Source organism: Hyperolius riggenbachi, chromosome 3, assembly GCF_040937935.1.
Source record: "Hyperolius riggenbachi isolate aHypRig1 chromosome 3, aHypRig1.pri, whole genome shotgun sequence".
Classification (NCBI taxonomy): Eukaryota; Metazoa; Chordata; class Amphibia; order Anura; family Hyperoliidae; genus Hyperolius; species Hyperolius riggenbachi.
Genome location: NC_090648.1, coordinates 248877980 through 249022158, shown reverse-complemented (window position 1 = coordinate 249022158; position 144179 = coordinate 248877980). Strand labels below are relative to the sequence as shown.

The 144179-nt window shown below is 45.1% G+C and overlaps 3 protein-coding genes across 4 annotated transcripts in view; 1 reads left to right on the top strand and 2 right to left on the bottom strand.

Annotated features, from left to right (window-relative positions):
* The window catches only part of OPTN (optineurin), a 77295-nt gene extending 75010 nt beyond the window's left edge, over positions 1–2285 (bottom strand). Inside the window, exon 1 of one of the 2 annotated variants that reach the window (XM_068276134.1) lies at positions 2203–2285. The gene's annotated coding sequence lies outside the window, so the exon portion shown is untranslated. Of the gene's footprint in view, positions 1–2148 lie in introns of both variants that reach the window. The other variant, XM_068276133.1, reaches the window with a different exon arrangement.
* Positions 2286–68813: 66528 nt separating this feature from the next.
* Positions 68814–129163, top strand: CCDC3 (coiled-coil domain containing 3). The gene is made up of 3 exons (XM_068272663.1): positions 68814–69480; positions 73492–73657; positions 128115–129163. The coding sequence occupies exons 1-3, from the start codon at positions 69104–69106 to the stop codon at positions 128382–128384; spliced, it is 813 nt and encodes a 270-aa protein (XP_068128764.1). The 5' UTR covers positions 68814–69103; the 3' UTR covers positions 128385–129163.
* Positions 92330–97106, bottom strand: LOC137563543 (uncharacterized). Its single transcript, XM_068276131.1, has 2 exons — positions 96738–97106; positions 92330–96685 (listed from the first exon to the last, which is right to left on the bottom strand). The coding sequence occupies exon 2, from the start codon at positions 96400–96402 to the stop codon at positions 92788–92790; it is 3615 nt and encodes a 1204-aa protein (XP_068132232.1). The 5' UTR covers positions 96403–96685; positions 96738–97106; the 3' UTR covers positions 92330–92787.
* Positions 129164–144179: the final 15016 nt, after the last annotated feature.

Sequence of the window (144179 nt, the reverse complement as noted above, 5' to 3'; positions counted from 1 at the left end):
CAACAGAGCAATGTGAACAGATCATATTAATTAACATATGGTCCATTCACAGTCCGTTTACTTACGCTCAACTACCAACTTTAATATAAAATGAAGTACTATTTACATTGCGGTGCACATCCTGAAAAATAGGATCGTACCATTGACCCATACAATGCAGTATAAAGTCCATAGAGTTTATGCCCGCATTGTGTGCAATTGACCAATAACCAGCATGCTCTGCGCAATTCCACCGGCACTGCAACAGAAGTATGGTAGTGTGGAAGAGTCACTGAAATATAATTGCATCACACAGCAATCCGATTATTTTGTCCATTTTGCCATGCTATAACGACATAGTGTGAAAGGACACTTTAAGTGTAACTTAAATTAAAAATCCATCAGGAAAGAGGAAAATACATCCACAGTGACACTCTCCAGTCTCCTGGGTCCCTTAAAGCCTCCACTCAAAGCAGCTGATGGCCATTCATAACTGCATATTCTGTCATAATTAGAAATGCTGTTTCCATGCTGGTCTACTTTAGGTTACCCAGCAAGAAATATCATAGGGAACAGTTCTTTAAAGGGGAACTGAAGGAAGAGGTATACGGAGGCTGCCATATTTATTTCCTTTTAATCAATACCAGTTGCCTGGCAACCCTGCTTGTCTATTTCTCTGCAGTAGTATCTGAATAACACCAGAAACAAGCATGCAGCTAGTCTTGTCAGATCTGACTTTAAAGTCTGAAACACCTGATTTGCTGCATGCTTGTTCAGGGGCTATGGCTAATAGTAATAGAGGCAGATGATCAGCAGGGCTGCCAGGCAACTGGTATTGCTTAAAAGTAAATAAACATGGCAGCCTCCATATACCTCTCTTCAGTTCCCCTTTAATCACAGTACCCGCTTACAGCACAAAGCGTTGTGATTGGGCAACGTGTGGGCGTGGTTTAATACAACCTATTGGAAACCTAGCAGTTCGAGAGAGTGCCATCCACCCTAAACTAGCGCCACTGTTTCCACATTTGTTGCATGACATCTGCAAAATACACATAAATAGCTCAAGAGCAGCTATTCCAGCTTCTTTACACAACCAATGAGTATGGAGGGCCCCAACCTCCATGGGATGAATGTGTCACTACAAAAAAAAACAACAACAAAAAAAACAACACGCAAGGCAGAGTTGAAAGGGGATGCAAAGATGTCACTTTCTATGGAACATTTAACCTATGCGACAGACACTGAGATGAGAATGCTGGCTATCTTCTAACAGCATGCTGTTGCCACAGTTTTTAGCAGGTTTCCTAAAAAGTTATCCAAGGTGCAGAATGAGCATTAAAGATGACACCTTTTAAAGGACATCCAAGGGGAAAATAAGCTGATGAGAAAAACAATTTCTGTCCTACTCCTAAAAATGACTTTTTTGAATATGCCAGTTTTATTTTATATTTAAATCTAGTTTTAAAATTTGTAGTTTCATTGTCTCTGCTCAATGACACCTTCATTGAAGTATGTCAGAGATGAAATCTATGAATTATTGACCCTTTTTATCTCTTTCATGCTCTCAGAAGCAATTTACTGACAGGAAAGTGTTTTATGGCTGTAATTACTTATCAGTGAGGGTTATGCTAGTCTGACCCCGTCCAACCCAGACAGAAACTGTCACTTACATACCTGATGTTTAACTTTCAGGCAGAGAAAGAAAAAAAAAGGAACACAGCTTAGTTTGGCACTGTACATACACATGTCTATCTTGTCCTTTAGGCATATCAGCTTTTAGCTTTCCGAATCTGATTTCACGTGTGTAAAGTTCCAGCTCAGCCACTAGTTATTCCAGTAAGATAAGCTCGGTACTGGAAAGCAAGGTGACCCAGGAAGAAGCAGGAAGGCTGCTTGGAGAATAGCAACAGGACAGTCGGCAGTCGGCACGACTCTAGACAGGGTGGAGCACAAGAACTCAGCACAGACATAAAGGGAAGAATACAAGGAAGTATCACCGCCGCAGACAAGGAAGATGCAGTCAAACGCAACATAATACATCCATCTCAAGGAAAAGCATATCAAGAAGTTTAGTGAAAGTACTGCCGTCAGATCACACAGACGAGTGAAGCACCCAGCTGACGTCTGCTATGCCCAATGATGGAACCGATATCGCGGATGCAGCATTACCTGATGGCTGGTGTCCCCCTGTTACAGTGCACTGCTGCGAGCTTCTACTCTCACCTGTCCTACTGCTGACAGCTACATAACACACCCCACACGGCACGTGTCATGTGACTCTGACATCATCCCAGGGGAGATTCCCAAGACAAAGCACGTGATTGCGTTTGCGGGGTCAGATGATTGGCAGACGAGCGCCGATTGGGCGAACGTCAGCGAGATTAGCACGTGCGCCGTGGCCCTGCTTTGTATCATAATGACATCACCGTTGCGTAAAAAATGTACGTTATACATATTTCAGAGTAACGTCCAGTTTCCAAACAATGACTTTAAAAAAACAACAACAACACGTTTGTTAACATCTTCATGACTGAGCTGACTTGTTTGTTCCAGCAGAGATGGCCGTTGTGATGCAAATAATACGTTGATGCAGAATTCTGCAGCTTCTAAATGGACCAATTGAATGAAGTGGGATTCGATTGGTCCATTTTCAAGCTGCATGAAAAATTCGTTATATTAATTGTACTAGTGTGAAAGCTATAGACAGGTCAAGTAAAGTGATCTCGAGCCAAGGCTTGAGATCAAAATCTCATAAATTACAGTGACCAGATGTTTGAGGGCCTTACGGGGCGGGGGTTGGTCAATAAGTGCAGTGCAGCAGCTCTGTGTGCTGTGGCGAAAAATGGGGGTGGCCAGAGCAGGGACAAGGTCCTCCAGCACCCAAGGCTGAGACACCAAAGTGCGCCCCTCCATCCCTCCCACCCCAGCCGTCACACACTGATTGCTATTAGACTAAGAGGGTCATAGGGCCCACAACCTCCCCAACACCTTAATATCTAGTTATATGGCTTGCAGTCACTGCTATGTATCCCCTTTTCTTATTTCTTTCTGTTTCATACACAATTAGGAATGACAGCTGAATGAATTGTGCGCCCCCTCCTACACTGCGCCCTGAGGCTGGAGCCTCTCCAGCCTATGCCTCGGCCCGGCCCTGGGGGTGGCCATGACATAACAGGGCGGAGCTGTAACAGAGTTAACTAATCTAATGTAGCCATGTAACTCTGAGGCACTGGGCCAGAAGGGCCAGTTCAAGTAACAATTGGGCCCTAGGGCAAAATTAGCCTGGGGGCCCGATCGCCGCCGCTACCCGCCGATCCGCCGCTATACGCGTCGCCGCAGCCGCCCCCCAGACCCCGTGCGCTGCCTGGCCAATCAGTGCCAGGCAGCGCTGTGGGGTGGATCGGAGTCCCCTTTGACGTCACGACGTCGATGACGTCCAGAAGCGCACGGAAGGCAGGGCCGGGCCGAGGCATAGGCTGGAGAGGCTCCAGCCTCAGGGCGCAGTGTAGGAGGGGGCGCAGAATTCATACAGGTGTCATTCCTAATTGTGTTTGTAGCAGAAAGAAATAAGAAAAGGGGATACATAGCAGTGACTGCAAGCCAGATAACTAGATATTAAGGTGTTGGGGAGGTTGTGGGCCCTGTGGCGCCTCTTAGTCTAATAGCAATCAGTGTGTGATGGCTCAGGTGGCAGGGATGGAGGGGCGCACTTTGGTGTCTCAGCCTTGGGTGCTGGAGGACCTTGTCCCGGCTCTGACGGAAGGGGTTGTTCCGGGTGTACAGAACACCCCCCTGCACCAAAACCGGAAGTCAGAGACTATTCGCAAATGTCTCCTCTAAATCTGAGCAGCGGCAGCCACAGATGCGCAGCTGCCGCCTGCTCATATCTGTGTGCGGGGCGAGGAGGACTCTGACTAGAGCGGGGGGCCCAGAGCAGATGCATTAACTTATCGGCAGCGGCGGCGCCGGCCGGTGATGGCGTCCCACTGGTCTCCATGGCTACCTTCCGGATGACGTGACGTCACCACGCCATGCAGCGGCCGGCCCGCGCTCCTCCCCTGGCCATGATTGGACACTTCAAGTCCAGACCGTGGAGAGGCTGCCTGGAGAACAGTGAGGCTCGTTTGGAGTAGTGATGCGAGCGTGCGGTCTCAGTCCCCTCAGGCAAGTGCAGCAGCCCGCCGGGTGGAATGTTTGGAAGCCACCCATTCTGGCTACATATACTGGGACATATCCCCCTGCTGGCTACATATACAGTCTGGGCACATATCCCCCTGGCTACATATACTGCCCCCCCCTGGCTACATATACTGGGGACAATATACCCCCTGGCTACATATACTGGGGGCATATACCCCCTGGCTACATATACTGGGGACATATACCTATCTAACCTATACTGAGGGCATATACCTATCTAACCTATACTGGGGCCATATTCCTATCTAAGCTATACTGGGGCCATATTCCTATCTAACCTATACTGGGGACATATACCTATCTAATCTATACTGGGGCATATACCTATCTAACCTATACTGGGGGCATATTCCTATCTAACTTATACTGAGGGCATATACCTATCTAACCTATACTGGGGCCATATTCCTATCTAAGCTATACTGGGGCCATATTCCTATCAAAGCTATACTGGGGGACATATACCTATCTAAGCTATACTGGGGGACATATACCTATCTAAGCTATACTGGGGGACACATACCTATCTAAGCTATACTGGGGGACACATACCTATCTAATCTATACTGGGGCATATACCTATCTAATCTATACTGGGGGGAGTGCAATTTAGCCTAGAAACTGCTAGTATTTGGCTCCACCCACACCATGTTTTGGCCACGCCCACACGCCACTTTCAGGAACACCCCCCCTTGGAAATCCTGGATTTGCCCCTGACGTCGGTGACGTCATCCCGCCCCGTCGCCATGGCGACGGGGGAAGCCCTCCAGGAGATCCCGTTCTTTGAACGGGATCTCCTGATCTCCGATTGCCGGCGGCGATCGGAGGGGCTGGGGGGATGCCGCTGAGCGGCTATCATGTAGCGGGACCTCGTCTCGCTACATGAAAAAAAAAAATTAAAAAACGTATTTGCTGCCCCCTGGCGGATTTTGACAAACCGCCAGGAGGGTTAACAGACTCTGCAGAGTCCCTGGGGAGCAACAGTTGAAATGGGGGAGGGTCACCTTGGGGGCCCCTACAGGCTCTGTGGCCCTGGGGCAATTTCCCATTTTTTCCTATGGTAGCTCCGGCCCTGTGGGCCAGAGTTACCAAAATGCCACTTGCTGCAACAATAATCTTAGAGTACCAAATACAGCCACTAAGACAATCAAATAATAAATGTGTCAACCATTAACTAACATGTCGACACATGACATGCAAAAACTATTTCCTCCGACAATTGAAATGCAACAACCATTACCTCCAACACTTGAAATGCAAAAAAACGTTAACCTCCACATAGGCAAACGCAGGAGGGATTACAAATGCCCAGAATCCCCCTCAGACCAGAGCCAGTGCAGTGTCTGGGGACAGGACAAGACACCAGGATATCTGCAGGCAACCTGCAGCTCACAGCACTTCCCCCTTTCTTTCCCTGCTACAGTTGACTTTGGATGGAGCTGCAGCGTGTGTACAGAGCATGGAGCAGCAGCGTGTGTACAGAGCATGGAGCAGCAGCATGTGTACAGAGCATGGAGCAGCAGCATGTGTACAGAGTATGGAGCAGCACCGTGTGTACAGAGCATGGAGAAGCAGCGTGTGTACAGAGCATGGAGCAGCAGCGTGTGTACAGAGCATGAAACAGCAGCATATATAAATAGGATGGAACAGCAGTGTATGTACAGAGCATGGGGCAGTTCTGGAGAGTTTAACAGAGTCAGGTATGAGCACAGCCCTGTGCCCTGCTGTGTGAATACTTAACTTTCCCCTTTATTAGCAATGTCGGCTGTCCTCATTATTATCTGTATCCAAACTGTTCCTGATCGATCCCGTTGTCAATCGGGAGCAGGTCGGGTATTTAGGAAATAATTGTCAGATCCTGTCAGTCAGACGGGAAATTGCATTATATGTACCCAGCATGATGTCCTACCATATTAATATACTGTGTTGTGCGTGGCTGAGGGAGACCTTTCAGGAATCCCCCCTTGAAAACCCTGGGTTTGCCCCTGCCCCGACACTTGAATGCAACCACCGTTAACCCCCGACACTTGAAATGCAACTACCGTTAACCTCCGACACTTGAAATGCAACCACCGTTACCTCCGACACATGAAATGCAGCAAACAATAATGCAATAAACATTACCTCCCACACATTAAAATACAGTAAACGTTACCTCCTGTACATGAAATGCAGCAAACATTAAATGTGGCCAAAGGTACCTCTGACATGTGAAATACACATACATTGCCCCACGTATATTAAACACAGCAGATGTTACCTCAGACATAAATGTGTTAAATGCACCCCCTCCCCCCTCACTAGGTGCTGTTGGGACAGGAGGGTGACACTGGATGGAGAGGAGGGTAAACACTAAGTAGGGGGAGGGTGACACTGAGTGGGGAGGAAGGTAACAGTGGGGAGGAGGAGGGTGACTGTGGTGGGTGAAACTGGGAGGGGAGAATGACAGTGGGAAGGAGGAGGTTGACGGTGGAGAGGAGCATGGTACTGGTTGAGGATGGTGACAGTGGGAGGCGGGTGACAGTGGAGGTGAAACTGGGTGGGGAGGAGGGTGACAGTAGAGAAGAGAGGGGGCTGACACTGGTTGGGGAGGACAGGAGGGCGACATTTGGTGGGGAGGAGTGTGACGGACATTACGGAAAGTCGTGCGCGTAAACGCCAACGATTTTCGTATGGCCCCACACAGTTACTGTCAGCCCTGGGTAGAATAACAAATGCCTTTCTTTGCTCTTCTTCTGAGAGCATGGCAGGAGTACAGCCCTCCCCCACATCCTGTTCAGGTCAGGAAAGAATTCACAAGTGGCCAGACCACCTGGGGAGCAGCCATTTGGTCACATAGCTCATGTTCCACCAAACCAGCTCAAACTGGTTGAACTTCAAATTTCCCTCCAAGCTTATAGCTTCACACAATGGGAACATTTACTTTATTAATAATTCAAGATGGGTTTGGCACAGAAAGACAACAAACACATTTCCTGATACCCAGAAATCAGTTCTATCACTCACATGATTTATAATTTTCTGGCTATCAGGAATCAATAGAGAATCCACTTTATCCGGCCTGCGTAGAGCGTATGCGACAGACTAGGCATGCATAGCCTCGTTTAATAGAGGGTCGCGAGCAGTTTACGAATATAGTCTCGGATTTGCGATACGCCACTCCTGGGCCGAGTCACACAAATTATTAATAAATGGGTACATTCCTTGCTCTGAGTCTGTGGGTGGCAACCTGCCTGCCAGGAGGTAACCCTGCCTCAAACACACCTACTTTCCAGGTAGTGACCGACCCAAAACTCTGGTCAGTAAAAAGCGTTTGCAAGGAACTCCACCCAGTTCTCCAAATTCCATCGACTAAGGAACGTCTATGCAGGCGCTAAGGAGAGCCAGCGCCTGCAGTGTACAAAGGACTTTTAAACTGAATGCCTACTTTTAAACTGGACTATTTTCTTCATGCTTCAAATGGACTGCTCAGCTAACTAAGTAAGAACTTTCTGATTTTATTCCTTTTATTTTTAAGCTCTGTGTTTTATATGTTAATAGGTGTATATAACTGTATGTAATGCATTTGTGTTATTAAACGTTTAAAAATCGTTTAGCGGTTATGACCTGTTGCTGAACATACACAATCGTACCTATTCTCCTGAACTCGCTACCCTGTGTTTAATAGAAGTATACACCTTTATAACCCGTATGCGAGAACCCGGCCCAGATATAACGATCTGACCCAGGTTCCTGCATACTGCTAAGGGTTAATAGAGCATTCTCGAAGTCCTAGTAAAATTACAGTAGCGGGCTGTGTAACTCGCTTGGTGGCAGATCTTTGAATTGTATATGTGTGTGGAGTGATTCGGGTGGTATCAGAACGCTCCCTTCGCGAGTCAGTTCATCAAATTGCGAACGTGGGTTACCCTTCGTGATGAACAAATGACCGTGTAAGAGGATTTCTGACGCTGATTGATTTACCCCATCCGCAGACCGGCCTAGCGGTCTGTGACATTTGTTTGGCAGCTTACTGGGATTTGTGTATGTTCAGAACATTAACGGCAACGTTATTTGATTAACCTGCCAGAACAGATCAAAAATCTGTGGTCGATAACCGGTGCATTACCATTTATATAGACTAAACGTGTAGCACAGAGTTCCCCCCCAATCTCTTTTCCTATCCTATCTTTTATTTGGCAAAAATGGCTGCAGCAAGATACAAGAAAATGTCAGTGGCAGACCTAGTAAACTTGTGTGAGGAAAAAGGCATTGTGACTTATAGAAAAAAGAAATCGCAATTGATCGAGGACTTGTTGCGACTGAATACCCAGCCGGAGCAGATGCTGGGAGAGCACACTCCTGGTTCAGACGGTGCTGTAACTGGGGCAGAGGAAAGTGAGCGGTTGGAGCAAAGCAACCCACTTCCAGACCCAGAGGAAAACGGTACCGCGTCTGAACCGGTCGCTGTAACTGCTGAGGAGCATGGTGGCCGGCAGGAGCCCGCCCATGCCAACCGTTCCTGTGTTCCTGAGGCTGGAATGCAGCATGCTTTACAAAGACTGGCGGATACAAATCCTGAGCTGTACATGCAGATTGTCAGAGAAAATGCTGACCGTGCAGAACGCCAGGCTGAACGGGAATCCTCAGAACGCCGGGAGCAGGCAGAAAGGGAAGCGGCAGAGCGCCGGTGGCTTGCTGAGAGAGAAGCAGAAAGAGAGGAGAGAGCAGCCGCACGCAGACATGACCTTGAAATGGCCAACCTGCGAGCGCAAGGCCAAAATCCCTCGCAAAGTGCTCCGGAACCCCGGCCCACAGCAGGCCCGTTTGGGACTCCCAAATTTAAGTTCCCAGAAATGGGGAAGGGAACCGACCCGGACACTTATTTACACTCATTTGAAAAGACTTGCCGTCAGCATCATCTGCCCCAGGAGCAGTGGGCGAGATATTTGACACCCAACTTGCGGGACAAAGCGCTTGAGGCGTTTGTGGACTTACCCGCTGAGAAAGACAATGACTATGAGGCGATAAAAGCTGCAATTATCGCCAAATACCAGTTGACCCCAGAGGTCTATCGCAAAAAGTTTCGCTCCCTGCAGAAAGGCCACACCGACTCTTACACCGACCTGGAGAGTCGCCTGCTGACTGTGTTCAGGCAGTAGTCACGGGGCCTCAAAAAAGACTCTCACCAAGGTCTGGAGGACCTCATCGTGCAGGAGCAGTTGCTGAACTGCTGCACTCCAGATGTCCGGCAGTTTGTCTTAGAGCGGAAGCCTGAATCCGCCAAAGCTGCCGCAGAACTTGCAGACACTTTTGTGGCCACCCGTGTTCCGGACAGCCGCAAACCTCCAGTCCCGAGCTGGAGAGGGGGGAGACCTATGCAACCCAGCTCTCCTCCCCCTGCGAACCGTGGGAATCGGGTCCCACAGCCACAGAGGCTGGAAGCTGCACCTGCTACTCATCCGCCTGATGCCACATATGTTCCGAAGTGTTACCACTGTGGACAGCGAGGACACCTCAAGTCTGCCTGCCCCGAGGTGAGGACGCCGTCTCCAGAGCCTAGCGCAGAAGTGGCTAGCGCATCCTCTACTGCACACGCCTACCTCGTCATGGGGACAGCAAATCCTCGACTTTCCAGAAATCATCAAGTCGTGGAAGTTAACGACCAGATCGCTGTTGGTTTCCGCGACACAGGCGCAGAGCTTACCTTGGTTCGCTCTCATCTTGTAGCCAGGGAGAATTTCCTGCCTAATGAGCGTGTCACACTTGTGGGAGTTGGTGGCACACACGCACGCACGCATCGCCAAAGCTCGTGTTGTTCTCGATTGGGGAAGGGGCCGCCAGTCAAAAGTTGTGGGGGTGACAGATGACATCCCAGTGCCTGTGCTGTCGGGCACCGATCTTGGCACCCTACGATCCTTTTATGAACCTGTGATCAACACCCCGGATTGCCAGTCTGGACCCACTCAGGTACTGTACAAGCTTGGGGTGGGACAGAGGGAGGCAGCAAGGGTAATGGTACCTAGCCCTCCTAGGGAAGGAGGCCAGGAAGCGGTACCTGCTTCTAATGGACAGCTGTCTAATCACGGTTTGTCTGATTCTAAACCTGTCACTGTTGTTCCAGATACCTGTGTACATGATGTGAAAAATGAACGTAACTGTGATGTTAATGTTGTACCAGATGTTGCTAATAGATTTCATGCTGAATCTCCTATTACTAAAAATGATTTATGTTTAAGTGTGATTGCCTCTAACCTAAGAGGTAACAGTCTTGTGTTGCCTGGGTCATATCCGTGCTTGGCAGTGGAAGCAGGCCAGGTGTCAGAGCAGGCAGCAGGGGGCCTAGACCTCCCCTCCTGCTATGACAGCCAGAGTGCTCCACCATTGCCTGCTGTTAACAAACAGCTGGTGGAGACAGGCCGCACCTTCCCTGTCTCACCCTTGCATGTTTTCCCCTTGCAGAAGCAACCCAGTGCAAAACTGCCCAGAGGTCCACCCTCTATCCTTCCTGGAGAAGGGGCAAGCCTCGCCACCCCGATAAAGGCTGATTCGTTTTTTAAAATGTGCTCTAATGTCCACCTAGGTTGTGCTGACCAAAATGTTGTGCCAAGGTGTAGTCAGTTAGAGCAGGGGTATGCCACGCTGCTTCCAGATTCGCAGGCTGACACCCGAGAGTCAGGAAGTGACCCGGATGTCAGCCAACGACTCTCTCCCTTACAGGAAGCGCTACGCAAACCCAGCCAGGCCTTTAGAGGTAAGCCTGTGGGTGTGAATCGCACCGTCCGCAAAGCGGACACTGGGACACACCGGACCATGAGGCCTTATGCTTCTGGTGAGTTGTCTAAAGGGCAGTCAGATAAGAAGTCGAGAACCCGTTCAGTAGCTAAGCGGCGCGTAGAGCGGGGCATGCAGACCCACTCTGTGCGTCCGACTGGTAGGGGGGAGATGTGACGGACATTACGGAAAGTCGTGCGCGTAAACGCCAACGATTTTCGTATGGCCCCACACAGTTACTGTCAGCCCTGGGTAGAATAACAAATGCCTTTCTTTGCTCTTCTTCTGAGAGCATGGCAGGAGTACAGCCCTCCCCCAGATCCTGTTCAGGTCAGGAAAGAATTCACAAGTGGCCAGACCACCTGGGGAGCAGCCATTTGGTCACATAGCTCATGTTCCACCAAACCAGCTCAAACTGGTTGAACTTCAAATTTCCCTCCAAGCTTATAGCTTCACACAATGGGAACATTTACTTTATTAATAATTCAAGATGGGTTTGGCACAGAAAGACAACAAACACATTTCCTGATACCCAGAAATCAGTTCTATCACTCACATGATTTATAATTTTCTGGCTATCAGGAATCAATAGAGAATCCACTTTATCCGGCCTGCGTAGAGCGAATGCGACAGACTAGGCATGCATAGCCTTGTTTAATAGAGGGTCACGAGCAGTTTACGAATATAGTCTCGGATTTGCGATACGCCACTCCTGGGCCGAGTCACACAAATTATTAATAAATGGGTACATTCCTTGCTCTGAGTCTGTGGGTGGCAACCTGCCTGCCAGGAGGTAACCCTGCCTCAAACACACCTACTTTCCAGGTAGTGACCGCCCCAAAACTCTGGTCAGTAAAAAGCGTTTGCAAGGAACTCCACCCAGTTCTCCAAATTCCATCGACTAAGGAACGTCTATGCAGGCGCTAAGGAGAGCCAGCGCCTGCAGTGTACAAAGGACTTTTAAACTGAATGCCTACTTTTAAACTGGACTATTTTCTTCATGCTTCAAATGGACTGCTCAGCTAACTAAGTAAGAACTTTCTGATTTTATTCCTTTTATTTTTAAGCTCTGTGTTTTATATGTTAATAGGTGTATATAACTGTATGTAATGCATTTGTGTTATTAAACGTTTAAAAATCGTTTAGCGGTTATGACCTGTTGCTGAACATACACAATCGTACCTATTCTCCTGAACTCGCTACCCTGTGTTTAATAGAAGTGTACACCTTTATAACCCGTATGCGAGAACCCGGCCCAGATATAACGATCTGACCCAGGTTCCTGCATACTGCTAAGGGTTAATAGAGCGTTCTCGAAGTCCTAGTAAAATTACAGTAGCGGGCTGTGTAACTCGCTTGGTGGCAGATCTTTGAATTGTATATGTGTGTGGAGTGATTCGGGTGGTATCAGAACGCTCCCTTCGCGAGTCAGTTCATCAAATTGCGAACGTGGGTTACCCTTCGTGATGAACAAATGACCGTGTAAGAGGATTTCTGACGCTGATCGATTTACCCCATCCGCAGACCGGCCTAGCGGTCTGTGACAAGGAGGATGATGTGGAGGGGTGGAGGAGGGTGACAGTGGGGAGGAGAGGAGTGTGATAGTGGTTGGGGAGGAGAGTCACAGTGGGTGGGGAGGAGGGTCACAGTTGGGAGGGAGGAGAGGAGGGTGCCAGTGGGGAGGAGAAGAGGGTGACACTGGTTGGGTAGGAGGGTTACAGTGAGGAGGAGGAGGGTGACAATGGGGAGAAGAGGAGGGCAACGCTGGTTGGGGAGGAGGATGACACTGGGAGGGCACCCCCACCTTCTTCTTCTCTGTCGGGTTTCCCCTCGTCTATGTGGGGAGTAAGGTGACACTGACTGAGTGGGGGGTCACTGACTGGGTGGGCAGTAGAGTGACAGTGACTAGGTGGGTAGAAGGATAACACAAAGTGGGTAGGAGGATGACACTATATGGGGAGTAAGGTGACACTGACTGGGTGGGGGCACAGACTAAGTGGGTAGTAGGGTGACAGCGACTGGGCATGGGAGAAGGGTGACAATGACTGGCTGGGGAGGATGACAGTGACTTGGTGGGTAGGAGAGTGACACAAAGTGGGGAGGAGGATGACACCATGTGGGGAGTGGGACACTGACTAAGTGGGTAGCAAGTAGGGTGACAGTGACTGGGCAGGGAGGAGGATGACACTATGTGGGGTGGGGAGGAGACACAGACAGAGCGCTCTCACGATCTTCTTTTCCAATTTCCTGCTTCTGTCTTGTCTCCTCGTGGCAACCACATCACTTGGAGGGGGGGCATGCCGAGGGTGGGCCTGATTCAGCCAGGCGGCCGCTCCAACTGGAGGTTGGGCAGGGCAGCATTCTGGGGGCGGAGCTGATGCGGCAAAGTGGCCGCACAATTGGAGCAAGAGCAGAGTGGCACTTTGTGGGCGAAGCTGCATGACTGGAGGGTGGGCAGGTCAGAAAACTTGGTGGAGGTTAATGCAACCAGGTGGCTGCGCCTACACATAAACACATTGAACAGTGGCCAGAGTCCTGCGGCAGGGACATCGTGTGGCTGAAAGCGGGGCGTTTCCTGGGACGCAATACAACCTGGGACAGGGACCCCGAATCCGGGACGCGTCCCGGTGAAAGTGGGACGTCTGGTCACCGTATATACATACCTTAACCTCCTGAGCGGTATGGATGAGCTCAGCTCGTCCATTACCGCCGGAGGGGATAGCATGGCCCAGGCAGATTTAAAAGAAAAAAAGAAAAACTTTTTGTACATCATGTAGCTCTAGCACTTGGCTAGCTACATGTGTTGTCCGATTGCGGCGACAATTAGACAACACATGCAGGTGCGGGAGCGGCGGCAATCGGACAACACATGTAGCTAGCAAGTGATGTACAAAAAGTTTTTTTTTTTTTAAATCTGCCTGGGCCATGCTATCCCCTTGTCCATACCGCTCAGAAGGTTAAGGTATGTATATACGGTGAGCTTCAGCTCGGGTACTCTTTAAAGGGACTCCGAGCAGTGCAGAAACTATGGAAAGATGCATATCATTTTAAAGCTCTCTTTCTCCTCTTTCCAATGATATATAAACCGCCGCTCTACGCCTTATAGTTTTCGCTATTTTCGCGATCGAAATTGCTGCGGCGGCGATTTCGATCGCGAAAATAGAGAAAACTAAAAGGCATAGGACGACGATTTATGTGTCGTCAGAAAGAGGGGAAAGAGAGCTTTAAAATAATATCCATCTTTCCATAGTTACATTGTATTACACAGGGCGACTTTTTCTCAAAGTCAACAGCTTCATTCAACAGAATACAGTACATACACTCAATTAGCATATTGTTTTCTTGCTTTCCTGCCAAAAATAATGCAAATGGTGTAAACAGATATCATAATGTATATCCAATGCATAGCAGACATATCAATGAACCTGCAGAGATATGTACACCAAATACTGTATCTTTAAATATGTCCCACACTGGGATCGCAGGTGCCACAGACAGTTGTAGCAGTCCACAGAAACTATGCCCGAACAGAAATGGCAAAGGTACTGCTAGCCAATAGGAGGGGGGAGTGAGTTGCCCAGTGGGAAGCGGCATGGCTTACATACATCTCCAGTTGCTAACGACCATTTTGCTGACATGGAAGAACCTATACACACTAAGGAAAAACAAACAATAGGAATCAACTTCTCACTGTGCATATAAATTTATTGATCCAAATTACATAGAAACCCCTTCAAAACCAACCTCCCTCCCCCTTAAAAACATGCCAGCTTATAGAGGAGCGCTCCTTGCATTTCTCAATCCACATCCATACACCCATACATACTCTGCCCTTGGCCAGGGACTGGTTAGTTGAGTAGCTTAATTTAGCGTGTCTGCCGGGAAAACAGTCCTTAATGTGAAAAAGCCAGTCTCTTGGTAAGGCATTCCTACTGCTGTGCTTATGAAACGCCACCAAACCACATCAATTCACATAGGTATCAATCCCCTGTTAATAATCCAATACTTTTCTTGTTTGTACTGCGCTATCACAGCGTGAATGCACGCACTTGCTATTCAATCAGTGTCCATGGATTAAAACGCTGCTATGCCGCACTCACCACCTCTTCATTCCTCGTAACTTCTCCACTTTTTCAAAAAGGCTTGTATCTGCGGCGTCCCGCAGTTATACGCTGCCACACAGATTTGTGTTATGAAGTCCGTGGGAGTCTTCCCTGGCCGGCCAGATGATCAGTGTAGACGGGCGAGAGGACGCTAGGTTTCCATGCTCACTCTAGGATGGCTGATGGCCACGCCTGCATACGCGTTACGCCCACTACGTCACGTGGGCTTCCTCAGTGCCAATGCTGTGGATCTAGAGAGAGGGCGTTTCCCAGCCCTTTTTATCGTCATGCTACCCTCCTATTGAGCAGCCTATTACATGCATAGGGGAAGAAATAGTCATTTACTTCTGCGTTTTCCAAGCGCTTGTCAGCGGTCATGTAATGTATAAATCTGACGTTCACTAGCAGTCAATATTTGAGAATCATCTTTCTCCACCGAATAGATACACTGCATTTGATCATGAGTTCATGCTGATAGGACTACTCATCTCCTATACAACTTTAATCTTTATGAAAATTAGTTGTTCTTCTTTCAAGGGACATTCATAACCACGCATTCACACTATTTGTTTTCAACTTGATGCATGTTATTCCCCATCCCCCTGCAAATAAAGTACAGTTTCATGTTTGCATTAGCATCATTCTTTAAATATATACCCACTATTTTCAAGTGAGCATATGACTTTGTGGCTCAAAGCAACTAGCACCGACCGGGCTACCCTCAATCAGGCAGAAATACTGCCAAATTGAAATCGGTACTTAAGGATAACACAAAGTGGGTAGGAGGATATATGCACAGTGAGAAGTTGATTCCTATTGTTTGTATACCTTTTATCGGTTTAACTGCTCCCCCTCAGGGGTTTGTGCCACAGCAAGTACCTGTTCACCGGTTATTTCTAATATTCCTACAAATCATCATCCGTTGCTGAACGGTTTTTGAATTGACCAAGTCTATACATAGGGGTGAGACCCCTGTAACTGAACTCCGGTTTTTATTAATGTTTTTACATTTTTAGTGAGAGAGCCCTCGCTACCCTATGAGAATATGGCCTATGCGATTGGGGAGGATGTAGATGCTGACATTTGTTCGGCATTCAATGAGGAACACCAAATAGATACTAGTGAGAAAAATAAAAATAATGATTTGAAGAAATTATTCCGTGTTCATAAAAAACTGACTTTAAAGCATTTAAGGAGGAAGTGGAGTGTATCCACATTGCAATCTTATGTTGATAAAGGGGTAGTACCTTGGGGAATGAGAGGGCGTTTTATCCCAGCAGGACATTTGAGAAACTCTCGATTCCTCCCTGAGTGGAAAAAGAAAGCTATTGAATACGATCTGAGTGTGATGAGACTAATGATTAAAGAGGAGAAAGTGCAGTTAAGTGAGTTGCAAACTGAAATTAAGCACAGCATAGAAACGTTGGAAGATTTCAAGTCAGAGAAGGATTTTGAGAAATTTAATGATATGGTAAAGAAGGAGGTGGAAAATACACAAAAGAAAATCAAAATTGTTAAGCAGACTAAATTTTTGACTGACATCAAGGAATGGAATAATGGTGAGTATTACGATTGTAAACCAGGAAGAGCTAGATCTAGGTCTAGGACTAGATTAGATGTAGATCTAGAGGATGAGGAAGAAGATGATAAAAGTGAGGCCTCAGGATCCTCCTCTGGAAAGTCAGTGGTTTTTTTTAGAGGAGGAAGACGAGATAGGAGAGGAAGAATTAAGCACAGACGAGGAAAGAAAAGAAGTAGGAAGAGGCAGAACCAAAAAGAGGAAAAATCACCAGAGAAAGAAAAAGAAAAACAAACAGGACTTACAACCCATACTAAAGAAGAGAGTACAGCCTCCCAGGAAGGGGAAGAATTACTAGGAAAGGTAGAGCCGAAAGAGGATTCAAATAACATAGTCAATCTGACCAGCTTTGAACTCAAGCCAGAACATGTGTCGGTGCTGAACAGAGGGTTATCCTTCTCCCCAGTTTGTGGAGGGGACCCATTTGATACGTACCGAGACATTCAATTGTTCTTACGTAAAGTTTTGTTGAAAAAAATGTTTGCTAAACAGACAAAAGTGATGTCGGAGGCTGAGCAGGTTGACTGTGATGAGGTTAGAATTGTATCCTTAAAAGAAAGAGAGACTCTCAGAGATCTAGAGCTGTTAATTGATGAAGGGTTAACAGAGAACGTAGAGGGTCCTGAAGAATTATAAAAACATCAATAACATGCGCTAATCGGGAAAAATACCATGTCACAATTTATTCAAAATCTGTTAAAATCACAATGTCCCAAGGTGCCAATAATTGTGCAAATACGCAAATAGATCACCCTTTCATACACTCACACATACAATAGAAGGGCCCTTCTATTCAGATTCCCCTATTGAGATCCGATCAGTTTCTGACATTAAGTCCCTTCCTAGAGGATTAATGCTCCTATATAGTTCTTCAGTTGCGGCATATATGGTTGTAGCTACTTAAAGTTCCTTTTGGGGAAAGCGCTGTGGTGTAAACCTCCAAGTTCAAGTATAAATTTCAACTCATTCAATATATCTTAGAGAGTGTCCACATAAACTCACGTGACCAGTATTCTGGATAATCTGCAGTGGTTTCTCACAAAGATTTGCTTGTAAGCATGAACATCTTTTTGCTGGGACCTTCCTCACTCATATGAGCTTCTTCTGCCCGCTGCCTTCCTAAGCGTTTCTCGGCGTCCTGTTGCGGCATACGTAGGTTCCGTTTGTCAGACTCAGAACCCCGCTCGCCGCACTTCCGCTCAGCTGATCCGGCTTGCGTGTCAGGTTGGGTGACGTCACCTCGTAAGCCTCTGGACCTTCGTTCACGAGCGGCTGCTGCGCGCTTACACAGCCTGCTCTGTCCTGGGGCTCCTTAGCAGATTACTTTTGCATTAGAACGACCTCTACGCGTTTCAGCCAATAGCGTTGGCCCTCATCAGGAGGATTTGGTAATGCTAGAGTGGTTGGTCACCTCGTCTCTGTTTATGCTGCAATATCTCCGTTTGGCTCCACCCTTATGCAAATATTCCATGGAATCCTCAATTCTTAAGGGGAAACACTCCAATTACACATTCTTCTTTTTTTTTTTCCTGGATCCAGGAGGTGTGAAGCAAATGGAGGCTCTAGAGGCTTTCCTTTACCGAGCTAAGCATTGACAGAAAAAGAAGAATGTGTAATTGGAGTGTTTCCCCTTAAGAATTGAGGATTCCATGGAATATTTGCATAAGGGTGGAGCATTACCAAATCCTCCTGATGAGGGCCAACGCTATTGGCTGAAACGCGTAGAGGTCGTTCTAATGCAAAAGTAATCTGCTAAGGAGCCCCAGGACAGAGCAGGCTGTGTAAGCGCGCAGCAGCCGCTCGTGAACGAAGGTCCAGAGGCTTACGAGGTGACGTCACCCAACCTGACACGCAAGCCGGATCAGCTGAGCGGAAGTGCGGCGAGCGGGGTTCTGAGTCTGACAAACGGAACCTACGTATGCCGCAACAGGACGCCGAGAAACGCTTAGGAAGGCAGCGGGCAGAAGAAGCTCATATGAGTGAGGAAGGTCCCAGCAAAAAGATGTTCATGCTTACAAGCAAATCTTTGTGAGAAACCACTGCAGATTATCCAGAATACTGGTCACGTGAGTTTATGTGGACACTCTCTAAGATATATTGAATGAGTTGAAATTTATACTTGAACTTGGAGGTTTACACCACAGCGCTTTCCCCAAAAGGAACTTTAAGTAGCTACAACCATATATGCCGCAACTGAAGAACTATATAGGAGCATTAATCCTCTAGGAAGGGACTTAATGTCAGAAACTGATCGGATCTCAATAGGGGAATCTGAATAGAAGGGCCCTTCTATTGTATGTGTGAGTGTATGAAAGGGTGATCTATTTGCGTATTTGCACAATTATTGGCACCTTGGGACATTGTGATTTTAACAGATTTTGAATAAATTGTGACATGGTATTTTTCCCGATTAGCGCATGTTATTGATGTTTTTATAATTTATTAAATTTTTGTTTGAGGGTGGAGGGATTCCCTCATATAACGTGCAGCTTAGGAGTTGGATTGCCTAGCGCCAATTGTGACAGATATTTAACGGTCCTGAAGAATTGTCCATCATACCCACTGACCTTAGAAAAAGATCTAAGTTTATGCCACCCATTTCATCTGATAAAAATGTTCAGGCGTTCTCCGAGTTGGTATCGAGAGATTTAGAGAAGGTCAGATGGGGAAAAAAGAGGGACAATCTAACAGATAATGAAAGAAAAGCCCTTGAGGAACTCAAAAAGAATGATGATTTAGTAATTAGAGGAAGTGACAAGGGGGGTAATATTGTGCTGTGGAGCAAGGAGGCTTATTTTTGTGAAATGAGGAGACAACTGGAATGTAGTGATACCTATGCCAGATTACGTGATAACCCCTTCCCGGAAATTATTAAAAAGAGGGACATGATATTGGATGAGGCGTTAGCAAACGAACTGATATCGGCGGGTGAATTTGGGTATATGAAGACCAAATCGTATAGAATACCATGCCTGTACCTGATACCGAAAATACATAAGAATCTGACGAGACCTCCAGGTCGACCAATCGTTTCGGCAATTGAAGGCCCTTTAGAGAAAGTCGGGACCTTCATAGATAAAAGTATTAAAGGCATGGTAGAAAGATTACCGTCTTTCATAAAAGATACACGTGACTTGTTGATCATGCTAGAGGAATTTGAAGTAAGGGAGGGGGATTATCTTGTTGGCATAGATATTGAGTCCCTGTACACCTCCATCCCTCATGAGGTAGGGATGGAGGCGGTTGGCTATTTTTTAAAGCATGAAGGTGGTACTTCAAACGGCAGGAATCAAGTGATAATGGACCTTTTGGAGTTGGTACTAACACATAATTGTTTCATGGCAGATGGGGTGATGTACAGACAGGCGAGGGGGACATCGATGGGGGCGGCGTGTGCACCAGCCTATGCATGCCTGCATTTGGGGGCATGGGAGCGCCAAGAGGTGTATGTGAGGCGAGACTTTGGTGCACATGCGGCCCTCTGGCTGAGATATGTGGACGACGTCCTCCTCGTCTGGAGAGGACCCCTTGAGTCCTTGGAAAAGTTTCTGGCAGAACTAAATGTCAATACACGGAATTTGAGAATCACATATACTGTTGATAGTGATTCCATCTCTTTCTTGGATCTCAAGATCAGGAAGGGAGAGGGGAGATTGGAGACCACGGTCTATAGAAAAGAAACAGCTGGGAACACCTACCTACATAGGGACAGCTTTCACCCCAAAACTCAAAAATGGGGAATCCCATATGGGCAAATGGTGAGGATGAGGCACAACTGCTCAAAGGAAGAAGAGTTTCAGGAAGAGGTGACAAAAATGGAAAATAGATTTAGGAAACGGGGTTACCCTGAGGAGGTCTTAGATAAGGCAAGAGATAGGGCCATGAATTTGAACCGACAAACAACTTTGAAAAAAGTGAGAAAAAAGAATGATAATGATCAGGTGCGAGTAATAACTAAGTATGGGTCACATTGGCCACAACTAAGGGAGATTCTAAACAAACACTGGCATATAATGGGACGAGACCCCGTCCTCGCACAGATTGTAGGCCCGTATCCGTCAATGACGGCAAGGAGGGCGCCAAATTTAAAGGATGCCCTGGTCAGAACTGAAGTAAGTTCGAGACCAGTGAGGTCAGGATTGGAAGGAAGGGGTTTTTTAGGCCCCAAACCAGTGGGGATGTACCCATGTGGTGGGTGTTCCTATTGCAAACTTGTACATAAGACTAAGACTTTTGAAAATGCCAAGGGAGGCAAACAATATGAGATAAAAACCCTGATTAATTGTAATACAGTAGGGGTAGTGTACATGATAACATGTCCATGTGGCTTAAAGTATATTGGCAAGACGGGGAGACTTCTAAAAAAACGTATAGGGGAACATGTGGCCAATATTAAGAGTGCTGAGGAAGATAGCCCCCTAGGGACACATTTTGCTGTATTTCATAATAGTGATCCCAACTTGATGAGATTCAAAGGGATAGTAAAGCCTAAGGGCCCGTTCACACTGCACGCGTTTCCAGCCGCGTTTTGGAAACGCGTGCAGGTGGCCAAAACGCACGACATCAGACATTGCATAGAGTGCAATGTCTGATGTTCACACTGCATGCGTTCCGGACCTGTGCGGTCCGGGAACGCATGCTGCACGCAGATTTTGCAAAAACGCGTGGCTGTCCCATTCACTTTTCAGTGATGGGATCAGCCACGCAACGCACACAAACGCGGATGGCCATGCGTTCGTACGCGTTGCGGTCCGCACGCGTTCCGCACGCATAGCCATCCGCATTTCTGATCTGAACGGGCCCTAAGCAGAGCCAAAGGGGAGGAGACTATGATAGATTACTCTACCAGGTGGAAAGTAGGTGGATCTATACTTTGGGAACCCTATATCCTGGGGGTTTAAATACCGATTTCAATTTGGCAGTATTTCTGCCTGATTGAGGGTAGCCCGGTCGGTGCTAGTTGCTTTGAGCCACAAAGTCATATGCTCACTTGAAAATAGTGGGTATATATTTAACCACTTGCCGACCGCACACTCATAACGTGCGTCGGCAAAGTGGCAGCTGCAGGACCAGCGACGCAGTACTGCGTCGCCAGCTGCAGCCTAATTAATCAGGAAGCAGCCGCTCGTACGAGCGGCTGCTTCCTGTCAAATCACGGCGGGGGGCTCCGTGAATAGCCTGCGGGCCGCCGATGGCGGCTCGCAGGCTAGATGTAAACACAAGCGGAAATAATCCGCTTTGTTTACATTTCGCCGTAAGGCAGATCGGCGATCCCCGGCCAATCAGCGGCCGGGGATCGCCGCCATGTGACAGGGGACGTCCTGTCACTGGCTGCACAGGACGGATAGCCGTCCTGTGCAGCCCCGATCACCGGGGGAGGCAGCAGGTAGGAGAGGGAGGGGGGAATTTCGCCGCGGAGGGGGGCTTTGAGGTGCCCCCCCCCCCGCCACCCACAGCAGGCAGGAGAGATCAGACCCCCCCAGCACATCATCCCCATAGGGGGGAAAAAAGGGGGGCAATCTGATCTCCCTGCCTGCACCCTGATCTGTGCTGGGGGCTGCAGAGCCCACCCAGCACAGATCAATCAAACCAGCGCTGGTCCTTAAGGGGGGGTAAAGGGTGGGTCCTCAAGTGGTTAAAGAATGATGCTAATGCAAACATGAAACTGTACTTTATTTGCAGGGGGATGGGGAATAACATGCATCAAGTTGAAAACAAATAGTGTGAATGCGTGGTTATGAATGTCCCTTGAAAGAAGAACAACTAATTTTCATAAAGATTAAAGTTGTATAGGAGATGAGTAGTCCTATCAGCATGAACTCATGATCAAATGCAGTGTATCTATTCGGTGGAGAAAGATGATTCTCAAATATTGACTGCTAGTGAACATCAGATTTATACATTACATGACCGCTGACAAGCGCTTGGAAAACGCAGAAGTAAATGACTATTTCTTCCCCTATGCATGTAATAGGCTGCTCAATAGGAGGGTAGCATGACGATAAAAAGGGCTGGGAAACGCCCTCTCTCTAGATCCACAGCATTGGCACTGAGGAAGCCCACGTGACGTAGTGGGCGTAACGCGTATGCAGGCGTGGCCATCAGCCATCCTAGAGTGAGCATGGAAACCTAGCGTCCTCTCGCCCGTCTACACTGATCATCTGGCCGGCCAGGGAAGACTCCCACGGACTTCATAACACAAATCTGTGTGGCAGCGTATAACTGCGGGACGCCGCAGATACAAGCCTTTTTGAAAAAGTGGAGAAGTTACGAGGAATGAAGAGGTGGTGAGTGCTGCATAGCAGCGTTTTAATCCATGGACACTGATTGAATAGCAAGTGCGTGCATTCACGCTGTGATAGCGCAGTACAAACAAGAAAAGTATTGGATTATTAACAGGGAATTGATACCTATGTGAATTGATGTGGTTTGGTGGCGTTTCATAAGCACAGCAGTAGGAATGCCTTACCAAGAGACTGGCTTTTTCACATTAAGGACTGTTTTCCCGGCAGACACGCTAAATTAAGCTACTCAACTAACCAGTCCCTGGCCAAGGGCAGAGTATGTATGGGTGTATGGATGTGGATTGAGAAATGCAAGGAGCGCTCCTCTATAAGCTGGCATGTTTTTAAGGGGGAGGGAGGTTGGTTTTGAAGGGGTTTCTATGTAATTTGGATCAATAAATTTATATGCACAGTGAGAAGTTGATTCCTATTGTTTGTATACCTTTTTATCGGTTTAACTGCTCCCCCTCAGGGGTTTGTGCCACAGCAAGTACCTGTTCACCGGTTATTTCTAATATTCCTACTAAGGAAAAACAGCTGGAATGATTATGAACGACCATATTGATTAACTTAATATGAAGGTGTGTACTAGCTACTGACGGAACCCTGTACATGTCACATAGTTACAAAATTAAAACAAGTTAGAAAATTGCAACATGTGTTTAGGGATGTGCAGCCTTTCCCCCCTCCTTTTCTTAACTTTGTAACTATGTAACTATCAGGTTAGCTGCTCCCAGTCCCTCCTCCTGAGTTTCCTGTTTGCATGATAAGTAGTAGCAGATTTGCATATGATTTTCATCTGAATTGAATGCGAAGTGTGCAGAAAATCTATTTAGGTGCTGCACACTGAGCTGGTGGTCATTTCAGATGCAGCCTTAGTGGTATGCGCTGGCGTTCTCCTCGCTGTTCAACAAAATGTAAGTTACACATTTTTTTTGCTTAGCTGCTCCCAAGGTTTTAAATTTAGGTTAGGTCACTTGCCCGGAGGTTTGCCTCACCGTGGCGCAAGTGTCTAGTATAATATACTTTGCATGCAAACCATATTGGAAGCTAAAGTTCCTCCTAGTATAATAAATGTTAGCACTTGTCTTGGATGCAGGGCATGCATTTTTCAGTTTGACAGAGGCAGTGTATGCCTGTGCAATTAACCATTCAATTGCAACATGTGTTTAGGGATGCGTAGCCTTTCCCCCCACCTTTTCTTAACTTTGTAACTATGTAACTATCAGGTTAGCTGCTCCCAGCCCCTGCTCCTGAGTTTCATGTTTGCATGATAAGTAGTAGCAGATTTGCATATGATTTGCATCTGAATTGAATGCGAAGTGTGCAGAAAATCTATTTACGTGCTGCACACTGAGCTGGTGGTCATTTCAGATGCAGCCTTAATGGTATGCATTGGCGTTCTCCTTGCTTACTTTAAAATGAACATGAACTGACCGAGTAAAATTATTCCAAATAGACATATGATGTACCACAAATGAATATTACATACTTACCTTGCTGCCAGTTCCTGTCAGAAGCTCACCATTTTCTTCTATCAATGATTCCTTCCATTTTCAGTCCAGAACTAAAATATATCAGTTGCTGTAAATAATATTTTATTTGCTGTGAGTTATAGCTGAAAGGACAATTGATGAGCAAGGTAATGTCCATGTTTCCCTAGTGCTTGAGTGGGCGATGTTACAGTTTAACAGTGTGCTGACCGGGAAGCTGTTACAGAGTCATCACCAATTTTAAAATGGAAGACAGAGGATTCCATCGATCACAGTGGGCAAAAAGGACACGGGAGAGGAGAAAGAGATTGATGTGCATAGTAAGCATAGTAAGTATGATAAGTTTATATTTATTTTGACTTTTAATTTTCAGTTCAGCTTTGCTTTAAGCTCTTAAAGGAACCCAAGGTGAAAATAATTTAATGAAATAAACAATTGTATCTATATTCCTACTCCTAAAAGTAACTTTTTGAGTTATCCCACAGTTTTATTTTATGTTTTTTTATTTTTTTTTATGCTTAATTGTCTCTTCTTAATGACACAAGTATACCAGAGCTTACATCTATGAAATATTGACCCTTTTTATAATATCCCTGCTCTCAGAATCTGGTCTCTGTGAGGAAAGAGTTTTATGTCTGTAATTCCTTATCAGTGAGGGTTTATGCTATAGTCTCACTAGGTCCCAACAGTAGAGAAACTATTACTTGCATACCTGTATGTTAACTCTTTCAGGAAGAGAAAGAAAAAAGGAACACAGCCTAGTTATTTGCATGCTTGGCACTGTGCATACACATGTTTATCTCATCAGTTTATTTTCACCTTGGTATTTCTTTAAGTCAGTGGGGCCACACATCATTAGTATTTGTACAAACAACATAAATACGAGTAAAATGAAAAGCTTTCCCTCTAGGGAGTTATGTGTACCAGTTTAAACTTTTATTCTCTCAGCCACTATGGCTTCTATATTTATTTTTTCCCACAGAGAAAATGTGATTTTCCTAGGCTTTGTTTATCCAGATGCAAAAAACACACTGTGATTAGATTGCAATACTTGCAGAATAATGAACATTTGGGAAACAAAAGTCTAAGTGAGAGCTGTGTTTCTCTGCCCTGTGGGAAACGGAATAGTGAGTAGCAGTCACATGTGCAGTGTCTCGGTGGGATGCCGCACAGACACAAAAGAAAGGAGGCTAAGTGCTAAGGTCAAACAAAGTGTATTTGGCAAAACTGCACAAATGTATTTTTCTAATTTGCTAAAATTCTCAAGGTTAGCTTATAAAACCTTGTAGTTATGAGAATAGTCTGTCCATCATGTTTAATACTTTGCTACATTACTATGCTTATATTTCCATGAGAGAAATTTAGCTTCCTTTCTGTTGGTTCCTATTCCAAATTCCTCAAGGGAATCCACTGATAAATTGTTCCGACCAGCTCTCCTCATGTGCCATATTTTCCTTGACAGGCAGTTATTGTTTGCAGTAACTCACATTAACCAGTTAGGAACCATCTCTGTAACAATCTTACCTGTCGGCGACGGTTCCCGCGTTGTCCTCTCCGGCAGGGCTCATACGCGTACGGCAACTTCCGTTCCGGCGTCTTCTGATGGCATCCCCGGCAGCATTCTGACGTCTTCTGGGGGCATCCGCACCATCCCTCCAGCGGTGGCAGGCGCGCGCAGATCCTCCAGTCAGATGCGTGTACAGCAGAGAAGCCTTTATAGGCTGAGAAGGCGTGTCTGATGGAGGGGCTGTCATCCTGGGGGTGGGATCTGGTGATGACTTTTGGCTATATTAGGCCAAGTGAGTCCGTTGCTCACTGGCCTTGATACTATCAGTTTGCTGATTAAAGGTCTAGCTAGCGATTTTGAGCTACATTGATATATTGTGTAGACGCATATTATATATGTACTCCAGTTAGTCAGTCTTTATTATTTTCATACTTATATTGTAATATTATATATTAGTAACATCTCATTGTATATTATCTGTGTACCGACTTTTGCCTGCCTCTTGACCTCGCTCCTGTCTAGTCCTTCTGTACAGCTGCCATCTGATTTTCGTTACCGACTCGGCCTGTCCCTGACTTTGTTATTGCCTAATCCTTTCAATACGACTGACATCTGACCTATGTGTATGACTCTGCTCGATTTTTGACTACGAATCAGTCTAGCTACTCTGTACCTCAATATCTCTGACTTTGTGTTTGACTACGGACCGGTCCAGACCACTCTTACGTACAGTGGCGAACACAGCCAGCAGTGGGCCCCTGTGCAAAATTGTAATTGTGGGGCCCCTACGCGCGCCGCGGCAAGATAGCGCGCCGCGGCAAGATATGGGCGTGGCTACAACCTGCGGCTTCGCGCGCCGCGGCAAAAAATAGGTGTGGATAGAACCTGCGGCAAAAAATGGGCGTGGCAATGACCGGGTGAGGGCGGAGCTAACTGTATCTTAAAGCGAGCCCGGGGTGAGGGTTTATTTACTTTTAAACAATACTAGTTGCCTGGCGGCCCTGCTGATCTATTTGGCTGCAGTAATAAACTGAATTACACCAGCAACAAGCATGCAGCTAATCTTCTCAGTTCTGACAATATTGTCAGAAACCCCTGACCTGCTGCATGCTTGTTCAGGGTCTATGGTTGAAAGAATAAGAGGCAGAGGACCAGCACGGCAGGCAGGCAACTGGTATTGCTTAAAAAGAGAGAAATATGGCAGCCTCAAGATTATTCTCACCTCAGGTTCCCTTGAAAAGTGCAACGCAAAGACAGTGGGCCCAAGTTTGGGTGACCCTTTCCCCAGAAAATTCACATAATTGTGCAGGTTTTCTCAAGAAAATACACATCATGTCGGCAGATATGCCCAGAAAATACGTGCAATCATTTCGGCAGATATGCCCAGAAAATACGTGCAATCATGTCGGCAGATATGCCCAGAAAATACGTGCAATCAAATCGGCAGATATGCCCAGAAAATACGTGCAATCAAGTCGGCAGATATGCCCAGAAAATACGTGCAATCAAGTCGGCAGATATGCCCAGAAAATACGTGCAATCAAGTCGGCAGCTACGCCCAGAAAATACGTGCAATCAAGTCGGCAGATATGCCCAGAAAATACATGCAATCATGTCGGCAGATATGCCCAGAAAATACGTGCAATCAAGTCGGCAGATATGCCTAGAAAATACGTGCAATCATGTCGGCAGATATGCCCAGAAAATACGTGCAATCATGTCGGCAGATATGCCCAGAAAATACGTGCAATCATGTTGGCAGATATACCCAGAAAATACGTGCAATCATGTCGGCAGATATGCCCAAAAAATACGTGCAATCATGTCGGCAGATATGCCCAGAAAATACGTGCAATCAAGTCGGCAGATATGCCCAGAAAATACGTGCAATCATGTCGGCAGATATGCCCAGAAAATACGTGCAATCATGTCGGCAGATATGCCCAGAAAATACATGCAATCATGTCGGCAGATTTGCGCAGAAAATACATGCAATCATGTGGCAGACCTGCCCAGAACATACACCTGCTAATATAAATAAAAAAACAAAAACATTTACTCACCTGCAGCAGCAGACCTCCTGTCCCAGCCTCCATCCGGCGTGCAGCTCCCATGGGTGGTTGGGTGGATAGGTAGCCTGGTGGGTGGGTGAGTGGGTGGGTGGGTTGGTAGCCTTTAGGTAGCCTGGTGGGTAGGTAGCCTGGTGGGTGGGTTGGTAACTAGCCCGGTAGGTAGGTAGGTAGGTAGCCTGGTGGGTGGGTAGGTAGGTAGGTAGCCTGGTGGGTGGGTGGGTAGGTAGGTAGCCTGGTGGGTGGGTGGGTAGGTAGGTAAGCAGCCTGGTGGGTGGGTAGCCGGGTGGGTGGGTAGGTAGCCTGGTGGGTGGGTTGGTAACTAGCCCAGTAGGTAGCTGGGTGGGTGGTTAGGTAGGTAGCCGGGTGGGAAGGTAGCCGGGTGGGTGGTTAGGTAGGTAGCCGGGTGGGTAGGTAGGTAGGAAGCCTGGTGGGTGGGTAGGTAGCCGGGTGGGTAGGTAGGAAGGCTGGTGGGTGGGTAGGTAGCCGGGTGGGTAGGTTTACGCAGAAAATACATGCAATCATGTGGCAGACCTGCCCAGAACATACACCTGCTAATATAAATAAAAAAACAAAAACATTTACTCACCTGCAGCAGCAGACCTCCTGTCCCAGCCTCCATCCGGCGTGCAGCTCCCATGGGTGGTTGGGTGGATAGGTAGCCTGGTGAGTGGGTGGGTTGGTAGCCTTTAGGTAGCCTGGTGGGTAGGTAGCCTGGTGGGTGGGTTGGTAACTAGCCCGGTAGGTAGGTAGGTAGCCTGGTGGGTGGGTAGGTAGGTAGGTAGCCTGGTGGGTGGGTGGGTGGGTAGGTGGGTGGGTAGGTAGCCGGGTGGGTGGGTAGGTAGCCTGGTGGGTGGGTGGGTTGGTAACTAGCCCAGTAGGTAGCTGGGTGGGTGGTTAGGTAGGTAGCCGGGTGGGTAGGTAGCCGGGTGGGTGGTTAGGTAGGTAGCCGGGTGGGTAGGTAGGTAGGAAGCCTGGTGGGTGGGTAGGTAGCCGGGTGGGTAGGTAGGAAGGCTGGTGGGTGGGTAGGTAGCCGGGTGGGTAGGTGGTTAGGTAGCCGGGTGGGTAGGTAGGTAGGTAGCCGGGTGGGTGGGTAGGTAGCCGGGTGGGTAGGTGGTTAGGTAGCCGGGTGGGTAGGTAGCCTGGTGGGTGGGTAGGTAGCCTGGTGGGTGGGTAGCCGGGTGGTTAGGTAGGAAGCCTGGTGGGTGGGTAGGTAGCCGGGTGGGTAGGTAGGAAGGCTGGTGGGTGGGTAGGTAGCCGGGTGGGTAGGTGGTTAGGTAGCCGGGTGGGTAGGTAGGTAGGTAGCCGGGTGGGTGGGTAGGTAGCCGGGTGGGTAGGTGGTTAGGTAGCCGGGTGGGTAGGTAGCCTGGTGGGTGGGTAGGTAGCCGGGTGGTTAGGTAGCCGGGTGGGTGGTTAGGTAGTCGGGTGGGTGGTTAGGTAGGAAGCCTGGTGGGTGGGTAGGTAGCCGGGTGGGTAGGTAGGTAGGCAGCCTGGTGGGTGGGTAGGTAGCCGGGTGGGTAGGTAGGAAGCCTGGTGGGTGGGTAGGTAGCCGGGTGGGTAGGTGGTTAGGTAGCCGGGTGGGTAGGTGGTTAGGTAGCCGGGTGGGTAGGCAGGTAGCCCTTTGAGTAGCTATCCGGGTGGGGGGCCCGACTCCTATCCTTCCTCCCTCCCTCCCTTCCTTCCTCACCTCGGGGGGCCTTCCTCCCGATATGCGCGGCGGGAGAGCGAGCGGCAAATACAGGAAGTCTTCAGGGCTCCAGGCAGACGCTAGAGGCTCAGCCGCTTGGTCTCCAATATGTCTCCATATGACAATTGGAGACCAAGCGGCTGAGCCTCTAGCGCATGCCTGGAGACCCGGAGACATCCTCTATTTGCCGCTCTCCCGCCACGCATACCGGGAGGGGTGCCCCCCGAGGTGAGGGAGGGAGAGAGGGAGGATAGGAGTCGGGGCCCCCCGAGGGGAAAAAATATATATATATATATATATATATATATATAAAAAATACTTAATGGGCCCCTGAAGAAACGGAACTTCAGGGGCCCTCGTGCGGCGGCCGTATGCTTACGTATCTATTGTGTGTTATTGCACGTTACGCTCCAGCGTGACAATCTCTCTACTGAACCAACATTAGACTGCTAATTATACTTTGAATGTCATACCTGGTAGGTAGGTAGCCTGGTGGGTGGGTGGGTAGGTGGGTGGGTAGGTAGCCGGGTGGGTGGGTAGGTAGCCTGGTGGGTGGGTGGGTTGGTAACTAGCCCAGTAGGTAGCTGGGTGGGTGGTTAGGTAGGTAGCCGGGTGGGTAGGTAGCCGGGTGGGTGGTTATGTAGGTAGCCGGGTGGGTAGGTAGGTAGGAAGCCTGGTGGGTGGGTAGGTAGCCGGGTGGGTAAATAGAGGATGTCTCCGGGTCTCCAGGCAGACGCTAGAGGCTCAGCCGCTTGGTCTCCAATATGTCTCCATATGACAATTGGAGACCAAGCGGCTGAGCCTCTAGCGCATGCCTGGAGACCCGGAGACATCCTCTATTTGCCGCTCTCCCGCCGCGCATACCGGGAGGGGTGCCCCCCGAGGTGAGGGAGGGAGAGAGGGAGGATAGGAGTCGGGGCCCCCCGAGGGGAAAAAAAATATATATATATATATATATATATATATATATATATATATATATATAAAAAATACTTAATGGGCCCCTGAAGAAACGGAACTTCAGGGGCCCTCGTGCGGCGGCCGTATGCTTACGTATCTATTGTGTGTTATTGCACGTTACGCTCCAGCGTGACAATCTCTCTACTGAACCAACATTAGACTGCTAATTATACTTTGAATGTCATACCTGGTCTTTGCACAGTCTATTGAATTAGTCTAATTGCATATGTGAGGGAAAAGAAGTAGTTGTACTTAGGCTAAAGCCTTGTGAACACCTTCAATTTTAAACGGCCAATCACTGACCAATTCTACCACCTCCATGTAGTATGAGGGTTTGCCTACACAATCTGTTCATAGTATTCAAAATCCGTTGACCCTCATATTACATGGAGGTGGTAAAAGAGGCCAATCAAAATTGAATGTGTGTTCCAGGCTTAAAGTGCCCCTGAACAAATAATGTACTATTGTTCCAAGCTCAGTCTCCCCAAGTCCACACAGGTCGCAGCTCTGCTGCGCACTGAGCTGACACAGTAATAGGTGGAACAATACACAGGGAGTGAAGGGTGCGTTCCTAGGGTCAGGCTGAGAAGAGGAAAATTGCCACTTCCTTCCCGCCCATAATCAAAGTTCATCTGATCAAGGTGGGGTCTGCCGGGGGCGTTGGACAGTGAGGTTGGTGCTGTGACATATCACAGCACCACACATACAACATGATTAAAATCATTAAAACACACACTCGGTACTTTAGTAAAATGCAACTTTCTTGAGAGAATTTAGTTCTTTTCATATGCCTGGCTACAGTGATGTTAGAGTTGTGGTCACATGGAATCGGCCTGCAGGGTACTGATTAATCACCCTGGCATTCTATTAAATCTGCCAGGGTGGCTGCGCAGCAGTTTTTTTTTTAAATCATGTAGCTAGCCTAGCGAAAGCTACATGATGCCCCCTCCCTGCGGCGTCCCTCCCACCCCTCCGATGGCCGCCGGCGCGTATACCTGTAAAGAAATCCCATTCTGAAGCCCCTTTTAGGGCTTCCCCATCACCATGGCGACGAATGGAATGACGTCATCAACGTTGTGACGTCACAGGGAGTCCCGATCCACCCCTCAGCGCTGCCTGGCACTGATTGGCCAGGCTGCGCAGGGGTCTCGCGGGGACCCTGCTACGTGGCGGGTAGCGGCGCATCGGCGGCGAGTGGCGGCAATCGTCCCCCACACACAGCTAGCAAAGAGCTAGCTGCGTGTTTTAAAGAGACTCCGTAACAAAAATTGCATCCTGTTTTTTTATCATCCTACAAGTTCCAAAAGCTATTCTAATGTGTTCTGGCTTACTGCAGCACGTTCTACTATCACCATCTCTGTAATAAATCAACTTATCTCTCTCTTGTCAGACTTGTCAGCCTGTGTCTGGAAGGCTGCCAAGTTCTTCAGTGTTGTGGTTCTGTGATGCATCTCCCCCTCCAGGCCCTCTCTGCACACTGCCTGTGTATTATTTAGATTAGGGCAGCTTCTCTCTTATCTTTTACAAGCTGGATAAATCCTCCTCTGAGCTGGCTGGGATTTCACATACTGAGGAATTACATACGGGCAGAGATGTCTGCACTCTGCAGGAAGAAACAGCCTGACACTTCAGTAGAAGATAGCTGCAGGGGGAAAGAAACACACAAATGATCTCTTGAGATTCAAAAGGAAGGCTGTATACAGCCTGCTTGTGTATGGATGTATTTTCTATGTGTGGACATACTGTACATCAACCTACTTCCTGTTTTGGTGGCCATTTTGTTTGTTTATAAACAAACTTTTTAAAACTGTTTTAACCACTTTTAATGCGGTGAGGAGCAGCGAAATTGTGACAGAGGGTAATAGGAGATGTCCCCTAACGCACTGGTAGGTTTACTTTTGTGTGATTTTAACAATACAGATTCTCTTTAAAAAAAAATTATTAAAATCGGCCCAGCGGGGCCTGAGCGGCGCCCTCTGGTGGTAATGGACCAGCTGAGCTCATCATTACCGCCAAGCTGGTTAAAAAAAAGTTTTTGGTTTTTTTTTGTTAATTGTTGTTTTGTTCATTCTTTGTACCATTACAATTTTTACAAGACATATTTCACCATGCCATTATGACATGAAACACAGGCTATTTAGAGAAACGTATTGGGAGAGGCAGAGTTGGGATGATTCGAGTAGGCAGTGGTACCTCAATTGTCTCTTGTTAGAGAACAAAAGGGTGTCTTTAGTGTGTCAAGTCTGAGAACCATAACCAATTTGATAATATTAAACTTCTTAAAAGTGACACAGAAGTTGTTACGACATTTAAAAAGGCATGTTATCACTGCCATGGGGATAATGTATCAGTACAAGTAACAAAACAGAAGCTTGCCTTCTTAAAACAGAAGGTATTTGCAATTATTCAGGTTGGAGTGAGCATATGAGAACTACCATAATACATCACTGCTGAATATGCAAATCATCTCTTTATTGTCCCTGAAAGCTAAACACATTTCTAGAAGCACTGGAATGCAATGATGTGTCAGCTTGTTATTTTACAGAGCCATGCTAATCCTGCATGCATACAGACTGTTTCTGGCTAGTTGGTCCTCATCATCAGTGGCATGGATTAATATGGCTCTATGGGTAAGTTAATAAGTTAATTGGCCTCCCCTTAAAATTGGCCCTAGACTATGATACATGCACTACACGATACATACATAGACATATGACTATGGTAGGGTCTAGATTGTGAGCCCCTCTGAGGGGCAGTTAGTGACAAGACAATATACTCTGTACAGCGCTACGTAATATGTCGGCGCTATGTAAATACTTAAATAAATATAAAAATACATATGGGTAGGATTTTAAACACCCAGAGTTACAGATTGCCCAGCAAGTTCATAGTGAGCCAGAACTCCTAGGAGTGTGTAAGTGGATAAAAGCGAAGTAGGTGCTTATGACTCTAAACGCCGAACCTGGGCACCGCTATAGCTCTAATGCTATAGGGCTCAGGGTGAGTTAGGGTAATTAAACTGTTGCGGCTGTTGCCGGACCCTGAATTAATTCTCCCTCCCAGTTGCTACGACTCAAAGGGGGAATAGTATTTAACACTGCCGGGGATTTGAGCGGCAGCAGGGTGAGCCGTCATTTTGCTCGCCCTGTGTCCAACTCACCTGCGTTGGAATGACACTTAAGCCTAAAAAGGATAAAAGAGCCCTATTTCTAAAAATGCTAGGCAAAACAGAAGTTTGCTTTCTTAAAACAGAGGGTATTTGCGATTACTAAGGTTGGAGTGAGCACATGAGGTTACTCACTCACTCCAACCTGAATAATTGCAAATACCGTCTGATTTAAGAAGGCAAACTTGTCAGAACCTTCACCTTCACACACAGCTGTCAATCTCGTCATTGACTAGGGCTGATACATACATAACGGGTGCAGTGCAGCTTCTAACCATTAGAGGGTGCACAAACTTTATATTGGTTGCAGTCTACAGCCTCTGCTATTTTGCATTGGAATTCTCTGCATTTAGCTTTGCAAATCTTAAAATAGCTGTTGCCTTCAGTAGAGATGTGGCGAACATCTCTAAATCCATGGGCCTCTTACTACTTCCGGGTCGCAATGACCCGGAGTAGTACGCCTGCGCTGCCCGGCGGAGCGCGTCCTAGATCGCGCTCCTGTTGCCGGGCACTCTCTGCGCATGTGCGTGACGTCATGAGTGACGTCACGCTCATGCGCAGAGAGTGCCCGGCAACAGGAGCGCAATCTAGGACGCGCTCCGCCGGGCAGCGCAGGCGTACTACTCCGGGTCATTGCGACCCGGAAGTAGTAAGAGGCCCAGAGAGGTTCGCCAGGCGAACTGTTCGGCCCATCACTGGCCTTCAGTCCCTGTTTATTAGGAAATTACTGTAGGCTCTTTGCAGAACCGAAATTTACCTTTACTTCTTTTTTTAATCTGGAAGGTCTTAATAATTGATACAGTTCTACAGTCAGGGAACTAGTTATAAGTTAATTAACACCACTATATACAGTGGCTTGCAAAAGTATTTTGCCCCCTTTAACCACTTTAACCCCCGCGGTACGAATTTATCCATCCCTTTTTCCCCCCCTAAAAAACCAAGGGACGGAGAAATCCGTACCTCCCGCGCTACTGCCACTGTCCGCGCTCCCGACGCTCGTACGCGCGCTCCCGACGCTCATGCACGCCGCCGCCTGCTCGCCTGGAGATCAATGAACGGGAAAATCCATTCCCGTTCATTAATCTAAGCCCCCGCAATGATCTGCTGCTTCTATGAGAAACAGCGCGATCATTGTGATTTTCCCAGCCTCATAGTGCTTCCTGTAAGCGTCCTTCTGGACGCTTACAGGTCGCATGAACACAAGCTCACTGTGGCCATCTTGTGGCCAAATAGTAAAACTACACCCTAAAGCATTTTACATATACAAATACATTAGTTTTACACAATAAATTAACTCATTACCTCCCACACTCCCCAATTTTATTTTTTTTTGTAATAAAAAAAAAAATACAATAAAAAAAACCCATAAATAGTAACCTTAGGGACTGAACTTTTTAAATATTTATGTCAAGAGGGTATAACACTGTTACTTTATAAACTATGGGCTTGTAATTAGGGATGGATGCAAAACTGAAAAAATGCACCTTTATTTCCAAATAAAATATTGGCAACAAACATTGTGATAGGGACATAATTTAAACGGTTTTATAACCGGGAAAAATGGGCAAATACATTTCATGGGTTTTAATCACAGTAGCATGCATTATTTAAAAACTATAATGGCCAAAAACTGAAAAATAATAATTTTTTCCCACATTTTTTCCTATTTTCCCATTAAAACACATTTAGAATAAAATAATTCTTGGCATAATGTCCCACCTAAAGAAAGCCTAATTGGTGGCGAAAAAAACAAGATATAGTTCATTTCATTGCGATAAGTAATAATAAAGTTATAGACGAATGAATGGAAGGAGCGCTGAAAGGATGAAAATTGTTCTGGTGTTCAAGGGGTAAAACCCCTCAGTGGTGAAGTGGTTAAGTTTTCCACATTTTGTCACATTACTGCCACAAACATGAATCAATTTTATTGGAATTCCACGTGAAAGACCAACACAAAGTGGTGTACACGTGAGAAGTGGAACGAAAATCATACATGATTCCAAACAATTTTTACAAATCAATAACTGCAAAGTGGGGTGTGCGTAATTATTCAGCCCCCTTTGGTCTGAGTGCAGTCAGTTGCCCATAGACATTGCCTGATGAGTGCTAATGACTAAATAGAGTGCCCCTGTGTGTAATCTAATGTCAGTACAAATACAGCTGCTCTGTGACGGCCTCAGAGGTTGTCTAAGAGAATGTTGGGCGCAACAACACCATGAAGTCCAAAGAACACACCAGACAGGTCAGGGATAAAGTTATTGAGAAATTTAAAGCAGGCTTAGGCTACAAAAAGATTTCTGAAGCCTTGAACATCCCACAAAGCACTGTTCAAGCGCTCATTCAGAAATGGAAGGAATATGGCACAACTGTAAACCTACCAAGACAAAACCGTCCACCTAAACTCACAGGCCGAACAAGAAGAGCGCTGATCAGAAATGCAGTCAAAAGGCCCATGGTGACTCTGGATGAGCTGCAGAGATCTACAGCTCAGGTGGGGGAATCTGTCCATAAGTTGGCCTTTATGGAAGATTGGCAAGAAGAAAGCAATTGTGAACAGAAAAGCATAGGAAATCTCGTTTGCAGTTTGCCACAAGGCATGTGGGGGACACAGCAAACATGTGGAAGAAGGTGCTCTGATCAGATAAGACCAAAATGGAACTTTTTGGCCAAAATGCAAAACGCTGTGTGTGGCGGTAAACTAACACTGCACATCACTCAGAACACACCATCCCCACTGTCAAATATGGTGGTGGCAGCATCATGCTCTGGGGGTGCTTCTCTTCAGCAGATACAGGGAAGCTGGTCAGAGTTGATGGAAAGATGTATGGAGCCAAATACAGGACAATCTTGGAAGAAAACCTCTTGGAGTCTGCAAAAGACTTGAGACTGGGGCGGAGGTTCACCTTCCAGCAGGACAACGACCCTAGACATAAAGCCAGGGCAACAATGGAATGGTTTAAAACAAAACATATCCATGTGTTAGAATGGCCCAGTCAAAGTCCAGATCTAAATCCAATCGAGAATCTGTGGCAAGATCTGAAAACTGCTGTTCACAAACGCCGTCCATTCAATCTGACTGAGCTGGAGCTGTTTTGCAAAGAAGAATGGGCAAGGATTTAAAGGGATACTGTAGGGGGGTCGGGGGAAAATGAGTTGAACTTACCCGGGGCTTCTAATGGTCCCCCGCAGACATCCTGTGCCCACGCAGCCACTCACCGATGCTCTGGCCCCGCCTCTGGTTCACTTCTGGAATTTCAGACTTTAAAGTCTGAAAACCACTGCACCTACATTGCCGTGTCCTCGCACCCGCTGATATCACCACGAGCATACTGCGCAGGCCCAGTATGGTCTGTGTATGCGCAGTACGCTCCTGGTGACATCAGCGGGAGCGAGGACACGGCAACGCAGGCGCAGTGGTTTTCAGACTTTAAAGTCTGAAATTCTAGAAGTGAACCAGAGGCGGGGCCAGAGCATCGGTGAGTGGCTGCGTGGGCACAGGATGTCTGTGGGGGACCATTAGAAGCCCCGGGTAAGTTCAACTCATTTTCCGCCGACCCCCCTACAGTATTCCTTTAAGTCTCTAGATGTGCAAAGCTGGTAGAGACTTACCCTAAAAGAGTGGCAGCTGTAATTGCAGCAAAAAGTGGTTCAACAAAGTATTGACTCAGGGGGCTGAATAATTACGCACACCCCACTTTGCAGTTATTGATTTGTAAAAAATGTTTGGAATCATTTATGATTTTCGTTCCACTTCTTACGTGTACACCACTTTGTATTGGTCTTTCACGTGGAATTCCAATAACATTGATTCATGTTTGTGGCAGTAATGTGACAAATGTGGAAAACTTCAAGGGGGCCGAATATCTTTGCAAGCCACTGTAAATTCGCCACTCTTCAAACATTCTTTATTGTTTTTCAGTGCAATAACAGAATGCCAAATGACAATTTTCTATAGCGATGTGCAGCTAAAACAAATAAAACATCGTAAATCATTAGACTGGCATTAAAGCTTAGTTCACATTGCAAAACGTTATCTTTGAGCGCTTAGTGACTGCAATTTTGCAATGTGATTTTCAGTCCAATGATGGTAAAAGTCGCATCAGGCGTTTGGTAAATTGAAGTATGTTTCACTGGCTGCCTCTGTAACCGCGTGTGTTGTCCAGGAAATGCACAGCATGTTGTGTGTTATTCGGATTGGAACTGCCGCACTGCACCACTGATGTGTTGTTGTGAATCTACCACGGAAATATAATTGTTTGTTGTGCAAATATGATACACAATGGGATTGATTTACTAAACCGTGATAACTCATATGAAATAGCGTTTTTGCGCGTAAACAAGAATTTTCGCGAACGAAAACGCCCGTGATTTGAGTTATCACTTATCACGGTTTAGTAAATCAAGTCCAATGGATGCAGCGTGGAAGGAGCCTTAAAACTGATGTTGTATTGTTACTTTGTAATGTAATATTATTAAACTCCCTCGCCAGTTCAGTCTGCAACCAACTATTACTTACAGGAAATGCAAAATTATTCTTCCTTGCAGCTTGTTAGTGAACAAAGTCAATGCACGTTTTCATTTTTATATCACTATTTTTTTGTTAATTCACTTATGCAGGTCAGTGCCATAGCTACAGGCGATTTATTTTGCCCAAAAAGTCCTTAAAGGGAACCTGAAGTGAGAGCCATATGGAGGGTGCCATATTTAATTCCTTTTATACAATATCAGTTGACTGAAAGTACTGCTGATCTATTTTACAGCTGTAGTGTCTGAATCACACTTGAAACAAGCATTAAGCCATTCTAGTCAGACTTCAGTCAGAATACCTTATCTATGGGTAAAATTATTATAGACAGATGATCAGAAGGACAGCCAGGCAATTTGTATTGTTTAAAAGGAAATAAGTCTGTCAACGTTCATATTCCTCGCACTTCAGGTGTGCAGAAGACATAACAAATGAAAAAGTAAGTAATGTGAGTGATTGCTAAATTCTACTGGCAGGCTAGTTTTGATCAGTAGAATCAAGTGGCAGATAGGAGGTGATAAGTAGACTGTAGGGGCAGGGTGGTAGTGGTGGATTCTAGAATAGAGAAGAAGTAGGTAAAAGTAGCTGTGGATTCCAAGATGCAGTAAGTGTTACGCAGGAGTAGGTGCCAAGTGGCACTGGGTGCTGAAGGGCAGGGGATGCCAATGTCCAGAGAGTGCAAATTTGCAATGGGTGCTAGGATGCAGTGGGTGTCAAGGTCCAGTGAGTACTGAAGTGCAATAGGTGCTATGGTCCAGTAGGTATTAAAGTGCCAACATCCAGTCTATGCAAAGTTGCAGTTAGTGCCAAGGTCCAGTTTTTGCAAAGTTGTACTGTGTGCCTCGTTGCAGTGGGTGCTAAGCAGTACTGGGTGCAAAGTGCAGCAGGTGCTAAGCTGTATTGGGCGCCAAGTCGCAGTAGGTGCTAAGCAGTATTGAGTATCAAGTTGCAGTGGGTGCAAAGCTGCAGGTGGTGCTAAACAGTGCTGGGTGCCATATGGGTGCAGGACACAGGGTTACTGTGTGCTAGGTATGTGGGTGCAATGTTTGTACAGGATTTGGTGGCTTCTGGGTAGGGATGGAGCAAAGTGTTCTACTGCGAACAGTCCATGGACAGCCTGCCTCTGTCCTACTTCTGGGTCAGCAAGGTCCCTCAGTAGTGTGCAGGCGCTGGCCTGGTGGCACACATCCTCAATCACGCGCCTGTGGCCGGGCTTGCTCTGCGTATGTGCATGACATGGCGTGCACATGCGCAGAACATGCCCAGCCACAGGCGCATGATCGAGGACTCTGCTGACCCAGAAGTAGCACAGAGTCAGGCTGCCCATGGACTGTTTGCAGTAGAACAGTTCATTCCATCCCTACTTCTGGGTGCCATGTAGTTGCTGTGTGGTGGCATCCAGTTACTGGATGCCATGTGTGTGGGGAGTGAAGTCTCTGGGGTTTACTAAGTGTAGTGTGTGTACATGGGTGCCATGTAGGTGCTGGATGAGGGCAAACGGTCATACTGGGTGCCATGTGACTACTGAGTGACATGTAGGTGCTGGGTGTCATGGCGGCGCTGGGTGTAAGCTAGGAGAGTTACTGAGTGCCGTGCGGATACTGGGCGCCATGCATGTGGTGCTGGGTCCTGGCTATGCAAGTACTGGGTGACATGTAGGTCCTGGGTGGGGGCTAAGAGTCGTACTAGGTGCAATGTGGGTACTGAGTGCCATGCAGGTAATGGGTGTGGACTAACGGTCATACTGGCTGCAACATGGGTGCTGGGTGTGAGCTATGTGGGTACTGGGTGCCATGTGGTGCTGAATCCAGGCTATGTTGGGTACTGTGCTCCATGCGGGTGCTGGTTGCAGGCTATGAGCGTTCTGGGGGCCCTGTGGGTTCAGGCTATGGGACGTACTGGGTGCTGTATGGGTGGGGTTATGGAAGGTACTGGGTGCCATGTGGGTGGGTGACTGGATGCCATATAGTGGGGTTAGTGGGTGCCTCCTGCTTACTTTCTCCATGGCTCTAGTTGATGGTGGTCTGGGGTCTAGGTGCCTAGTGGTAAAGGAAAGTGGGGTAGGGCGAGATCTCTTCCATTATTCACCTTCCTCCCCACTGCTCTCCTCCGAACACAGCGATCAGCAAGTGTGCAGTTCAGGGGCAGAGTCACCTATCCCCATTCCCTATTGACGAGCTCTTCCTGCTGCGTGATTGGTTAATCGGAAAGAGGTGAGAGGCACAGAACTGGGCTGGCAGAGAGCCATGGCAGAGATACAATAGCCATGCAAGTAGCACTTGGTAAAAGGAGGAAATACATTTTGCTTAACATTTTCTTCTCTCTTCAAGTTCCTTTTAATGTGCTTTGGCAAGCTTGAAAGAAAAGATCATAGAAAAAAAACATAGCTAGGAAAAAGCAGAAATCATTTCCATGCTTAATTTTTCTCTGGAAACAATCATTAAGGGATTTCACTTACATTCACTGCAAATTCTTTCTATGATGCATTGTATGTGCTTGCTTGTACATTACAGCTTAACTAATAAAACTTTTTTATTCGCTTTCCAGCAATACAGGATGTTCAATTAGGTTTTGCTAAATCAGACCTTAAAGGAACTTAGATATGCACAAGTTAACCCCAATAAATAAATCAGTGCATTGCAACCCCCACAACATACATTAAAAAAGGGTGTTCAGAAATTTGCGCAACAAAACCGCAAGTAGAATATTGTCAATATTACGGATATTCTACTACTGGGCTCTGGATAATAGGAATGCTTGGAACAGCTGAATTCCATATTTGTTGAAATTCCGAGTTCCGTTGGTAAATACTAAATTTCATGTTCCTAAGCTTTTCTTATTGAAGTTGATAGCGACAAATTTCACAGTTTATATTAAAGGTGGGAGGACACAGGGACATATTGAGGGTGATGGGGTGTAGGTGGGAAGACAGGTAGGCATATACAGGGTGCTGGGGTGTAGGTGGGGGAACAGACAGACATATTGAGGATGCTGGGGTGTATGTGGGAGGATAGACAGGCATATAGAGGGTGCTGGGGTGTAGGTGGGAGGACAGACAGACATATTGAGGATGCTGGGGTGTAGGTGGGAGGATAGACAGACATACTGAGGATGCTGGGGTGTAGGTGGGAGGATAGACAGGCATATAGAGGGTGCTGGGGTGTAGTTGGGGGAACGGACAGATATATTGAGGATGCTGGAGTGTAGGTGGGAGGATAGACAGGCATATTGAGGGTGCTGGGGTATAGGTGGGAGGACAGACAGACATATTGAGGATGCTGGGGTGTAGGTGGGAGGATAGACAGACATATTGAGGATGCTGGGGTGTAGGTGGGAGGATAGACAGGCATATAGAGGGTGCTGGGGTGTAGTTGGGGGAACGGACAGATATATTGAGGATGCTGGAGTGTAGGTGGGAGGATAGGCAGGCATATAGAGGGTGCTGGGGTGCAGGCGGGCAGACAGACAGACATATTGAGGGTGATGGGGTGTAGGTGGGAGGACAGACAGGCATATAGAGGGTGCTGGGGTGTAGGTGGGAGATAAGGGGGTATATTGAGGTTGCTGGGGTGTAGGTGGGAGGATAGACAAGCATATGGAGGATGCTGGGGTGTAGGTGGGAGGACAGACAAGACATATTGAGGATGCTGGGGTGTAGGTGGGAAGACAGACAGACATATTGAGGGTGATGGGGTGTAGGTGGGAAGACAGGTAGGCATATACAGGGTGCTGGGGTGTAGGTGGGGGAACAGACAGACATATTGAGGATACTGGGGTGTAGGTGGGAGGACAGACAAGACATATTGAGGATGCTGGGGTGTAGGTGGGAGGACAGACAGACATATTGAGGATGCTGGGGTGTAGGTGGGAGGACAGACAGACATATTGAGGATGCTGGGGTGTAGGTGGGAGGACAGACAGACATATTGAGGATGCTGGGGTGTAGGTGGGAGGACAGACAGACATATTGAGGATGCTGGGGTGTAGGTGGGAGGACAGACAGACATATTGAGGATGCTGGGGTGTAGGTGGGAAGACAGACAGGAATGTTTGTAGAACTAGAGGGAAAATAAGTGCGGCACTCCCATTAAACAGACAGTGGAAGGAATATGATACAAAAAGCCACTCTCACCACTTCCAGCTGGATCCTTGCTGTCGATCACCGTCAGGACGTGTGCTCCGCCATTGAACAGGAATAGAAGTGGACAATCTTTGTAACAAGAAGAAGAAAGAGATGCGTGCACCTTCCGTCCAAAAAACATCCGTGTTTATTTCAGCAGTGACATAAACATGACACATAGGATCCTTTTATCCATAGCGGTTAAATATGCAACACTTTTTGTATCATATTCCTTCCACTGTCTTTTTAATGGGAGTGCCGCACTTATTTTCCCTCTAGTTCTACAAACAAACCATATATCTATTCTATACACAAGTTGCGCTGAGCACCCTACAATGAGCTCTGTTCAGAATACTGAGAACATTGAAGAGCCTTTGAATTCAAATAATGAAGAGATTGATGAAATTGACATTGACCAATTTATGTTTGTCAGTGAGAAGGTAGCTGTTGGTAGAGAAGACCTCTCTAACTTCTTCTCGAACACAGCAGTATCTACTAAAGCCAATAAGGAGGTGGGGGCGAAAGTTTTGGAGTCTAGATTGGGCAGACTCAGTGAACAAGAGACCAAGCTGTTTTGGACAGTGGCGACACTAAGACGGTATAAGAAGGATGGAATAGTAGCCAGAGGCTTTAGACAATATCGGGAACCATCTGAATATAGGGACGATAAGGAATTCGTGGATGAATGGACAGAGGCATATTTGGAATTGGCTATCAAATTACAGGACATCGTATTAAAAAGGACAGTCAAGGAATATAATAAAGTTTCTGAGGAACACGGCGCATGCGCGATTTAATCGCGCATGCGCCGTGCTGTCACGCCGGCCGCCGTGATGACGCGAGGCGGCCGGCGTGCGACGTCATTGATGAGGTTTGCGGAAGAAGGAGCCCCGACACTAAGCCAGTGTCGCCCGGGGAGCCGCCGATCAGCCCTATATGGACAGCCGTGGGGAGAAGAGCCAGGAGGCCGGCGTGGGCGTCCCGACCAGCACTGGGCTGCAGAAAGCCCCTGGTAAGTGAACATTTTTATTTTAGCCAGAGCTCGGAGTCCCTTTAAATTTGACTTGACCGCTACTAAAATCGAAGACAAAGTGATTAAAATACAGGACGAGATTAAGACCAGAAAATTGAGGAAATTTTTCCGGGATAAAGAGGACTTTAAAAAGGGGATAGTTTTCAAATGGGGCCCTATACCATTTAATAGAGGTGGGAAAAATCCAAAAGGAAAGGGATATTGGACCACTGATTCTGGGTCAGATAGTGATGTGGAAACCCCGAAAGGTGAAAAAACCCCTAGAAAAAAGGTCCCTAAAAAATACCCGAAGAAAGGGAAAAATAAAAATATCATTGCAGACAATAAAGAAGAGTCCGTGCCACATTCATCATGTGCAGAAGCTTTAGAGATAGAATCCGAAGAGGAGGACGAAAGCGATCTAGAAGCCGACACAAAATCAGTGAGATGGGAGAGATCGAGTACCCTAAGGGATGTGACCAAAAAGAAAAAAAGCAAAGAATTGAATAAAGTAGAGCTGCAGGCACAAATCGTTGAAAATGAATTACAAGTGGTGAACATTTCGGGGCAAGAAATTCCAAAGAACTGTATATCACTACTAAAGAAGGGATTACATTTCTGCCCTTCTCAAGAATTTGACTTTGTCAACTTCTCTATTGATCTCTATAAAGCAACTCGCAAATTAGTGATCCGTCAGAAGTTCTGCCATCTGAAACAAACCAGTAATTCTGATGTGGCTGAAGAAACAGAACCCCAAGATGGCCTCTCTTCTTCCTCCTTTTCTACTTTGCCCCCAATGATAACTACAATAACAGCCACAGAGAGGGGGAATACCCCAGTCACTGTCGGCGACAGTAGTGAGGGGAGTTCCTTTCTGAGTCTCTTCCCTTCCTGTTCTCCTAATCTCTTTGTTACTTCCTCTAAATCTTCCTTTTCCTCTCCTCAAATGACAAAGGAGGTCCTTACTGGTACTTTAGGCTTCAGCCCTTTAGTCCAGTGGACACCTACGGATGAGGAAATCTTGCAATCTCTAAATGAACTGTTAGAGGAGAATTATGAAGAGAGAACAATTCAGGTGGAGGAAACCACCAAATTGTCATTGGGGGACAATAGTCAATTCAGAGCTTGCCGATCAGTACACAGCCCTTTCCGGTGACCCCAGGGTCAGCTATTGATCACTTTCAAAATTGTGTGATCAACGATATAAAAGCAGAAATTTATGACTCCCCAATTCCAAATCTGTCTAAGGAGGAACAAAGGGCAGTGAAATGGCTTAAAAATAGACGTGATCTAGTGTTGGGGAAAGCAGACAAGGGAGGGAATTTAGTCATCATGACTGATGTCCAATATAAAACTGAAGCTCTTAGACAACTGAATGACAGGGACATCTACCTTCCTTTGTCTTCCGACCCCACACATAGATACACTACAAAATTACGCTCCTTATTACGTGTAGGTGTGGAAAAAGGTTTTCTCCCCTACAAATTGGCTGCGGACCTCCTCCCTCAGTTTCCTAGACGACCAGTATGGTATCATATACCGAAATTGCACAAGTCTATGGCCACACCGCCGGGGCGCCCCATCGTGTCAGGATGTGGATCTCTCACGAAAGAGACTGTCCAGATACCTCGACCACCTCCTGTGCCCCCTGTTGAGAGGAGTGTCGTCTTACCTGAGGGACACACTTCAAGTCCTTCAAATGGTGGAGCACACCACTTGGGTCCCTGGAGATAGACTGGCAACCATAGATGTGGTCAGCCTGTATAGCAGAATCCCACATGACTTGGGCATACAAGCAGTTAGACACTTTCTATTGAAAACTAATAAGGACGAGAAATATATCGATTTTCTTTGCGAATGTTTGAATTTTGTGTTGACTCACAACTCTTTTCTTTTTGATAATAGATGGTACCAACAGGTATCGGGAACAGCTATGGGGACCCCCAGTGGCGTGCTCCTACGCCAATCTCTTCTTGGGGGTGTGGGAACAGTCTGCGGTGCTCTCGGATGCTAACCCTTTCCGGGGGCATGTCAGACAGTGGTCGAGGTATGTGGACGACATCCTGGTGGTGTGGTCAGGTACTGAACTAGAATTCACAGAATTTATGATGTATTTGAATGACAATGTAATTAACATGCAATTTACCTCAGAAATAAGTGACATCTCAATTGAATTCCTTGATTTATGTTTGGTTATTAGGGACAACAAACTATGCACCAGAGGGCATAGGAAGAGTACAGCAACCAATTCATTGCTATATGCTGATAGCTTTCACTCCAAAAGTGTGACAGAGGCCATACCATACGGTCAATATTTAAGATTAAAACGAAATAATACGTTGGAGGAAGACTATCAGAGGCAAGCTAAAGATCTCACGGATAGATTTAAGAGAAGGGGGTATAGTGGAGGTGTTCTAAAACAAGCCAAAGAACGAGCAGATTTGCTAGATCGCAAAACATTGATAAGCCGAAATAGTAAAATAAAATCAGAAGAAGATAGAATGTCACTGCTCTTTGATTTTTCACCAATGGCAGACCGGATTAAAAAATCTATCTACAAAAATTGGCCCATCCTCAAACAGGATCAATCCCTAGCTCCGTGTATAGGAGAGTCACCTAGAGTTACTTTTAGAAGAGCTCCCACATTGGGAAGCATGTTAACTAGTAGCGAGTTTGTGTCCCCCAGATCTGTCACATGGTTGGACAGAGCACGGCCTAAAGGGAATTATCGGTGTGGCCATTGTAGATTTTGTAAGCAAATGCTAACATGGAAAAACATTCAAGTTGGAAAAGAGAGGATTGTGGTGAAGGATTTTATTACTTGCCAATCGGATTATGTCGTGTATGTGATGTTTTGTCAATGTGGAAAGTACTATATTGGCCAAACGACAAGGCCCATGAGGGTCAGGATACGTGAACATATTGTATCCATCAAAACCGGAAAGGGCTGTACTTGTTTTATTAATCATATGAGGAACTCCCATGCATCAAAGGGCAGAGGAATAAGATTTGCTGGATTGGTCAAAGTAGAGAATCCACGTAGAGGTGGGGATCGTGACAGAATGCTTTTAAGGGAGGAAACAAGACTTATCCTCAGGACTGAAGCGATGGGCCCCTTGGGTATGAATGATAAAATAGAAATGGCCAGCACTTTAGATCCATAGAATAGGCCTTTGAGTTGATGTAAATGGAGTAGATGTTATTTCGCTAGTTCCTAGTTGCTTCTTGTACATTATATCACTTTTTAGTCCTCACTCCATCTGCGACTGCGACGGGGCTACCCCCTGGTTGGTAATAAATTTAATCAGGGTTTTTTTTGAGACTGTCTAATACGTCAGATAAAATAGACGAATTCAAATAAACGTTTATTAGCCCGGTCGTCATGTCTCAGCTGGAGTGTTGACAGATGTTGTAAACCCCAAAATAGGGGTTTATTTATTCAGGTTCCCTTGCTATTCCTTAATTCGATACTTGTAGAATTAGTGTGGCCGGTTTTGTCCATAAACAGCCATTGAGTGCCCAATATGATTTTAAACTGTAATCACTTGTTAATAGGTTCACTTTAAATGAGTCACTGTCACTTTTATAAAAATGATTGACTAGCCTGATCGCTTGGATAGTGGCAGACAAAGTGGCGTCGGCAAGAGGTTTTGTACACTTTTTTAATACGCCTTGATTAGATACTCAAGCTATTTTGGACTATGAGAGGTGATAAAATGTTTCTCTCTCGTCCCCACCTTTTGGAGTTGTGGCTATTTTCCCTATCTCCATGCAACAATATAGCTATTCAGCTATTGGTCTAGGTGGACCCGCAGGATTTATGGGTAGTGTAGTCCGTCCTAGTGTATTCCTATGGACGTTTATCTAAGGCGTATGACGTCTGACGCCGCTTTGCCCAGCCGTACCCAAAGCTCCAATCACGGAGTGCGCGGCTTTTCCGGAAGAGGCGGAGCTTGTCTCCATCTTAATCCGGAATGAGCCGCCCTCCAAACTTAGTAGGAACGCAGCGTGACCAAGTGCCTCCGTGACACGAAACGGCCGTCGCTCTCTACCGCTCCTGTCCGCCACCCACCTCCTTCACCACCATCTCCTCACATACCGGTATGTTGCATATTTAACCGCTATGGATAAAAGGATCCTATGTGTCATGTTTATGTCACTGCTGAAATAAACACGGATGTTTTTTGGACGGAAGGTGCACGCATCTCTTTCTTCTTCTTGTTACAAAGACAGACAGGAATATAGAGGGTGCTGGGGCGGATCAGTTGATTTCGGCAAGCGGCTCTGAGAGCTGAGCACCAAAACTGGGCGCCGTCATAGCAGCAATGCTATGATGAGCTCCCCACGTAGCGGTAATTCAGGGCTCTGGCAACTGCCAGTCCCTGAATTACATCTCCCTCCGAGTTGCGCCAACTCGGAGGGGGAATAGTATTTAACGCCGCCTTGGAATTTAGCAGCAGTGGGGAAAGCCGTCATTCGGCTCTCCCTGCACCGAACTGAGCTGCGACAAAATAATATGTACCCGGGACTGGGGTGTAGGTGGGAGGACAGACAGACATATTGAGGGTGCTGGGGTGTAGGTGGGAGGAGAGACAGGCATATAGAGTGTGCTGGCGTGTAGGTGGGAGAACAGACAGGCATATAGAAGGTGCTAGGGTGTAGGTGGGAGGACAGACAGGCATATAGAGCGTGGAAGAGGAATCAACCATGCAAATAGCTGCCCGATATGTCACTACCTGCCACCAACTGAGAAGAACATGATCCCCCATGAACTGTACACTACTTATACTCCCCCCTATACCCCCTCCCTAATGTACTGTAAATCCCAGCCCCTCGTACTGTCCCTTATATCCTCCACACCCTTATGGACTGTATACCCAAACCCCCTATTCTCTTCCCTTATCCTCCCCCCATGTTAATGTTAATATTTTGCTTTGGAAATGCTAAATGTATTTGGTCCTGCCAATAAAGCTTTTTTGGATTTGGATTTGGGATCTGGGGTGTAGGTGGGGGGACAGATGGGCATATTGAGGGTGCTGGGGTATACGTGGTAGGACATACAGGCATATAGAGGGTGCTGGGGTGTAGGTGGGAGGACAGACAGACATATTGAGGATGCTGAGGTGTAGGTGGGAGGACAGACAGACATATTGAGGATGCTGGGGTGTAGGTGGGAGGACATACAGGCATATAGAGGGTGCTGGGGTGTAGGTGGGAGGACAGAGGGGTATATTGAGGATGCTGGGTGTAGTTGGGAGGACAGACATGCATATAGAGGGTGCTGGGGTGTAGGTGGCAGGACAGAGGGGTATATTGAGGATGCTGGGGTGTAGGTGGGAGGACAGACATGCATATAGAGGGTGCTGGGGTGTAGGTGGGAGGACAGACATATTGAGGATGCTGGGGTGTAGGTGGGAGGACAGACAAACATATTGAGGATGCTGGGGTGTAGGTGGGGGGACAGATGGGCATATTGAGGGTGCTGGGGTATACGTGGTAGGACATACAGGCATATAGAGGGTGCTGGGGTGTAGGTAAGAGGACAGACAGACATATTGAGGATGCTGGGGTGTAGGTGGGAGGACAGACAAACATATTGAGGATGCTGGGGTGTAGGTGGGAGGACAGACAGACATATTGAGGATTCTGGGGTGTAGGTGGGAGGACAGACATGCATATAGAGGGTGCTGGGGTGTAGGTTGGAGGACAGACAGACATACTGAGGATGCTGGGGTGTAGGTGGGAGGACAGACAAGACATATTGAGGATTCTGGGGTGTAGGTTGGAGGACAGACAAACATATTGAGGATGCTGGGGTATACGTGGTAGAACATACAGGCATATAGCGGATGCTGGGGTGTAGGTGAGAGCAGGGCCTGATTTAGGCCTAGGCCATGGCCTAGGGCACCACAGGAGCAAGGGCACCAAAGCAGCAGACTAAACTGTTGCAGCATTTGCAAGCTTACAAATGCTGCAATGCAGGAAGATCAGAGGAGCGCCTGAGCGCCGTACTCTGCTGCTTGCGGCCTGTGCAGCAGCCACCTTGCTCTCTGTACATTGAGGATGCTGGAGTGTAGGTGGGAGGACAGACATGAATATTGCATATAGATGGTGCTGGGGTGTAGGTGGGAGGACAGACAGACATATTGAGGATGCTGGGGTGTAGGTGGGAGGACAGACATGCATATAGAGGATGCTGGGGTGTAGGTGGGAGGACAGAGGGGTATATTGAGGATGCTGGGGTGTAGGTGGGAGGACAGACAGACATATTGAGGATGCTGGGGTGTAGGTGGGAGGACAGACATGCATATAGAGGGTGCTGGGGTGTAGGTGGGAGGACAGAGGGGTATATTGAGGATGCTGGGGTGTAGGTGAGAGGACAGACATGCATATAGAGGGTTCTGGGGTGTAGGTGGGAGGACAGACAGACATATTGAGGATGCTGGGGTGTAGGTGGGAGGACAGACAAACATATTGAGGATGCTGGGGTGTAGGTGGGAGGACAGACATGCATATAGAGGGTGCTGACAGGGCCGGCCCGCTCATGAGGCGGGGTGAAACATTTGCCTCAGGCGGCAAACTTCAAAGGGCGGCACCCGCCCGGGGGGGCCGGCCGCCGAGCCGGAGGGGTAGCGGGCAGGCCGGGGGTATTGTGCCTAGCGGTGGGGAGGGGGGTCGGACCCCCCCCCCTCCCTCGCCTGGGTCCCCCGATCTGCGCTCCCCTCCAGCCTGTAATTAGTAAGCTGCTGCCAGATCGTAAGAGGCACGGGCGGGGAGGACTCACCTTTTCCGCGTTCCAGCGAGCGCTCCACTGACGTCACTTCCTGCATCGCCGCCCACTGTATTGTAAGTGGACGGCGATGCAGGAAGTGACGTCAATGGAGCGCACGATGGAACGCGGAAAAGGTGAGTCCTCCCCGCCCGTGCCTCTTACGATCTGACAGCAGCTTACTAATTACAGGGTGGAGGGGAGCGCAGATCGGGGGACCCAGGCGAGGGAGGGGGAGGTCCGACCCCCCTCCCCACCGCTAGGCACAATACCCCCGACCTGCCCGCTACCCCTCCGGCTCGGCGGCAGCAGCTCTGCCACATTTGCCTCAGGCGGCAAAAAGTGACGGGCTGGCCCTGGGTGCTGAGGTGTAGGTGGGAGGACAGACAGACATATTAAGGATGCTGGGGTGTAGGTGGGAGGACAGACAGACATATTGAGGATGCTGGGGTGTAGGTGGGAGATTAGAGGGTATATTGAGGATACTGGGGTGTAGGTGGGAGGACAGACAGACATATTGAGGATGCTGGGGTGTAGGTGGGAGATTAGAGGGTATATTGAGGATGCTGGGGTGTAGGTGGGAGCACAGACAGACATATTAAGGATGCTGGGGTGTAGGCGGGAGGACAGACAGACATATTGAGGATGCTGGGGTGTAGGTGGGAGGACAGACAGACATATTGAGGATGCTGGGTTATACGTGGTAGGACATACAGGCATAGAGCGGATGCTGGGGTGTAGGTGAGAGCAGGGCCGGATTTAGGCCATGGCCAAGGGGACCACAGGAGCAAGAGGAAGGGAAATATTATGGGGGCTGGGGGTGGGTAGAGGGAGGGAGGTACTTACTAGGGGTCTGGTGGGATAGAGGTGAGAGAATAAGGTGTCGTAGACAACGTTAATTGCTGATTGAACAGGATTGAGCAGAGGAGGAGAGAGTCTTACCTATAAAGTGTTCCACTCTGTTCATCTGTCAGGAGCAGGATCTCTCTGGAGCAGGTATCTGACACATCTTCCTCCTCTTCCCGCTGAGCTATGTTGGCCAATGCTGTGGTAGAGCCAGGGGAGAGACACCTGCACACTGGAATGTTTCTATGAGGGTCGGAGCTACACAATCTGGGGCAGAGTCACATAATGTGGGAGTGGGTTTACTTGTCATGTGGGTGGGGCCAAGTGACCATAAAGAAGGGCCTGGGGATGGAGGAGAAGATGCAGTAGGGGCTGGTACAGGCCCCTAGGAGAGTGTGGGAGAGTGTGCACAATTGCAACCCCTACTCCTACGCTACTACCCCTAAAGTTGCTTTGCCTTTCCTATTACAAGTGTGCTGCAGCCGCTATTTTTGCTGTAGCTTTCCCCGATACCAAATATGCTGTATTCGCTATATATTGCTATGGCGCCACAACCACTGCTGTATCCACTATTTTTCTATGCACCCAAATTTCTTTACTGCTTATTAACATTATACTTAAACCACTTTGCATTCCTGGGGTTTTACTACACAATCTGGGGCAGAGTCACATAATGTGGGAGTGGGTTTACTTGTCATGTGGGTGGGGCCAAGTGACCATAAAGAAGGGCCTGGGGATGGAGGAGAAGATGCAGTAGGGGCTGGTACAGGCCCCTAGGAGAGTGTGGGAGAGTGTGCACAATTGCAACCCCTACTTCTATGCTACTACCCCTAAAGTTGCTTTGCCTTTCCTATTACAAGTGTGCTGCAGCCGCTATTTTTGCTGTAGCTTTCCCCGATACCAAATATGCTGTATTCGCTATATATTGCTATGGCGCCACAACCACTGCTGTATCCACTATTTTTCTATGCACCCAAATTTCTTTGCTGCTTATTAACATTATACTTAAACCACTTTGCATTCCTGGGGTTTTACTGCTTAAAGAGGAACTCCAGCCTAAACAAACATACTGTCATTAAGTTACATTAGTTATGTTAATTAAAATAGATAAGTCATATAATCTCTTAGGGCCCTTTTCCACTAGCAATCGCTAGCGTTCACGCTGAACGCTAGCGATTGCTGAATCGCAAAAGGTAAAAAATTCCCGGCGATTTCCCGACGTTTGCGATCGCGATTTTGCTATGCTATGCACTGCATAGCAAAATCGCAGCAATAATCGCTCCGCCGTGCGATCGCGATCAGGTAAAAAACGAATCGCGGTAGTGGAAATGACCTACCGCGATTCCTATGTTAAAAGCAAACTGTAGCGATTTGAAAAAATCACTAGCGGTTTGCGGTTTTGCGATTCAGCTATCGCAAACGCCGTAGTGGAAAAGGGCCCTTACCCACCCTGTTTTAAAAGAACAGGGAAATGTTTGTTTTCATGAGGGCAGCCATCTTTTTAGTTGAAAGGAGGTGACAGGGAGCACAGACACAGTTCCAACTGTCCTGTCTGCTGATCACCCCTCCCAGCTACACGCGCAAGGCTTCAAATTCAAATAAAAAAAAAAAATTGCACCAAAGCAGCAGAAGGAGAACAACAACATCAGAAATCCCATCATACTTTGCACAGCATCAGGGGAAAAATGCCCAGGCAGATTTCTTTGATGGGGTGGAGCTTAGCTTTTGTGCAGCTAAAAATGAGGCTTGGGTAAGAAAAAACAAAGGTCTGATGCTGTAAAACAGTTATGGCTCATTTCCACTGGCGTGTAGGATGCAAAGCGATTGCTGCATCGCCTTGCATCCCTCCGCAAGTACTTCCAGTTGTCTTCCGTACAACCGTATGCGGTGTCATACGGCTTCCCGTCGGAGGTAATGGGGACCTTAGATGCATGCTGCAGAAAACTGCAGCATGCTATCCATAATTTCTCCTGCGTTTCATCGCGCCTGATCGCTTAGGTAAATTTGTGTCAATGGAAACTACTCCATTGACATGAATTGGTTGCAGTTTCCTTGCATTGCGATGCGGAGCGGTTTTCCGCATAGCAATGCGTCTAGTGGAAACGGGCCCTTAAAGAAACACCAAGCCTTTTCAGTGTTGCTGAGTAGATTTTTAGTCTGGAGGTCCCCTTTAAGATTCTTGAAGATTCAGGCACTTCAGAAGTGTCACTATTGATACAGGAATACCGTTTTTATTATTTTTGCCATCAATGTGATACATACAGTGTTTTTTGGGGGGACAATCTAGCTTTCTTTTTTTAGTGCTTCCTGCAGCCTGCTAAAAGCTGGGACAATCCCAGTACTGGTGGGCTTTAGTATTTCTTACTGTAAATGCTTGTGAAACGCTAGTAATGCCTGCAGACATTTTTCACAGCCCAACTAAATGCTACGCTTAAAGAGAGACAGCAGAGCTCCTGTCATGCATACTGCCAGTCAGAACTTTCCATAGATTAACACTGGGTAGCACGTGTGTACGACTACACAGCCTAGTGTTAGAGAATAGGAGCTCTGTCCTACTTTTATTTTGTACTTGAAGACAAAAAGAGAAAACCGGGAGCTTAATATGGTGTAATACCTTCAAGATTCACAGTAAGTATATAAAAGTACGTGTAGATATACTCACAAACACAGGTTACCACACAGGCAACCACTGTAATCACAGGTGGGGAGAATTATAACCTGACCCCACTCAGGTTTAAGAAATCGCTCTCTGTAGATAGGAAGAAAAGGGGAAACACCCCTCCACCAAGGGTGGACTAGACAATGTTTGACATTTTGAACAGAGGCGCCAAAATAGAGTAAAAGCGTCTAAAACCTGGTTAAAAGGAAGGGTTCAGGAAGAAGTGGTGGACTTATCTCCCTCAAGGAAATATAGACAGAAATTCTTTAATTTATATCAAAAAAATACCATTTATTAGAAGCTCCACTTTGCAACACATTTCGCGGGCACAATCCCGCTTCATCAGGCAAATAATTGGAGAAACTTATACAAGTCTGTAGCATCAGCAAGCGCCTCTATGCACTTTTATTTTGTAATTATCTTTAGCATAAAATTGACTTTTGAGCACTACCTTGTCTTTCACCCTTTTTTGTTCAAACAATTACAAAAACTTTGCCCTAGCAAAGAGCATGAGCATGGTGATAAAGCTCCTGTGAGGGACAATTAGTGATGTGACTATGTACTCTGTAAAGCGCTGCGGAAGATGTTGGTGATTTATAAATAACAACAATAAAAAAAAAATAATAATTACTTGATTCTGCAGAGCTGAGTTTGAGAAAAAAAAGAGCTCCAAACTGAGAGATAGGGGCTAGGGAGAGGAGGAAGCTGCACAGCCACTACACTTTGGAAAATGACTCATCAGCTGTAGGCCAATGGTTTGAACTGACGTGACGTGATGAGATAAACATAGATATATGCAGTATAGTACTAAGCCCCATTGTAGGGGTCAGATAAGTTGTTTATTTGCTGCTATATACAGGCCCGGCCCACCTATGACGCCAAGTGAGGAATATTGGGCAGCACGGTGGCGTAGTGGTTAGCTCTCTCGCCTTGCAGCGCTGGGTCCCTGGTTCAAATCCTGGCCAGGGCACTATCTGCAAAGAGTTTGTATGTTCTCTCCGTGTCTGTGTGGGTTTCCTCCGGGCACTCCGATTTTCTCCCACATTCCAAAAACATACAGATAAGTTAATTGGCTCCCCCTAAAAATTGGCCCTAGACTACAGTACTTACACTACATAATATAGACATATGGCAATGGTAGGGATTAGATTGTGAGCTCCTTTGAGGGACAGTTAGTGACAAGATATATATATATATATATATATATATATATATATATATATATATATATATACACACACACTGTACAGCGCTGCGTAATATGTCGGCGCTATATAAATACTAAATAATAATAATAAAAAAAATAATAATATTCCTCAGGCAGTGGAAGTCTGGGACCAGCACCAGGCAGAAAGAGGAAGTGTGCCTGGCCTGCTGCCACCCATCTTACTGCCACCCGCCTGGCCGTGAAGGGGGGTCCCTGACATGAATTGAGCTTGAGGGGTAGCAGCCATGAAGGAGGAGCAGCAGGCACAGCATTGGGAAGGGGGGTCAGCCCCCCTCATCTGGGTTCCACACTTCCGGCACTTCCCCCTACAGATATATATGGCGGTGTCAGTGGCAGCGGGAGGAAGATGAATGACTCACTCACCTGACTTCCGTGTTCCAGGCATCTGAGCGCTCAGCTCTGTGTGCGTCACACATGTCTCCTCTCAGCTCTGCATGCGTCCCACAGGTCTTCTTCTCCTTCAATAACTGTGGGCAACTATATCTATACTGGGGGCAACTGTACTATCTACACTGGGGCAACTATACTACCTATACTGGGGCAACTATGCTAGCTACCTAGCCAGGGCCGGATTACCGACCAGGCAACAAAAGCAGTCGCTTGGGGCCCCATTCAGTGTCAAAGGGGCCCCATCAGCACATAAACCAGCCCTCGCCATCCTGTCAGCGGTGGCTGGATGGTATAATGGTTAAAGGGACTCTGAGCAGTGCAGTAACAATGGAAAGATGCATTTCATTTTAAAGCTCTCTTTCTCCTCTTTCCAATGATATATAAACCGCCGCCCCATGCCTTTTAGTTTTCGCTATTTTCGCGATCGAAATCGCGGCCATAGCAATTTTGATCGCGAAAATAGCGAAAACTAAAAGGCGTAGGGTGGCAGTTTATCTATCATTGGAAAGAGGATAAAGAGAGCTTCAAAATGATATGCATCTTTCCATAGTTACATTGTATTACACAGGACGACTTTTCTCCAAAGTCGGCAGCTCGATTCAGCACAATGCAATGAAATATAAGGAACCCAGGGGGATATAATTACAAACATCATGCTGGTAGGTGTGAGGATGTAATTAATTAGTTGTGGGTATGCTTAAAGGCATACCCACAGGCACTTCTCAGAGTCCCTTTAAGGGCTCTGCCTCTGACACAGGAGACCAGGGTTCGAATCTCTGCTCTGCCTGTTCACTAAGCCAGCACCTATTAAGTAGGAGACCTTAGGCAAGTCTCTCTAACACTGCTACTGCCTATAGGGCGCGTCCTAGTGGCTGCAGCTCTGGCGCTTTGAGTCCGCCAGGAGAAAAGCGCGATATAAATGTTATTTGTCTTGTCGTGTCTTGTTAAATGATGCCATGCGCTGCTGATTGTCTTCAGAGCCCGGCTCTCCTCCTAGGTACCGCTCCTGCTACTGTGCGCTCTGCCGCTGCCCACTCCTCCCTCCCTTCCCACACAGAGCCACAGCTGCAGCAAGAATGATAGCAGCAGATGGCAAACGCTCACTCACCTATCCATGATCCAAGCGATAGAGATCCCATCATCTGAAACCCATCTGTCTCTTCTACAGTGCAGCCGCTCGCTCTGAACTTCCTGATTCTCAGATCAGACAGGAAGTAGGAAGTAGTAATAGTAGTAGTAACAGAGCGGCAGCACTCTAGAGGAGACAGATGGGCTCCGGATGACGGGACCTCTATTGCTTGGATCGCAATAGGTGAATGTGAGTCATCTGGTGCTGTCATTCTCCCCCGCTGCGGCTGCCTTCTCTGCCAGACTATCGTATTCACTGGGATGGAGGCTGCATGGTGGCTGTCTAGTTTGGGAGGAAATCGGTTGTTCGGTGGTGGGGGTGGTTATGTAATTCTGTCTGGGGAACGGCTTCCGGTTTGGCAGTGTCCAGAGTTTTCTGCTATTGCCAGGCTGGAGATGCAGGGGGATTGTGCTGCTGCTGTGATATCTGGCGCCCTCTTCACAGGGGTGCCCCAGCCCCTGAGTGCAAATGTCCCAGCCATTCATCTTTCACTCTGCATTTTGCCGCTGCTATTCCCTGCATTGTGCACACACAGAGGAAAGCGGGCTGTTGCCCATAGCAACCAGTAGCTCGGCTGCCCCGGTGTGTGAGGCTTGTTGCTGTGCAGCTGCATCTTCTGATTCTATTACAACATGATGGGGGGGGGCAAATCAGTTACTTTGCTTAGGGCCCCATTTAGCCTTAATCTGGCTCTGTACCTAGCTATACTGGGGCAACTATACTACCTATACTGGGGCAACTGTACTACCTAGCTATACTGGGGGCAACTATACTACCTAGCTATACTGGGGGCAACTGTACTATATATACTGGAGCAATTATACTACCTATACTGAGGCAACTATACTGGGGGCACCTATACTACCTACCTTTACTGGGGCAATTATACTGGCTATCTATACAGGGGCAACAATATTGGCTGCCTTTACTGGAAGCAATTATACTAGCTACCTATACTGAGGCAACTATACTGGCTACCTATACTTTGTGGCAACTATACCTGGCAACCAGGCACGTGCAGAGGGGGGTGCTCTGGGTGCCCAGACACCCCCCTTTTTAAAATCAGCAAAAAAGGCCCCTCTGATCGCGCAAAATAAGCCCCGCCCCTTACCGCGGTAAGCCCCGCCCACCCGCTAGAAGCTCCGCCTGAGGCACTTTCAGGTGAAGAGGCCTGGATAGGAATCCTAGTGTGCCATACTGACCTCACCCTCCACCTAGGACCCATACTGACCTCTACCTCCCCAAGCACTCATAGTGACTTCTCCCTCACCCACAGGGACCTCTCCATCCACCTAGCACCCACAGTGACTTCTCCCTCCCCAGCACCCACAGTGACCTCTCCCTCCACCTAGCACCCACAGTGACCTCTCCCTCCACCTAGCACCCACAGTGACCTCTCCCTGCACCTAGCACCCACAGTGACCTCTCCCTCCACCTAGCACCCACAGTGACCTCTCCCTCCCCTAGCACCCACAGTGACCTCTCCCTGCACCTAGCACCCACAGTGACCTCTCCCTCCACCTAGCACCCACAGTGACCTCTCCCTCCACCTAGCACCCACAGTGACTTCTCCCTGCACCTAGCACCCACAGTGACCTCTCCCTCCACCAGCACCCACAGTGACCTCTCCCTCCCACAGTGACCTCTCCCTCCACCTAGCACCCACAGTGACCTCTCCCTGCACCTAGCACCCACAGTGACATCTCCTTCCCCAGCACCCACAGTGACCTCTCCCTCCACCTAGCACCCACAGTGACCTCTCCCGGCACCTAGCACCCACAGTGACCTCTCCCTCCACCTAGCACCCACAGTGACCTCTCCCTCCACCTAGCACCCACAGTGACTTCTCCCTGCACCTAGCACCCACAGTGACCTCTCCCTCCACCAGCACCCACAGTGACCTCTCCCTCCCACAGTGACCTCTCCCTCCACCTAGCACCCACAGTGACCTCTCCCTGCACCTAGCACCCACAGTGACCTCTCCTTCCCCAGCACCCACAGTGACCTCTCCCTTACTCAGCACCCACAGTGACCTCTCCCTCCACCTAGCACCCACAGTGACCTCTCCCTCCACCTAGCACCCACAGTGACCTCTCCCTCCACCTAGCACCCACAGTGACCTCTCCTTCCACCTAGCACCCACAGTGACCTCTCCCTCCACCTAGCACCCACAGTGACATCTCCTTCCCCAGCACCGACAGTGACCTCTCCCTCCCACAGTGACCTCTCCCTTCACCTACCACCCACAATCACCTCTCCTTCCCCAAATCTAGCAGTGATCCTGCCTACCCCAGCACCCACACTGACCTATCCTTCCCCCAGCACCCACAGTGATCTTTCCCTCCCCAGAGGCTACCCTCCTGTCCCCTGCAGCACTTACAGGGACCTCCCATCCCAAAAGCAGCGCCTATAGTGACCTCTCCCAACACACAGCATCCACAACTACTCCCTCCTCCAATAACTACAATGACCTCTCCCAGCACCCACAGTGACCTCCCCTTCCTCCAGCACTCATACTGACCTCTTCCTTCCACAGAACCCACAGTGACTTACCTTTCCCCCAGCACCCACACTGACCTCTACCTCCCCCAGCAACCACACTGACCACTACCTCCCCTAGCAGCAACCATGCCATTCATAGCAGTACCCACAGTGACCTCCCACTCCCTGCACCCACCGCAATCCCACCAATATTCAGCACCCACATTACACTCAACCAGTAACCCCCATTATAGCAAGCACCCAGTACTTGCACCAAGCAACTTTCACCTAATACTTATATCCGACCTCCATATGGCACTTAATACTTGCATCATTCACCCTATAGCTGGCACCCAGTACTCACACCCACTTGGCACAGTACATGCACATTATCTGAACTCACATAAACCAGTACTAACACCCAAAGTACCTGCACTCAGAATCCACATGACACACAATGCCCACCCATAGCTAGCACCTAGTGCAGGCAATGCACCAAGTATTCGCACCAATGTACCTGCACCCAACACCCACATGTTTCATCTGCAGTAGTTCCAGTTGCACTAAGCCTCCACTTGGTGCCCAGAACAAACACCAAACACTCACATATGACATCTAGTACTTGCACCCAGAACTCACAAGTGCTTGAGTAACTGCAATCAACACCTACATGATGCTTGACACCAACCCATACAGCCAGAATGCACATGACACCCTGTGCAGCACCCAGAACCCACATGGCACCCAGCTTCTGCATTTAGCACTCACATGACAACAAATACCCCACTAGCCAGCACCCATTACCCAGATGTTACCATGTACTCACTCCCAGAACCCACTTGGCAGTATTTGCACCTAAGACCCACATGACACCCTATAACCCCCATAATCAACACCCACATGGCATAGTACTCACACAGCACAAAGTTCCAAAGCCATTATATGCACCTAGTACCCATCCATGGCCAGCACTCAAATAGCAACCAGTACCCACCCTTGGTCTGAACCCATATGAGACTCAGTTCTCTCCCATGGCACACATCCAGACCACACATGGCACTCCCTGCTCACTCATGTCCAACACTCACATGGCTCCCTGTACCAATTAGCACTCACATGGCACCCACTATTGTTTATCGCCTTCTGCTACTCATTCAGCACCCAATACAGCATAGCATCCACTGCAAATAAACACACAATACAAACTGGACCTTGGTACCCACAGCAGCTTGACACGGACTTTACTTTGGCACATCGGCACCCACTGCAAATTAGCACAAACTGGACCTTTGCGTCTTACCACCCACTGCATCTGTGCACCCACTGCACCTTGGCACTTACTGCAGTTTTGCATCTACTAATGCTTAGCAACCACTGCATATTGGTAACCACTGCTTCTTTGCCTGAAAAGAAGCTTGGGTGCTGATCTAGAGGGACAGAGGTCCCAGTAATGAAAGGTGAATCCATGCCTACATCAGGCTCCACTGTGCCCACACTAATAGTGCGCACCTATGACTGCTGATTTGAGGATGGTGGCACCAAAGAAGTTGGTTGGAAGAAGACACAAAGTCTGCCTGATACTTCTATAAAGGTGTGTGTGTGTGTGTGGTGGGGGGTTAAGACTGCCTAGTGCTTTCTGGAGAAGGGGTATGACATACACAATTTAGCACGATTTATCGATTAGGGCCCCTTTTTCAAATTTGAGCACCCCCCCTTGAGAATCCTCTGCACGGCCCTGCTGGCAACCCTATACTGGGCACCTATACCTGGCTACCTACCTACCTATACTGAGGGTGAACATTTTCGGGTGCTGTGTGATCATTCCAAATCGGGGGACATCCTCACAAGTTTGCCTCCAGCAGCAAAAAGTCTAAAACTGGCCCTGCCTGTATATGTCAGTTTGTAGATAACTTATTGCTGCAAATACAGATATGTCCTTGATGAGACCCTGCAGCTTCCTATATATCTGCAGATATCTCTGTTCTTACTTTCTTGGTAGGTGTGACATTGCCCTGCAGATATGTCTGTTCATAATTTAATTTAGAGGCAGTTACTTACTTAGTAAATGTGAGCTGGGGTCCTCCGTTATGTTTTCCCAAATATGCCTGAAAAGTGGAAAATACATGCAAAAGATACTGTAATCTATTGCTCTCAGTGTTTGAGCATATGGATATTAGAAGTTATCACGTAGCCTTATAATTTATGAAAACACAATGCCAGCGTCCCATTTGTACTTTGTCTTAAATGGTCCAAAATGACTGAATTGTTTCACCATTGGATATCCTCTCAGCAACATTTCCAAAAATAGTAGGAATGATAAATTAGTGTCCATGAGAAGAACAAATCTCTGGAGATGCCTGCTGAAATCTAAACTCTGAGGAGGAAGAAAATAAACTAAATCTGCTGTCTATGCTCTTTAGTTCACTGACCTTTACTGATGCTTATCAGATCTGAAGAATACTGTTCTGGGGTCATTTGCATGAATATATTTTCATTCTAGTTTGTAAATTGTGATGAAAAAGATATTCTGCACATCAAAAATGCTAAAATCTAATTATGACCAGACATTTTTAAAATAAAAAATAAAGCAGGTCCTGTAGCATTTGTAACTGATCAGCAGCTTTGTGAAGTCTGAATATTTCAAATACACATGTACAGTAATTGTCTGCATCTTTAAGTAGCAGACATAGTTACCACACTAGGCCCATATGCAATTAACTTTTTCTCCTAGATCAGGGGTGTACAAACGTTTTAGGCCAAGGGCCATATCGCCGTTCTTGAGAATGCTAGGGAGCCAAACAGGGGCAAACCCAGGATTTTCAAGGTGGGTATTCCTGAAAGGTCTCCCTCAGTGCGCACAATACAGTATAATAATATGGTAGGACATCATGCTGGGTACACATAATGCAATTTCTCATCTGATTGACAGGATCTGACAATTATTTCCTAAATGTTCGATCTGCTCCCGATCGACGATGTCAACTGGATCGATCAGGAGCAGTTTGGATACAGATAATAATGAGGACAGCTGACATTGCTAATGAAGGGGGAAGTGAAGCATTCACACAGCAGGGCACAGGGCTGTGCTCATACCTGACTCTAAGTTCCCCATAGCTGCTCCATGCTCTATACACATGCTGCTGCTTCATCCAAAGTCAAATGTAGCAGGGAAAGAAAGGGGGCGGTGCTGTGAGCTGCAGGATGCCTGCAGATACCTGCAGATATTCTGGTGCCTGTCCCCAGACACTGCACTAGCCCTGGTCTGAGGGGGGATTCTGGGCAGCTGTAATCCCCCCCTGCGTTTGCCTATGGCAAACTAATTAGATTAAACACACTGCCATTGGGTACACTATGCCTGTGACTTTTTGTCAAAACATTTCCACAGGAAACAACACATGTACTGTGTGCAGTTAGCATGGTGGCAGCTTCTAATCAGTGGCTGTTACTACAATGGTGGCTGATAACCTACAGATGGGCAAAGAGGGAGGCAGAGCAGCAACACAAAGTGGCCCTGAATGTAGCATGGCAGCTACAGCCTGCAACCTGCATGGTATTATCATCTGTAGAGAACTTTGGGAGCCACTAGAAAAGGCTCAGTGGGCCACATTTGGGCTTCGGGACGCACTTTGGACATGCCTGTCCTTGGTGATATTGTCTAATTTATTTTCATTATTCTTATTCTCAATAAAAATGCTTTAAAATCCACCAGCAAGCAAGAAACTTCCAAAATTATTTTAATAGCACATTTACCTATTTTGTACTTTTTTAATTGCAAATGCTGAAATGTTATTTTAAGTCGAAGACGAAAAATGATCTCATAGAAGAAAACTCAGGAAAAAATGTAATTGTATATGGGCCCATGTATGGCCTTGATTCACTAACTGACCATTACTATCGCTGACAGCGATGCCTCCATTACCTAAGTAATGCAAGCGTTGCTAGGGAAATGCTCATTGCATTGCATTGTTACCTTAGTAATGCTCGCATTACTTAGGTAATGCAGGTCATGCTAATTATGCAACACATGCTACGCTATCAGCAGTAGTTATAAATCTTTTTATTGTCTTTTTTTGCCACAAGAAAAACATACTGTACAAATACAATACAAAGAAATTCCCTACACTCACCCCCCATCTCTCCCTCCACCCACCCTGAGGTATGTTCCTGCCCCTAATAGCTGCTCCAGTCTCACACTCGGTCAATCACATTACCTACTGTTAGCGGTAGTAATGGAAAAATTGCCGTGCATTGCCTACTCAGGGAATTCCTACCACAGGTTAGTGAATCAGGGCCTACGTTGCCACAATTATTTCTCTCAAATAGCTTACTTCAGTTGTTTATTTTTAGCTTATATGGGAGCTGCCATGTTGTTGGTGTTGTCAGTGCTATGTACAGGGAGATTTTGCATCATTTTATAGCCTGCTTTGCAGTCATCTGAAATGGGATCATTAGAAGTATTTTGCTTGTACATAGAAGGTGTCATTTTCAAGGATGGAAGTCAACATAAAACCAAATTAGCTGGACTTTGGTGTATGTGGAATACTCTCCTTTTTTCTGTAGCAAGGTGTACTTTAATTAAATCTGACTTATAGTAGCATGCAGCTTCCACTGGTGCCTTCCATTTAAGGAATTCCACTTGCTTTGCTCTTGTGCTATTACTGCCTTTCATACGTTCTGACCCAGAATAATTATGCAGATCAGGTGTTCAGACTTTGCTTTGACTGCATACTTGTTGTAGGCTGGTGACAAGACAGCCAGACAAATAACTTTGGAAAGAAAAGAGGCAGAATTGTCATCTTCCATACACCCCTTGTGTCTTTCTTTAAAATAAAGTAACCCACTGAAATCAAACAACTGTAGTCTTGCAATGAGAACTGTTCTGGTGAATCAAGTAATCTTTCACTGAGTTATTATGTAAATTCAAAGAGCAAGGACGTTTCTATCTCAAAACAATGACATGTTACTAAGAGATAAATGGAATACTGGTGCTGGTCCAGGCATTCATTGGGCAGAATGGTCTTGTCTAAAGAAGACCACCAAGTTTGTGAGAAGTGCAAGGACATTAAATGGTGACAGAAGCCAAATTGCCATACCAACTTGGCAGACCCTACAAAGTGGTACCAGTGAATTCATCTGGTGTCAGGCTGGAAAATAGGTCATTGTTAGAAGCTGTAACTAAGACAGATCTATGGCAAGCTGCGGGGAGGCAATTATCAAGTACATTTATATTTTATTTTGCTGTGACATGTCAGAAAGAAAAAATATATATTTTTAGAATTTCTGAACAGCACGACTACATAGCCATCAGCATAGGCCATTGATTTATCAGGATATTTATGAGGAGCAGAAGATACAAAACACAGAGGTGTGTATTACATTATTTAGCATACAGTGTTGAATCACATTCAAAGAGCAAGCTTTCAATCTAAAATCCCTCTGCAGACTTCTATTGCTAGTGTTGTCTGAGCCTGAAAACACAACCTATAAGGATCAGAAATGATCAGGCCACATGATACAATACTACATTATTTAGCATAACTTAAACCTGTGTTACAGTGGGGTTAGTTAGAGAATAGTAGAAAAAGTACTTCAGAACACAAGTGATCTAGTAAACCTGGAAAGGATTTTTCTTAAGCCTTTCTCCTATTAGGCGGTAAATTTGAGGTCGCCTAGACCATGAGAAAATAATCAGAATCATCTTTATTGTCGCCAAGCACACCGATTGGTGAGCCCGGAATTGCTTGTGGTTCACATGGCAAATGGCAGTTCAGGAACATATAAAATATATAACATATAACACCCGGCAAACATATACCACTTAGCAAACATAAGCAAGGCAAAGCAAAACATACATGCAGATATATGGAGCAACACAGTTAGAGTCTTGGAGGGGTCAGAATTAACAGCTGTGGGGGATGGTTGCCCTGGGGGGTAGAGTGTCCCAGTGGTGGTGGTGGTGGGGGAAGGGGGGGTCTTGAGTTCAGTGAATTCAACAGGTGGACTGCTTGGGGGAAGAAGGTGTTCATGCGCCTAGTGGTTTTGGTGGGGATGGATCTGAACCGACGTCCCAATGGAAGGGTCTCGAAGTAGCGTCTGCCCGGGTGGGAGGGGTCGAGTAGGATCTTGGAGGCCCTTGTCTTCATTCTCGTGGTGTAGAGGAGATCTAGCGAGGGCAGGTGGGCGCCGATGATCGTTTCTGCTGCGTTTATCACTCTGTGGAGTTTGTATTTATCCTTAGCAGTTGTACCGGCGTACCAGACGATGATGGAGCAGCAGAGGATGGATTCGATGGTCGAGGTGTAAAAGCTGGTGAGCAGTTCCCGTGACATGCCGAATTTCTTCAATTGGCGCAGGAAGAATAGCCTTTGCTGTGCTTTCTTCTGAGTTTTTGTAGTGTTCTGCTCCCATTAGTTTTTGTAGTGCTCTGCTCCCATTTGAGGTCGCTTGTTAAGTTTGTGCCGAGATGAACACCAAGAGGGGGGCAGGGGGGAGTTTCCGGAAGGCCACGATCAGTTCCACGGTCTTTGCTGTGTTGAGAACGAGATTGTTGACCTTGCACCAATTACAGATCTTCGCAATTTCATTTCGATAGGGGTCCTCCCCGTTTCTGTCGATGAGGCCGATAAGCGTGGTATCGTCTGCAAATTTAATAACTTTGACGGAGTCGGAGGTCGAGGTGCATTTGTTGGTATACAGGGAGAACAGGAGTGGAGACAGCACGCAGCCTTGCGGTGCACCGACATTAGTGGTTCTCTCGCTGGAGATGTGACTGCCAAGCTTGACCCGTTGGGTTCTGTTGGAGAGAAAGTCCTTTACCCACCTGCAGAGGAGGGGATCTACCCCGAGATGCGCAAGGTTGTCGATCAGAATGTCCGGGCAGATGGTATTAAAGGCCGAGTTGAAGTCCAGGAAATGGACCCTAGCATAGGCCCCTGGTCTGTCAAGGTGCTCCAAGATGTATGCTAGGCTGACATTGATTGCATCATCAACTGATCGATTTTCCCTGTAGGCAAACTGGTGTGGTTCGAGGAGGGTGCCGGTGGAGTGCTTCAGGTGGTCGAGCACTAGCCTCTCGAATACTTTCATGATGATGGGGGTCAGGGCTACGGGTCTGAAGTTGTTAAGCTCCATGTTCCCTGTTTTTTGGGGGACTGGTATGATTGTGGACCTTTTGAAGCAGGAGGGGACCCACCCCTCTGATAGGGAGCTGTTGAAGAGAGAGGTGAATAAGGAGTGATGTAATGATAGTGAATTTGGGTTTGGGCTCTTGCAGTCACATGCCTGCATTCATAGCAGGAATCTATCTTTACTAAATTCGAACCAGCCTGGACTTATTAAATAACAACAATGAGGTGACCGATGACATATTTTGTTTCTTCTAAGGCTGGCTACATGGCTACATTTGTATAGAAGTCCTACTATGGGGAAGAGGTGTTTAACACATTTTCTCTATACTCTATATTTGCACACTCCTAGGACCTCAATTCACTAAAGCAGGTGTGCCCAACCTACGGCCCGCGGGCCATTTGTGGCCCGCGAGGCCTGTTTATGTGGCCCGCGGAGGTGTCCTGGAGAGGATCGGGTGAGGGCAGAGGCTGCACGCGGAGGGAGACGATCGGGGGGTTATATGAGGCTGCCCGCGGAGGGAGAGGATCGGGTGGATATAGGCTGAGAACGGAGGGAGAGGATCGGGTGGTATTGGTACAGAGTCTGTACTACAGACCGTTATCCTTGCTGCATCGGCATTCGGCAAGTAGTTGCGCGCATACACCCGAGTGTGCTGCGTATTCAGCCCCGGGTAGCGCTGGGATAGTTACAAAGCCTTCCTCATTGGTTATTGCAGGAACCTTCCTCCAATAGGAATCAGCCTGATTCCTATTGGAGGAAGGTTCCTGCAGTAACCAATGAGGAAGGCTTTGTAACTATCCCAGCGCTACCCGGGGCTGAATACGCAGCACACTCGGGTGTATGCGCGCAACAACTTGCCGAATGCCAATGCAAGGATAACGGTCTGTAGTACAGAGTCTGTACCAATACCACCCGATCCTCTCCCTCCGTCCTCAGCCTATATCCACCCGATCCTCTCCCTCCGCGGGCAGCCTCGTCCTCAGCATAATTACAGGCCCACGCAGAGCCGACAGCCCCCTCAGCCAGCACAGAGCTGACAGCCCCCTCAGGCCCACACAGAGCCCACAGCCCCCTCAGCCAGCACAGAGCCGACAGCCCCCTCAGCCAGCACAGAGCCCACAGCCCCCTCAGCCAGCACAGAGCCCACAGCCCCCTCAGGCCCACTCAGAGCCGACAGCCCCCTCAGCCAGCACAGAGCCCACAGCCCCCTCAGCCAGCACAGAGCCCACAGCCCCCTCAGCCAGCACAGAGCCCACAGCCCCCTCAGCCAGCACAGAAGCGACAGCCCCCTCAGCCAGCACAGAGCTGACAGCCCCCTCAGCCCCACACAGCCGACAGCCCCACACAGAGCCGGCAGCCCCCTCAGCCCCACACAGAGCTGGCAGCCCCCTCAGCCCCACACAGAGCTGGCAGCCCCCTCAGCCCCACACAGAGCTGGCAGCCCCCTCAGCCCCACACAGAGCTGGCAGCCCCCTCAGCCCCACACAGAGCTGGCAGCCCCCTCAGCCCCACACAGAGCTGGCAGCCCCCTCAGCCCCACACAGAGCTGGCAGCCCCCTCAGCCCCACACAGAGCTGGCAGCCCCCTCAGCCCCACACAGAGCTGGCAGCCCCCTCAGCCCCACACAGAGCTGGCAGCCCCCTCAGCCCCACACAGAGCTGGCAGCCCCCTCAGCCCCACACAGAGCTGGCAGCCCCCTCAGCCCCACACAGAGCTGACAGCCTCCTCCGCCCCACACAGAGCTGACAGCCTCCTCAGCCCCACACAGAGCTGACAGCCTCCTCAGCCCCACACAGAGCTGACAGCCTCCTCAGCCCCACACAGAGCTGACAGCCTCCTCAGCCAGCACACTACAGGCCACTCTGATACCATTGCTGCATTAATCTGCCCTGTGCATACAGCCAAACAGCCACAAACTTCTCATTAAGAAAATGTGCTTCAAATGGTGAGTACAACAATTCTTATATTGTCGTTTTCTTTCCATTTCCAACACCATGTTAACTGTTACTAGAAAAACGTTAAACGTTTTACATCGAAATTTTGTATGCATGTGTTCCGGCCCTCGAGATTTTTCTTGATTTGAAGTTCGGCCCTCGGGCCAAAAAAGGTTGAGCACCACTGCACTAAAGGGTCGCCAGTGAAGAGGCACTTAGGACGCGATAACGGGCGATAACATTGCACCGATGCGCGCGCAAAATAGCCTGAACAGCTATTTTGCACGTGAATGGTGCGACCCTTCGTGCACACTGGTGCGACGTTATCAGCGCACCGCGCAGCGCTAAACTTTGCGCGCAATCACTAACAGCTTTGGACGTGCAAACTACTTACCACCCTAGTTTGCACGTCCAAAGCCTTAAGACGTGCTATGTTAGCACTGGTTACTGAATCAAGCCCTATGTGTTCTATAATTTCATAAAAAGATAGATATACAAAAATAATCTTGACTTTTACCTGTACTCTTATAAGTCTTGATGTATCCTTAATAAAAAAAAAAATTGAAAGGAGAAAGTTAGTTGAACATTACAGTATTTTATTCTGCTGGACAGGAATGAGAGATCATGCACAGACTACACATACACATACTGTACATGTACGGTACTTTATTGTTGTTCAAGTTAAACTGTTTCTTTTCAGTGATCTTCTCTGATCTGATCACACTGCCACAAGAAGTGCCAGTTACAGAAGATTAACTTCTTTTTCACAAACGGAAAACTGTCACCCATTCTCTTCCACCAACTCCCCCATGTGTACTGAGAGATGTAGCAAACAGAGGGCGGGCAGACAGTTCTGGAGACCTTGTAAATGATCTGCTCTGCTCTACTCGATCAGTGCAGAGCTTAGTGTGGAGCTGGCTGGTGCTGCAGGACGGTACAGGCTTGGAGATACAAAATGCATTGCTTAGATTTCCACTGAAATGCAGAGTGCATACAGTTACTAACAATGGAACATACAAGCTTCATGTAAACCTCTGGAGCTTTTTTCATCAAGCTTTCAATCCAGGTGTGGAGAAGTGAAGAGGACAGTGAAAAGCCCACCATGATGCATCTTGTGTTCCTAGTATTGTTACTGGGGAGCTGTGCTTTGGGATGTCAGCTATCCTCTGACTGGAGACACCTGAGCGAGGGATGCAGAGCAGAGCTAGCACAAATCATTGTCTATGCCAAGGTGCTGGCTGTGCACCAGGAAACGTACAGCAGCATCTTCAGCAGCCTATACAACTACCTGCCGTGGCAGTATGAGTCAGGGGACAGCACCTTCTTCTATTCTGCAGAGATAGAGATGCTCTGTGACCAGGGATGGGGTAGCATGCTGGAGGTCCCTGCAGGATCCAGGCTTAACATCACTGGACTGGGGTACTTTGACTGCCATTCGTACACTGTAGTGCAAGGTCACGCCTACTTTTTCTTTCTCAGGTGAGTTACTGTTAGATATTTGTCTTTCCCTTCTTTGTATTTTGCCATGAATAGAATCCTCTACATTAGGTTTGCTGATGATGTTAGTAGCATCAAAGCTTGTAACTGCCCAACAGTACATGCTCAGTAAACGTATTTTTGCCAGGCAAGAGATAAAGTGTATACATTTAATTTAGACATTTATTGAAATCAGTAATTGAACAACTCTACAACTTACAGTGTAAGTGAATGAGATTTTGAGTTTAGTTTCCCAGACGAAGACCTCAAAGTTTGTCATAAATGTAGCAAATAATCATTAAAATACCAAAGTAACAAAGTGCTGTTTGGGGACATGTAGCAACATGTAACTTGCTGTAGAAATTCCTGCAGAAAATAATAAATACTATTAATATTCCAGATGTGAGATCCCACTGCTGTTTTCCACACAGTCTAACTGCTTCTTTTAGCAAGAACTGAAAATGGACTTTCATTGAAGTCATGGGACAAATGCATATTGTGTGACATATCATAATTAAGCTTGTGTTTTAATGTACATTGTGGGAGATATTATAATCTGGAATGTACAAAGGTCTCACACCTTTTTTCACCATTAAGTTGTTTTCCTGGTTGGCTTGCTTTGCCAATGTCAGATACTGCTTGGCTGAACTGAATAGAAGTCAATGAGTTATCCAATGTCCTCCTTTATCCTATCACCACCCACATGAGGTAGTCAGGTAGGAAATTGGAGGGAGCACCAGGCAGTTCTAATCTTTTGATGTAGTTCTCACCCAGCCCACAGGTGGCAGCAAAGGGAGGAGGTTGGTGTGTTCAGGTGATGGCTGTATGCAGAGGAAGAGACTCCAACTCTGCTGGTGGCTGTATACTTTGTGCACACAACAAATTTCAGTGTCATTCTGTAAGTAATTCAATTTTACAAAAAAATGAAAAGAGAGTGAACTAGGGTTTAATGTTATCCTTTACTTACAAAGCCCTAATATATTAATGCGAACCAGAGACTAACAAATAGATTGAATCGATACTTACCCGGGGCTACCTACCTACCGGGTAAGTATCCCAGGTAGGTAGGAAGCTTCTTCCTACCGCGGAAGGACGGTGTGGGACTCACACGTGCTTATGGGGCATAAGTACGTGTGAGTCCCACGCCGTCCTCCTGCGGTCTGCCGTTCCTTGGCAATCAGCCCTGGTAACTGGACTCAGGCCCCATTCACACTGCACGCTTTTCCAGCCGCGTTTTGGGAACGCATGCTGGAGGCAGACCTAGAGTGCACTGTCTGATGTTCACACTGCATGCGTTCCAGACCAGTGCGGTCCGGGAACGCATGCTGCACGCATTTTTTCCAAAAATGCGTGGCTGTCCCATTCACTTTCTGTGAATGGGATCAGCCACGCAACGCATACAAATGCGGATGGCGTGCGTTCGTACGCGTTGCGTTCCGAACGCACGGCCGTTCGCATTTGCTTATGTGAACAAAGCCTCAGTTGGGTCCAGTCTGGGTCTTCTGAGCATGCGCGGACCTCCCGTGCATGCACAGAAGACCCAGACTGACACAACTGAAGCAATTACCAGGGCTGATCGCGGCTGAACGGCAGACCGTGGGAGCACAGCGTGGGACTCGCATGTGTTTATGAGGCTGGAGAAAGCCTTGGGTAAGTATTCAATCTAATTAGTTAGTCTCTAGTTTACTTTAAGCAAAAATGTCCATTAAAGGAGAACTGTAGTGAGAGGCATATGGAGGCTGCCATATTTATTTCCTTTTAAGCAATACCAGTTGCCTGGCTATTCAGCTAATCCTCTGTCTCTAATACTTTCAGCCATAGGCCCTGAACAAGCATGCAGCAGATCAGGTGTTTCTGACAAATTAGACAGATATGACAAGATTAGCTGCATGCATGTTTCTGGTGTGATTCAGCCACTTCTTTAGCCAAATAGATCAGCAGGGCTGCCAGGCAACTGGTATTGCTTAAAAGGAAATAAATATGGCAGCCTCCATATCACTCTCACTACAGTTCTCCTTTAAAGAAGCAGAAGTGGGTGATAGTGGAGACTATAAAGAGTATTGTCCTGGTTATTGGTAGCATGGTGACTCAGTACATGTGGCTGCTGAGTCACTAGTACAGAACCCTGATTTAGGGACACACAGCTTTCCTCCCCATCTCCTGAGCAGCAGTATATCAAAGCACATGGCTCCAGTGTCACAGTCTTGTACCCAAGTGTCATGCCAACTGTGGGACATGATCTGCTTTTATTTTCTATCCTGCAGCAATAAAATATGAAAGCTGGAAACTGATTTGACTATCTGGAACAAGATACTGTCTTACAAATAACAGCATTGCTTTTTATTTTCCCCAGTTTTGTACATTCCTGACAGAACTGTTTTCCGACACTGACCATGCACACAGACTTGCTTGTTGGCACCGATTCACAGGGACGGATCTAGGGGGGGGGGGGGGGGGGCAAGCAGGTCTCTTGCCCCAGGCGCAGTTTGTTGAATTCTTAAAAAGGCGGCAAAATTTGGATGGGGAATGGCCGTTTAGGCGCCAAAACCTGACCTTGCCCCAGGCGCAACTTGGGGCAACTTGGTCTAGATCCGTCCCTGGCGATTCAATAAACTATACACAATTATGTCACATATGCTTTCTTAGATTTTCTTTTCTATACTAAAAAGTTGCTAAGAAAAAGTGCATCTGAAACAACTTATTTTGAGCACTTTTTTGCTTGATGGTGGCTGGAGGTATTTTGATAGTAACATTTGATCATGTTATTTTGTGAGGAAACTTGAGAGAAACATTTTAAGAGCAGAAGTTTATCATTAGAAGTATGCTACTTTTGATGGTTGGATGTGCATGTCTGATTAGTGGATACAGTGTGCAGCATTAAGAGTCAAGACTTATATATACAGTATATTTGCTCTTCACTTTTCAGCAAACTAGTGGCAGGTACTTCAGTCCTGTCAGTGAGTTCTGTACACCAGTCCTGTCAGTTAGTCTTGTATACTATTCCTCTGTGTCAGTTCTGCCAGTCATATAAGTTTGTTCTGTACACCAATCCTGTCAACGTGGTGTTTTGCACCAGTCCAGTCAGCTAGCCTTTTTTGCCCTCCCATCATGTTCTTTTTTTCACTGATGGAGCAATCATAGGGGTCCTGACCTGGTGGCAACGTAGGCAGAAAAGTAGTCTACTGCCCACTAAGGGTATGTACCCATCATTCCTTGTGGGGTGCTCTGGTTGAGGCTTGTTGTCACTTAGACACCACACCCTAGAAGAGTCCACATCTACCACCAGTGCCAGCATCAACACGGCCCTGACAAGTTTATTAAAGATTAGGTCAAGATTAGTAAAGATTCTAAGTAACTGATAAGGAATACAGTTTTCTATTGTTTTGCAAAAACAGAATTCATTAATTATATCAGTTGTTGATGGGCAATGTATTTTCTACTTCATAGAGTAGCTATGTGGCAGAGTGAAAATATGAGGTAGATGTGTTTCCAAAGCAACAGGTTCCAGGATTTACATTCCCAGATAATGTAAAGAGGGCCATACACTATATAACATCACCAAGAATGAACATTGCCTTTTTATTGAGATGTTGTTTGAAATGTGGATCACGAGTCGATCAATGTGCTGATGGAAAACACAATTTTTGCCCACTTAGACCTTTTGTATAGTGTATGGCCAGCTTTAGAGTGGCAGCTATCAGCTGATTGATTGTCATGAGAAACCACCTTATTATTTCTTCTGTTAGACTTTTATAATTTAGCATTAGACATATCAAATATATTTTCTATAATTAGGGGTACTTCCAGGCTTGGCAGTAGGTTTTAGTATCATTTTGGGTTTAATATTCACTGTGTTCAAAATATGGCTGCCTTTACTAGTTTTAGACAAGCTAATTTCAACCGTATTTGACTTACATTAATACTACTTACTGGTTTTAAAGGGAATGTCTGAATGTGACATACTGAAAAAACACTACTGTATTTTATTATTATTATTATTATTTTTTTTTGCAGAATGGATGAGAATTACAATCTTCTCCCACATGGAGTGAATTTTCAGGATGCAATATTTGCAGATACTCAAGACAACTGGAGACTGTTTTCCAGTCTTTTCCAGTACTCCAATTGTTCTCAAGGGCAGCAAACCATGTATGAACTGGAAAGTCAAGAGGACAGTAGGGTAAGTTTTACTAGAAGCTAATCTCTGCCTGTGCCACACTCTTCCTACATTCTAAATGGGAACTTCAATCACAGCTTTCTTTATAGCATTGTGTAAACGTTTTACTGTCACCATCAACACTGGAAAAATTCTGCTTATTCTGATAAGAACCATATCTCCATCAGGAACTGAACTTCTAGGTTCCTGTGCTACCGAGAACAGAGACATTCATCTCATCTTGAAAAAACTCAGCAGGAAATCGCAGGTATTAGTTTAAAGGCACCCTTATGCTGGATACACATGGTGCGTTTCCGCGCTCGATGCGCCCGTGGATTCACGTTGACTCGACTATTTCCAACATGTCCGATTCACATTTCGATGGATCATTAGGTCGATTTGGCATACTTTACATATAAATCGACCTAACAATCATCGAAATGCGCTCGGAAATGCTCGGAAATAATAGAGTGGACGCGAATCGACGGGCACATCGAGTGCGGGAACGCGAAGTGTGTATCCAGCATTAGGCTAGGTTCACAGTGGACAGTTGCATAACGCATGTGTTACCGTATAATGAGCGTGAACTGCAATTGAGGCTGGATATAGACTTTAACCCCCCTGGCGGTATGATTATTTCCAGATTTTAGGGTCTTTTTAAAAGTTTTCAGATTCTAAAATCAGGAAAGAATCATGCCGCCAGAACTCCAGCAGCAGCTCCAGCACTCACTCACCCCCCTGGGCTCCAGCACTGCAATTTTATCTCCGTCCTCCAGGTGGCGCTGTAACTCTTTGGTGAGATCAATGAGGGTGAACTCACCAGAGTGATAGAGCCTTCGAGGACAGGAAGGAGAACGGCTACCAACGTCTGGATCCCCCGGTAGGTGAGTAAAAGCCACTGCTGCGCACTATACTTTGCATAGAGCTCCCGGCGGCTCGCCTGACCATAGCTCAGGATTACCGCTAGGGAGGTTAATACAAAACCTGAATCCAGCAAGTTAGAATAATGCGATCAGTTACAATGCAGTACTGTGAACAGGCCCATAGAATTGTATGGGCAGTGAGGTGACAAGCAGAATTATTGCATGTGGACTAGCCATTAGGTACCTTACACACATGACAGAATTTGGATAGGAATTTAATTTTTGTGTATCTGCGCTACCCACATGGATAAGTATGAAGGCACTCTTACTGACGTTCCACTGTACTGTGAACTAGATAAAAAATTCTATAAACCCTTTATCAGCTCCTTGCTGTAAACTGGAAATCCCCCATCTTAAAGAGAACCCGAGGTGGATTTGAAGAATGTTATCTGCATACAGAGGCTGGATCTGCCTATACAGCCCAGCCTCTGTTGCTATCCCAAACCCCCCTAAGGTCCCTCTGCACTCTGCAATCCCTCATAAATCACAGCCACGCTGCTGACAAACAGCTTGTCAGAGCTGGCTGTGTTTATCTCTATAGTGTCAGACTGCTGCTCTCCCCGCCTCCTGCAGAACTCCAGTCCCCGCCTGCATCCCTTCCCTCCCTGTTGATTGGAGGGAAGGGGCGGGGGCAGGGACCGGAGCTATGCAGGAGGCGGGGGAGCAGCTGAGACTGACACTACAGATGTAAACACAGCCTCACAGCATGGCTGTGATTTATGAGGGATTTCAGAGTGCAGGGGGACCTTAGTGGGGTTTGGGATAGCAACAGAGGCTGGGCTGTATAGGCAGATCCAGCCTCTGTATGCAGATAACATTCTTTAAACACACCTCGGGTTTTCTTTAAGTAAGTCACTTGATATAGATATACTGGTACTAAGGCACAGGTGTCAAACTCAAGGCCTGCAGGCCAAATGTGGTCCTCAAGAGTTTCAAAAGTGCATCATTGTAAGCAGTAAAAGAATTACAGCATGCTGCCTTCCCATCCAGAGGAGCGCACCAGTATTGGTGTTTCTAGTTGAAACATTGTCAGATTAAGCTGTGTTGCAGGGTAGCAGCAACAACCCAGTTAAATTAGCATGGGGCTCTCTCCTGGTGTTCTCTCCAGGCCCCCCCCCCCCCCCCACACACACACACAGCTGGTAAAACACAAAGTTACACACCTCAACAACTCCAACCCCTACACACACACACTCAATCTCCCTACATAGCAGAGTAGTGAAGTGGAGATGTGTGTAATTTTTACCTGCTCCAGCATTGCATCGTATCATTTCTGTTCTTTCCAGCACCTCCATGCTCTATCTTTGGCCACCTATACTGGGGGCGGCTACCTATACTGGAGTGGGCTTGCACCTGTGGCTACCTACCTAAATTGGAGAACTTCTTATTTTTTGCTTTGGCTACCTGTTACAGGTGAAGGGGCCTCTCCCTCTCCCTGCTGTTTGCGTTATATGATATAAAATATGCCAGTGAGGGCAGGGTATGGAGTTCATAATCATACAGATCTGTAGTGTGGAGCTAAGGCTTATACTAGAAGGTTGTAGGTGCTTCAGCTTTACAGGAAAGTGATAGGATCAAAAGGGTTGCATGTTAATAATAGCAAACCATCATCATTTGCAAATATTTTTCAATGTGCTTATCTTCATTGATCACATCATACAGTATATGAATAGTAATAAATTATGAATGTAGTGGTTGCAACAAACATTTATTGCTTGTGAATAAACTGACAGCTCATGCCTGGCAGTTCCTGACTATTTTGCATTGTTGGGGTGGATTTGTTTTTCTTACGTATGGGAAGCTTTAGAAATGCTCTGCATATTATTCATATCAGATAAAACTTAATTATTTCCTTTCTCCCTCTGCCCTAATATTTATCTCTAACATTTTGACATACTCCCTCCACATTGCCCTCTAGTCTGAACTGTCATCTATCTTGAAATATTACATTGTAGAAATGACTTCCGATGGAGCAGATATCTGGGAGGGCCAGTAGTCTCTAGTTTGTATTCATTAAATGAGACATTTTTCATATATTTTCCTCCCTGTAGTTGCCCATGCCATAACCCTTTACATGTTTTATCACTTCCATTTCATTTTATTTTTGTGTCTATTTTTGCTCTGTTAAAAATAAATGTTGTCTTAGAAATAGGCACATCATTTGATGCAAACTTATTTTATAATAGAATAGTTAGCAACCTTTAGCAGCCAAATCAATTAAAACTTTATTTGGATGCAGGGTCGAATTTTTCCTGCCACTGGGGAAGTGTTCTTTCCCCAGCCTGGCAGGCTCGGCAGGCGATGTGGCAGCAGGGTAGAGTGGTGTCAGGGAGCTCTCATACATACCTGTCCGGACGGCTGGATCGGCTTCTTCTTCCTCCACCGCGGCGGCGACACACTTCCAGGAGACCATGTCAGCGTTACAGCGCCACCTTGTGATGGAAGAGTCTCTTTATCACCCGTCTTCTACTACTGGGTGGTGCTGTAACACCGAGACGGTCTCCTGGAACCGATCACGTCATATCAAGTGATCGGATGTAATCGGGACCCAGAAGACCTGCCGGAAGTTCAGAGCTACTGGTAGAGAAGGGGAAGAAGCCGTCCGGAACAGATAAATATAACTGCTCCCTGCCACCCACTCTTTGGCAGCCAAACAAGATAAGCCAACAGAGGCTGTTACTGCAACAGCAGCTTTCAAACGAAGCATCTCGTTTGAAGCCACTATTGGGTTAAAACAATCATGTTAACTTGGACCAGCCTATAAAAGAAACTTCTTATAGCTGCTAAAAATTTCACTCGCGCTTATCTCCAGAAGGAAGCTGGCCTGGACACTGTTCACCATGAGCCATTCCAACACAAAGCTTGGCTCTTTATTTCTCTACAAGAGACCAGCACGAGTGCAGGAGGCATACTGGGTAACCACCTTGTAAGCCAGGCAGTGCAACCTCTATATCACAATACAGACTTACCAGCAGTTCTCTGTGCATAACATGATAAATAACCCACAGAGAGAAAACATTATAATTGTCTCTCAATTTAAAGGGAACCTGAAATGAGAGGAAAACAGAGGTTGCCGTCTTCATTCCCGTTTATTGCCTGGCTGTCAAGCTGAGCTTTTGGATTAAGTTGTTTTTGAGACACACACCTGCAACATGCACGCAGCCAGTGGAGTCAGACCAGAGTCAACTAATCTAATCTGCATGCTCATTCTGGGCCAGTGACGTAAAGTATTAGAGGTAGAGCATCAGCACAGAAGTTAGGCAACTGGCAGTGTTTATTAGAGAATGAAGATGGCAGCCTCCATATTCCTCTCACTTCAGGTTCCCTTTATTCATTCAGTGTTTACCAATCCTCCTTTTTTAGTAATCCAAAGCATTCTCCCCCAGTGCTAGGGGGGCAGTACTGCAAGTGTGTCTATGTTCCAGTGCTTTTTCAACTGGCTGTTGCATTCTTCACTGCTAGTCGTAGGGCTTACTGGAAAGATAAGAAAGCAGTGGCCTCATCTATCAAAGTCATTACCTCGTCTCTCAATATCTACTCTTACTGGAAGGCGATATACATGGTGATCTTCTGTAAAGAGTAGTTTACAGACTTTTTCAGCAGTGTAAGACAAGATGACAGCTTTGAATTAAAGGATCATCAGAAATCTCATGGAGAAGTAAAATGTGACAGGTCTGCATTATAGCAGATATAAAGTAAGAATCACAATGCAAAAAGACATTAAAAATACATTTTTACAATCTTATTTACCCATCTGTGACAACTAGCAGGTCCACTGTGGAATAAGGGTGTTTAAAGGGAACCCTTTATTTCCTTTTAAATAATGCACATTGCCTGGCTGTCCTGCTGATGATGCCTGTAATACTTTAAGCCATTGACTCTGAACAAGCATGCAGATCAGATGTTTCTGACAAAAATCTGACTGGATTAGCTGCATGCTTGTTTCAGGTGTGTGATTTAGATCTTATTGACCAGAAAGATCAGCAGGACTGCCAAGCAACTGGTATTGTTTAAAAGGAAATACATAAGACAGCTTCTATAGGTCTCACACCTCGGGTTTCTTTTAAGGTCTTTAATGATCCTAGCTTGGAGAAGATTATCTTCAATAAGCCCCACTGGTTGTTTCAATGAGACATTAAACTAGCTTACTAGTCATTATATGCAGCTTCTTATATCCGTGCAAATTAGTGTATACAGTATAGGAAGTATCTGGTGTCTCTGACCTCTTGGTTTACAAGCCTGGGAACTTTTCCGGATGACCTCTGAATGCTAAAGAATACTATTCTCATATGCTGTGGTAAAATATTAATCCCCAGGAACTTTTGTTGATGGAGCATATATTCTATAGTAGGACCAGTAGTCTGCAAATGTTCTCTGTGAAGAATATTCAGGGCTTTTCTTCAGGCAAGGTGGAGCTTATAATTATTTTCTCCATTTAGCCCCACACATGCTAGATGAAGCTTGACAGAAATGGCCGATAACAACCAGCTATGCCGGGAATCGAATCCAGTGTGTGTAGAGCCCCTTCCCGGCCACTCAGTAGATTACATATCACTGGCTTATGGGGACATTGAAAAACTGTATCTTTCAACTATCCTTCCACTGTGATCCTGTATAGTGATGTGTTGCCTGCTGAAAGTAGTACAGTAAATAACCATAGGTTTCCTTTACAAATACCTTCAGTTTGTAGAAGACATTTTTCCCTGCCAAATTGGCTTACAGTCTACAGTAAATAAAGTTTAATAATAATAATAACTAATAAATCCACTCAAATGTACTCATACCTATACCGGTAAAGTGAAGGACACTTTAATAGTATAGCACAAACCATGATTTCTGTTTTCTGAACAGTAAATTACAGGAAATTGTCAGCTTTAAGGAAAAAGTAAATAGCTGGAAATAAAAGGAGACAAAAAGAGAGTTGTAAACGGTTGGAATGCTCTAACTGTGGCATATAAATGAGGAGTTTGGCTACATGTTTTGTGTGAGTGGTCTATACAGAGCCTTGCAGAAGCATTTATCCCTCTTGGCTTTTTACCTATTTTGTTATTTTCCAACCTGTAAATGTAATGTTTCCTTATCTTATTTAATGCACAAAGAAGTCTAAGTTAGTGAAGTAAAATGAGAAAATATTAAATAAAAAACGAATTGATTTATTTATAAAAAATAACAAGCAGAACATTGTTATGTGCGTAAGTTTTGACCCCCTTTGCCATGAAGGTTCTGGTGCAACCTATTACCTTCTAAAGTCAAATAATTAGTCCAGACCTCAATCCAATAAAGAATATGTAGTCAGACTTGAATATTGCAGTTCACCAGGGAAAACTATCCAACTTGCAGCTGTACCTGATGCAAAAAAAGTGGCTCCACAAAGTACTGACTTGAAGTTTTTAGTTATTTTGTTCTGTTTCTTATATGTGTCTAAATAAACCAAATAAAGCATTCTCAGAGTTGTAGGCGTGTTAATGAAATTGTGCAAACTCTCAAACATTCCATTTTAATTCAAGGTTGTGAGCCAACAAAGTATCAAAAATGCCAAGGGGGTTGAATACTCTTGCCAGGCACTGTAGAAGTGTTGTGCTGCTTCCTCTGCTGGCAGAGGTATATTAAAACAAATATTTAGTTGTGAAGCTGTGTTTTGTAGCAGTAGGATCCATTTATTAGTCCATTTGGATGGATCCATTTGGGTCCTGTGTGACTTTTCCAGATTGACCGAACAAAGCGAATGCCGACAGGTATACAGAGCGGGTGGTGACACAAAACTGAAAGGAAATGCAAATAAAAAACCGATGCCCAACTTAACAAACTGATCTGCTTGAAACTACAAAGTGATCAGTTTTTACAAGATCAGTTTTTCATCTGCCCAGGGTGAACCCAGCCTCAGTGTGCCATGGCACTGATTAGAACATTTAGAAACAAACAAAGCCTCCATGCAGTGAACACTTACCGCCACACTTTCATCTGCAGTGTGCTAGGACCATGAATCATTTTAATAAATAAATATGACCTACTGGGTGACTAATGCCACTTGATCATCTATGAGTGAAATGCCAGTGAGAGAGTAAACTTACTATATGTACCATGCTTATTGTGAAGATTTTACAATATTACTTGAAAATATTATTTTGAAAATTTGGGCCATAGAGAAGGGGAATCTCATATCTCACTGAATGTTTGGCATAATCATTATGAGTAGTTTTAAATACAATTTCTTAACAATTCTTTACCTTGTAAACTGGAAAGGGCATGGCTCTCTCACCCATTTGTGTCTTGGAATTTGTTACACATTTTATAAGTTACTTTTGTCACTGTAATTACTATGTCTACCAATTCTTTATTAAATACCAATGTATATATATGTTATGTATACCATTTTATTATATACCCCATGTTTGTTTTACTCTGTACAGCGCCATGGAATATGTTGGTACTTTATAAATAAATCAAAAATAATAATAATAATAATAGATGTACGAGTAGCACAAACATATACTGTACATGTCTCTTTTGTATGTAGAAGTAAACCCTTGTTTTTACTTTATGTTTTTTAGGGTATACACATTTCAGTAAATTCTGTATAGCAAAGTCAATCATATCTCTCCTTCTATTATACAATTCCGTATAATAATCAGCCTAGGCTAAGCATCATTGGGAGGGTGGGGTTACATACCAATATACTGTATACAATAGATATATATATATAATTCACTATTTGTCACTACAGTGCCTCTATTGCTCAGGGGCATAGATATTTGTCTATGCAAGTTAAAGTGACACTGAAGCAAAACAAAAAATTATGATATAATTAATTGGTTGTTTAGTGCGGATAATTAATTGTGCATTAGTGGCACAGAAAATAATCTCATATTTTTGTTTTTGTTATATAGGTTTTTTTTATAACATTGCATCATTCTCTAAATATTTTCAGGTTACACACTACACCCAGCATTCTAAATGATTTCACAGAGCAGGCTAATAAACTTTTGAACTTTACTCTGCAGAAAAACAAAATACAGTGACCAACACTTGAGATAATAAGCTTCAGAAGACAGAGCTCTCTGAGAAAGTCAAGGAGCTCAGAGAAGCTCTTTTGCATAGATAACAACTGGAGTTTCTTAACTCTTCCTGTACTGGAAACAATATTATACTCATATCTCTACTGCTAATGTTTTATTTCTTAGATATTTCTTAGATGTACTACACATACAAATCATTATATCATAAGTTTATTTTCACTTCAGATTCCCTTTAATAAGAAATGAACGAGCGGTGGAAATTGCTTCTGGTCCTGAAGTGGTTAAATATGATGTATTTTCTAGCATATCAAAATGAAAGCTACACTTTGTATCATTTCTGCATCTATGTATAAGCTTGTGCCACCATTCAGAAAGTCTCATGTTTTTACAGCACAGGCAAACATTTTTGTCTCATGGCTGTTTTGTACATCTATTACTAATTTTTAATGGTAGTAGGAGACTTGACATTAATTACAGCTAAGCCAATGTTGGCATACGTGTAGCAGTTTTATGGCTTTGCTTTTAAAGTAATTGTATACATTTCCTCTTGTAATCTTTATGCCCACAATGAGCACAGTGCTGTGACTCCTCTTGTTTCACGGTCTGTTTGAAGGTATTGCTTGCAATTCACAGCTGTGCTTTTACTGCCGCCAGGTTCCCGCACAGTTGCCTTCACTAATGCCACGTTAATTATACATCTACTGATTTTCAGGAGGGAGCAGACAAGACTTGCTAAACACACAAGGGTCTGACAACTGGGGCATTTCCCACACTAGGCGTTTAGTTTACTTAAAAAGGTAAACTATTCAGATATGTCTCTCTGAACACTAAAAAAAATGATGGATTACAGAAGAAGAGGGAGACCATTGTGTAAGATATCACCTCTATGGCAAACTGGAAACTCTAAGGTTACATTAAGAGATTAGCATCGCATGTGTGACTGTGTGCAGTTGTTTTATGACATTACTTCTTCACTATGTGGAATATTTGCATCATTTGTGCAGTATAGAGAGGGTTATCTGATGAGAAATGTAAATTCTCTGTCTTGTGTTAGGAATTTAGCTTTCTTTTTCTATGAATATTAGTTAGTTAACCACTTCACAACTGAGGGGTTTTACCCCTTCAGCATCCAAGCAATTTTCTCCTTTCAGCGCTCCTTACATTCATTTGCCAATAACTTTATCTCTACTTATCAGAATGAAATGTGTTAAATGTGTTTTTTATCACTAATTAGGCTTACTTTGGGTGGTACATAATGCCAATAATTATTCTATTCTAAATGTTTTTTTAATAGAAAAATAAGAAAAAAATTGGAAAAAAATCAGTATTTTTCAGTTTTCGGCCATTATAATTTTTAAATAATGCATGCTACCATAATTAAAATCCATGTAATTTATTTGCCCATTTGTATCGGTTATTACACCATTTATATGATGGCCCTATCACAATGTCTGGCGCCAATATTTTATTAGATAATAAAGATGCATTTTTTTTCAGTTTTGCATCCATCACTAATAAAAAGCCCATAATTTATAAAGTAACAGTATTATACCCTCTTGACATACATATTAAAAAAGTTCAGTCCTTAAGAAAACTATTTATGTATTTTTTATATTTGTAAATTTTTTATTTTATTTTTTTACAAAAAAAAATAAATGTTGGTAACTATTGGGGAGTGTGGGAGGTAAGGGGTTAATTTAAAATGTAAAAACAGGTCTTTGCATTTAAAAAAAATGCTTTTTGATGTAGTTTTACTATTTGGCCACAAGATGGCCTCAGTCTTTTTTTTTATGCGTCCTGTAAGCGAAATATGTATGCTTATAGGAAGTGTACTGAGGATAGGAAACTTTTATTTATTAGAATGATCGTGCAGCTTCTCATAAAAGGCGCCGATCATTGCTACGGGGACTTAGATCAATGATTAGGAATTGCTTTCCCATTCATTGATCTCCAGGGGGGCAGATGGCAACATGAATGAGCGCACAAATAAGCGGGAGCGTGCACAGCAGTGGTAGCAGCGGGAATACATATATTTACTCCCCTGGGCGGTTAAGTGAAGTCTGCAGGGGAGTAGATATACTGTACTGAAGCTGTGAAGTGGTTAAATGGTTTAAGTTCTGTTCCTCCATAGAGGCCACCAACGTTTTCCATGATAAGCGGACTTTTGTTGATCTCCACTGAGTGCTCCTGTCTTTATTTTAGATTGCTTAGTCCTTAAAATTAATACCAGTAGTTAAAAATAAATAGTTTGGTGTCAACATATGAATTCTGTTTTGGTTGCTTTAGCAATGTGTGCCTGTGTGGTCAGTGGCGGCATTACCTCCATTCATGGTTACATTGGTATTTGCAAAGTGTCCTTTTGTTGCTAATGCTTTGTGAGATTTTGTAGCTAGACCATTGTAGCCAGACCAAGCTAAGCTGACAATAATTGTAATTACTGTGCTGTGTGTGTTTTGTTAAAAAGGTAAGCATGCTTGGCATTAGGGTTGTACACATAACAATTAAGTCAGATGGGCAGACAGGAGACATACTTCCCAAGTTTCAGTTATTGTGACGAGCTTACCTTCCAGTGGCAGGGTCCCGCGACGTCTCCGGCGTAGTCCAGGTGAGCAGCGGGACTGCCACACTGGAATCCTCTGGCAGCATCCCCGGCTTCCCTCCGGTGGTGTCTTCCAGCTTGCGCGCAACCCAAGGGTTGCATCACGCATGGGCGAGTTCTAGGGAGCCTTATTAGGCTCAGGAGGAGGGTTAGGGATGATTGCAGGTGATGTCACTAGGTGACATTACCAAATGGGAGTGGCTGCTGATAGAGAGTTCATGTACTTAAGGCCAGAGAATTCATTGCTCGGCACCTTGATACTAATCAGTTAGCTGGTTCTAGGTCTAGCTAGCTATTTTGAGCTACATTAATATATTGTGTAGACGCACAATATATATGTACTGCAGGTAGTCAGTCGTTTTTTATTTTTGTATATATTCTTGATTGTATATTTATCCTGTGTACCGACCTTTCGCTTGTTTCCTGATCTCGCTCTTGTCTAGTCCTTCTGTACCGCTGCCATCTGATTAACGTTACCGAATCGGCCTGTCCCTGACTCTGTTACTGCCTGATCCTTACAATACGACTGACATCTGATTCACATGTATGACCCTGCTCGAATTGACTACGATTTAGCTTAACGACTTTGTACCTCGATATTGCTAACTTGTGCACAAGTTCTGACCGTTAGACTACACCCAGTCCTTTGATTGTGTATTTACTTGTATGTTACCTCGTCACGCACCAGCGTGATAGTTATATACTTAGAGTGGATTTGTAATGTTGGAAGTGGAACCACTTATATCTGGAGAATAAAAAAATGACAAAGATCAGTTTCCTCTCTGTCCAAGTTATAAGATGGCAGTCATCAATCCAGGGCAAGTTTTACATCTGTAGAGTTTTTAGGCACAAAAAACCCGGAATATAAACTAAAGTTATTTACTTGAATTCATATTACATGTACTGTGGTGCTTGGAAGCTTGTGAACCATTTGTTTTCTATATTCCTATATGAATGCCACCTAAACATCATCTGATTTTTAAAACAAGCCCATAGAGATGAAGAATTAATCCTAGTTAAACAAATAAAACAAACAAACAAAAAAATCTAAAATGAAGTGGGAATGAACTGTTGTCCTATACATTAGACAAGGGTGATATGCTGAAGGGGGTGGTCATGTCATTCCTTTTTGTAGGATGTCCCCTCCTGTGTTTTGGACCATGCAAGTAGGTATTGCTCACTGACATGGGACACCACAATCATTGAGTCATCGTATTCAGCATAGGGAATATTTTCCCTGATGGATATGTTATGAAAGATATTGAACATATACCCTCGCACAATGTAAATGTATCAGAGCATATGGGCTTTGTCTGCTATTTAGAAGGCAAATTTTACACTATTGCTGTTAGTTGGAATTTATTTATAAAGTTGACATTTTCTGGTCATACCTATAAAATGGGAATATATAGCTCCTAAACATATTGTTCACCAGTGCTTGATAAGCAGCCTACAGTTTATCAACTTCATTGTTTTGTCTTTACAATACTAAATAGGAGTAACAAAAAACCCTGTATCCCAGCCCTAGTGTGAGGCCTCATCTCCATGTCCATGCTGTGGGCAACACAGGTGGCGGTCACCTTGCACCCTATATTGCTCTGTCATTTTTCCCAGTGCGGTTGCAATCCCATTTATTTGTAATGAATGGAATAACACAGTGAACACGCAGAAGTGCATGCAAGCATGCGTTGGGATTCCGGTGTGACTCACAACACACAGATGGGGTCATCAGACACTGCATAATGCACTTCTAATGTCCCTGTGGATTGCATCACTGTGCATTGCTGAAAACACATTTAACAATGCACAAGTGAAAACGAGGGGTTAGAATACACATAGTATGTCTCAGTCTTTGTGTAGAAAAATAGCTCATGAGGTATAGTCACCCTTTGTAAGTGTTGAGTTTCACACTCATCCTAGCAAGTGTCATGTCTGCAGCTTCTTTCATGCAGAGACATTCATTTAAACAGCATATCCTTTATGTCATAGAAGTACTGCTTATTAATTGAGATGATTAGTTGCATCTGGAATGGTCCTTTTAGTCTTTGGAAGTGTAAGGGAGGAAATGGTTTGCTGACAAGGCATCATTTAGAGAAGCTTTAATGCTCATATTTCTTGTCACACATTAAAAGAAAGACTTAAATAGATGGACTGCAGATGGGATGACTTCCTTATCTAGAATTTTACACACATTTACTACTGGCACGTCTTCCAGCCCGGAAGAAGGGATAATTACTACAAAGACATCGTTCAAAACTGGAGCTGTAGTCATAGTTTAGACCAAATATATTTTATAAAAATTTAATGGGACATTATATGTTTTTATCCTATCATGGCATCCTAATGTCAGAAGAAAGGAAAGGTACAGACTGTGTTTACTTCACAGGGTTTTATGATCACTGTGTCATAAGTATAGAAACAACAAATTTAACTTGTCAGTGTTCACCAGGTCTGTAACACAGGCCACGAAGTGTTCGCCAAGCCTGAAGAAAATTAGTGTTTTTTAGATTTTATTTAAATAGTCCCTTCCCTCAAACCATTTTAACCCATTGCTCCTAACTAGTCTTTTATTCCCCAGGGAATTTGGAACCCATGAAAAGAAGTCTCTGCCCCCTGAGTAATACCAGCCCACATACACTCACCTAAAGGATTACTAGCAACATCTGTTCAATTTCTCATGAATGCAATTATCTAATCAACCAATCACATGACAGTTGCTTCAATGCATTTAGGGGTGTGGTCCTGGTCAAGACAATCTCCTGAACTCCAAACTGAATGGCAGAATGGGAAAGAAAGGTGATTTAAGCAATTTTGAGCGTGGCATAGTAGTTGGTGCCAGAGGGGCTGGTCTGAGTATTTCACAATCTGCTCAGTTACTGGGATTTTCACTCACAATCATTTCTAGGGTTTACAAAGAATGGTGTGAAAAGGGAAAAACATTCAGTATGTGGCAGTCCTGTGGGCGAAAATGCCTTGTTGATGCTAGAGGTCAGAGGAGAATGGGCTGACTGATTCAAGCTGATACAAGAGCTACATGGACTGAAATAACCAAGGTATGCAGCAAAGCATCTGTGTAGCCACAACACGCACAACCTTGAGGCAGATGGTCTACAACAGCAGAAGACCCCACCGGGTACCACTCATCTCCACTACAAATAGGAAAAAGAGGCTACAATTTGCACGAGCTCACCAAAATTGGACAGTTGAAGACTGGAAAAATGCTGCCTGGTCTGATGAGTCTTGATAGAGTCAGAATTTGGCATAAACAGAATAACATGGATCCATCATGCCTTGTTACCACTGTGCAGACTGGTGGTGGTGGTGGTGTAATGGTGTGGGGGATGTTTTCTTGGCACACTTTAGGCCCCTTAGTGCCAGTTGGGCATTGTTTAAATGCCACGGGCTACCTGAGCATTGTTTCTGACCATGCCCATCCCTTCATGACCACCATGTACCCATCCTCTGATGGCTACTTCCAGCAGGATAATGCACCATGTCACAAAGCTCGAATCGTTTCAAATTGGTTTCTTGAACATGACAATGAGTTCACTGTACAGGAGCTTCGTGCCCTGGATGTACATCCCACAAATCTCCATCAACTGCAAGATGCTATCCTATCAATATTGGCCAATATTGCTAAAGAATGCTTTTTCAGCACCTTGTTTAATCAATGCCACGTAGAATGGGTACAGGCGCACTATTACGTGAACGACATTTGGTGATGTGCGGCGGCAACGATCGCCACTGCAGATCAGATCTTTATGATCCCCGGTGACTCCTGCGCAAAGTACCGCAATCGCTTGAACTCTTGTTTGCACCCGTTGTGTGCCATTGCATGATGTCACGTATACCCGCCAGCGGGAAGGTGGACCAAGGAACGCTCATCATCGTGGGATGTTGCTGGGATCCATCTTCCTGTCTCGAGAGGGGGGTATTCAGCTTTAGGCAGGGGTCACATTATTATTATTATTATTATTAATAAAGCGTCAACATATTCCGTGGCGCTGTAAAATGTAGGAAAACAAACAAGGGATACATAATGATACAGACAAGAATATACTTCAAATATGGACACTGGTATGTATGCAGTGGACCTGAGTGTGACCCCTGCAAGTGTTATTTTACATCATCTGCAGTGGTTGTAATGTTATGGCTGATCACTGTGATGGAAGAGCACAATGGATGAGCAGGCAGTGAGTGTTCTTAACATAGGACCGTACGACCAAGAAAATGGCTGCTCAAACTGCACAGGCCATTTATGGTAAGTAGATAAACCTATGAGATTTCTAACATCCTCAGCCATTCATTTAATGGGAGAAGAGTGCCTGCATTTTATTACAAGCAGATGGGAACTATTTTTACTCACAATGGAAATAGAAGCAGCTAGTTTTTGAAACACTGCTTTTTACGGCTGGTGTATGGGACGATTAAATAAAACACAACCATTTCTGGGAAGTTCTCCCATCTCTTTTGTGGGTAGTAAAGTCATTCAGTATTATGGTGAATGACTTCTTCTGTGTGACCAGTTGTAGATAGGAGTAACTGCAAACAAGACAGCAATGACTGCACACATGTTAAAATAATGACATGGAATAGCCTGACTGTTCTAATGGTAAAACACCAACTCCTTTTGAATCTCTGCAAAGAGGAGCAGTGTTCATTTAGCTACTCCTCATTGGGGTGCCCAGCTAAGCAGCCTTTACCCATATTATGGCTGCATATCAGAAGTCATTGGATGAAGACTGCCTTCTTAAAGAGACTCCGTAACAAAAATTGCATCCTGTTTTTTATCATCCTACAACTTCCAAAAGCTATTCTAATGTGTTCTGGCTTACTGCAGCACGTTCTACTATCACCATCTCTGTAATAAATCAACTTATCTCTCTCTTGTCAGACTTGTCGGCCTGTGTCTGGAAGGCTGCCAAGTTCTTCAGTGTTGTGGTTCTGTGATGCATCTCCCTCCTCCAGGCCCTCTCTGCACACTGCCTGTGTATTATTTAGAGTAGGGCAGCTTCTCTCTTCTCTCTTATCTTTTACAAGCTGGATAAATCCTCCTCTGAGCTGGCTGGGCTTTCACATACTGAGGAATTACATACAGGCAGAGCTGTCTGCACTCTGCAGGAAGAAACAGCCTGACACTTCAGTGGAAGATAGCTGCAGGGGGAAAGAAACTCACAAATGATCTCTTGAGATTCAAAAGGAAGGGTGTATACAGCCTGCTTGTGTATGAATGTATTTTCTATGTGTGGACATACTGTACATCAACCTACTTCCTGTTTTGGTGGCCATTTTGTTTGTTTATAAACAAACTTTTAAAAACTGTTTTTAACCACTTTTAATGCGGCGAGGAGCGGCGAAATTGTGACAGAGGGTAATAGGAGATGTCCCCTAACGCACTGGTATGTTTACTTTTGTGCGATTTTAACAATACAGATTCTCTTTAAGATTGGGGCTATTGGTGTCTGCTGTTATCCTAATGTGTCTTTTTGGATGTAATGTATGGAAGAAAACACGTTATGTAAGCACTTGTTTTTAGGGTAAACACTATCAAGCCACTGTGTAAAAATGAAAACACATCACTAGGGGGAAAAAAACAGATAGTGTGGCAAGTAGGGATGAGCAAGCACATTTTTTATGTTTGATTTGTGGCAAGACTTAGCAATGTTTGCTTGCTATTAATTTTTTGTGATAATGGTGTACATTTGTGTTAAGTTTTGACTGCACATATTTCTGTAAATTCACTGCCAATTTTTGAAGATGAAATGAATTGAAGAATACTGCAGACTTTAGTGGTTAATAGCAAACTGCCCATACGCTAGAATCACCATATTTGCTAGGTATGTTAAGGAGAACAGTGGGAACACGGGGAAACAAAATATCTGTCAAAAAGACTTCTTACTTTTTGAGAATGCAATACATGTGGGTGGGTGGGAAGCACAGCAGTAGCCAGTGGGAGTGTTGGAGATTGCTATACTAAGTCTAGCAAAGCTTTCAAAGCATCTTTAAAAGTCCCTCCAGGGTACCCCAATGAACCCTTAACAGACCAAGGGAATCTGGAGGGTTCCCATTGGTCTGATAAAGGACCAATGGGCATCCCTGGCGGGAATTGTAAAGATGCTTTAGAGGATTTGCTATACCTAGTATAGCTGGTGCTGCAGCGTCTAGCTGCGTGTTTGGTGGCAGGTGCGTGGAGATCTTCAACAAGTTATCTGAGCAGGACAATTCCCTAGGATATTGGGATGAGAACATTAACTCAAGGTAAGTATTTGTGGTTTATTAAGATTAATAAAAATACTTTTCTCTAAGCAATTTTCCTGACTGATTCACTGATTGTATTATTAAAAAACAAACCAATCTACCATACCCATGTCTGCACTAATTTCCCCCACTGTAACCTATCCTACAATCTGTTCAATGTCCAATGGGCATAAATCTGCTAGTACTAGAATGGAAACTCAGGAACTGTAGCAATAGAATCATGTTTACAGACAGAAGTAGTACGTTGCTTCTGTTTATATTTTATGCTTGTGCAAAATTTTATCTGGAGATGATATATTATTTTCTGTGCTGCAGTGGTTGGATACTCCTAGTAAATGTTATTTTGTGACAGTTGCTTTGTTTCTCCTCTCTGTGTTCATGTTGTTACCTGCAAGTGAAAGACAGTGCGCACATTTGTTTCCTGACTTCTTTGCTGTGAGGCATCCTATCAGCTTGATTCACTAACCAGCGCTAAGCCGGTTAGTGAGCCTAAACACATAGTGGGAGCAAACCACAGAGTTAAGTGGTTTGCGCCCATATATCGCGCACAGCCCAGGGCAGTGCACGCTCAGCCGGTAACAGTGCGCAGTGCGACGATAACGTCGCACCCGCTGCCCTATAAGCGAAAATAGTGCATGTTATCGTCGCACCGCACACTATTACCGGCTGCGCACACACTGCCCTGGGCTGTGCGCGATGTAGCTTTGCGGGCCTATTAGGGCCCACAAAGCTACTTATGGGCCACTAAGTGGCTGTTCAGTCCGGCGCTATCACTTAGCGCCGGTTAGTGAATCAAGCCCTATATGTGATAAATGGATAAATGAACAGAACACTTTTCAACAAGGAATTTTAACTCTGTCACTGATCTTTCCCCTGCTGTTAACCTTCCTCCTCTTTGCTGCCATTATCTCCAGGTGCCCACAGTCACCCTGTGAGCCGAGTAACTACAGGCATTGGGAGATAAAGACAGCATAGAGGAGGAAACGTGCCAACCGGAAAGGGGAGGGCTACAGGACTTTGCTGTTCTAATAATCTGAAAGTAGTATAATAGAGGGACATTTCACCAGCTACACCCCCCCCCCCCACATAGATACTGCTGTGCCACCTCAACGATCAACCACTATAAAGCCATCCTGCTCAATCACATGTGTTTCTGGTAGACGTCGCTTATCGAAATTATGATCGGACAGCATGTTGGGGCATGATTCTGCCAAATCATGATCAATTCTGCCAAAGAATGTCTCATAGCGTTTGTGCACCTTTTGTGTCTTATAGCAGTCTTAGAAATGAATATGTGACAGTTAGAGAGTTGGTCTTTCAATAATTACAGTGTTTGTGGACTCCTGACAGACCTTTGCATCTTTCATCCAGTGCTGCACTAATATTTTTTTTTTTAATTCTGAGGCATGGGAAAAGCACAATAAATGTCAATGGATCTGTGGGAAAGGGTAGTTGAACTCTATAAAACAGGAAAGGGATGTAAGAAGGTATCCAAGGAACTGAGAATGCCAATCAGCAGTGTTCAAACTCTAATTATAATTATAGAAAATGATGGGTTCTGTTGAAACCAAACCACATTCAGGTAGAACAACTAGTAATTCAGCTGCAACTGCCAGAAAAATTGTTTGAGATGCAAGGAAAAACCCACAAATAACATCTGGTAAAATACAGGACTTTCTGAAAATATGTTGAGTGGCAGGCTCAAAATGCACAATAAGGAGGCACTGGAAAAAATATGGGAGGCATGGTTAAGCTGCCAGAAGAAAGCCTGTTCTGTTTCGAATTCCCGCTTTATGTGTGAGGCATACTCCAGAAGACCCAGTCTGTATAGCAGTATAACTCCACACTGATTTAGAAACCTCCACAGGCAGTTTACTCGATGAAATAATGACTCCAAGTATAATCTGTAGTATCTTTACTTGCGTTGAAAGCATACAAAGATGTTTTTTAGAGCATATTCATAGTTAAAAATATGATGCGACTACAAGCACAGCAGGATCTCCTCACTAACTGAACTCAACTGTTGCAGAAACATCTAGACAAGGCTGTTGAGCAGGGAGTTACAGTTGGGAAATGCTAAATAACTAAATCTTGCAGGGGGACTGGAATATACTAATTCAAAGAATATAAATAATGTTAAATAACATTAAAGGAGGCTGTTGTGACAGCACACTCCCCGCTTGGTATCGGTAGATACCACTATATATAATACAATTTAACATTGAAAACTATAAGTATAATTAAGACTTGTAGAGAAGAGAGAAAACATAAAACATAAACATTAATTCTTGAATGCAGATCTTTGAAGAATCTTCCATCACTGGAGAAAGGATGTAACTCAGTAGACTCGAAGGCATATCAGGCTGTTCCCTTGGATCGAGTAGATAAGACATCTTCATTTGAAGGCAAGAGTAAGACTGTCTCCGTGATGGGTCTAAACAAAGTCTTAACACTACCATTTCTTGCTGTCTTCACTTTCACCTTGCGAACCTTTCCATCATCACTAGTGATTGCCTTTATAAAGTGATCATTCATATCGGGTTTGTTCTTCAGAATTTTTTTAAGTGAAGTTAGCCTAGAAATAGCTTGTTTCTTGTTATTTGGAAGTCTAATTCTTGGTGAACGAAATGGTAAAGGAGCTACCCAACTGTTAGTTTCATCCTTGAAGAATTCATTATTCAAGATGTTTATGAACTCTTTATCCTCAATGGAAGGAACTGTCTTATTTTCATCACGAGTTATTTGGAATATAGTGTCACCAAAGTCTTGATGAGAACTGTTCTTACAACTGATTTGCTTTTGTACATCGCATGAAGTCTTTAAACTGAAACTCTCCTGAACTTGAAAGTTAAAAGGATGTTTAAGTGAATGAAAGGTGCATTCAGATTCTCTGATGCTGGTCTTGCATGAGAACACATCATAAGACTCTTGAAATGTATTTAAGTAAACATCTCCTATTATGACCCATCCAAAATCTAATTTCTGTGCATAAGGGGCATCATTTGGTCCATTGCATTGTTGTCGCACCTTATGGACTCTTGGGATATCTCTGCCTAAAAGAAGGAGAATCTTTGCATCATCATCAAGCGGTGGAATGTAACTGGCTATGTGTTTCATATGAGGATGAAAAAGAGCCGCTTCTGGTGTAGGGATCTCTTCTCGATTGTTTGGCAACTGATCACATTCGATAAGTGTTGGAAGTGAAAATTCTGTGTTTCCATACTCAGATGCTACCACAAAACCATGTGCTCTTCTTCCAGATACCTTAACCAGGCCTGAGCAAGTTCGTAAAGTATAGGGCCATGTTTCTCCTTGAATATTGAACACGTTGAAGAATTCTGGACTAGCTAATGAACGATTGCTCTGGTCGTCAAGGATAGCATACATCTTCACTGCGCTCTGTGGTCGTCCTTCTGGATATACCTTGACCAGACATATTTTACTGCATGACTTTCTGTGGAATCCTTCTTCACATACCTCAGTACATTTTGTGGATACAGATGCTGTCATTTCCTCAGTACTCTCCCCGCCATAACTTGGTGTGGTCTTTGAGGCTTGAGCAGTTTGAAGCACTTCTTTGGGAGAACTAGGATGATAAGCCGTTATGTGTTTATCACTGTTGCAGTCAAAACATTTGACAGGAACTTTACAGTCTTTAGCAAAGTGGTCTGTAGATGCACAACATCTATAACAAATATCGTGTTCTCTGAGGAAAGATTTGCGCTCTTCAAAGGGCATTTGTTTAAACACACGACAATTTCTAAGAGGGTGTGGCTTGTTATGAATAGAACATTGATCATTTTCGTTGACTTGCTGTGGTTTAAAATCAGAGTCTTGAGAACTTGAGAAGATTCCAGTATTCTTGACATAGATAGAGTTCCGTGAGTCCTTAAACTTGCCTTGAGTATCGCAATTTAAAGATGTTGAAGGAAGAACTGTAGTATCAAAAAATAAAAAGCTTGGGTCATTCTTTACAGTAGCTATGTCTCTAATGAATTTGGAGAAAAAAGAAAAAGGTGGAAAGGATACTTTATAGTCCTGTTTATATTTAGATCCTTTCTTTGCCCATTCACTCTGAATATTCGGTGGCAACTTCTGTACAATTGGGTTTACACCATGAGCTGTATCCAAGTAGACAAGACCTGGAAGGTGTGGGTCTGCCTTGGCTCTTTCTACTTCAAGAAGAAGGTCGCTTAATTCTTGAAACTTGTGGTTGTCCTTGTTAGACAGTTTTGGGAAGTTTCGAAGTCTCTTGAATAAAGCAAGCTCAATAGCTTCAGAACATCCATAAACTCTCTCTAATCTCTCCCAAACTATGTTAAGACCCGTTGCTGGATCATCGCAATGAACAGATTTCAGTCTTTTAACTTGTTCTGATGACTGCGGTCCCAACCATTTGATAAGTAGGTCAAGTTCTCCTATAGATTCAATCTCCAGGTTCTGGATTATAGTCTTGAATGTAGCTCGCCAACCTCTGTAGTTTTCTGGTTGATCATTAAATTTCGTTAGTCCAGAGTTAAGAAGCTCTCGGCGAATCATATACTTGCCAACTTCTTCCATTTCAGACTTTTCTGATTTTATTTCTGTACGTGGAAATGCGTCACCACTGCAGACAGTATGTGGCTTGTGCTGTTCCAGTGGTGATGTAGAGAATGGAGATGCAGATGCGTTTACTCCAGGCGAGGGTTTGATCTGTGTGATGTTTGGAGCATGGGAGCTTGAAAAAGACTGTGTTATGAGATTCATGGGATTTGTTCCAATTGGTTGTGATATTTCTTTGTGATTATATCTTGCTGAGGTCTGACAAGGTGTATAGATTTGTTCTCTTGGACTTGTAGTGTTGGACAGCATAGTAGAATCCTTCAAAGGTACAGTGTTAAACTGAGATTCATGTTTTAACGATATGCATTCTGGCTGCTTACTTGCTGAACAGGTAGGTGCAGAGACTTCAGCTGTATGTAGGGGAGTATATCCATTGTTCTGGTTCAGAACAAATTGCAAAGTTCGTTTAGCAGGATCGTCAGCAGACTTTAGGTTAGGGTAATTCATTCCTTCTTCCTCTTCCACAGCTTGTTCGAAGACCTTTAACCTTGCTAGAGCTGCTGCTTCTTCTCTTTTCTTTTGCAGAAGTTCTAACTGGGCCTCTGTCTCTGCCTGTACACGTGTTGCTTCTGCCTGTGCTTCTGCCTGCAAACGTGTTGCTTCTGCCTGTGCTTCTGCCTGCACACGTGTTGCTTCTGCCTGTGCTTCCGCCTGTACACGTGTTGCTTCTGCCTGTGCTTCCGCCTGTTTGCGTGCTGCGTCCGCCTGTTTGCGTGCTGCGTCCGCTTTAAGAGTCGATTCTTGTTCAAAGCAATAAGATTGTGCTTTTGCAGCCTCTGCTTCTGCACGGGCTTTGACTAACTGAATGCTTAATGCTGACCTCTGGGAGAGTGACTGCAGCGATTTGCTTGATCTAGTAAATCTGTGAGAGGTTGCTTGCACTGACGGTTTTTTTGAGTGTCTAGAAGAAATAGAGGTACAGGATGTAGTTTCGATCAATTTTGCTATCCTATTCTCTAACTGTAACTTCGCTTCCATAAACGCAACATGTCTCTGTTGATCAGCAGTGGTAAAGTCATTCAACTCTTTTGACGCTTGTTCTGTACTAACTTGTGATAGAAAGGAATAATATTTTTCAGAGAGTTTCCTGTAATTTTCATATGTCTTCTTAAGTCTTGTAAGTGCATTGTTTAATTGCTCTCCATTACTGCCAGTCTTCTCAATATCAGATATGTGTTGCAGCATTTTTATCCACAATTCAGACAGACTATGGGACATTCTTTCACTTTCTGCTTCATACCTCTCTCTTGCCTTTAGAGAAAGATGTATTGACCGCCTTGGTCTCTCAGGTAGTACAACATGTTTATCTGAATCATCTTGACCGAGCATTAATTCATCTTCCATGTTAATAGAATGCATAGAAATAGACATGCTCTATGGTTGCAGATATGATGCTTATGAATCTTATCACTGGGTGATTTTTTTTTTTTTTTTTAAACTTAATAGCGATAGTCCCAAACAGAAGAAATGTACAATTTCTGAAGCAATCTGTACTCACTGTATTCACTGTAGGAAGGCAAACAGGCAATTCTTGTACTTTTTTGCTGAATGTCTATTTACTCTTTGTAGATTTGTGTTTGATGTGTAGCTAGGTAATCCTTTATTGTATTGCAGATCAGTCCTTTACTGATGAGTTGACAGGAAATCCCATTACCTTCTTGCAGATATCGTATTTTTACTTATGAGTTGACAGGAAATCCCATTACCTTCTTGCAGATATCATATTTTTACTGTTCTGTTTCGAATTCCCGCTTTATGTGTGAGGCATACTCCAGAAGACCCAGTCTGTATAGCAGTATAACTCCACACTGATTTAGAAACCTCCACAGGCAGTTTACTCGATGAAATAATGACTCCAAGTATAATCTGTAGTATCTTTACTTGCGTTGAAAGCATACAATACAAAGATGTTTTTTAGAGCATATTCATAGTTAAAAATATGATGCGACTACAAGCACAGCAGGATCTCCTCACTAACTGAACTCAACTGTTGCAGAAACATCTAGACAAGGCTGTTGAGCAGGGAGTTACAGTTGGGAAATGCTAAATAACTAAATCTTGCAGGGGGACTGGAATATACTAATTCAAAGAATATAAATAATGTTAAATAACATTAAAGGAGGCTGTTGTGACAGCACAAAGCCATTACTATGCAAATGCCACAAAGTATCCCGCTTACAATATGCCAAACAGCACAGAGACAATCCTCAAACCTTAAAGAGACTCCGTAACAAAAATTGCATCCTGTTTTTTATCATCCTACAAGTTCCAAAAGCTATTCTAATGTGTTCTGGCTTACTGCAGCACTTTGTACTATCACAGTCTCTGTAATAAATCAACTTATCTCTCTCTTGTCAGACTTGTCAGCCTGTGTCTGGAAGGCTGCCAAGTTCTTCAGTGTTGTGGTTCTGCTATGAACTCCCCCTTCCAGGCCCCTCTCTGCACACTGCCTGTGTGTTATTTAGATTAGAGCAGCTTCTCTCTTCTCTCTTATCTTTTACAAGCTGGATAAATCGTCCTCTGAGCTGGCTGGGCTTTCACATAGTGAGGAATTACAGACAAGGGCAAAGCTGTTTGCAGGAAGAAAAGAGCAGCCTGAAACTTCAGTGCATGAGATATGCAGGGGGAAAGAAACACACAAATGATCTCTTGAGATTCAAAAGGAAGGTTGTATACAGCCTGCTTGTGTATGGATGTATTTTCTATGTGTGGACATACTGTACATCAACCTACTTCCTGTTTTGGTGGCCATTTTGTTTGTTTATAAACAAACTTTTTAAAACTGTTTTTAACCACTTTTAATGCGGCGGGGAGCGGCGAAATTGTGACAGAGGGTAATAGGAGGTGTCCCCTAACGCACTGGTATGTTTACTTTTGTGTGATTTTAACAATACAGATTCTCTTTAAGGCACAAAGTCATTTTGAGTGATGACACTAAAACATTTTGGCCACAACCATAAACGTTACATTTGGAGAGGAGTCAACAAGGCCTATGATGAAAAGTACACCATTCCTACAGTGAAGCATGGTAGTGGATCACTGATGTTTTAGGATGTGTGAGCTACAAAGGCACAGGAAATTTGGTTAGAATTTATGGCAATATGAATGGAGTAAGTTATCAAAAAATACTAGAGGAAAATTTGCACTCATCAGCCAGGAAACTGAGCATGGGATGTACTTGGACATTCCATCATGACAATCATCCAAAACACAAGGCTAGGTCTACCTGTCATCGACAATAGCAAAATAAAGAGAGAAAGTACTAGAGGGGTATCACGCTGATAGGTGAAGAGAGTTAGCGTAACAAGTGCAAGTCAGAAGACTGGAGAGAAAGCATAGTCAGAGACAAGCTGAGGTCATACACGTGAGCAGATGGCTGTAGTACAGAAGGGTCAGGCAAAATCATAGTCAAATAACAGGCAGAGTCATACACATAAGTCAGATATCAGTCGTATTGGAAGGAGCAAACAGAATCAAAGTCAGGGACAGGCCGAGTCATACACAGAGATCAGATGGCAGTAGTACAGAAGAGCTAGGCAAATTCGTAATCAGGAGGCAGGCAAAGGTCGGAACACAGACAATATACAATATTACAATAATACAATACTGACTGACTAGAGTACATATACAGTATATCGTGCTAATGCACAATATATGAAATGTAGCTCTCAATTCTCACACTAGCTAGGGGCCAAGAACCAGCGAACTGATTAGTATCAAGGCCAATGAGAAAGTGAATGCTCTGGCCTTAAAGAGACTCTGTAACAAAATGTTCAGCCTTATTTCTTCTATGCTATAAGTTCCTATACCTGTTCTAATGTGGTCTGTTCTACTGCAGCCTTTTCTAGTTGCTCTGTCTCTGTAACATCTCTGTTAGATAATCTAATCTTCTTTCCTTTGCCAGCTTTGTCGGCTCAGGCAGGAATGTGCTGCTCTGCTTGTGATAGATAGGGAGAAGCTATACACACCCTCTCCACGCCCCCTGCAGGCTCTGTATGAGTCACAAACTGAGCTTCTCTGAGCCTCTCACATGCTGGTTAGCAGCCCTGTTTTTTGTTTGTAAACACTGCCTAAAACTGGCAATTACAAGCCAGGATCTCAGCGGGGAGTGGCAGAAACAGCAAAGAGGGGCCCAGGAGAACATAATGAATAGAATGGTATGCTTTTTATTGTAAGAATTTTAGAGTACAGATTCTCTTTAAGTATTCAAGAGACACCGCATAAGCCCACCCCCAGAATTGACAGCACTTCCTGCAAAAAGGTGTCAACTGATGACATCACAGCTGACACCTCATCAGACACGCCTCCTCAGCCTATAAAGGCTGCTCTGCCCAGCGCGTGTCCGTCTGGACGTACTGCGCAAGCGCGTTGATCCACCGCCGCAGGGGTCCTGGGGCTTCCACTGGAGGACGGCAGAGCGGAAGTCCCACTACGTGAGCGAGTACCGCCGGAAACGCCGCGGGACTCACCGCAGGAAGGTAAGATTGCTACAAGGGGCCAGCTCAATCTCCTGACCTCAATATAATTTGGCCACTTTGGGGAGACCACGAACGTGCAGTTCATGGAAAAAGCCCAAGAATTTATGGGAACAGGAGGTTTTTTTGCCAAGGAGAATGGGCAGCTTCTGTCTGAAAAGATAATAAGAGCCTCATCCACAACTAGCACAACAGACTTACATCTGTCATTAATATTAAAGGGGGTAATACATGGTATTAAGAACTGGGGTATGTAAACTTATGATCAGTGTAGTTTGTGTAGTGATTATGATTTAAAAAGACTAAACACAGTCGTTTGACAATAAATGGCTTCAGCCAACCGCTAACCATGAGTGAACGAAAAGTTTTTTTGTATTCTCAATCATATTATATGAAAAGGGGTTAAGAAATCATAAATTCTGCCAGGGAATGTAAATTTATGAGCACAACTGTATCCTGCAGGGTAATGAGAAATTTGAGTACAACAGGAACATTTTGTAAGAAATTAATTCATAGGGTAGTGTAAGAGATTCAGGGTTGAGAAGTCCAATAACATCATAGGAAAATGGGTGGTGCTGGGGCAGGGGGGTGATTGCCAGTGGCGTAGCTAAGGAGCTGTGGGCCCCAATGCAAGTTTTACAACGGGGTCCCCCAAGCAGTCTATACATAACAATTGATACGCCCACCAAAACCTGCCAATGGCAACTACAGTGTCAGAGGTGCAAGTAGGGGATGGGAAATAGTTTGTTTATGATTTCCACAATTCAAAGTATCTATAGAAGTGATTATTTTGAGCACAGGACCAATAGAAAGCTAATACTGTAGTTGAGGGAGAGCCCTACGGGGCCCCTCTGGCCCAAGGGCCTCAATGCGGATGCAACATCTGCAACTCCTATTGCTACGCCCCTGGTGGGAGCATGTAAGAAAGATGACAAGAGAGGACAGATACCAGGTGCCATATGCTGTGTTCAGTCAGCACTCAGAGTGTTGTGAAGTGTTTGGCATGGTAGAAAGGGGAATAGAGGAAGCCTGTTCATCTCTTACACAAATATGGATTAATATATCTCTGTCACTACAGGATGTGTTGCATTTCTTACAATAATTTTATAGAAAAGGACTTGGGTTCAAAAAACGAGGAAATACAGTGCAATTTTAGCAAAATCTTATAGAAAAACTTTATTGGTACAAAATATCAAAAAATTGTTTAAAAAGCTTCTTCAATTCCACATGATTTGTCTTCATATAATCAATAATCAACCATAGGACATGGATAATTGAAGCTGATTGGTAGGTATTATATTCTGGCTTGATGCAACTTTGAATAAATGTTGTATTTTACAGGCGGCAACGACACATGTTCGTTTCGGGCTCTTTATATCATATGTATGCCCTTCATCAGGCCGTAATACAAATTTCTGTATGGCACAGTCAATCAGCACAAAGGCCAGAAAACTACATATAGTGGCACAGGCATCCAGGCCTACCAGATGCACAAGGGAATTCTTCCAAGGCGTGAGAGGAAAAGAACGCTGCTAGAGTGGAAGCTAGCAGCGTTCTTTTCCTCTCACGCCTTGGAAGAATTCCCTTGTGCATCTGGTAGGCCTGGATGCCTGTGCCACTATATGTAGTTTTCTGGCCTTTGTGCTGATTGACTGTGCCATACAGAAATTTGTATTACGGCCTGATGAAGGGCATACATATGATATAAAGAGCCCGAAACGAACATGTGTCGTTGCCGCCTGTAAAATACAACATTTATTCAAAGTTGCATTAAGCCAGAATATAATACCTACCAATCAGCTTCAATTATCCATGTCCTATGGTTGATTATTGATTATATGAAGACAAATCATGTGGAATTGAAGAAGCTTTTTAAACAATTTTTTGATATTTTGTACCAATAAAGTTTTTCTATAAGATTTTGCTAAAATTGCACTGTATTTCCTCGTTTTTTGAACCCAAGTCCTTTTCTATAAAATTATTGAGGTCTTGTGGGCAAGGTGGATTGCCCTTAAGAGGACTTTGTGTTTTTGATCCTTCACTTTAAAAAGGATGATACCCAATTATACGTATTCAGGCATTTCTTACAATAATAGGATGGCCACCAAGAGTTTTGTACTTTTATTTTTGTAACTGCTGGAACGTTGTAGTCTGTGTCTCGTGCGACCATTAGGTTGCACGTAGCTAATGTCAGTGACCAAATAAGTATCATGGCAGGTACATCTGCAAAATGACTGACCTGGCAGATAGAGGGCACGCCCACATTCTCAGCTGCAGCAAAGACAGAACATGGAGGTACCCTAGCTTTGTTGTAAAATGAATTCCTCTTCTACTCCATTGAAGGAGACTTATTGTTTATTATGAGTCATGGGGCTCTTCTTTACAGTATTTTGTTCTATTTTCAGCAGAAGTTCCACTTTAAAAATTGCAAACTGTTGTACAGTATTTACATTTCCTATATTATCATTTTTTTTACTTGGAAAGATCCTAGTAAAACTGATAGATATATGACAAGTTGACTAGAAGCAACATGCAGCTGGGCTGTAAAAATGCCTCCCAGTCAATGAAGTGCTCTATTACAGCTGTCTGTCTGCATATTTCCCTGATCTGGGGGATGCTGGGAATCGGTCATTTCTATATCGTGTACTCACATGAATCTCTAGGGAAATACTTGTCTTTTTCTACAGATATTATTTTCTACAGTATTTCCCTGTAAGATAACGTGGAGATCATGTTTTCCTTGTGGAGAAGGATGGCCTGATAATAATATGTTATCCAGTGAGTAGCTGGGTGACACAGAGAGCGGGAAATCAGAAATAAAATATAGTGGTGTCACCTGCATGGTGTGCCATGGGTATGTGATTCACAAGACTGACTGTCCTGAATTACAAAATACATATCATTCAACTAGTATTTTGCTGTTTGCTTGAATCTCGGCTGTAATTTGGATTAGCTGGCAGCTGGCTTTTCATTACCCCAGGTTACAGCATCCACATATATTCACAGCACAGCCAGGAAAGTATTTGTGGCATTTGAGTGCTACTCCTGTGGAATGACTATGAAGCCAAGCAAGTGAATGTTTGTGGTTTTTACAGCATATTTCCATTAACACAATGCCTGTGTGGCAAAAGCTGCAGTAATATGGATTATCAGCCCTTCCTTGTTGGAAAACTCCTCTCCAAGATTATTTGTGGTTTATGATTGTACTTTGTTACATTGGCGTAGGGCTCTTTTACATCATACTCGCTGCTGTGCACATTTTGGCAGCGCATGTGGTGTGCGACACGCAAGAATGGCAGAAGTGATTCTAGATTCAAGCACTTTATTGTCATTGTGTAAAACAATTAAATTACTTAGACAGCACTGCTGTTCACATCGTATGCGCTGTGCAGCAGTGTGATGCGTTACGATGCATTTTACAGGAAGTGCAGCGCTGACCCATTCACTACAGTGAATGGGATCAGCAGCACAAGCATAGTGGCGCAGATGGCGTGCGATCGTGCGTGTTGCATTCCAATCCCGCAGCCATTTGCGCTTTATGATGTGAACGAGCCCTTATTACAATTTGTGAAATTAATATTTGAATGATGTTTTTAGATAGTTGTTGATAAGCAAGTTCCTCTGTACAGGAACAAGCAGAAATGAAAGGCCAGAGAAACATATTCCAACAGTTTGTGTTATCTTCCTGCTACAATGTACAGTTATACGATTTAATGTCTGTGTCCCCCACATCCTACAGAAGACTGGATGCTGCAGACATCTCATGAATTCATGTAACCCGGGTGACAAGTGCTGTCATTTAGGCCCTGGCTTTACATTTCAGCACATGCATTATATGCTAGCTTAACATATAAACCTTGCTGAAGAATGGGTCAGGACAACCTTCTTAAATGGCAGTTGTTGGCAGAGAAGAAAAAAGGGATCTATTTATAGGTATAGAAATTCCAGGAAAAGTATGCTTGCTTGTATTCACCTTATTCCAGTTTAATAAAGAAAATGCCAATAGATGCATAGAGAGGCATTCATCCAGAGTGCGTAGCAGATGTGCAGTAAATTGGTGAGGAATCTGTGAAGTACTAAGACAGCTAAGAACAGAAGAGATGAACGTTTGCACCCTTGTCTAGTAGTGTGTCAAAATGACCAAGTTTGTCTGCCTCTTCTTTTAGCTATTTACACGTATTAGATATAATCAAGCTAAGTAATGCATAGTTTGTCCATAAAGTGGGAAAAAACCCTGAAATAACATTCAATAAAAATGTGTTTTCCTACTTTTGATTACCCATACAGTTATCATATTTGCTTTTGTGCACATGTAATATACTGTCTGTTTAAAAATTACAAATTCCTAAAGTGCAGTTTATCTATTCTGAAAACTGCCATTGCATTTTATTGCATATCTGGTGTATTTATATATGGCCTGATAATAATATGTTATTATTATGATAATAATAATATGATAATATGTTAATCTATCTAATGATCACTTCTCAGCTCTCTCTGCTTCTCAGCTCAGTACAGCTCAGTTTTGGCAGTTTGCTAATGTTTACTAAATGTATCTGACAAAGGAATGTAAGCAAAAGATAATGTTATTACCGCTTCGGATGCATCAAGAAGCATTCCACTGAAGCAATGAGCTTTCTGCTGTAGAAAAAAGTGCTGTGTTTAACTTTTTGTAGGTTGTTCTACTACAATTTTTTTTTCTTTTTTCTGTGGTGGTAGATTTTATGCAGTAAATAATCTTTTAGAACAAAGAGGAAATGTTGAGTTTCATATCACTGTTATGTCTGTACTAGGCACTGGCTTTTATTCTTGTATTTTTGAAGTGACACTTGTTGATTCATAAATTTGCCAAAATCTCCACAAATAGAAGGCTGAATTCTGCCAGTTAATTTTATGCCAATACATTTTACCAAACCACACCCAGGAAAATCTAAGTTTTACCAGCTGCCAAAACATGAGATTATATTATGAGCAAAGTGTACTGATGCTGTTAATAACTGTTGCCGCCTGTCTACTGACTCAGGAGGTTAGATTATTCACTCAGTTTAGCATAACTCATTCAGTTTTCTTGTTCTAGTATTAGCAGTGGCATAGCTAAGGAGCTGTGGGCCCTGATGCAAGTTTTACATTGGGCCACCCCCCCCCCCCCCCAAACACTCTATACATAACAATTTTTACGGCACACCAAAATCTGCCAATGACAACTACAGTGTCAGAGGTGCAAGAAGGGGATAGGGAGCGGTTTGTTAATGATTACCACTATTCAAAGCATCTATAGAAGTGATTATTATGAGCACAGGACCAATATAGAGCTAATACTGTAGTTGAGGGAGGGCCCTTCGGGGCCCCTCTGGCCCAAGGGCCCCAGTGTGACTGCAGTGCTACCTCTGCACCCCCTATTGCTACGCCCCTGAGTATTAGATAACATCGTGTTGTCCACCTTCTGATCACAGTAATATTACCGCAGGTGAATTATGAGCTTCTAAATCCTTACACTTCCCCTCCTTTTTCCTTATTGTTTTCTATCCCCTTCATAACAAACTTACAAATGCATTCACATGGCTAATCAAGCAATATGCTTGTATTACTACTATATTATCACTATGCATTCTTACAGCACTGACATCTTCTGCAGAACTTTATAGAGTACAATGAATTACTAATGTCACTAACTGCCCCCCAGAAGGGTACACAATCCATTGTCCTTGCTATGGTCTTAAGGTGGTTACTAACTGTTCAATTTTTAGTGAAGAATTGTTTGAGCGATCAGATAATTGTGATTAGATTGGGAATATCAACAGATTTTATTTTCTGCCAATCGACTGCAAACGATTCTTAAAGTGATCTTTCAACAGAAATTTTGTCTATCAGAAAACTGTTTTTTTTTTATAACCGGTTGTGATGGCTAGGCAGCACAGATTGATGTGTTGATGGTGCAATAATCAAAGTATTACGACATGTTATTTATTTTCTAAAAATTGGATCGTTCGTGGTCACCTTTACTCTAATGTCCTTGCCACTTTCTATGTCTAATCTGGAGGGCAGCTAACTATGTACCAGTATGTTTCTGGGATGTGGAGGGAAACTGGAGTGAATGGAAGAAACCTATGCAAATATGAGAACATACAAACTCCATGCATATATTGTACTGTCCTAGATTTCAGTCTGGGACTTTTAGCATTGTGATCAAGAGATTTAATACCTTGTTTTTAACTTTCCCTTTAAAACCAGTGTATTGCAAATAAAGTATGTGCTTACAAGGTGTTGGCTATGCTGGACATAGCATCTCTAGCTTCTGGGTAAGTTAGGCTTTTTGCAGTCAGCCTTTGTTTTTGTGAGCATCCATACGAATGATTGGAAGCATTATTTTAGTATCTTCTATTAGGATTTCACTGCTGTGACGTGTGAATAAGCAAAACAAAATAAAAAAGCAAGTTTACAGCTGACCTGCAGAGGGTGTATTTTACTCAATGAAAATTGAATTTTACATTACAGCCTTGACCATATATAACATAATAAACCACCACCCATCGGCGTCGGTAGGGCCTTTGATCCGGGGCACCGGCCAGGAACCTGTTGCCATGGTGCCCCGGATCGATTGATTGGCAGGAGGGGGCACTGGGTGGAGCGGAGCAGGCAGTTAAAAACTCACCTCCGATCGCAGCCTCCAGCTTCTTCCGACTTCCTCCCCGGCGTCTGTTGCCTTGATTACAGGGGACCTGTGATGTCATCACAGGGGGCGCTGTTACCAATGGGAACTACGCCGGGGAGGAAGTCGGAAGAAGCTGGAGGCTGCAATCGGAGGTGAGTTTTTAACTGCCCTCTAACCCCCCGCTCCGCCCAGCACCCGCCTCCTACATTGGGGAAACTACCTATCTAACCTACGCTGGGGGCATCTACCTATCTAACCTATGCTGGGGGCAGCTACCTATCTAACCTACGCTGGGGGCATCTACCTATCTAACCTATGCTGGGGGCAGCTACCTATCTAACCTACGCTGGAGAAAGCTACCTATCTAACCTATGCTGGGAGCAGCTACCTATCTCACCTACGCTGGGGGAAGCTACCTATCTCACCTACGCTGGGGGAAGCTAGCTATCTCACCTACGCTGGGGCAGCTAGCTATCTCACCTACGCTGGGGGCATCTACCTATCTAACCTACGCTGGGGCATCTACCTATCTAACATACACTGGGGGCATCTACCTATCTAACCTATGCTGGGGGAAGCTACCTATCTCACCTACGCTGGGGGCAGCTACCTATCTAACCTATGCTGGGAGCAGCTACCTATCTCACCTACGCTGGGGACAGCTACCTATCTCACCTACGCTGGGGCAACTACCTATCTCACCTACACTAGGGGCAGCTACCTATCTCACCTACGCTGGGGGCAGCTACCTATCTAACCTATGCTGGGGGCCTCTACCTATCTAACCTATGCTGGGGGCATCTACCTATCTAACATACGCTGGGGGCATCTACCTATCTAACCTACGCTGGGGGCATCTACCTATCTAACCTACGCTGGGGGCATCTACCTATCTCACCTGCGCTGGGGGCAGCTACCTATCTCACCTACGCTGGGGCAGCTACCTATCTCACCTACGCTGGGGGCAGCTACCTATCTCACCTACGCTGGGGGCAGCTACCTATCTCACCTACGCTGGGGGCAGCTACCTATCTAACCTATGCTGGGGGCCTCTACCTACAGTGGTGTGAAAAACTATTTGCCCCCTTCCTGATTTCTTATTCTTTTGCATGTTTGTCACACTTAAATGTTTCTGCTCATCAAAAACCGTTAACTATTAGTCAAAGATAACATAATTGAACACAAAATGCAGTTTTAAATGATGTTTTTTTATTATTTAGTGAGAAAAATAACTCAAAACCTACATGGCCCTGTGTGAAAAAGAAATTGCACCCTGAACCTAACAACTGGTTGGGCCACCCTTAGCAGCAATAACTGCAATCAAGCGTTTGCGATAACTTGCAACGAGTCTTTTACAGCGCTCTGGAGGAATTTTGGCCCACTCATCCTTGCAGAATTGTTGTAATTAAGCTTTATTTGAGGGTTTTCTAGCATGAACCGCCTTTTTAAGGTCATGCCACAACATCTCAATAGGATTCAGGTCAGGACTTTGACTAAGCCACTCCAAAGTCTTCATTTTGTTTTTCTTCAGCCATTCAGAGGTGGATTTGCTGGTGTGTTTTGGGTCACAGTCCTGCTTCAGCACCCAAGATCGCTTCAGCTTGAGTTGACGAACAGATGGCCGGACATTCTCCTTCAGGATTTTTTGGTAGACAGTAGAATTCATGGTTCTATCTATCACAGCACCTTCCAGGTCCTGAAGCAGCAAAACAACCCCAGACCATCACACTACCACCACCATATTTTACTGTTGGTATGATGTTCTTTTGCTGAAATGCTGTGTTACTTCTACGCCAGATGTAACGGGACACGCACCTTCCAAAAAGTTCAACTTTTGTCTCGTCGGTCCACAAGGTATTTTCCCAAAAGTCTTGCCAATCATTGAGATGTTTTTTTTAGCAAAATTGAGACGAGCCTTAATGTTCTTTTTGCTTAAAAGTGGTTTGCGCCTTGGATATCTGCCATGCAGACCATTTTTGCCCAGTCTCTTTCTTATGGTGGAGTCATGAACAATGACCTTAATTGAGGCAAGTGAGGCCTGCAGTTCTTTAGATGTTGTCCTGGGGTTTTTTGTGGCCTCTCGGATGAGTTTTCTCTGCGCTCTTGGGGTAATTTTGGTCGGCCAGCCACTCCTGGGAAGGTTCATCACTGTTCCATGTTTTTGCCATTTGTGGATAATGGCTCTCACTGTGGTTCGCTGGAGTCCCAAAGCTTTAGAAATGGCTTTATAACCTTTACCAGACTGATAGATCTCAATTACAGTACTTTTGTTCTCATTTGTTCCTGAATTTCTTTGGATCTTGGCATGATGTCTAGCTTTTGAGGTGCTTTTGGTCTACTTCTCTGTGTCAGATAGCTCCTATTTAAGTGATTTCTTGATTGAAACAGGTGTGGCAGTAATTAGGCCTGGGGCTGACTAAAGAAATTGAACTCAGGTGTGATAAATCACAGTTAAGTTATTTTTTAACAAAGGGGGCAATCACTTTTTCACACAGGGCCATGTAGATTTAGAGTTTTTTTTTCTCACTAAATAATAAAAAACCATCATTTAAAACTGCATTTTGTGTTCAATTATGTTATCTTTGACTAATAGTTAACGGTTTTTGATGAGCAGAAACATTTAAGTGCGACAAACATGCAAAAGAATAAGAAATCAGGAAGGGGGCAAATAGTTTTTCACACCACTGTATCTAACCTATGCTGGGGGCATCTACCTATCTAACCTACGCTGGGGGCAGCTACCTATCTAACCTACACTGGGGGAAGCTACCTATCTAACCTACGCTGAGGGCAGCTACCTATCTCACCTATGCTGAGGGCATCTACCTATCTAACCTATGCTGGGGCATCTACCTATCTAACCTACGCTGGGGGCATCTACCTATCTAACCTACGCTGGGGGCAGCTACCTATCTAACCTATGCTGGGGGCAGCTACCTATCTCACCTATGCTGGGAGCAGCTACCTATCTAACCTACGCTGGGGGAAGCTACCTATCTAACCTACGCTGGGGGAAGCTACCTATCTAACCTATGCTGGGAGAAGCCACCTATCTAACCTATGCTGGGGGCAGCTAACTATCTAACCTATGCTGGGGGCAGCTGCCTATCTAACCTATACTGGAGGCACCTACCTATCTAACCTATACTGGAGGCACCTACCTATCTAACCTATACTGGAGGGACCTACGTATCTAACTTATACTGGGGGAACATACCTATCTAACCTATACTGGAGGCACCTACCTATCAACAGCCAAGAAAAGCCCCAGGGCCCCAGCCCAGCAAAGCAGAGCCCTCAGCAAAGCAAACCCCCCCAGCCTAGCAAAGCATACAGCCAAGCAAACCTAGTAAAGCCCCCAGCCCAGCAAAGCCCCTCAAAATGCCCCCAGCAAATTGCCCAGCCCAGCAAAGCCTCCAGCAAGTCACCTTGCAAAGCCAGGCCGGCTCAACATCACCACTAGCCAAGCTGGCACAGCATCACCGTAAGCCAGGCCAGCACAGCATCACCACAAGCCAGGCCAGCACAGCACAGCATAGCATAGCATAAGTAACCACCAGCCAGGCAGCCCAGCATAACCGCTAGCCAAGTACAGCGCACAGGCTAGGCAGCTGAAGACAAGACAGAAGCCAGGTGACATCTACCAGGGGCTTCTATATGTGAAATACTGCCTATTGAATATATTTATAAGTTACGCCACTGCTAATGTTCATGTACATTTGGCCTCACCTATGACCACGCTCACTTTACACTGCATAACCATGCCCATTTTTCGGCACACTCATTCCCTCTTGGTGCCCAGGGGTGCCCCGGATCTCCCAGGAACGTAGAAACACCCCTGCCACCACCTATCACCTTCCCTTTTTTGAAGCAGGAATAGTCTAAAATCTGTAGCTGTAATCTGAAATTCCAAATAAAGCAGCCATTTGAAATAGACTATGAGGTATGAAAATAGGAGGAATCGAAATTTTGCTTTGAAAAAGATAAATAGCAAGCTGCCCAGCTTTGACATCTTGCTAACCTGTACATGTGATTATGTGAAAATTGGATTACAGTTGTGGTTTCCTGCTTACACTGCTGAGATGCAGCTTGTCTGTTGGAATTACTTCCACTATCAGCTCCTGGTTTCATGCTCAGGCTTAGCATTACATAGAGCAGACCTGTAGCATAAGGAGCAAAGATTAGGAGGTGGATAATTCTCACAGCGTGTATGCTTACTCTGCATCCTTTCACACAAGCATTAGTCTGAGGAAAATAGAGATGTAAAGTGAACAGTGCACACATTATTATTATTTCATGCTGCTTGGTAACAATCCCTTTGGAGACATAGTCGAAAATAATGAAATGAAAGCTTTAATAAATTAACAGAAACAAATAATGGTGTAATGGAACCTGTGCTGTGTGTAAAGCTGTGTGTAAAGCTGTGCGTACTAATGTCAGTGTGTTTCTTTACCTAAAACTGCGCATTTCCTGCTGGTAATATCCTTAGATGTGATCTTGCAGAACTGTAATAACCAACATTTACTGATATCACTACACACATAGGAAGCACACCTACAATGCTCACTACACAGGAAACTACAAAGATCACCTCAACATACCAATGCACACGGCACAACACACAACACACCAACTCAGTTTAGTTAAGTTATTCATGTACTAACAGTCCTAGATTTAGTTTTAAGTGCAGGCAAAATGCATACAATAATCTAGCAAACTTTCTGTACTCATAAACTGTAATGGAAGGTGTCAGTGTTTAAGCACTGTGTGCCTCTTGATGCTGAAACGCTGCCAATCCTTTGTATACCTGCTGTGATAAGACTATTTACATTTGCCAGTTATAGGGCTAATAGCTTTGCCAATATTCACACGCCAACAGATTCATTTCTGCTGTCCCCTATGCCTGGTACTCACTACGCAATTTTTCCATCACATCGACTGGAAATTCCCATTGATCAATAATTTCCAGCATGTCCAATCTGCTTCTAATCGAGAAAATGATCAATTCTGTGCCGCGGTGATCTCAAAATGTATCCCTTTTTTCAAACTGAAGCAAATCGGACATGCTGGAAATTATCGATCAGTGGGACTGTCCCGTCTATCCAATGGGAAAATTGCATGGTGTGCACCAGGCATAATGCTGGGAATGCACCATGCGTTTCTTAGGCAGATAGATGGTTTGATAGATCATTTCCGACATGTCTGATCTCACTTTAGATAATTTTACCGATTTCTGATAGAAGTGAATGGAAATTGATAAGAAAAGATACGAGAATCGAGCAGGAAATCAAGCGGAAAAACGAATCGAAACACGATCGAACGGCAAATCGACTGAAAAAACGCATTGTGTATTCCCAGCATAAGATAGATAACAAATTGGTTGGATTTGCTGTCAAATAAAAGTTCTGCCTTTCTTCACTTAGAGTGTACCTGAGGTGACATGTCACATGAGATAAACATGTGTATGTACAGTGCAAAACATATTAATAACCAGGCTGTTTGACTTGTTTATTTTGGTGCCTAAAAGAGTTCATTTCTAGGCATGGAAGTGACAGCTTCTGTATTGTCGGTACCTTGTCGGGAATATAGTAAACATCGCTGATAAGCAAACTACAGCCATACAAGTTTTCCTGGCAGAATACAACTTCTGAGGGCAGGTAAAGATAAAATACATGAACTATTGACCTTTTTCTAACTCTGGGATACATATTAGGCTGGCACTGAGCAGAGGCAACAAAACATTCAATCTACTTTGTAAATGTTTAAATATAAAATTAAACCATGCGGTATCTAAAAAAGGTAATTGTTAGGAGTAGGAGGATAAATACGATTGGTTCTCATCAGTGTATTTTCACCTCGGGTCACACAGTGCCAGATGATATGCCACTTTTTGATGTGTACACAGTGTAAGGGCCACCTATGGTTCCAGGCTTTACTGCTGGCAGGGGTGTCTCTAGCCATTTTGTCACTCCAGGCGAGAAAACCTGTGGCGCCCCCCCCCCCCTACCCGTGTGGTGCCCCCTGATGAAAATAATCATAACGCAACAATGTTTCACCATAAGATAAAAATAATGCAGCAATCTTTCACCAGAAAATAATCATAACGCAGCAATGATTCACTTAAAGGGAAGATCCGCGCAGGAATTAAAAAACAAACTGCACTTACCTGGAGCTTCTTCCAGCTCCTGCCAGTCGATCGGTGCCCTCACCGCAGCTCCTCTCCCTCCCAGCGTCCAGCGGTGAAGAACCCGACCTCGCCAGGTCGGCTTCCGGGTCGGCTTCATGTGCGCTCCACGGCGCGGGTCACGTGGTGTAAGTGACGTCATCTGGTCTCTACTGTGCAGTAGTTGTAGTAGTTCTGTGCTTGGGCAGTAGAGACCCAATGACGTCACGTACACCACGTGACCCCCCGCCGTGGAGCGCACAGAAGCCGACCCGCTGGACGTCGGGAGGGAGAGGAGCTGCGGTGAGGGCACCGATCGACTGCCAGGAGCTGGAAGAAGCCCCAGGTAAGTGCAGTTTGTTTTTTATATCCTGCGCGAACCTTCCCTTTAAAATAACCATAACGCAGCAATGATTCACCATAAAATAACCATAACGCAGCAATGTTTCACCATAGAATGATCATAACGCAGCAATGTTTCACCATAAAATAACCATAACGCAGCAATGATTCACCATAAAATAATCATAAGGCAGCAATGTTTCACCATAGAATAATCATAACGCAGCAATGTTTCACCATAAAATAACCATAACGCAGCAATGATTTTATCACCATAAAATAATCGTAATGTGGCCAGTGTCCCTAACAAATCTGCTCACAGTGCCTGCCCAGCACAGCTTGACCAGCCTTGCCCACCTACACCTAGTGACAGTCTGCCCAACTCACAACCCCACCCCCCCTACTGAAATCTCAGGGCCAGCCAGGGGAGGGGGCAGATAATATCAAGAGGGCACGCCACGTCACTCACTATGAGGGTCTTGCCTCTGCAGACTGTGTGCAGCATGTATGTCACAGTCTCCCTCCCTCTGAGTCCTGCCCAGACCCACACAGCAGGCATGATGCTTTATGCCTGTATTATTCTATATCCAGCCTAGAGGAGCCACTGCCTGCCAAGTGTTATAGGCGGGGGGGGGGGGTTGGGGGGGCTCAGGGCCAGCCAGGGGGGCATATAAAACATTATGAAAGAGCAGAGGGCACTCACTGTGAGGTGTCGCCTCTGCAGATACTGTGTGTAGCGCAGCCGGCGGTGGCACTGGTCCCTGGTGCGTCACACAATCTCAGTCACACGACTAACAGGCGGGGGGCGGAGTTTGGGGCGGCACCGCATGTATAAACAAACTAGCGTGCGGCCGCTCGCTCTGCATGGAGAGGGAGAGGGGGCGGACCAGTAGGCGGCGGCAGCGCACGCATAAGCTGACTAGCGTGCGCCTGCTCGTCTTTGAAGGGAGAGGGGCGGACCAGTAGGCGGCACGCACTGAGCTGCCTGTCACAGCGGCCCAGCGCCGACCTGACAATGAAAAAAAATAAACACACACACCGCAGCGAGAGAGCGCCCACGCCCACCCACGGCGCTCTAGGCCAAATTTTATAGTTGCCTGGTGACAGGGACGGCCCTGACTGCTGGTATAGACAGTAAGGTCACAGAGCTTATTCTACACTCCTGCACTATGTCCTTAGAATAATGGCAAAACAGACATGGAACAGGGATAGACCCCTTTCCTAAAGCAACCCCGAGACAGAACTGCCTCATGGTAGCAATATTTCTGGGGTCACCCTTGGTAGCAATTGCTCCAGGCTTCCCAGTAATTAAGTTCTGCTGCCCTAGTGCTATATTTTAGTTTATTTTACTGTCGGTGATAAACTGTGATGGGAAATACTTTTGTAACTCATCACTATTTAAGTATGAGATTACACGTCTGTTTTACTGTTATTTTAAATGTTCACATGGGACTCGCTTAACATTACACAAACGCAAACTGTGCCTCATCTACGACAGAATAACCTACTGATTAACCCCACATGAAGTCTGTACTTGACCTCTCACTGGCTGCGGCTTCTGGCAAAAGCCACGAGAGCACTCAAACAATCCCATCACATTTCTCTGTAAAATAGGGCCCCACTCTTATTGAACCGAACTAAGAAAAGCAGAGTAGGGTTCATTTACCCTTTCAAGTTAATTTAGAAAACGTGTTTAATGACCAAAATGTAACATAACTAAAGCCTGTTAACTGTATGAAGTCTTTCAGGGCCTCCTTATGTGCATGCTGTATTTATAGCCCTCTGTGAAACTTATCAAAATGCTTTGTAGCCAGTTTTACACTTGAGTGGACTGCTGATTATGAGATATACATCATTAGCCACTGAAAGGATTCTATATACGTTCCGTCAAATGTAGCTACACTGCACAAGCTGTTATGCTTTAGTAAGCATATTAAAAGGTATTTTCAGCAAATGGTTTATTCTCTCTCTATAAAATACTAGTAGAAATGAAAGGGTTTTGAAAAATAATATTGATACTTTCATTTCTGACTGTTGTATATTTACCAGTTCATTGGCTGTTATGTTTTCCCAGAGCCAGATTATCTTCAAGGCAATTCTAGGCAGTTGCCTAGGGCCTGGAGAGAGTTTAGGGGCCTGGTGGATGCTATCCTCTACCAAATCTCACTAAAATAAGCCAGGTGACCATCAGTGGTGGGCAAAAAGTGCTATCTTGCCTAGGGCCCCATTTTATCTTCATCCTTTTCTGCTTCTTTCTATAATTTGCTGAATGAGAATTCTAACATCTTAGGCTACTGTATGCATGTTCAGGATCAGTGACTTACTAAGAAATGGAAAAACAGAATGAATATAACATTCAAAAAAGTAGAAGTTGTTCACGAAGTCCAGAATAGCAGCATTCAAAGGAGTAACTGTTTTTCCCTCTAGTGCTGAGCAGTTTACAACAGGCTGTGCCCTCTGATTGCCTGAGGTAGATGTCATTCAAGAAGAAGAGCTCTATAATACATTTCTCAAACATAGATGTTCTAAAGCTCGGTTGAAAAGTGAGCAACCTTTAGTACCATAAAAGGAGGCGAGATAGAGGGGTGCTGATATATGGAATGAGTTAACATTTGTAGGGCATTTTTTCTTGTAAGCTTAACAGCACATAGGCAGCTACGGAGAGCAGTGGAAACTTTGAGCATGCTCAGTAAGCTATTCTGGTACCGTGTGTGCATACCATGTGTGCAATCTTCCATAGCCTAGGCACCACAAACAACATTGTCCTAGTGTGCCAACAGCTTTCAAGTACCAGGGAGTCAGCCAGCCTGCACCTGAATCCAGCATGGTGCGAGAACTCAAGTCAACAGAAAAAATCAACTGAGTCCCTAGCTGGCTTTAGTAATTTTAGCTCTAGTCATGGTGGTAACAAAGCCATAAAAATGCACAATGTTTAACCATCCTGGCGGTATGGACGAGCTCAGCTCGTCCATCACCGCCGGAGGCTGCCGCTCAGGCCCTGCTGGGCCGATTTGCACCAAATAAAGAGCAGCACACGCAGCCGGCACTTTGCCAGCCGCGTGTGCTGCCCGATCGCCGCCGCTCTGCGGCGATCCGCCGCGAGCAGCGGCGAAAGAGGGTCCCCCCAGCCGCCTGAGCCCAGCGTAGCCGGAACAAAAAGTTCCGGCCAGCGCTAAGGGCTGGATCGGAGGCGGCTGACGTCAGGACGTCGGCTGACGTCCATGACGTCACTCCGCTCGTCGCTATGGCGACGGTGTAAGCAAAACAAGGAAGGCCGCTCATTGCGGCCTTCCTTGTTTATTATGGGCGCCGGAGGCGATTGGAAGAACGCCTCCGGAGCGCCCTCTAGTGGGCTTTCATGCAGCCAACTTTCAGTTGGCTGCATGAAATAGTTTTTTTTTAATTTAAAAAAAACCCTCCCGCAGCCTCCCTGGCGATCTTATCAGAACGCCAGGGTGGTTAAGCACACAGACCTTTTGCAAGTGCTCCCATAGTCTAGGGTCAACTTCTTGAAGTAGGCCCATTAACCTACCAGCATGTTTTTGGGATGTGAGATGAAACCAGAGATCACATAGGGAAACCCACTCAAACACATAAACATACAATCTTCATTACTAGATGGATTTAAACGTGGGGCTGCAGTGCTGCAAGGCAAGCATTCTAACTACTGCTTCACTCTTCTGCACCACACTGAAATGAGGATTTCCTTAGGGTCCCTCTAATTAAGCCACTGCCAGCATTCAAATATCCTTAATATTGTTATGGTAGATACTATATTTTTACAAATCTAATGACGTGGAAAACATATGTTTCTCTCATCATACTCCAGGACAGCTCCCCTGAGATTACCATTGAGTCCCTCCCCTATGGAAACAAATGGAAATTAAATCAATCAATCGATCCGCCCTTGGTCTCACCCTATATAGCCAGTCCCCTCCTTCCCATCATCAGTTCTTCATTTGTTTCCACTCACCCATGGACTAGTGCAGTGTTTTATTGTTTTATACACCGTAGGGGAGCGTGCTATAGCACCTATGGTGGAGATAGGGCTTTTTTTCCCCATGAGAGAGCAGTCTATGCTTGTGTGGGCAGGACGGATGGAGGTGTTGGAACGCCTGGGGAGGCAGAAAAACACTACCTGTCGGCGCTGAAAGCTCTGGAGGAGAGCCGGGGGTGTCCTCTCTCATGGCCGCCTGTTCAAAAGTCTAAGTGCGGCGTCTTCCTGGCCGAGGCTGGAGGTCACGTGGGCGCGTTCCGTAATCCGGAAGGAAAGCGGAATGAGACGCGCGGAAGCTCCGCCCACCGCAGTACGAGTGGTGGTTCAGGCGGAAGGTTTTCTTTGACCTCGGGAGGCGGGGCTGAGAGCGGAGATCAGCTTTTAAGCTGCGGGGTACACGTGGACGCTGACACGCTGTCGGTGCGGACATGGAACAAGCGGAGGCCACCGCAGACAGCAGAGTACCAGCTGCGGATGAGACAACTCAGCAGACTCAGGTACAAGACAGTTCTGATCCCTGCACAGGTTACAATGAATGGTTTGGCAGGGTGGAACTGACAGAGATTGTTTGTGTTTTTTTCTCTTACAGAAGCATGCAAAGTCAGCTCAGAAAACAAACAAGTGCTCTAAATGTGGAGATGTTTTACCACCTACTTGTTCTAGATCCTCATGTGACAAGTGTAGGCATAAGGGGGATTCTAGCACAGATACTAATGTGGTAATGATAGATTTAATGAGGTCAATGAAGAGAGAATTGACAACCACATTTGCAGCCTTCAGAGCTGCTTTCCCCACGCAGCCACAGCCCCAGCCTCAGGTGCAGGTACAGCCCCAGGCCCTCCCCCCACCCCAGGCAGTAGTGGTCAGCACTGACTCAGCACCTATACAGGGTCGGACACAGGCTGAAGAGCAACCACTGGTACACGGTCCGCAGCAACCGTCACAGGGGTTGCCTACGGTTTTTGGGCTAGTTGAGCCTGACTCTCCCAATGAATCTTTTGAGGAGGGTTCGGGGGAATCGTTTGAGGATGGGGAGGCTAGAGATTCAGAGGGCCAGACAGCCTCCACATCTAAAATGGCCAGGTATCTGTTTAGTGTGGAGGATACAGCAGAGCTTTTAAAGGCTGTATATGAGTCCGAGAATATCCAGGACTCTACTCCAGCCACATCGGTTCAGGATGATATTTACAGGGGACTGGAGGAAACTGGTACCAGAACGTTTCCGGTGCACAAATCTATTAAAAGTGTGATATCAGCTCAGTGGAAACAGCCTGAAAAAAGATTATTCATACCAAAGTAATTTAAGAGAAGGTTTCCCTTTAAGCAGGAGGATCAGGATGTATGGGGAAAGTGCCCTAAATTAGATGCACCATTAGCCCAGTACTCTTAATCAGCAGACTTATCCTTTGAGGACGCGGGCAGTTTAAAGGATCCAATGGATCGTAAGGCAGAAATTCTTCTGAAAAGGGCATGGCAGGCAGCGGCCTTTGGGTTTAAACCCGCCATTGCAGCCATCTGCCTGACGCGCAATTTGGAAAAGTGGATGCGGGGGTTAAAGGCACACTTAGTGGCAGGTACCCCACATGAAAAGATCTTGGAATCCCTACCAGTCATGTCCAGGACAGTAGCTTTTTTGGCTGACGGGGCCACTGAATCTTTAAGGTCCACAGCCAAATCAACTGCTCTCATAAACTCCGCTAGGCGCGCAGTGTGGTTGAACACGTGGGAGGGCGATGTATCCTCCAAACATCGGTTATGCGCTATGGAGTTTGAGGGGCAGTTATTGTTTGGCAAGGACTTAACTGACATACTTGAGAGGTCCTCAGATAAAGCCAAAAAGTTCCCAGACAAAAGGAAAAGAGGTACAAATAGGTCCTTTCAGGGGAAACGTTATTTTCCCAGACGAGATGGAGGCAGACAGAGCTCGCAGCAACCACAGCACCAAAGAACAAGGAGATGGACTTATAATGCAGGCAGGGGAAAGTCTACCTTCCTGTTCAATAAGCCACAGCCAGCCTCTGCAAAGCCTGACAAATGACGGAGACTTACAGGTGGGGGGAAGGCTTCTTTATTTTTTTCAAGCCTGGCAGAAGATAACAGGGAACAGTTTTATTTTAGAGTTAATAAGGAATGGATACAAAATAGAATTCCGGGCCCAGCCCCCCAGAAATTTTGTAATTACAGGAACTCCCAGGGACCCAGAAAGGGCGGTAGCTATTCAATCCTCTGTGATAAAGTTGTTACAACAGAGGGTAATTCAGAGGGTTCCGTTTCAGGAATATTGCAAGGGGTTTTATTCCCGAGTATTTGTAATTCAAAAACCGTCAGGGAAGTACAGAATGATCCTCAACTTGAAACCCCTGAACCCTTACATTCTGGAGAAAAGATTTCGGATGGAGAGCGTCGCATCGATCCGCAATTTGATGTGGCCAGAAGCGTTCATGGCCACCTTGGATTTGGAGGACGCTTACCTCCACATCCCTATCCATCCGCAATTTCAGAAGTTTCTGAGATTCGCGGTAATTATAGGGGACGCGGTATGCCATTATCAATATCGCGCCCTACCATTCGGAATATCCTCCGCTCCGAGGATATTTACGAAAGTGGTAGCGGAAGCCGTCGGTCATCTCCATCTCCAGAATGTAAGGGTCCTGCCATACCTAGTCGACTTTTTAGTTCTGGCAAATACAGAACAAGCGCTAAAAGAAAGTTTACAGCTCTGCATCCAAACCCTGGAGACGCTAGGATGGATAGTCAGCAGAGAGAAGTCATGCTTACAACCCACTCAAACAGCTCTATTCCTGGGGTTAATATGGGACTCAAAACAGGAAAAGATTCTGCTACCAGAGTCAAAGGTAGACAAGTTGATGACAATGGTGAGAGACTACGAATTAGCCCCGACAGTTTCCTTACGACAGACAATGACCCTGTTAGGTCACATGACGGCAGTAATCCCGGCGGTAGAATGGGCGCAAGCTCATATGCGGGAATTACAGTCATGGCTACTACAGACATGGGACAAACAGAAGGCCTCCTTGGACAATCACTTTGTCCCCCCACAGCCAGTATTACAATCACTCCATTGGTGGTTGGATGCAGACCGGCTAGCCAGGGGTCGTCCCTGGATGCAAAGAGATCCAGTAAAAGTTTATACGGATGCCAGCGCATGGGGTTGGGGAGCCCACTGTCAGGGGCATCAGGTGCAGGGGCAGTGGTCTCCGCAGCTCAGTCAGAAGTCATCAAATTTCAGAGAGCTGATGGCTGTCAAATTGGCACTACAGTCGTTTCAACCTCAGTTACACAACAGAGAAGTAACGTTGTTTTCAGACAATATGGTCACAGTTTCCTATATCAGAAAGCAGGGGGGAACCAGAGTACAGAGTCTCAGAGAGTTAACCATGGAGATCTTAGTCTGGGCAGAGGAACAGGTGACGTCACTGACGGCAACTCACATACAGGGGACCCAGAACCGTTGGGCAGATGCGCTCAGCAGGTCAACCCTGACGGAGGCAGAGTGGCAACTGAATCAGGAAGTGTTCGATCAGATAGTAGCCCAGTGGGGCAGACCAATATTGGATCTGTTTGCCACTCCACAGAACACAAAGACAACAGATTTCTGTTCCCTACATCCTTCCTCTTCAACAGACCGGTTGGACGCACTAACAGTAGAATGGCCGACAGGCCTATTGTACGCCTTTCCTCCGTTCAACCTGATCCCAAGAGCCCTCAACAAGTTGAGACACTCACGTTCAGAGGTGATATTCATAGCACCCTGGTGGCCGAGAAGGGCCTGGTTCCCGTTTCTACAGACCCTAAGGATAAGGGGCCCTTGGCACTTAGGAGCCACGCCAGACTTATTGATGCAGAACAGTCAGCTACATCCAGACCCGGGGTTTTTCCAGCTCACAGCCTGGATCCTGAAAGGCAGACTTTGAGTGGTTTAGGATTTTCACAGAGGGTTATTAACACTCTGTTAAGATGTAGAAAAGAAAACACACGAAGAATTTATTCCAAGGTATGGAAGGTTTTTTGTTCTTGGAAGGAGAAAAATAGTGTCAGATCAAATGACACGAGGTTTATTTTAGAATTTTTACAGGATGGCGTGGACATGGGGTTGGCAGTCAGCACCCTCAGAGTCCAGGTGTCAGCATTATCAGTTTTTTTGGACAGGCAGTTGTCCACTGAGTTGCATATAAAGAACTTTCTAAAGGCGGTGGCCAGATCACAACCTATACCAGTAAAAGTGGTACCTCCCTGGAGCCTATCACTGGTTCTTGATTTCCTGATGTCAGATGTTTTTCAACCAGCAGATACAATCCCTATTAAGCTGCTAACATTAAAGGTAGCCTTCTTAGTCGCCATTACAACAGCAAGGAGAGTGGGAGACATACAGTCCTTATCGATAAAGGATCCTTATATGATAATCCACCCAGACAGAATAGTCTTCCGACCAGACCCAACATACCTACCAAAGGTAGTCACAGGGTTCCATAGAGCTCAGGAAATTATTTTACCATCTTTTTCCACAGATCCTAAGAATGATAAGGAAAGGAGGTTGGCAAATCTAGACGTAAGACAGGCGATTATTACCTACTTACAGAGGACACGGCAGTGGAGAAGGTCCAGCCATCTGTTTGTTTTATTTTCAGGTAGCCGTAAGGGGTTACAGGCTTCAAGAAGTTCCATAGCCAGATGGATCAGGGAAGTTATAGCTTTAGCTTATAAGGAGTCAGGTAGCGATATACCCACAAACATAAGAGCACACTCTACGAGGTCCTTGGCAGCCTCCTGGGCAGAAAGATCAGGAGCAACATTAGACCAGATATGCAAGGCAGCTACATGGTCGGGACATTCGACATTTGTGAAGCACTATCGTGTGGAGTTGCTATCCAGCCAGGATCAGGCATTTGGACGCAAGGTGCTTCAGGCAGTCATCCCACCCTAAGGTAAAGAGTTCTCGCTGGTCTCAGGGGAGCTGTCCTGGAGTATGATGAGAGAAAAGCCGTCCTACTTACCGGTAGTAGTGTTTCGGCGAATACTCCAGGACAGCTGCCTTAGTACCCAGCCCTAATTTTGCGTATGTCAGAGAAATAAATAATTAAAGACAGAATGGGTTGAGCTAGATACTCTTCTATTGAACTGATGATGGGAAGGAGGGGACTGGCTATATAGGGTGAGACCAAGGGCGGATCGATTGATTGATTTAATTTGCATTTGTTTCCATAGGGGAGGGACTCAATGGTAATCTCAGGGGAGCTGTCCTGGAGTATTCGCCGAAACACTACTACCGGTAAGTAGGACGGCCTTTATTCAGTAGTCTGTGCTGGAAAGTGTAATGGTTAAGGGCTCTGCCTAGTAAGCCAGTTGTTATATTCAGTAAGGAGACCTTGGATAACACTCCCTAACACTGCTACTGAGAGCGTCCTAGTGGCTGCAGCTCTGGCACTTTAAGTCCACCAGGAGAAAAGCACAATTTAAATGTTCTGTGTCTTGTCTTGTCGGTATAAATTGTGCTTTTCCACCTTATAATTAATATTTCTAACTTTTTGAAAACAAAAGTTTGCTTTCTTAAAGCAGAAAAAAATTGCGATAATTCAGGTTGGAGTGAGCTCTGAGATGTCTCTTTTGAAGAAACCCACATTTTCTGGATTGAGTATTAAAAGTTTTGATTTTACTATCAATATACAGTAGATGCCATAATCTGAAAAGGCAGTGTAACGATTGCAGAATAATTTCAATGGTCAGCGCACAGGACGAGCGCCGACACTACGGAAATCCTCCACAAGCGTGTAAATTGAGAGAACCCAGCTATGGTGCTAGGCACCTGTAGAGGGAGATTCCCACCAGCAGATGGAGCTGTGGAGTGCAGACGAACACAGCCTCTGCACCGCCACAGACGCCAGATGGGAATTGTACGAGTTGAAGCAATGCAGGGCAAGATCGCTCTTAAAGAGAAAGAGAACACAGAGACAGAATGTATGTGTGTCTACCAATCCAGTCGCCACCCAGCGACGGTGAACACACAACAATGGAAATGAAGTGGGAACGCAATCGCCAGAGTGGCGATTGCCAATAGTGACACAAGACCGAGCAGGACAGAGCACGAAAGTAGCAAGAAGGCACAACCAGTAACAGCAATAAGAACAACAAGGAAAATAACAAACGCTAACTAAACGCGAGCACCGCACTCATTCGCAACAGCGAACACGTTTAAGCACGATCACCGCGCGTTAGGCGCCCAGTGATAAGCGTGCCACCCTAACTAACCAAAGAAACACAAACACGAAATAGAGAACGCAAACGCTTGCTAAACAGTCCTAAACCGATCCTACAGCAAGCGTTCGTACAAGACAAGACAAACAGATGGGGCTACCAATAGCAACCGCTGCTCTGGTTAGCACCCCTAAGTCAGAATACAATCCAGACAGATGGAGCAGCCAGTAGCAACCGCAGCTCTGGCCTACACTCCCAGACAGACAGAACAATTTCCTGTCGACCGCCGCTGACGACAAGACAATCGCAAGGCAGAACGATTCACAATCGCCAACCGCTGGCGACCGTGCAATCACACAGACAAGACAGATAATACAACCTGACTGCACTAGAAGGGATGCCTAGTGCAGTCCCCAGGAATTCCTCTGAGATAATCTTTAGCAAACAAGCAAGGCTGATTCTCCAGGAGAGTTAAGCAGGAACAAACCTTCATGACCAGCAAGGGATTCTGGGAGAACAAGGTATTTATACTGCAAGCCTTCAAAGGAGGCAGGTAGGCAATTTGCATGACAAGTGTATGCAAATTCCTCAGCAGAGCAACTCTGAAACTTGCAAAGAAAAGACAGGTCTCTTTTCCAGAGACGCAGCCCTCAGACTCAAAGAATGGACAAACAGCTGTCTGCCCGTGCAGACAGCTGAGCAGATCATTACAGGCAGCTTCACTTTCTACAGCACCACAAAATGTTACTCCTCTACAAGGTTCACAATCCTATTGGTTGGCCACCTGTTTTGGCGGCTTAGTGGGATATGACATGTTTGCCCTTGTGCTCCTAATATAGGAAGATTCATTAGTCCATGGTGGTAACAACAGGTCGGTGTGTGTGAATATATATTCTGGGAAAACTAAGTAATAACCATGAAAGCAAAAGCATGGCAAAACAAAATCTGTCAAGCTGCCTCAGCTGATAGAGATGGAGGAGGTGTATTTATTACATAACATTACTATTCATGGACCCACATACAGCCAAAATGCTTTTTATTATAGCCTAAACTGTTTAACATCTTTTCAAAGAGGGGAAAATAAGCAATTGAATCCCAGTTTAGAACATCATTAATGTTAACTCCTTTCTGTGTGAGTTTTGGGAAAAACAGACTTAAGAGCTCGTAAAGTCACTTCAGTTCTTCCATTCTAAGTTCTTGGAACACCAGTGACATCATGTCTCAGAAAGCAAAGCACTCTTCTGTCAACATACAAATCTGTAATATTATGTTATATTTCTGTATCCCCTGATGTACTGGCCGGGGGCAAAATACAATAACTTCCCACAGCTGGAGTCAAACTGCTGAAAAATTTTGCGGGTTTTTAACCACCATTTGTGCCAATGAAGCAATGTACATTGGGTGGGTATGAAACAGGAAAGCTGAATTTGTTTGGCAAAAAGCATACTTCATTTTGGAACTTACTTGTTATTTGCTAGTTCTACCTGTGGATGGATGAATGGTTCTTCCTTTATTTTCTAGTCATTGTTAATGGCTAAGGCCTCCATTATGGAGGAGGATTGTGGGAGGTCCCAACTTGTTGTCCTCCCTCCTTCTGATACAGAGAATGCACTTCCAGAGCAGTGTTGTTATGGTCACACTTGTTATGAGTGAAGGAAGTACATAGGAAGGACATAGTGGCTGCCCTTTATCTATGATTACTGGCAGATAGGCCACTTGGTCATTGTGGACAACATAGGGTGGGCTAAGGGGTGTCAATGTGACAGGGGGAGGGGACAAAAATGTAAAACCGATGCACAAAAAACTACCAGTACTATGCAAAATCCACTAGGAATTGCTTCCAGGAGCATAAAGAAATGATTTGCATATTCAGGAGTGATGCTTCATTGGAAACCAGAGTTGCTCACTTAAAGCTGAATTATCACAAATACCTTCTGTTTTAAGAAGGCAAAATTACATTTAGCTTTCCTCCCCAAAAGAATACATTTTAGTAATGCTGATAATTTGTTGTAAATCCTGCTGCGCTCACCACCAAAATCTATAATACAAAATCAGGCTCCACATAGGGTAATTTAGTATACAACAGATGGACAAGCACCATATAACATATTAGATGATAAATTATATTTGTGGGGTAAGGTGATTGCTCCTGAATAAGGAACCCAATCCCCTCCCCAACATGGGTAGAATGTACTAAAGGGAATATATATCAATCAAGTTTATATACAAAGAAACGATTCCCCCATACAAAAAGCACCAATACTACCAAATGTATATAATATTGTAATCAATCACTTTATTAGAAAAATTCCACAATAATAAAAACATTAAAAACACCAAGTGGAATTGCACTGGGTTTAATACAATACCATAAAAAAATAATCCTTATTAATAAGGGGGGTTCATCATAAGGCATATAAATAACCAGAGTAATACTGTACAATAAGCACACATATAATTGCAAAATACACCTAAATACCTAATCCTTACCACATAAGTCAAAATCAGTGAGCACATAAATTTGTACAACAAATTATATATAAAGTGCTAGTCGTGCTGTAAAAAGCTCTATGAAAGTGAAGTAAAGTGCTAAAAATGCCCAAATGGGAAAAGTTATTCTGTGCAAAAATTGCAAAGAAAAGAATATTAGTATAAAGGAAGGACGGCTAACCAGCTGACAAGTAAGGTAATGTGAACAAAGGATAAGGCGGTGACTTACATGCTGGCAAGAAGTACCCCTAAACCCAGCTTTCTATATTTTAAAGAAAAAAACTGCTGACCATACACTATGCAATTTTATATAAACTGAATGATGAATATCGTCTTGATTTTAATGATTATTTACCTGATTGCTTTGAATAGTTACCTTGTGTACCACATTCAACCACACAGCAGAAATACTGTCTCAGGGCTGGAACCCACTAGAGCGATGTTTTTAGCGTTTAGGGAGCGCTTTAAATTGCTAGTGATTTCCCTAAATGCTCTGCTAATGTTAGTAAATGTAACAAATTCCACTTTAGCGATTGCGATTAGCAAAATTGCAATCGCAGAACATGCAGCATTTTGGTAGCATTTTTGCTTCATCGTTTTTGAAGCGCTGGCAAATTGCTCATGAAACACTATACATAGAGATTTAAGTGCGATTTTAAATGACTGTAAACTGTAAAAAAAGTATGATACATTCAAAGGACCAATCAAAATTAAAATTGCTGTGAGAACACCAACAAACCTAAAGGACTACCTCCTTTGATCCACATCATTATCATCGCAGCCACGAAATCCATCTTTAACAAGTGGATATACCAAGCAACGCCATCAGTATGGGACATAAAGGAAGAACTGACATGGCATGGCGGAATGCGGAAAAACCGCCGCGTCTGACGCGGCGGTTAGCGCGCATGGGCCTGTTGCGAACAGTCTGACCCAGCGCGGGGAGGCCGCCGCCGGTGCTGATGGCGGTGCGACCAACCCCGTGCACAGGTCAGCGAGCACATTGCAAGACAGCACTGGTGTGGCTGGGACTGATAGTCCACCAAGGTTCAGAATGACGCGCGTGCGCGCAGAGAGGCAGAACTTATATGGCAGTCAGAAAAGAGTCAGCTGACCAAGCCGGTCAGCTGACAACCCAGCTTCGTTTCATTGGTCCAGCACTTAGGGAGGGGCTGGAGAGTGTTTTAGTATATATACTGCTGGCTGTTCAGTTGCTGGTTGTCTGGCGTTGCGATCACTATGTGGTAGCACTCAGACCTGAGTCAGATCCTAAAGTGTGCCGGGACCAGCTGAAGCTGTTATCCTACACTTAGCTAGATTCTGTTGATAGTCTAAAGTACTAGTTTGATTGTGATTATCTGTTATGACCTTTTGCTTGCCTGACTATTCTTCTGAACTCTGATCCTGTACCTTGCTATTCTGATACTCTGTTGTCGAACCCCGGCTCGCCCTAAGACTCCGCATCTGCCTCCTGATTCTGTACCTCGATATTTCTGATACCCTGTTGCCGAACCCTGCTTGTTTATTAGACCCCGCATCTGCCTTATGAATCTGTACTGTATCTGTCTGTGTGGTTACGACCTGGTTTGTCCGACCTCGAGAACCGACCTTACTGTTAGAGGCGGTTCCCAGTCCTGGTAGTGACACTCCCTCCTGAGTGTCACTCTCGGTTTGTCCTTCCTACTCTCAGCCTGTCTCCTCCCCCCGGGAGAGTGCAGGTCTTTGGAAGGAATTTGTGCAGTACTCCTTACTGCTCTGAGGCCTAGTCCTCTAAGTATTACGGTTGCACCAAATACTCCTACTCTACTCAGGTGTCCAGAGATTAGCTTATATATCTGATTATAGGTGATACTGCAGATCATCAATAATCTGGTATATATGTGTATTCCCAGTGATACTGCAGATCACCGGTAATCAGATCCTCTCTGTGTTACACCGATTGTTACACCTTGAAAGACTGGAAGCGCTCTCTCATGAGGAGAAACGAACCGAACACTTTTTCAAGACATGGAAAAAGACAGCTTGATGGAACATTTCAAATATACTGGATGGTACTGCACAGCACAATTGCAAGTCTCACTAGGCAGATTGGAAATATTAAAATGATCCACTTCAGAAAAATGAAAGAAAAATTGGAGTACTCCAAAGGTAGTTGCGGAGACATGGTGGGGAATGACTGCAGGGGAGGGGGAGGGGGGGGGGGAAGGAGTTTACCTAAGAGGTTATAAGGGTGACAAAACTCAACCTCCAATATAACCTGTTTATTATGTACCATATAGTCCTTGACCTCTGTGATAGGTTAAACATTTTTCCTATCTGTTTTGAGATGTCTAAAAACCGAAAATCTTAATAAAAATATGTTTGAAAAAAAATTTAAATTGCTAATCGCAAATTGTTACACAATTGCTGGCAAAAATCTTGCACTTTTTAAAATCGCTCCCAAAAGCACCGGAAAACGCTCATTAAATCTCTTACAAAACGCTACTTAAAAACTCTAGCGATTTGAGATTTGTAGTGGGTTCCAGGCCTAATATTGATCACACCGCCGCCATTACTAGCTTTGTATTATATGATGTTTTGTAAAGGCAACTTACTACAATGACATGCTATTGCTAACTGTGGCTGCTATGGTTTAACTTGCACTTTTAGCCTTAATAGAAATAGAAACACTTATATTTGTGAGTGTTTCTATTACAACTCATTTGAAATCCCATATATTGTGTGGAATGACACAATGTTTTATGTCTACAGCTGATGTGTTCATCAATCCAGAGTGCACTATTTGAGGAAGAAGACAGAGTGAAGAAACTTCAACAGAAAGTGGCCTCCCTGGAGAAACGGAACAATCAGCTACGAGATCGTGTGAAGAAGATCAAAAAATCTTTACGACAAACCAAAAAGCATGCCAGAAACACAGAAATGATTAACAGAAAACTGAACGAAAAACTTTCCTCACTGGCTGGACAAGTAACACACCAGAATTCTTTTCAACAAAAAAAATCAGCTTACCTCAAAGTGTAGCTTGTTCACATGCATAACTGAACGCAATCACTATAAAATGTGTGATAGGCTGCATTTATTATTGATTAACATGTTTTTTTCCTTAGGAAAGCTGTTTGTCACTCAAATGTATATATACTTTTATTTTTGCAGTCATCATGAATTTGTACTGATTGAGCAATTGCAATGCCATAAGTGTGTGCAGTATTATCAGAGTGCTATATTATTAGCCGTTAGTTTGTATTGTTCTCCTACAGACACCTTCTTCGGGAAGTCTTGTTTACATTTAATAATGAATTCCTTGCTCTGACAAAGCAGCCTATCTTTCAACCTGGCTAGGAGCAGGACCACTGCAGAGCAAACAGCAAAGGACACCTATAGAGGACAGTCTGTCTGGAGGGGACTGGAATAAATAGTTACATAGTTTGGCTGAAAAAAATACATCTGTCCATCAAGTCCAACCAGAAAATAAATAAATAAGCATTAGGTACCTTCCTCTCCTGCACCCTCACATATCCCAGTTGATCCAGGGGAAGGCAAAAAATCCTTCCCCTCTCCAGGTGGCAGTCAGATAAAATCCCTGGATCAACTTTGCAGGGAATTGACTAGTAAGTATAGCCGCAGATGTCCTTCAATGCAAAGCATCCAAACCTCTTTTTAATGCAGCTATAGAATTTGTCATAACTACTTCTGTGGTAAACGATTCCACATTTTAATGACTTTTACTATAAAAAAAATCCCTTCCAAAATAAATGGGAAAACATTTTTCCTCCATACGCAGATCATGTCCATTTGTCCTTTGTATATGTTACGGCCAGAACCCGAAGTTTGGCCAGAACTAGAAGTGGCCGGCCACTTCGGGTTCTGGCCGGCCAATGTGCGAACTGGCCGCTGCGCTGCGGCCAATGTGAGAAATGCAACAATTCCTGTAAAGTTAATGGGATGTTGTGGCCGCAGCGCAGCGGGCAAATGTATCACACATCTTTACTTTATTCAATGACATTAAGCCGACCGGCTTTTTCCCCGCTTTCTCTCTTCCCCTCGCCTCTCTCTCCTCCCCTCGCCTCTCTCTCTTCCTCCTTCTCTTATGGGCAGCCGGGCGGGGGACACGCGTGTCCAGGAGAGTCGTTCGTCGCGGCAGGAGAGCAGAGCGGGGAGGCTGCAGACATCGCTTCTGCCAGCACCCGCTCTGCAAGAACGGCAGGATTCCCCTGCCGCGACGAACGACTCCGGAGGGACACGCGTGTCCCCCGCCCGGCTGCCCATAAGAGAAGGAAGAGAGAGAGGCGGGGGTAGGAGAGAGAGGCGGGGGGGGGGGGGGGAGGAGAGAGGCAGAGAAAAAGCCGGGCGGCTTAATGTCATTGAATAAAGTAAAGATGTGTGATACATTTGCCCGCTGCGCTGCGGCCACAACATCCCATTAACCTTACAGGAATTGTTGCATTTCTCACATTGGCCGCAGCGCAGCGGCCAGTTCGCACATTGGCCGGCCAGAACCCGAAGTGGCCGGCCACTTCTAGTTCTGGCCAAACTTCGGGTTCTGGCCGTAACATATACAAAAAGCTCATCTGCCAAACTTTTGTGTTGCCCTCTGATGTATTTACACAATTCGGTCACTCCTTAGCTGTTTTTTTTTCCAAGCTAAATAAACCCAATTTGTTCAACCTTTCTTGATAAGTGAAACCTTCCACTCCCCAGATTAATTTAGCTATGATTAAGGAGCCATGAGCTCCGATACGCGTGAGCTGTTTTAATACTTTTTGTATCCACTGATGTTATAAATAAATGGAGAACCTTTTTTCACCCAGCCATTGGTGTAGCGGAATTCTCTTTTCCACTGGTCCCAGATTAATTTAGTTGCCCGTCTTTGTACCTGTTCTAGTATATTAATGTCCTTCCTAAAGTGTGGTGCCCAAAACTGTACTCCATATTCCAGATGTGGCCTTACAAGTCATATATAAAGAAGGAGTAGTATACTAGCGTCTCATGATTTTATTATGTTTTTTTTTTAATCCCAGAATTTTATTTGCTTTACTTGCTGCTGCTTGGTGTTGAATACAGGCGTTTAATTTGTAATTTATCAACCAGTATTCCAAAGTCCTTCTCCAAGTCTGAAGTTACCAACTGTAAGTCATTTATCTTATGTTGCTCTACCATTGGCACGTCCAAGGTGCATGAGCTTACATTTATCTACATTAAATATTATCTGCCCATTTGTTTGCCCATATAGCCATGTGTAACAAACGGTGGAGCACAGAGAGGATCTGATTACCGGTGATCTGCAGTATCACTGGGAATACAGATATATACCAGATTATAAGTGATCTGCAGTATCACCGATAATCCGATATACTAGCTAACCTCTGTATACCTGAGTAGAGAGTAGTGTTTGGTGTAACAGTAACACTTAGAGGACTAGGCCTCAGAGCAGTAAGGAGTACTGCACGGATTCCTTCCGAAGACCTGAACCCTCCAAAGCGGGAGGAGTCAGGCTAAGAGTAGGAAGGTTTATCTGAGAGTGACACTCTGGAGGAAGTGTCACTAACAGTACGGGGAACCGCCTCTAATAGTAAGGTCGGTTCTCGAGGTCGGACAAGCCAGGTCGTAAACACATGGACAGATAAAGTACAGATTCAGAAGGCAGAGGCGGAGTCTAAGGTACAGGCAGGGTTCGGCAACAGGGTATCAGATATATCGAGGTACAAAGTCAGGAGGCAGCAGCAGAGTCTAAGGACGAGCCGGGGTTCGGCAACAGAGTATCAGAATGGCAAGGTACAAGATCAGAGTTCAGGAGGATAGTCAGGCAGGCAAAGGGTCATAACAGATAATCACAATCAAACTAGTACTTTAAGCTATCAACAGAATCTAGCTAAGTGTAGGATTACAGCTCCAGCTGGTCCCGGCACACTTAAGGATCTGACTAAGGGTCTGAGTGCTCCCACGTTGTGTTCGCAACGCCAGACAACCAGCAACTGAACAGCCGGCTGTATATATGCACAGGCATCTCTCCAGCACCTCCCTAAGTGCTGGACCAATGAGATGTGGAGCCAGTGTCAGCTGACCAGCCTGGTCAGCTGACTCACTTCTGGCTGTCATATAATCCCTGCCTCAGTGCGCGCGCGCGCGTCATTCTAAACCTAGAGGGACTACGTGTCCCAGCTACACTAACACCGCTCTGCGGTGTATCAGCAAGGGGGCCATGCGCGCTAACCGCCGCATCCAATGCGGCGGTTTCTCCGCGCTCCGCCATGCCCTGCACAGAGGCAGCCGACTCACGCTGGGCAGAGGCGGCTGCTCCTCTGCGCTCCGAAATGCTGTTTACAGAAGCAACCGCCTCACGCTGAGAAGAGGCGGCTGCTTCCCTGCGCTGTCTCACACCATGTTGTTGAGATCCTGTTGTCGATATCAATAATTAACCCTTATACTGCAGTGGACATCTATAGGTGTTTTTGCATCCTATGTTTCCTCATATTCCTGTGCCAAGTATGTCTAAAAGACATTTAGCACAACATTTTGGCCAGCTTTCTACTTTACTTGAAATATGCAAATAATTCTAAGTTGATACAGAATTATGCAAATGTTACTGCAAATCTAAGCACCTTTAAAATGGACCAATGAAATGCTCCACTGCAAGATTAGATTAGTCCATTTTACAATAGATTTCATAATAATTAGCATAATTATTTTATTATCAAAAGAGTAAAGCACCAAATATATGGCCCATCATAAGCACCACACACTATTTTAGGCAAAGGTATAACAAATTTATTGACACAAATAATACACTATAAAGTATGCATTAAAATCAATTAAAATATTCCTCTCCAACAATATATATGACCATATATAGTAAATTGCATCACAATATATAGAAAATATATTGCACAGGAGAATAACCATAAGAATAAACTATCACCCAAAGGTGTTCATGAATTAGCTCCATGAGTGTGTAGAACTCTGGTTCTGCAGAATTGACCATAAGTGTGATCCAATAGGACCCTAAGAAGAACAATCGGTGCAAACCATAAAGTGCATAATCAGTTGTATGTATATACAGTACATATAATGCAATGAAAGACAAAGTGACACAATGCTGTGAACTAGAGGCTGCTATAATAGCAGAGTACTGAGGTGGGTGCACAAGGAGACCAATACTGTACCCGATCCATATGATATTAAGATGGCCCAAGGGTGGAGAGGAGGAGGAGGAAGCCCCGGGTGGACGACTCTACTTTTATCTCGGCAAGTCCCGCCGCTTTTTTCAAGAGAGGCGGGGGAAGCTCCTGGAGTTCTAGTTCACAGCACTGTGTCACTTTGTATTTCATTGCACTATACAGGATGAATAAGGTTCATGAATATACATGCACTTTATGGTTTGCACCTATTGTTCTTCTCAGGGTCCTATTGGATCACACTTAGGGCTTGTTCACACTAAGAGCAATTTTGCTCTTTTTTTAAGCGCTGGCGATTTTAATAATCGCCTTAAAAGTGCTAGTGCAATGATGCTCAACGTGAGTGTTCTCACATGAGCGATGCGCTTTCTATTGAATCACAAATGCTACTCCTGCACCATTTTCTAAACGTTTGTGATTCAATATAAAAGTATAGTGAAATTGCAAAGCGCTTTGAAAAGCGATTTCCTGAGCGCTTTTATGAATAAATACATTGTATTTATTCATTTCCGGGTCAAAGACTCCACTTCCTGACTGATGCCAGGAAGTGTAAAAAAATCATTGCTCCACAAAAGCACTTAGAAAAGTGCTTTTCTAAGAGCAAAGCGCAGGGAAAAGCGCTTTTAAAATCGCTAACCAAATCACTCAGCGCTTGCCATTCCGCTAGCGATTTGTAATATGAACAAGGCCTTATTCTGCAGAACCCGGGTTCTATACCCTCAGGGAGCTCATTCATGAGCACCTTGGGTGATAGTTTATTCTTCTGGCTATTCTCCTGTGCAATATCTATTCTATATATTGTGATGCAATGTACTACATATGGTCATATATATTGTTGGACATTTCTAGGTTGTCCACTCAATTCTTCTGCCCAAACTCAGTGTCTTTTGCCATCTGCAGACATAGAAAAATTACCAATCCAGCCAATACCAGTGAAGTTACTGTGTTTGGAGGTTGATCAGATCATGCTTCAGTGTTTAGCCACACTACCAAGCCATCGTATTCTGTTACATTTTTAGCACTTTTATCTTTTAAAGGGTATGTTAGGGATATCAAACAGTACCTAATATTGTAACAATAGCAAGGAGTGATGAAGATATGGATCTTTGGTCAATAGAATTCACTATTACTGCCCCAACATAAAGGCACAGCTTGGGTGAATCAAACCTTGGCATCATTTTTATTTGTTTTATGTCAAATAATTTTCTGTGGACTGTATAGGTTCTGCCTTGTATGCAGTAGGAGTTGCTGGGCATCTCTTTTTTATATTTGGATAGCTATTACAATTCAAGCTACCAACATGAAGTTGTTGACATGTTTCACTTAGCAATATAAATGTAAGTTGCTCGTTTGTTATAGTCATTTTTCAATGGTATTTTTTATTTTAATGTAAAATAATTTTCAATAATTTTGTCATCCTTGTATACAAATATGTATATATAAATATTGTAGAAATATTTCCACAAAACGTGACTAGTAAAACTTTTAAGTCAAAATCTTGAATTCTGTTACTTTCAACATGTACGGTGTATTTGAACAGACTGTATGGGTCCTTTTACACTACATCAGTTGCTCTCAGTTATAACTGAAAGGACAACTGATTTTCAAAGTAATGTCCGTGTTTTGCAATATGTCAGTTCCCACTATAAAAGAGGCCTAAAGATGACAGCTGTGAAATTATAGAAAACTTTATTTTGGCTGAATGATATCCATCAACTGAAATCCTGCACAGCATGTGAATCTGTAATTACTTCCAGCATCTAGTAAAGTTAAAAGATTGTATTTATTAAATTCTTCTGCTCACAATCACCACATTTTTACATAGAAGACTAAAGGGAAGCTAAAATGCCCTTACTAAAACCCTGCAAAGTATGGTATTATTTTCCTAAAACAGAGGGCATTTGCTGGCTGTTGCTTCAACTTGTTAAAAAATCAACACCCATATTGAATCCAGAACCACTGTTTTAGCAGGCACTCTATACTGACATCCTCCAGCTGCTGATCACAGTATGCATCTGAAGCCACAGTATGTCAGAATAGAGCACACACAAGATATAAATTAGAGCAACTGTCATTTATTTTTTAAAAGGAATCAGATTAAAACACCATGGGCATTCACAATCTCACCCTGACCTGGTTTTCATCCTACCTCTCTAATCGCTCCTTCACGACCTCTTTCAATGAGTCCTCGTCCACCCCCAACCATCTCTCGGTGGGAGTCCCCCAAGGCTTGGTCCTTGGCCCCCTACTGTTCTCCCTATACACATCCTCCATTGGCAAGGTTATCTCCTCCATGGGTTTTAACTATAATGTGTATGCAGATGACACCCAAATCTACGTCCACACCCCTGACATCTCGACCACTACCATGGACAAGGTGTCCTCCTGCCTATCAGCCATCTCCTCCTGGATGTCCACTAGGTTCCTGAAACTAAATCTAGACAAAACGGAATATATGATCTTCCCACCCCGGCTATCCCTGAACCTCCCAGATGTGCATGTCACTGTTAACCACACTACCATTCGCCCTACCTCTTAAGCCCGCTGTCTGGGTGTCACCCTGGACTCCGAACTCTCCTTCACACCCCACATCCAAAACCTCACAAAGTCCTGTAACTTCCACCTTCGTAACATCTGTAAGATTCACCCTTTCCTGACCTCTGCCACCACCAAGCTCCTCATCCATGCCCTCATAATTTCCCGCCTCGACTACTGTAATGCCCTTCTGTCTGGTCTCCCTATGACTCGAATAGCCCCACTGCAGTCCATCATGAATGCGGCAGCCAGAATTATCCACTCCTTCCATCGCTCCACCAGGGCGGCTCCCCTCCGTGAATCCCTCTACCGGCTTCCCATCCAGTCCAGAATCAGATTCAAGATATTGTGTCTGACCTACAAATCTGTCCACAAAACCTGTCCAACCTACATTTCTGATCTTACGAGGAGGTACACACCTAGCCGCTCACTCCGTTCCTCCAATGAACTTTGCCTGACCACCCCCGCATCCCACAGTCCCATGCACGCCTCCAGGACTTCTCAAGAGCTGCTCCAACATTTTGGAACTCTCTACCTCCACCCATTAGGGCAGCCCCCTCCTTCATCATCTTCAAGAAGGCCCTCAAAACTCACCTTTTCACTCTGGCCTACCACCCCTCACAATTGCTCTAAACCCACAACTGAACTCTGGTCCCTACCTTTCGTGTCTCTACCTCTCCTTCTAGATTGTAATCCTTTGGGCAGGGTCCTCCTCCTTTTGTGTCCTACCTGAACATGCACCTCCATTACTGTGAACCCATGCTATGCACTTGAGTGAACCTAACTTGCCTAATCTCCATGCTCCATCCAGTGACTGACTAAGCATTACCTTATGCTTAAACTGTGCTGTGTGATCTGGTTTTCTTGTATTCCTGTATTGTCATATTGCTGTATGTCACCCCTAAATATTGTCTGTAACCGAAATTAATGTTCAGCGCTGCGTAATATGTTGGTGCTTTATAAATACAATAAATAATAATAATAATATAATAATAATAATAATAATAAGTTAGATACTTATCTAAGAATAGAGAAGCCTCTGCTCTGGATCTTTAAGAGGCTTCCATGTCCTCCTGGAGACCACTGGCCGGGACCTTCTTTTACAGACATCCTGTATGGGGCAGGGGGCTGCAGTGGTAATGAATTGCTATGATTATGAATTACTATATCTTGGTAGAAGTACTTATTCAGCAATATAAACTTTGGCACAGTTGCCCCAATGTGTTAAAGGTAAAACAGCAGGGAAAAAAAGGTCATGTAAGTTGCACACTAATCTCATTATTAATCCAAGTCAGGAGGATAAAGATTCTTCAGAAAAGCACTTCCAGTGACCCTCACATTCAGAACACTTGCTGTTCCTTTTCTGCCAAGTTAAATTAAATTAAATTACTTTAGGCTCTCCTACTTACAGTGATTTTTAGACATTTAACTGCAAACTGCACGGGTGACTCTGTGATGATTTTCAGCCACACCAATTGGGAATTCAAATATTACTTCAAACACCGAAGTTGTAAAGGAGATTGCTAGGGTACTTTTTCCTAAAGTTAGTTAGGCAGTCACACAATCCTTCTCCCCCCTTCAAACACAGCAATCAGCTTCACAATCCTTCTGAAGCTGTTTGGCCATCGCTGTGCACTTATTACAGCTTGAGGGTAGGAGACGCCTGGAGAGGGGAGGCGACTCTGTGCAAGACTCACAGGCAGCCTGGAGGGGAGAAGAAGCTGTACAAGTCTCGCAGCCTGGTGGGGAGGAGATGCTGTCTCCTCATTTGCTCCTCTCCCCTTCAGCCACACCTCCCCTTCAGCCGGGCCTCTCCCCTCTACTCACTGATGCTGCTACGGCAGCACAATCTGACAGCCGTGGCTGCGCAGCAGTAGAATTTGAAAATACGTGGGCACACGGACGCAATCTACTCTGCAGGCGGTCGCGATCTAGCGGTAGGTCACAATCGACCTATTGGGCAGCTCTGCTATAGAGCCTTCCTGGTCTCCTCTCGGTCCCTGCATTTCACCGCAGGCTCCCCTTCCCCTCTTCCACTTCTGGTGTGCTTCGTGAGTCTTTGGAAGCACTCGGGCTCCATACTCCGTGCCATCTCTCGCGCCCCTGCGCATGCACAGTACAGAGCCACCCGTCTTGGGAGCACGAGAGCTTCCAAAGACTTCCGAAGCCTCCCACAGTGGGAGTTTTGAACCGGGGATCTAGTGCTCGAACGCGGGGACCATAAGGGGAATGGGAAGGCTCTACAGGACCCAGAGCCTTCCCTCTCTTTAGGTATCTGTTTTTTATTTTTATAACAGATTCACTTTAAATACAGTATACAAATGTTCTTTTCTATCAATGGCACTAGGCAGCAGGTATTAACACCCTCCACCTGACTTTGATTCCCCCCCCCCCTTCATTTCCCACCACCAGGAAGTACAACGCAATGCCCCAATGTGCAAGTAGCCTAAGAAACATGCAGGAGGAGGAGGCTGTACTAACAAGCGAAAGACAGCAGTTGCTGGACAATTAACTGGCAGCTGTGTTGATTGATCAAATGCTAGCTAATGGAACAGCAGCTAGTGGCTAGGGATGTATGCAAATTGTTATGCAAATATATGCAGCTTGATTCGTCCATTTTCAAACTGCATATATTTGCATAACAATTTGCAGACATTTGCATAAACTCAGAAATATTTGCATATCATTCATTGATCATCCCTGCCAGTGGCTTTCATTTGCTAACACATATTAGCAAATGAGAGTGTAATGCTGGGGGGTCATATTTTCTGACCACCCAGCACAACAAGGCTAAGAGCTGGATAATGGAAGAGGTTACACAGGCTGCCCAGAGCAACTGCAGCTCTGGGCTTCCGATATCGCTATGAATAAAACACAATGGCAGCGCAGTGCGATGTTGCGCTGCCTTAGTTCGCACTGTGCTGCCTTAGCGATAGCAAGTATTCAGACAGGTACAAGACAGGACTATAGATTGGAGCGTAACTAGTAGCAACCGCAGCTCACAGTCACGTCGTCCACAGAAGCAGAGCAAGCTGGCTAACAACAGTCACCAGCAAACATCCACCCAGGCAAGACTACAGGATAGAACGTAACTAATAGCAACTGCAACCTATAGTTACATTCCCAGAAACTAGAGTAGCAGGAATACTACGAGTCACCAACGTGGTGATGGCAGAATCCAAGCTATCTGGATAATAGACTTCACTGATCCACCGCGGATGCAGGGAATGTCCATCAAGCATGGAACTAGACAATACACAATGATAAGAAAAATAACAAACAACTCAACTAACGGATATATATTAGTCTGTATATATATTTATCAAGAACTAGCTAAAGCACAAGTAATAAGGCTGAATAGAACTACAATAACAGAACTATACAGAGTAACAAGGTGCCCAGTAGATCAGCGTCGTGACCACTATGACGGGCGGGGTATGAAATGGGAGGCAGACCTTTATGCTGGCATCAGCCAATGGATGCAGGTATGAAAATCTCCACACAGCTGAATGGTAATCACTCAATCCTTAGCTGGCTTGATTACCATTTGCTAGCTGGCTGTGGATGCAAAGGACCCCCATAAGAAATACATGCAGAATTATGTAACAACATGCATGCAAGAAATCCAGGCCTATCTGGCCGCAGCTCAGCTGCAACAAGCAATTGGTGGAATGATGACAGCATCCTGAGCTGCCCAAAACTGCAGAGCGACCGCAAACGACAATAAGACCCATTGCAAATGCACAACTGAATGCAAGCATATGAGCCAGAACTGTCCGTTTGCAGCTCCACTGCAATGGACATAATACTCTACAGGAGGGATCCTTACAGAGAGAATTTTTTTTTTTGCTCATTTCTATTCAGCTTGTTTCCTTGATTACTTTGTGCGGTAGCTTCAGAACTATTTTTATATTAACCACTCGAGGACCGTGGGCTTTAACCCCCTTCAGGACCAGGCACTTTTTTTCCATTCAGACCACTGCAGCTTTCACGGTTTATTGCTCGCTCATACAACCTACCACCTAAATGAATTTTGGCTCCTTTTCTTGTCACTAATAAAGCTTTCTTTTGGTGCTATTTGATTGCTGCTGCGATTTTTACTTTTTATTATATTCATCAAAAAAGACATGAATTTTGGCAAAAAAATGATTTTTTTAACTTTCTGTGCTGACATTTTTCAAATAAAGTAAAATTTCTGTACACATGCAGCGCGAAAAATGTGGACAAACATGTTTTTGATGAAAAAAAACCATTCAGCCTATATTTATTGGTTTGGGTAAAAGTTATAGCATTTACAAACTATGGTGCAAAAAGTGAATTTTCCCATTTTCAAGCATCGATGACTTTTCTGCCCCCCTGTCATGTTTCATGAGGGGCTAGAATTCCAGGATAGTATAAATACCCCCCAAATGACCCCATTTTGGAAAGAAGACATCCCAAAGTATTCACTGAGAGGCATAGTGAGTTCATAGAAGATATTATTTTTTGTCACAAGTAAGCGGAAAATGACACTTTGTGACAAAAAAAAAAAAGTTTCCATTTCTTCTAACTTGCGACAAAAAAAAATGAAATCTGCCACGGACTCACCATGCCCCTCTCTGAATACCTTAAAGTGTCTACTTTCCAAAATGGGGTCATTTGTGGGGTGTGTTTACTGTCCTCGCATTTTGGGGGTGCCTAATTGTAAGCACCCCTGTAAAGCCTAAAGGTGCTCATTGGACTTTGGACCCCTTAGCGCAGTTAGGCTGCAAAAAAGTGCCACACATGTGGTATTGCTGTACTCAGGAGAAGTAGTACAATGTGTTTTGAGGTGTATTTTTACACATACCCATGCTGGGTGGGAGAAATATCTCTGTAAATGACAATTTTTTGATTTTTTTAACACACAATTGTCCATTTACAGAGAGATTTCTCCCACCCAGCATGGGTATGTGTAAAAATACACCCCAAAACGCATTGTACTACTTCTCCCGAGTACGGCGATACCACATGTGTGGCACTTTTTTGCACCCTAACTGTGCTAAGGGGCCCAAAGTCCAATGAGTACCTTTAGGATTTCACAGGTCATTTTGCGGAATTTGATTTCCAGACTACTCCTCACGGTTTAGGGACCCTAAAATGCCAGGGCAGTATAGGAACCCCACAAATGACCCCATTTTAGAAAGAAGACACCCCAAGGTATTCTGTTAGGAGTATGGTGAGTTCATAGAAGATTTTATTTTTTGTCACAAGTTAGCGGAAATTGATTTGTATTGTTTTTTTTCACAAAGTGTCACTTTCCGCTAACTTGTGACAAAAAATAAAATCTTCTATGAACTCACCATAGTCCTAACAGAATACCTTGCGGTGTCTTCTTTCTAAAATGGGGTCATTTGTGGGGTTCCTATACTGCCCTGGCATTTTAGGGGCCCTAAACCATGAGGAGTAGTCTGGAAATCAAATGCCGCAAAATGACCTGTGAAATCCTAAAGGTACTCATTGGACTTTGGGCCCCTTAGCACAGTTAGGGTGCAAAAAAGTGCCACACATGTGGTATCACCGTACTCAGGAGAAGTAGTATAATGTGTTTTGGGGTGTATTTTTACACATACCCATGCTGGGTGGGAGAAATATCTCTGTAAATGACAATCTTTTGATTTTTTGTACACACAATTGTCCATTTACAGAGATATTTCTCCCACCCAGCATGGGTATGTGTAAAAATACACCCCAAAACACATTGTACTACTTCTCCCGAGTACGGCGATACCACATGTGTGGCACTTTTTTGCACCCTAACTGCGCTAAGGGGCCCAAAGTCTAATGTGTACCTTTAGGATTTCACAGGTCATTTTTATTTCAAGACTACTCCTCACGGTTTAGGGCCCCTAAAATGCCAGGGCAGTATAAGAACCCCACTAATGACCCCATTTTAGAAAGAAGACACCCCAAGGTATTCCGTTAGGAGTATGGTGAGTTCATAGAAGATTTTATTTTTGTCACAAGTTAGCGGAAATTGATTTTAATTGTTTTTTTTCACAAAGTGTAATTTTCCGCTAACTTGTGACAAAAAATAAAATCTTCTATGAACTCACCATACTCCTAACGGAATACCTTTGGGTGTCTTCTTTCTAGAATGGGGTCATTTGTGGGGTTCCTATACTGCCCTGGCATTTTAGGGGCCCTAAACCGTGAGGAGTAGTCTTGAAACCAACAATGTCGCAAAATGATCTGTGAAATCCTAAAGGTACTCATTGGACTTTGGGCCCCTTAGCGCACTTAGGGTGTAAATATGTGCCACACATGTGGTATCGCCGTACTCAGGAGAAGTAGTATAATGTGTTTTGTGGTGTATTTTTACACATAACTATGCTGGGTGGGAGAAATATCTCTGTAAATGACAATCTTTTGATTTTTTTTACACACAATTGTCCATTTACAGAGAGATTTCTCCCACCCAGCATGGGTATGTGTAAAAATACACCCCAAAACACATTATACTACTTCTCCTGAGTACGGCGATACCACATGTGTGACACTTTTTTGCAGCCTAGGTGCGCTAAGGGGCCCAACGTCCTATTCACAGGTCATTTTGAGGCATTTGTTTTGTAGACTACTCCTCACGGTTTAGGGCCCCTAAAATGCCAGGGCAGTATAGAAACCCCACAAGTGACCCCATTTTAGAAAGAAGACACCCCAAGGTATTCCGTTAGGAGTATGGTGAGTTCATAGAAGATTTTATTTTTTGTCACAATTTAGTGAAAAATGACACTTTGTGAAAAAAAACAATAAAAATCAATTTCCGCTAACTTTTGACAAAAAATAAAATCTTCTATGAACTCGTCATACACCTAACAGAATACCTTGGGGTGTCTTTTTTTCTAAAATGGGGTCACTTGTGGGGTTCCTATACCGCCCTGGCATTCTACGGGCCCAAAACCGTGAGTAGTCTGGAAACCAAATGTCTCAAAATGACTGTTCAGGGGTATAAGCATCTGAAAATTTTGATGACAGGTGGTCTATGAGGGGGCGAATTTTGTGGAACCGGTCATAAGCAGGGTGGCCTTTTAGATGATAGGTTGTATTGGGCCTGATCTGATGGATAGGAGTGCTAGGGGGTGACAGGAGGTGATTGATGGGTGTCTCAGGGGTTGGTTAGAGGGGAAAATAGATGCAATCAATGCACTGAGAAGGTGATCGGAAGGGGGTCTGAGAGGGATCTGAGGGTTTGGCCGAGTGATCAGGAGCCCACACGGGGCAAATTAGGGCCTGATCTGATGGGTAGGTGTGCTAGGGGGTGACAGGAAGTGATTGATGGGTGTCTCAAGGTGTGATTAGAGGGGGGAATAGATGCAAGCAATGCACTGGCGAGGTGATCAGGGCTGGGGTCTGAGGGCGTTCTAAGGGTATGGGCGGGTGATTAAGTGCCCTAGGGGCAGATAGGGGTCTAATCTGATGGGTAGCAGTGACAGGGGGTGATTGATGGGTAATTAGTGGGTGTTTGGAGGAGAGAACAGATGTAAACACTGCACTTGGGAGGTGATCTGATGTCGGATCTGCGGGCGATCTATTGGTGTGGGTGGGTGATCAGATTGCCCGCAAGGGGCAGGTTAGGGGCTGATTGATGGGTGGCAGTGACAGGGGGTGATTGATGGGTGGCAGTGACAGGGGGTGATTGATGGGTGATTGACAGGTGATTGACAGGTGATCAGTGGGTTATTACAGGGAAGGACAGATGTAAATAATGCCCTGGCGAATTGATAAGGGGGGGGGGGGTCTGAGGGCAATCTGAGCGTGTAGGCGGGTGATTGGGTGCCCGCAAAGGGCAGATTAGGGTCTGATCTGATGGGTAACAGTGACAGGTGGTTGATAGGGGGTGATTGATGGGTAATTAGTGGGTGTTTAGAGGAGAGAATAGATGTAAACACTGCACTTGGGTGGTGATCTGATGTCGGATCTGCGGGCGATCTATTGGTGTGGGTGGGTGATCAGATTGCCCGCAAGGGGCAGGTTAGGGGCTGATTGATGGGTGGCAGTGACAGGGGGTGATTGATGGGTGGCAGTGACAGGGGGTGATTGATGGGTGATTGACAGGTGATTGACAGGTGATCAGTGGGTTATTACAGGGAAGGACAGATGTAAATAATGCCCTGGCGAATTGATAAGGGGGGGTCTGAGGGCAATCTGAGCGTGTAGGCGGGTGATTGGGTGCCCGCAAGGGGCAGATTAGGGTCTGATCTGATGGGTAACAATGACAGGTGGTGATAGGGGGTGATTGATGGGTGATTGATGGGTAATTAGTGGGTGTTTAGAGGAGAGAATAGATGTAAACACTGCACTTGGGTGGTGATCTGATGTCGGATCTGCGGGCGATCTATTGGTGTGGGTGGGTGATCAGATTGCCCGCAAGGGGCAGGTTAGGGGCTGATGGATGGGTGGCAGTGACAGGGGGTGATTGATGGGTGATTGACAGGTGATTGACAGGTGATCAGGGGGGATAGATGCATACAGTACATGGGGGGTGGGTCTGGGGGGGGGGGTCTGGGGAGAATCTGAGGGGTGGGGGGGTGATCAGGAGGGAGCGGGGAGCAGGGGGATAAAAAAAATAGCGTTGACAGATAGTGACAGGGAGTGATTGATGGGTGATTAGGGGGGTGATTGGGTGCAAACAGTGGTCTGGGGGGTGGGCAGAGGGGGGTCTGAGGGGTGCTGTGGGCAATCAGGGGGCAGGGGGGGGGGGAAATCAGTGTGCTTGGTGCAGACTAGGGTGGCTGTAGCCTGCCCTGGTGGCCCTCGGACACTGGGACCACCAGGGCAGGAGGCAGCCTGTATAATACACTTTGTAAACATTACAAAGTCTATTATACACTTTGTATGCGGCGATCGTCGGGTTAACATCCCGCCGGCGCTTCCGTATGGCCGGCGGGATGTTTCGGCGGGTGAGCGGAGACAGGCGCCGGCGGAGGATCGCGTCACGGATGACGCGATCGCTCCGCCCATGCCCCTACAAGGACCGCCGCCATTTGTCAATACGGCGGTCCTTGCGGAGTCTACTTCCCGGCCGCCAATTGTCAATACGGCGGTCGGGAAGTGGTTAAAGTGTATCCGAGGTGAACTTTTACACATTGCA

Excerpts from the sequence above, each read along its gene's own strand:
- CCDC3 (XM_068272663.1), top strand. The coding sequence starts at position 69,104 with ATGATGCATCTTGTGTTCCTAGTATTGTTACTGGGGAGCTGTGCTTTG. Across the intron at positions 69,481-73,491 it reads GCCTACTTTTTCTTTCTCAG|AATGGATGAGAATTACAATC; the intron begins GTGAGTTACTGT and ends TTTTTTTTGCAG. Across the intron at positions 73,658-128,114 it reads AAAGTCAAGAGGACAGTAGG|CTGATGTGTTCATCAATCCA; the intron begins GTAAGTTTTACT and ends TTATGTCTACAG.
- LOC137563543 (XM_068276131.1), bottom strand. The coding sequence starts at position 96,402 with ATGTCTATTTCTATGCATTCTATTAACATGGAAGATGAATTAATGCTC.